This window comes from Stegostoma tigrinum, chromosome 33 (genome assembly GCF_030684315.1).
Source record: "Stegostoma tigrinum isolate sSteTig4 chromosome 33, sSteTig4.hap1, whole genome shotgun sequence".
NCBI lineage: Eukaryota > Metazoa > Chordata > Chondrichthyes > Orectolobiformes > Stegostomatidae > Stegostoma > Stegostoma tigrinum.
The window spans coordinates 34,574,347-34,701,519 of NC_081386.1; the positions used below are offsets into that span (position 1 = coordinate 34,574,347).

At 43.3% G+C, this 127,173-nt stretch overlaps 3 protein-coding genes across 7 annotated transcripts; 2 read left to right on the top strand and 1 right to left on the bottom strand.

Moving 5' to 3' along the window:
• The first annotated feature begins 47,584 nt into the window (after positions 1 to 47,584).
• On the top strand, positions 47,585 to 58,584 carry ankrd34c (ankyrin repeat domain 34C). The gene is made up of 2 exons (XM_048562818.1): positions 47,585 to 47,896; positions 56,400 to 58,584. The coding sequence occupies exon 2, from the start codon at positions 56,453 to 56,455 to the stop codon at positions 58,067 to 58,069; it is 1,617 nt and encodes a 538-aa protein (XP_048418775.1). The 5' UTR covers positions 47,585 to 47,896; positions 56,400 to 56,452; the 3' UTR covers positions 58,070 to 58,584.
• Positions 58,585 to 59,526: 942 nt separating this feature from the next.
• si:ch211-107o10.3 (uncharacterized protein LOC407663 homolog) lies at positions 59,527 to 97,922 on the bottom strand. Its single transcript, XM_048562819.2, has 7 exons — positions 97,805 to 97,922; positions 87,105 to 87,245; positions 86,441 to 86,632; positions 82,133 to 82,294; positions 65,937 to 66,053; positions 64,918 to 65,125; positions 59,527 to 63,499 (listed from the first exon to the last, which is right to left on the bottom strand). The coding sequence occupies exons 1-7, from the start codon at positions 97,872 to 97,874 to the stop codon at positions 63,370 to 63,372; spliced, it is 1,020 nt and encodes a 339-aa protein (XP_048418776.1). The 5' UTR covers positions 97,875 to 97,922; the 3' UTR covers positions 59,527 to 63,369.
• A 5,641-nt stretch (positions 97,923 to 103,563) lies between these two features.
• Positions 103,564 to 111,823, top strand: snapc5 (small nuclear RNA activating complex, polypeptide 5). 5 transcript variants are annotated; one of them, XM_048563158.2, is made up of 4 exons: positions 103,564 to 103,681; positions 107,921 to 108,125; positions 110,401 to 110,490; positions 111,265 to 111,823. In XM_048563158.2, the coding sequence occupies exons 2-4, from the start codon at positions 108,036 to 108,038 to the stop codon at positions 111,394 to 111,396; spliced, it is 312 nt and encodes a 103-aa protein (XP_048419115.1). In that variant the 5' UTR covers positions 103,564 to 103,681; positions 107,921 to 108,035; the 3' UTR covers positions 111,397 to 111,823. The 5 variants fall into 5 exon arrangements, with proteins under 5 accessions (XP_048419115.1, XP_048419118.1, XP_048419116.1 ...); XM_048563161.2 differs by having other exon boundaries at positions 103,586 to 103,681; positions 108,007 to 108,125; XM_048563159.1 differs by lacking the exon at positions 103,564 to 103,681 and adding an exon at positions 103,688 to 103,781.
• Positions 111,824 to 127,173: the final 15,350 nt, after the last annotated feature.

The following is a 127,173-nucleotide window of genomic DNA, read 5'->3' on the forward strand; positions in this document are numbered from 1 at the left end:
CAACACTGAGTCACTAGCTCTCCCAACGCCGAGTCACTAACTCTCCCAACGCCGAGTCACTATCTCTCCCAACACTGATTCACTAACTCTCCCAATGCTGAGTCACTAACTCACCCAATGCTGAGTCACTAACTCTCCAAACGCAGAATCACTAGCTCTCCCAACACTGAGTCACCAACTCTCCCAATGCTGAGTCACTAACTCTCCCAACGCAGAATCACTAGCTCTCCCAACACTGAGTCACTAACTCTCCCAACGCTGAGTCACTAACTCTCCAGAAGGTCCTTAGTTCAAAGCCCATTCCCAAGCTCAAACACCAAAAGCAGATCTAATGTTGAAGTGCAGTACTGAGGGTGTGCTACACTGTCAAATGTGCTCTCCTGTGAAGCTGCTGTCTCTGAGTGATGTAAAAGATCCTGGGGCATTTTTCCATGGGATGTAGGTGTCACTAGCAAGACCGGCATTTGTTGCCCATGCCTAATTGTCCTTGAACTGAGTGGTTTGCACAGTCAGTTTTGGTCTCGTTTGTCCTAGTACTATAATTTTGTCCCAGTCAAATTGAATAATTCTGTTCCAGTCAAATCGAAGGCGGCTTATAAAAACATATGATTTTTAGGAGAGCTGTAGTGTTGATGTGGAAAGGTTGTTTCCCCTTGTGCCACAGTCTAGGCATCATCTCAGAATAAGGGGTTACACATTTGACACAGAGATCAGCAGGAATTTTTTCTCTCAGAGTTGAGTGAATCTGTGGAGTTCTCTACCGCAGAGGGCTGGGGAGGTTGGGTCATTAAGAATATTCGAGGGTGTGACAGGCAGGGCTATGGGTAAAAGGCAGCAAAATAGATGTGAGGATTATCTTATTGGACAGTTGAACAGATTTGATGGGCTGAATGGCCTGCTGGGCTGTGAATATCTTATGGCCTAGGGTTTTATTTCCTTCCCAAAGGGACCTTAGTGAATAAGGTGGTTTTTTTAAAGTCAGGTAACTATAGTTGTCATGGTCACCATTAGGGAGATTCACTTTATAGTGCCAGATTTATCAATAACAAGGTTCTCCCCAGTGTTTTGGATAAAATCCCTGATCTACTTCACAAATTCAAAGTATTTGGCTGTGGGAGCTTGCTGTGCTACATTTCCTACATGTACCAAACCCACCACGCTGTGGAAGCTGCTCATTAGTGATATGCTGCTTTTGGGATAATTTCAGGGTGACACCACATAGATGGATACTTGCTCCTTTCTTTCAAAAAGCACGTGGATGTTTGAGATTAGTATGAAGGGTTGGAGTTTGGACTTGTTGGTGTGGAGAAGGTGGGGGCGGGATTGAGTTAGGGATGGTAGGGGCCAGAGACTGGGGCAGGGCAGGGCGTTTTGGTAAGGATGTGGCTCAGAGAATCCCCGAGCCAGGGCTTTCTACCCCTGGGGCTGGACACAGCTGTCTGATCCGTGGAGGGATGATGTCCCATAGGGTTTTGCAAAGTGACAAATCAGGAAACCTCAATTCAAGCATTAAACACACTCAAAGATTGCTCTGAACAGCAGGACTGATCCACCCTGGTTGGCACAGGGATTATTGAAATTCACAGGGTCAAGGTGTTTGGGTCATTGTGCTGGGAACCTCTCCTACAGCAGGTGACACTCAAAAGCTCAGCTCAATCACATGGACCCCAACGTGGGTCTGAGCTGTCCAACACTCTGAGGATGTTGGTGGAGGGATACTTACAGTTCTCCCTCCCTCTTGCTATCTGCATGTTTGCAGGATACACTCATTTGAGATTTCAGCAAGTGTCAGAGAGTAGCAAATTGCAGCAAAAATGCGAGGCAGATAAATCCTGATGATGTAATATAGGTTCAGAAGCAGCTGCGGATGGAACAACTGAGGATGACTGCACAAGCCATCTCCTACTTCAACAATCTGACTGTCTCCAGATCAGCAACTCCCCAAAAATTGTCAAGGAACTATTTTTAAACAGACAGTTGCCACAGCAACGCTGGGGTCTGCTGCCTCCCCTGACACTGCTGTTGCAGGTCTTTATTAAGTCTGAATGTGGGAGTCTGCATTAATTCACAATCTGCAGCATGGGCAGAACAAACAAACCTCACACTGGAAAGGAATAGCCAAAACTGTGAGTAGAAAATAATATCCATTCTCCCTTTCCAGGAGAGAAAGAATAAAGAGCAAACTCTGATGGAATTCAATGAGTTCCTTCTGTAATAAACTGGAAATTGTCACTCACTACGTCCTGTGATGTAGAAAAGATTTTTGAGACCCGAGGAGGAGGGGAATGGCTGAAAATGAATTTTCACATCACAGTCTGAGATTATTTAAAGCCACAGTCTCTGTCTCGACAGCCCCAACATGTTAGCAGCTTCCGGTGCTCCGAATCTGTAACACAACGTCAGGGAGAGGCTGTGCTCACTTCATCTTGTGTTCCATAGACATCTTCAGGCACAAGACAAGGTCTTCAGGAGAGGGGGGACAGGGCAGGGCAATTGTGGAGTTAAGAGAGAGGGTTTCACCTCTACATAGCAGGGGTAAACCTGTTAGATGGCAGGATGACCCCCTGTAGATGACAGTTACACCCATAAATAGCAGTTAGACCTGTAGACAACAGTTACACTTGTAGTCAGCAGAATTTCACCTGTAGGCAGAAGTTACACCTGTCTTTCAGAGAAGTTCTCACTGTTGATAACAGTGTTACGCCTGTACACAGCACAGCTATGCCTGTAGGGAACAGAATTACAACCGTAATCAGCACAGTTCCACCTGTTGTCAGTATCGTTTTACCTGTTGGCAGCAGTTCCACCTGTAGACGGGAGAGTTTGTTTTCTCAGATTCTTTAATTCAATTTGGAAATGATTGTTTTATCTTTCAGGCCACGGTCTCCTCTCATGGTATTCAAATGATGCAAAATAATTCCAGCAGCTGTTTAAATACAGAAGGTTGTGAGTTTCCGCTAGTTAGCCTGACCTTTCACTTCAGGGCAGGCAAAGTGGAACCAGGGCTGTAGCTGGTCCTGAAGCTGCCCTGGGGACAGTCACTGGCCTGAGTTTTCGAGCCGCACAAGCATACTCCAAAACTTCCAAATGCTGAAAATGGTGAACAATGAGAATATAGTCAGAGTTCTTTAAAATTCAACTTCCATTTTAACTCTTAGGGTCATAAATATTAATTAATAACCCTTTTTCTCTAGAGAGTGAGACAGGATGAAGGAGTTGAGTATTCAGAGCCTACCAGGTTCTCTGCCCAATTAGAGGCTGCGACCGAGCTCCTAAAACTGGGCAACGACTCAGGGGAAGCGCAGTCTCAAAGCACCAGGTGGCAGCAGGACAAGGGGCAGGATCCAATGAAAAGGAGCTCCCAGCCACTTCCTAACAACTGCTGGTCACCATAGGGTCAAGGGTCAAGGGGAATCGGGTGAAGGGATCGGGGAGGGATGTCATGGAGCACCATGGGTTTGGCTGTGCCCCACCCTGAGAGTCTGCCTGTGGCAATAAGAACACCGCACCCCCCACCCCCCCACCCCGCCCCCACCAGCACAAACCTGAACAGCCTGTTCCTGATTACTCCCCTTTAGGCAGTTGGTCATTCTCTCAATCACATCAGTAAACTGGGAGCTGACTGGGAAAGTCCCTACATCACTGTAACCCCTGGTTAACTGAAATATTCGTCAGACTAATTACCTCCCCCCATCTTTTGGAAGTTGACTATGTTGACTAAAACAGCAGCATCTAGAACAGAGACAGCAAACAGCACCCTCAACAACTTCTCTTTCAATTCCTCCCACTTCCTACAGACAAAGGGGGTGGCCATGGGCACCCGCATGGGCCCCAGCTTTGCCTGCCTCTTTGTAGGTTGCGTGGAACAGTCCCTCTTCCGCACCTACACAGGCCCCAAACCCCACCTCTTCCTCCGGTACATTGATGACTGTATCGGCGCCGCCTCTTGCTCCCCAGAGGAGCTCGAACAGTTCATCCACTTCACCAACACATTCCACCCCAACCTTCAGTTCACCTGGGCCATCTCCAACACATCCCTCACCTTCCTGGACCTCTCTGTCTCCATCTCAGGCAACCAGCTTGTAACTGATGTCCACTTCAAGCCCACCAACTCCCACAGCTACCTAGAATATACCTCCTCCCACCCACCACCCCTGCAAAAATTCGATCTCCTATTCCCAATTCCTCCGCCTCCGCCGCATCTGCTCCCAGGATGAGGCATTCCACTCCCGCACATCCCAGATGGCCGCATTCTTCAAGGACCACAATGTCCCCCCGCCCCTGGCAGTGGTCGAGAATGTCCTTGACCACATCTCCCACATTTCCCGCAACACATCCCTCACATCCCGCCCCCACCATAACCGCCCTAAGAGAATCCCCCTCGTCAACACATACCACCCCACCAACGTCCAGATCTAACGCATCATCCTCCAACACTTCTGCCATCTACAATCCAAACCCACCACTCAAGACAGTTTTCCATTCCCACCCCTGTCTGCTTTCCGGAGAGAACACTCCCTCTGGGACTCCCTTGTCCACTCCACACTGCCCTCCAACCCCACCACACCCGACACCTTCCCCTGCAACCGCAGAAAATGCTACACTTGCCCCCACACCTCCTCCCTCACCCCTATCCCAGGCCCCAAGATGACTTTCCATATTAAGCAGACGTTCATCTGCACATCTGCCAATGTGGTATACTGTATCCATTGTACCCGGTGTGGCTTCCTCTACATTGGGGAAACCAAGTGGAGGCTTGGGGACCGCTTTGCAGAACACCTCCGCTCGGTTCGCAATAAACAACTGCACCTCCCAGTCGCAAACCATTTACACTCCCCCTCCCATTCTTTAGATGACATGTCCATCCTGGGCCTCCTGCAGTGCCACAATGATGCCACCCGAAGGTTGCAGGAACAGCAACTCATATTCCGCTTGGGAACCCTGCAGCCGAATGGTATCAATGTGGACATCACAAGCTTCCAAATCTTCCCCTCCCCCACTGCATCCCAAAACCAGCCCAGCTTGTCCCTACCCCCCCACTGCATCACAAAACCAACCCAGCTCATCCCTGCCTCCCTAACGTGTTCTTCCTCTCACGATCCCCTCCTCCCACCTCAAGCCTCACCTCCATTTCTCACCTATCAACCTCATCCCACCTCCTTGACCTGCCCATCTTCCCTGGACTGACCTATTCCCTCCATACCTCCCCACCTATACTCTCCTCTCCGCCTATCTTCTCCTCTATCCATCTTCAGTCCGCCACCCCCTCTCTCCCTATTTATTTCAGAACCCTCTCCCCATCCCCCTCTCTGATGATGGGTCTAGGCCTGAAATGTCAGCTTTTGTGCTCCTGAGATGCTGCTTGGCCTTGGATGTGTTGGAGATGGCCCAGGTGAACTGAAGGTTGGGGTGGAATGTGTTGGTGAAGTGGATGAACTGTTCGAGCTCCTCTGGGGAGCAAGAGGCGGCGCCGATACAGTCATCAATGTAGCGGAGGAAGAGGTGGGGTTTGGGGCCTGTGTCGGTGCGGAAGAGGGACTGTTCCACGCAACCTACAAAGAGGCAGGCATAGCTGGGGCCCATGCGGGTGCCCATGGCCACCCCCTTTGTCTGTAGGAAGTGGCTTCACACTTTGTTACCTTATACAGTAAACAGCTCACACTGGTTCCTCTAACATCCATAAGATGTTCAGAGAGAAGTAGGCTATTCAGCACATCAAGCCTTTTTTGCCATCCAATGAGATCATGGCTGATCTGATAATCTCCGTCTCCACTTTCCTGCCTTTTCCCCACAATCCTTGTTTCCCTAACTAGTTAAAAATCTGAGTATCTCAGCCTTGAATATACTTAACAACCCACCCTCGACAGATCTCTGAGGTAAAGAATTCCACAGATTCACTATGCTCTGACAGAAGACATTCCTTCTCATCTCTGTCTTAAACATATAGCCCCTTATTCTGTGATTATGCCCTCTGGTCCCACACTGACCACAAGGGGAAGCGACCCTTCAGCATCCTGCCAAGGCACTAAGAATCTTGTAAGTTTCAATAAAGTTGCCTCTCATTCTTCTAAACCCCAGTTAGCACAGGCCCAATCTGCTTAACGTATCGTCACAAGTAATGAGTCCTCCATACCTATTATCAGCCAAGTGAACCTTCCCTGACCTGCATTCAATGCCAGTCTATATTTGCTTAGATAAGGGACACAAAACTGTTCACAGTATTTCAGCTATGGTCTGACTAGGGCCTTGTAGAAATTTCTTTGTGATTTATACTCTATTCCCTTCACTGATTCCCGCTCATCTTTCTTCATAATTTCTCTTGTTGAAAAGGGGGCAAAAAAAGGAAAATCATCTTCTGATATTCTGAAAAGGCAGAATTCTCCCCCAGAGCATGAAAGACACCGTCAGTGTACAAACAGCCTTGGCTTGTCGGCAACAGGCAAAAAGGAATTGGGAGAAACTGAGAAAAAAAAACAACTCACTGAATCCAGTGGGTATTTTTTAATTCATTCACAGGATGTGGCTGGGCCAGTATTTATTGCCATTCCCTAATTGGCCAGAGGGCAGTTATGAGTCAGTGACATTGCTGTGGGTCTGGAGTCACATATCGGCCACACCAGGTAAGGATGACAGATTTCCTTCTCCAAAGGACATTAGTGAACCAAATACATTTTTCACCACAATTAGCAACACTTTCATAGTCACCATTAGACTCTTAATTCCAATTTTTTGAAAACTAAATTCAAATTCTACCATCTTCCATGATGGGATTGAAAGCCAGTTTTCCAGAACATTATCTGGGCCTCTAGGTGAACAGCTTAGTAGTAAAACCACTGGGCCATCACCTACCTGATTGGAGTGAGCTAAAGCTGCTGGGATTCACCAGTGGTTTAGTTTCTGAGCCAGATGCATCAACTAGATTTCGAGTAGGTTACAGAGAATTATGCAGTTAGAAAAAACAGATTCCTATCCACTATAAGATAATAAAGTGTGAAGCTGGATGAACACAACAGGCCAAGCAGCATCTCAGGAGCACAAAAGCTGACGTTTCGGGCCTAGACCCTTCATCAGAGAGTGGGATGGGGAGAGGGTTCTGGAATAAATAGGGAGAGAGGGGGAGGCGGACCGAAGATGGAGAGAAAAGAAGATAGGTGGAGAGAGTTTAGGTGGGGAGGTAGGGAGGGGATAGGTCAGTCCAGGGAAGACGGACAGGTCAAGGAGGTGGGATGAGGTTAGTAGGTAGGAGATGGAGGTGCGGCTTGAGGTGGGAGGAAGGGATGGGTGAGAGGAACAACAGGTTAGGTAGGCAGAGACAGGCTGGGCTGGTTTTGGGATGCAGTGGCGGGAGGGGAAGAGCTGGGCTGGTTGTGCAATGCAGTGGGCGGAGGGGACGAACTGGGCTGGTTTTGGGATGCAGTGGGGGGAGGAGAAGAGCTGGGCTGGTTGTGTGGTGCAGTGGGGGGAGGGGACGAACTGGGCTGGTTTTGGGATGCGGTGGGGGAAGGGGAGATTTTGAAGCTGGTGAAGTCCACATTGATACCATTGGGCTGCAGGGTTCCCAAGCGGAATATGAGTTGCTGTTCCTGCAACCTTCGGGTGGCATCATTGTGGCACTGCAGGAGGCCCATGATGGACACGTCATCTAAAGAATGGGAGGGGGAGTTAAAATGGTTTGCGACTGGGAGGTGCAGTTGTTTATCGCAAACCGAGCGGAGGTGTTCTGCAAAGCGGTCCCCAAGCATTCGCTTGGTTTCCCCAATGTAGAGGAAGCCACACCGGGTACAGTGGATACAGTATACCACATTGGCAGATGTGCAGGTGAACCTCCGCTTAATATGGAAAGTCATCTTGGGGCCTGGGATAGGGGTGAGGGAGGAGGTGTGGGGGCAAGTGTAGCACTTCCTGCGGTTGCAGGGGAAGGTGCCGGGTGTGGTGGGGTTGGAGGGCAGTGTGGAGCGAACAAGGGAGTCATGGAGTCCTATCCACTTCCTTGTTTAGCAGATTGTATCTTTGGCTTCATTACTTTCTAAGATTGTAGCGAGAGAGAGAGAGAGATTGCTGTTGATTAGTATTCAGGTTCTTGAGTGGTAGAATGCAAGCTTAAGTTAAAAACCAACATTATATTTAAATTTACAAACAAAAACAGAGATTGCTGGAAAAACTCAGCACATCTGGCAGCATCTATGAAGAGAAAGCAGAGTTAACTTTTTGGGTCGAGTGACCATTCTTCAATATTGATTGATCCGTTCTCAGGAACGGTCACTGGGCCTGAAATGTTAATTCTGCTTTTTCTCTACAGATACTAACAGACCTTTGAGTTTCTCCCGCAATATCTGTTTTTGTTTCAGATTTCCAGCATCCACAGGTCTTTGTTTTTTTAAAATATTTACATTATTCATCCTTTTCATCATTTCAATGTCTGGAAGTGTGCTTGCCTGCGATCATTCTCTAATGATAATGAGTTCAATTATGCAAACCCATGCTAACCCTCTGTTCTAGGTCCCAACATCATCTCTCTTCAGAAATGTCATTAATACATCAACAACGTATGAGATGTAACACATAGATTCACAGGCTATATTCAAACCATGATCTTATAGTAAAATGATCAAGGGTTGAGACAGTTCAGTTCAGTTTATAATAAAATGTTTCCAAGGCACTGCCCAGGTTTGAACCTGAGATAATGGGAACTGCAGATGCTGGAGAATCCAAGACGACAAGGTGTGAAGCTGGATGAACACAACAGGCCAAGCAGCATCATAGGAGCACAAGATGCTGTGTTCATCCAGTTCCGCACTTTGTCTGGTTCAGAGTAAAAATTATATTAAAACATCGTCTACTATACTTTGAGAGTTTACAGGACTCTGAGCTTCTATACAGGCTTATTCTTTGTGTAACAGGTGAGGAATGGAATCACAGTTGTTCCTGAAAGCGATACTGTATACTCAGGCCATCAATATCAATCAGCAGAGAAATAAATTTCTATGCATCTTTTGGAATTTCTAACATTGTTTTCATGAGGTCAGGACCAAAGTAAAGCACTTTCCGGTCAAGTAAATAGACTTAAAAGTGTAATCATGGTTTTTAATTTTAGTGAGGCAGCCAACCTGCACACAGAAAACTTCCAGAGATGGTCATGAGATTCTGACAAAAGAGTCTGTTTATTTAGTGATGTTGATGAGGAATACATATAGGAAAGATTCCTCCGCACTTATATGAACCTGTGCCAAAGAAACTTTCACATCCAACTGTGAGGGCAGATGGAACCCAGGCTGAACATTGTGAAAGATGAGTCCCTTACAGAACAGCACTCCCTGAGGACTGCAACAAGTGTGTAACAGCGTGAGATTCATGCTCAAGCTCCAGCAGTGGATCCTGAATCCATGAAGTTCTGATTAGCAACATCCATAATCCTGAACCAAGGCCGACATTACGTGGAATCACAATATTTTAGAGTCTTACAACATAGAAAGAGGCCATCCGCCCCATCATAACCCTGCCGTACCTTTAAAAACACTGTCCAATTATCCCAACTGCCCAGATCCTTTCCGATAACTTTGGAACTTCTCTCCCTTTCAACTTTACCCAGCTGTCTTTGGAAATTGTTATCATTGTGATAGTTCCCTCCAAATTAAAACAAGTTGCTGCACATTTTCTTTCCTCAGTTACTGTTTACTTTGCAACTGCCTTAAATTTGCATCTCTTTGGTTACTGGCCCTCTGACCAATCAAAACAGTGATTCTCCTGATTTACTCAATCAAAACTGGTCATCATTTTGAACTCACCTCCAAACGTCCCATTCTGTGCCTGAGGAAAACAATCTCCTCTTCTTCAATCTCCTTAGGAATTACTGTTACGCAATCCAGGTATGATAGTGCAGTAAATCTCCACTATACCTGACACCCCTCCTAAGGTGTCAGACCCAAGCTCAGCCCAGGCTTACAAGGCAATAAAAATAGGAACAGGAGTAGGCCATTTGGCCCCTCAAGCCTGATCCACCATTCAATAGGAGCAAAGCTGATCAAACATTCTTCAAACCCCCTTTCTTCCCTTTTCCCATAACTATCAATTCCCTGACTGATAAAGAACCTATCTATCTTAGCCTCACACCAACACTTCATAATATTTCAGCATTTAAAAGCCACAAACTCACCCTGGATTTTTGGACAGTCTCCCTGAATTGATTTGCCACATTTTGTGCATCTCCATCCTAAACTCTTTCTGTTCCCTTTAAACTTCACCATTGACATTGCTGCTGCTTATTCTTACCACCAATAATGTCACACCGTTCTGCAGTAAATTTCATCTGCCATGCATCTGCTCATTGGTCCACTCTGCCATGTCGTCCTAAAGACTGTCAGCATCTTCCTCACTCTCTACTACATATCTGAGTTTAGTGTCATCTGCCCATGTTGATATGAAACTCTGTCTACCCACACCCAATTCATTAGCATCAACCATAGAATAGAATAGGGCAGCTCAGTAGCTCAGTGGTCAGCACTGCTAATTAACAGTGCCAGGGACTTGGGTTCGATTCCATTCTAGGGAGTGTGTGGAGTTTGCAACTTCTCCCCGTGTCTGAGTGGATTTCATCCGGGTGGTCAAGATTCCTCCCACAGTCCAAAGTTGTGCATGTTAGGTGGGTGGGGAATGCAGGGTTAGGGTGGGGGTTGGGTCTGGGTGGGAGGGTCGATCTGGACTTGATGGGCCAAATGGACTGTTTCCAAACTGCAGGAATTCTATAATTAGAACGACAGTGGCTCTAATCCCACTCCAACCACCCGTTCTGTAGGCATCAGCACTGAAACCTCCTTCCAAGTTGAGAACAAGAGCTTTCACCACTTTGCTACACTTCCCATCAACATCACAGCCCCATTCCTGCCCCGCTGTGGCCTTTGGTCTTGATCATGGCTGTTGATATCTCTCAGGGTTTAGTAACTCTCCCATACACTGGGTGGGGAAGAGGTGGCGGGGAGTCCTGAAGAAGAGAGATGTGTCTCCAGGAACATGACTGGGAGATGGTGCATATATATCACACGTGGTATCACATGTCAGTCTCTATGAACTGAAGCACAGTGCCCCTGCCACCCAGCACCAAGGAATCAGGCTGGTCCCTCAAGATTTCTTAGGCTTGGTTTCAGTATCAGTGCATAAAATAACCCCATACTACACTCCACTGTCCCCTCCTTCTCCCTCAGCTTCCCCCGGCAGTAAACGAGGAAATAATGAGCACTCAATAAAATGATGTTGACTACTCCATTTGCAATTTATTCCTCATGTTGATATCTATCTAAGGCAGGGTTCAATAAAATCATCAAGCAGTATGAGGCCACTGGACCCATCACTGCAGTCCTTTGAGAAGGAATGCAGTTAGTCACATTACGTGTAAATTCATAGATTCCCTACAGGGTGGGAACAGGCTATTCAGCCCAACAAGCCCACACCAACTCTCCAAAGAACAAAAGACCATAAGACTTAGGAGCAAAAATTAGGCTATTCAGCCCATCGAGTATGCTCCACCATTCAATCATGGCTGATAAGTTCCTCAACTGCATTCTCTGCTTTCTCCCCTTGATCATCAAGAACCTATCTATCCCACCCAGATTCACCCCCCTACTCTATCCCTGCAGTTCCCATGGCCAATCCACCCTAACCTGCACGCCTTTGGACTGTGGGAGGAAACCTACACTGACACAAGGAGAATGTGCAAATTCCACACAGTCACCACAGGCTGGAATCGAACCTCAGTCCCTGGCACTGGGAGGCACCACTGAGCCATCATACCACCCAGATCACCTCCAGTTCATGTATTTGTCCAATTCCTCTTTGGAATGTTATTACGCCCTCTCATGCAGCACATTGTGGATCACAGCAACTCACTGTGTCAATAAAAAGTCTCTGAATTTTCTCCCTGGATCTTTTGTTAATGATTTTAAATTGGTGTCTGCTGGCTACTGACCCTCTTGTTTCTCTCAATTTACTCTTACAAAACATCAATCCTGAATTAGTCTTTTATTAGTTTGAATATAAAATGACCATGTTTGATCACCACAATTTAATTTAAAGTAATTGGGATTGATGGCTTCCACTCTCTGTGCTATGTTGCACATGTCTGTAAGATCTTCTCACCGCCATTTGCGTTCTAGTCTTTTCTTAGACAAAATTCCTAACTTTGCGATCAGAGTTGCAGACCACAACAGCTGCAACCTGGCAGTTATATAGCAAGATAATAAAATGTGAAGCTGGATGAACACAGCAGGCCAAGCAGCATCTCAGGAGCACAAAAGCTGACGTTTCGGGCCTAGACCCTTCATTGTGCTCCTGAGAAGCTGCTTGGCCTGCTGTGTTCATCCAGCCTCACATTTTATTATCTTGGAATTCTCCGGCATCTGCAGCTCCCATTATCTCTGAGTTATATAGCACCTTTAATGTTAGAAAGTGCCCTGAGATTTCACACTGGAGAACTTTTCAGAGCCTGACACCGAGACACATAAGCAGATACTAGGGCAGCAGACAAAAAGCTTGGACGAAATATTAAGCTTTAAGTGCATTCTGAAAGAGGAAAGAGAGAGAGGCAGGGAGGTTTCTGGAGGGATTTCAGACATGACACTCCTGGGAATCTAGGTTACAGATGCCAATGTGGGGAGCAGAAGTCAGGGAGGGGCAAGAGGGCAGAATTGGAAGAAGGCAGAAATTTCAAAGGGCTTTCATATTGGAAGGGGCTGCAGAGATAGGGTGGGGTGAAACTGTGACTGGGTCTGAAATTTGAGACTGGAGTCCCAGGTGAGTCAGCAAGCATGCAGGGTGCTGCATGCAAAGAGCCTGGCTGTCAGTTGAGACACAATCAGGGGTTCTTCAGACGAACAAGTTTTTGGAGGGCGACCAGCCAAGAGAAGATTGCAATTACTGACTGACAGATACAGAATGAATGCTCCAAATGGTTTTCCCATTTCCCATGCAAAGGAAAGGTAGTTTGTCAAACATTTCTTTCCCCTGAAAACATTAGCGCTGTTTGATCCCATTTGATCCCATTGTTGGTGTCACTTGTTCAAGGTTTGAATTACAGTAATTCCATGCATTAGTGTAAGTGGAAATGAAGTCACCACAAGAAAGATCCAGTAATCACTGAACTGGTTGAAGTGTCACTCTGTCACAAGCATCTTCGAAGGTGTAATTATCCCATCAATAAAAACCAGAGTAAGGATGGCACCTGTAACCAACCAGACACTGTTTCTCCATTTGGAACCTTTCACACGACTTTACTATCAAATTGCAGCAATAAATTTTTTTTTACCTTTTCTCACACAATTGTTATTCAATTTTTTTTGTTCCAAATAGATCTGCTGGAATGTGTCAACCACAGTGAGGATTTGTATTAAACTCTGTAACAGGAAGTTGCCTTCATTCTCACCAGACAGATTGACAAATTCTAATTTTAAAAGGAGAGCAAGCTTTTGATCAATGTGTGTGTGTGTGTGTGTGTGTGTGTGTGTGTGTGTGTTGTGTGTGTGTCAGTATGTGTGTGTGTGTCAGTATGTGCGTGTGTGTGTGAGTGTGTGTGTGTGTGTCAGTATGTGCATGTGTGTCAGTATGTGTGTGTGTGTGTGTGTGTGAGTGTGTGTGGGTGGGGGTGTGTGTGGCTCTGTGAGTCTGTATGTGAGTACGTCTGACTGAGTGTGGGCATATTGTCTGTGTGTGTGGGTGTATGTGGGTGGGGGTGTGTGTGGCTGTGTGTGTGAGTGTGTGTGGGTGGGGGTGTGTGTGTCTGTGTGTGTGAGTGTGTGTGGGTGGGGGTGTGTGTGGCTGTGTGAGTCTGTATGTGAGTATGTCTGACTGAGTGTGGGCATATTGTCTGTGTGTGTGAGTGTGTGTGGGTGTATGTGGATGGGGGTGTGTGTGGCTGTGTGTGTGAGTGTGTGTGGGTGGGGGTGTGTGTGTCTGTGTGTGTGAGTGTGTGTGGGTGGGGGTGTGTGTGGCTGTGTGAATCTGTATGTGAGTATGTCTGACTGAGTGTGGGCATATTGTCTGTGTGTGTGAGTGTGTGTGGGTGGGGGTGTGTGTGGCTGTGTGTGTGAGTGTGTGTGGGTGGGGGTGTGTGTGGGTGTATGTGGGTGGGTGTGTGTGTGGCTGTGTGTATGAGTGTGTGTGGGTGGGGGTGTGTGTGTCTGTGTGTGTGAGTGTGTGTGGGTGGGGGTGTGTGTGGCTGTGTGAATCTGTATGTGAGTATGTCTGACTGAGTGTGGGCATATTGTCTGTGTGTGTGAGTGTGTGTGGGTGGGGGTGTGTGTGGCTGCGTGTGTGGGTGTATGTGGGTGGGGTTGTGTGTGGCTGTGTGTGTGAGTGTGTGTGGGTGGGGGTGTGTGTGGCTGTGTGAATCTGTATGTGAGTATGTCTGACTGAGTGTGGGCATATTGTCTGTGTGTGTGAGTGTGTGTGGGTGGGGGTGTGTGTGGCTGCGTGTGTGGGTGTATGTGGGTGGGGTTGTGTGTGGCTGTGTGTGTGAGTGTGTGTGGGTGGGGGTGTGTGTGGCTGTGTGTGTGGGTGTATGTGGGTGGGGGTGTGTGTGGCTGTGTGTGTGAGTGTGTGTGGGTGGGGGTGTGTGTGGCTGTGTGTGTGGGTGTATGTGGGTGGGGGTGTGTGTGGCTGTGTGTGTGAGTATGTGTGGGTGAGGGTGTGTGTGTCTGTGTGTGTGTATGTGTGTGTGGGTGCGCGTGTGTATATGTGTGTGTGTGTGTGTGTGTGTGTGTGTGTGTCTGTATTTGGGTGTGAGTGTGCACGCATGTATGAAATGCTGGCTGGTAACCCTTGTTGCAGAGTTAAAAGAAAGACTAAACAAGTCACAAGCTCAACTCATTTGGTGAGAGGTGAAATCTTATCGTCAGAATGTTCTGGAATTGTTACAAATCTTGTTGTCATTGGATTATGCCGAAGCCTGTGACAGTCCGACCAAAGAGCTCCTCAGCTGTTGTTGGAGCAGTGAATATTTTGTGTTACCAACACAGGCACCAGCTCCCTGCAGCTGGTTAGTTTAACTAACATCGATCCTGTCAGTGTTTCCCAAATGATGACATCTTCAAACCAGGATTCTGTTACATAGGCCACCAGCTGGTGGCTGAGTGAAATAGGTTGTTGTGATGAATGATTTTGTTGTAATATCTTGGCGGGATCCACCTACCAATGATTTGCCATCCACATCTCCAACAGCATTAGCTGAAAGATTCCACAGCATAAAGCTCATGCCGTGTCTCATGACAGACACACAAATCATTCATTAATCCTACTTTCTCCATTGGTTTGTGTGGGAGGAGGTTCTGAAGCTGCTCGAGACACTATTCTGAAAGAGATCACATTTACAGCAGAGAGTTTCGATCTTCTCCCACCATTTGTGTGTAGATGTGTTTCCTAAATTCACTCCAGAAAGGTCTGCATCAAATTTCCACACTGTGGCCTCTAGTCAGAGATTCCTGAAAGGCGGAAATAGCTTCTTTTCATTTGAGCTAACTGTAACCCTCAGTCTCTGGAAGACTTTGATCAAATTTGTCCTAAACTTTCAAAATTCCACGGATACAGCCCTAGTTTATGTGACCTTCCCACATGACTGAGCCCTTTGACTCCAGCTATTATTCTGCCAAATCAGCAAATCTCTCCCACCAAATCTGGTATCTCCTTCCTAAGGTGTTGTATCCAATCCTGCCTTAAGTAAGGTCTAACCAGGCCTTGTACAGCTGAACCTCCTGGTAGACTATTCCTCAGATATAAATCACTACATTTGATGAGCCTTATGTTCTGTGCCCGTTCAGATGATGTTAATGATCAAAGTACCTGAACCCCCAGGTCTCTTTGGGACTCCATGGTTTTTGAGCCATTTTCAGAAGTATCCTGTTTGATTTCTTTTTCAATTCAATTCACTTGTCATGCGGCTATGTAGAAATCCATTGATAGCAACTTTGCTCATTCACTTAACCTACTAATAGCACCATAACAAAATGAATTGGATCAGTATTTAACCAGGAAAAATATAAAAACAGACAGAGAAACAGTGATGGAATGGGAGCAGAATGGACAGCTCCATTGAGGGCTAGCACTGGAATGCTGCACAAGTGCTATATGTCCTCATTTTGCACAATAATTTTGATGATTTCTACAAATCAGAAAATCACTGTACTAGGGTAAAGTGCTAGTAGGAGATCAGAATATTGAAAGTACATTGCACAGACAGGCCATTCAGCCCACTGGGGCCAGGTTGGTGTCTATCCACCACAGGTTCCTCCTTTCACGCCTCTTCATCTCACACCATTAACCCATTCTTCTATTCCTTTAGGCTGTTGTGTGGATCTCGCTTCCCCTTAAAGGCAACCCATCTCTTTATTTCAACTTCTCCATGTTGTCATGAGTTCTACACTCTGATCATTCGATAACAGTCACTCTGTTATTCGCCTCTGTGGATTGCACTGTTGGTCTCGATGGAAATTCTGTTTTCCATTTTCACTCCTTCCTTGCCCCACTTGCCTACTGGTTGTTGGAAACCGTGAACCCTTGGTCTACCTTCCCCTGGGCAGGAGGTCAGTTCATGTTGTCAAACTACTCCTGCAGTTTTTACTTTCAAACTGAAAGTACTACATCCTCTAGGATTGCAAATACAATGCTTTCAGGAGACAAGTGCATTTTGGAGGACATACTGGATTAAGGAAGATTAAGAACAAACTCCAATGAGTCAGCTCCACTATATATTAACATCAAGACTTTCTTTCACTGATTTTTTTTTGGCAACCAGTGTTTCCACAGCAACTCCAATGACAGCAAAGCCATTTCGCAATCACCATGGATATTGCTGTAGCCAATCACAAAATGTGCAGGTAGCACACATGATTAACTAAGCCTGTATGAATTACTGTCAATGCTGACACTAAGAATTAGAATGGGATGGGGGTGGGGGTTACATAGAGTATAGTGTTGCCACCAGCCACAAGGACACTGAGTAACACAAAAACATCTCTCTGACTCTGTTAAGATGGCTGCAACAACCTGAGAAATGTCAGAGTGAGGACAGTAAGGGATTCTGGAACGCCCCAGCATTTTTGATAATGGAAGCAAGCTGTGCCAATGCACTCACCTACATACCCCTGCTCACACACATATACAGAAAGCTGCCAATTCCAATATGCCACAGTAGGCACTCAATTAGAAAAGACATTAGCACATAATCTAGAGAGATGTTCAATGCTGAGCTGTCCCTTTGGGACTGTAATCTTTTGGATCAGACGTGCCTACTGGAATCAGGATTCAGAAGGCATCCAGGAGTTATCCCAATGACCCCATGAATATTTATCCCGTAATAAATGCCAACAAAACAAATTAGCTATCCATGATAATAAAATGTGAGGCTGGATGAACACAGCAGGCCCAGCAGCATCTCAGGAGCACAAAAGCTGACGTTTCGGGCCTAGACCCTTCATCAGAGAGGGGGATGGGGTGAGGGTTCTGGAATAAATAGGGAGAGAGGGGGAAGCGGACCGAAGATGGAGAGAAAAGAAGATAGGTGGAGAGGAGAGTATAGGTGGGGAGGTAGGGAGGGGATAGGTCAGTCCAGGGTAGACGGACAGGTCAAGGAGGTGGAACGAGGTTAGTAGGTAGGAGATGGAGGTATCCATTTGTCAACCGTTGTTTCGGGATCTTGCTGTGCACATGTTGGCTGTTATGATACGGACATGATATTGTAACAGGAATTTTTCAGCACCTTCAGGACTCCTGAGAATGTGGCAAATGCTACATGAATGCAAATTGATCTCTTTGTTCCACACTTATATGAAGGCACACATTTAGATTGATCAGTTCCTAGAGCAAACAAGAAGTTACAAGATCCACTTTATCAAAAACGGGTCTCAGTGTTCCTTACTTGATCACGTTGATGATTTTGCCCAACATTTGAAGCACAGGGGATTTAGATAATTTGATAATATTACAGTTTCATTTTTTCATTCAGTCATGGGATGTGGGTGTTTGTGGCTGGGCCAGCAGTTATTACCCAGTGACATTTAAGAGTCGTTCTCATTGAAGTGGGTCTTAAGTCACATGCAGGCCAGACCGGTCAAAGATTGAAGTTTCATCTTGAGCTAGTCTGCTATTCAATACCTGATCCTTCTCACACCCACTTTCCCTAAAGGGAATTAGTGAAATAAGTGAGTCTTCCTCTGTTAATAGTTTCATGGAATCAGATTTTTCAGTTGTGTTTAAATTTGCCCACAGCAGGATTTGAACCTGGGGGTCCTGGGATATTAGCTGGTCAATGGGCTAGCAATAACACCACTAGATTGTCAACTTCCCCTCAATAAACTCATATTGAGTAAAAATCCCAGTGCGGTATCTGACCTCTGCAAAGAATGCTGGCAAAATTAAACCTTTTCCTAGATAACAAATGGATGGCCTTTTCCTTCCATTTGTAAATACATGCTCCATGTTTTGAAAATCCTCGTGGAAAAATTGCTTCTACCTGAAGACAGTTGCATTTTCAAATGTGTCACTATCTTCATGAAGTGCAGATGCGCAAAATATGACCTGCTCCACTTGCCCCACCCCCGATAAAAAATGGTGGGTGCCAGATAAAGGGGTGAGGCTTGTGGATCCAGGGCTCCTGCACAAATTGGCCGAAGGCATAGAGCCTCCTCCACCTTTGGAAAAGCTCAGGCCCAAATCTAAGGGTACACACCAGGGCCATCATAGAATACAAACACAATCAATGAATGTTAAAGGGACCACAACATTATCCAAAACATGCCTGCTGGGTTCCTGGTCAGTATTAGTCATTGAACATACAAACATATGAGCCAGGAGTAGTGGGTTGCCATGTAGCCCCACGATATAGACATGGCTGATTTGCCTTCATTCCAAATTCCAATTTCCATCCACCTCCAATAACTTTTTCACCTCCTGCCTAACAAAAACCTATCTACCTCTGTCTTAAAACTATTCATTGACCCTGCTTGATCTCACCGCTGAGGCAGAGTTCCAAAGTTGCACGATTCTCTGACATCCCTCACTATTGTCCTGAAAGGGTGAGACATCATTTTAAAACAGTGCTCCCTAGTTCTGGAGTGAACCACAAGAGGAAATATATTTTCATTCTCGCTTTGTTAAGCGCGTTCAGGATTCTATACTTTTCAATCAGGTCATTCTTCTCTTCCCAACTCTAGTAGAAACAAATCCAGTCTTTCCACATTAGATAACTCACACATTTCAGGTATCAATCCAATAAACCTCCTCTGAAACATCTCCAATACATTTACACCCTTCCTTCAATAAGGAGACTAAAATTGCACACCCCATTTGAGATGTGTTGTCACCAGTGCCCTGTAGAACAGATGCATATCATCCTTATTTTATGTTCAAGTTCTGTTGTAACGAAGGATTTGCCAGTTGCTTTTTTAATCACTTGCTGAACCTCTACACTAACATCTTGTGACTCATGCACTGGAAACCCTAAATCCCTCTGCACCTCAGAATTCTGCAGTTGTCCTCTATTTAAGTGATAATTTGGTTTTCTATTCTTCCCGCTAAAGTAAACTCCTTCACATTTTCCCACATGATATTCTGTATGCCAGATTTTTGCTCACTTGCTGATCTTGCATCTCAGATTTTGTGAGATCACACCCATGTTACAATGGGCTACTACATTTAACTACATTGAGGTGTTCCTCTTCAAAGTAATTTGTTGTTTACAAAGGGACATAGATTTTTCTGCAGATGTGATAAGTTTCATTTGAATGATATCTTGTTCTTTTCATTATAAGAGGATTATCTTTTCACAGCTCAGTGTCTGTCTATGTCTTCACAGTGTGGAACAGGAACAGTTTCCTCAAACAGGTATCAAGGGGTAGTGGCTCAATTCTATAATAATATTCAAAAGATGTGTCGAACAATCTTGGCTTTATTTATTAATCTTTACCTTGCATTAATGAAAAATATTATCACTGGCCCTCCTAAAGACCAGTACTCACTCACAGCAGCATTCTCAACTCCAACTGTAAATCCTTCACTGTCCCATGTGTCTACCAAGCACACCAAATACAAATTTCGTTGCAGCTCCATTTTGATACTGGGTCACTAACTTAGTATAAGAGACAGAGAAGGTCTCGCAAAAGAACAAGCCATTTGGCCCAACTGCCATTGCTGCTATTTATGCTCCACAGAGCCTCCTCCACCCAAAGATATCTCATCCATTCAGCCCATCCTTCCAACCCTTTCTCTTTTATCCAGTTTCCCCTTAAATCCAATCCAGTCTGTTGATCTCAACAACTCTCTACGATAACCAACCCCACATTCTGACCGTCCTATGGGTAAAGAAGATTTTCCTAAATTTCTATTGGATTGATTAGTGGCTGTCTTATACTTCTGGCTTATCATTCTGGTCTCTGTCACAACTTCAAAGATTTTTCTCACGTCTGCCCTATCAAATCCTTTCAGAATCATAAAGATCTCGACAAAGTCTTGCTCAGTTTCTTTTCTACAGACAGATCAAGAATTCCACGATGGAGGGGTTTTCTTGACAAACATCTAACCCACTGATTTTTGTATCCTCTCTGTATTGCCCAAGCCTCGACTCACCTGAAAGTCACCTAATTTTCTCCTGGGCCCATTTGCAGCATCCAATTCAACCCCCCTTCCCCTTAACTCTCATTGGATAAAAGCATCATAATCATCTTTCTCAGAATATCTTTCATTTTAACCTGTGATACCTGAATTTCTCAATTTTCCTCTTCACTGATCAATTATTGATCAATTTCATTGCATCAATCGTTTCATTATCTCCAGAAAATATCAATGACATTTCATTTCTTTCCTTGTCCCATTTTTCATTACTTAGCCATACAAAATAATTGCAAACCTTCAAAAGAAAATGTCCCTAGAGATAGCTGTTGATCCCTTTAGAAAGATGAAAAGAGCTATTTCAATATTGCTGTTGACAGTGGAAATTACTTTGCAACAGATGGGATTGCAACATCTATCCCGCTGTTTAAAACCAAGAGTCATTATCCTCCCAGCTGCCAACTGCAAACACCTCCCCATCCCATTACCCAGGACTCACCTCAAAAGGAATGTGTTATTTTTCACCTGGGAGGCTCCTCATGTTCATTTGATAATAAACTTTGAACAATGTGCTGTCCATTGCATCAGTGGAGAGACTGGGCAAGTTTCAACTTAACCATTCCTGAAGTGTAACATGCCTAGCATCAATGCTCACCTGCAGTTACTCTCAATCTCAATCCATTTATGGATAAGAGACAATTCCCTATTGGACTGCTGGAAGATAGTTTATCTGGGCGAGAGAGTGAAGTGGTGGTAATATTACGGGGCTGGTGATTGAGGCTAATGCTCTGGGATCATGCTTTCAATCCCACCACAGGTCAGTGAAACTTAAAGAGTTCATAAAAAGGAATTGCTAGTATTTTCCATCCAATAAATCTGTGAGCACTAGATTAGGAAAATATTCCTTTGGTCTAAAGCATAGATGAAAGATCAAAATTATACAATATACCACCTATATAGGCCGTTCAGCCCAACTGGTCCTTAGTCCACACAACCCACCGTCCACCATATCTCAACCCATCCTGATGACATATCCTCCTCCTCCTTTCTCCCTTGAGTTTATCCAGCTTCACTTTAACGTACTGTGTACATTTGTCTTAACCAGTCGCTGTGGTGATGTTGTCTCACAACTCCCTGTTGGACTTAGGATTTATTAGTAACTATCTTTATGTCTAATGCATTATTTAGAACCCTCCACAAGTATTAGAAATATCTCCACGTCTATTTGATCAAAGCCCTTTGTGATCTTTGAAGATCCTGTTAGGTCATCCAACAGCCTAACTACAGTGTTATGTTGAACAATATTCAGCAGTGCTGCACTCTGACTGTGGGTCATAGTTGGTGTTAACACTGAGTCTCCAATCCAATGAGTGCTGCTTCATAACAGTGTGTAATTGAAGTAAGTAACAAAGTAGTTCAACATAAGAGCATCAGAGGGACAGGAGAAGGCCATTGAGACCGTCAAGCCTGTTCAACGCTCTGTTAGATTGTGGCTGATTAGTATGTCACCTTCATTTACCTGCCTTTGCTCCATATCTATTGTTACCCTTCCCCAACGAAAGGTGGTTCTGTCAGCCTGGGGAATTATCATTGGCAAGTCACGTATATATTTCCGAATGAAATAGATGAATCTCTAGCGGCTAACAGTGTTGAGCAATATGTGGAAAGGAAGTATGCCATTGAGATACTGAATCAACCAGGATTAATTCCAATAGTGAATTGGGCTCAATGGATTGAATGGGCTATCCCCAGTTTCTATGTTTCTAGAAATGGCAGCTTGCATTTATATTGCACCTTTCATGATCTTAAAATGCCCCAAAATGCTTTAAAACCAATTGAGTACTTTTGAAGAGTAGTCACTGCCGTAAGTATGAAAACACAGTAGTGATTCTGTGCACGGCAAGCTCCCACATATCACTAAACAAATACAAAGTCTTCTTTCTTATTTTCATCATTTCACTCTCTATATTGTATCGCAATTAGTAACAAGGACTACAAATGCATTCACATTGCAAATGTTTGCTTCAATTATTGAGCCACTCCATCACTCTACAAAAAACCTGTACTTTATTACAACATATCAATACTAAAGAATTGAATTAAAAGAGGCCACTCACTGAGCCTGCTCTGCTAGTCGGTTGGATTATGAAGCGCAGAATTATCACAGTGTAGGAGGAGGACATTCAGCCCATTTTTTCTGCACCATCTCACCAACAAGCATGAGAACTTAGTGCCACTTGCCTGCTTTGTGTTTTTTTTAGATTCCCTACAGTGTGGAAACAGGCCCTTCAGCCCAACAAGTCCATACCGCCCCTTGAAGCATCCCACCCAGACCCATCCCCCTATATCCCACACATCCCTGAACACTACAGGCAATTCAACATGGCCAATCCACCCAGCTGCACATCTTTGGACTGTGGGAGGAAACCGGAGCACCCGGAGGAAACCCACGCAGACACGGGGAGAATGTGCAAACTCCACACAGACAGTCGCCCGAGGCTGGAATTGAGCCCAGGTCCCTGGCGCTGTGAGGCTGCAGTGCTAACCACTGAGCCATCGTGCTGCCGTGTTGATGTGCACCTAAATTTAATTTACTGATTTTGCTCCATATATATCTGTAACCAAACATAAATCTGGCCATCTCAGTGGGCTAAACATTTTCAATGTATTCAGCCTTCCCATTGTTAGGGGAGTGGGTTCTACAATTTCATTAGCCCATGGTGACCAAGTATTGCAGATTTATTGAATAAGATCCCACTGTGGAGTTATGGGGTATAGCACAAACATGTTACAGCACCAACCTTCGAAATAATCCAATAACCCGTCGTGGCAACTTCTGGGCCATGAGACACCAATCTTTGAGCATTAGCAGAACATTGTGAATTATTTTAAACAATTGACATTTCCACTTAAACAGCATGCAGAGGAATTTCCATCACAGGTCTTAAACATCTGTATGCTAATATTCATAGATCATAATTTCAGGGCATTGATATGCACCCAGAGACCAAACTCATTTAAACTGTGGCTCAGCACCATCTGGCTCCTGGTATATCTCTGGTCAGGACTACACACACTCACACACTCTCAATAGGGCACTCAAGCATGGTGATATTGTAAATTAATCAAAATTAAACTGAAAATCAGGTGATCGTTCGGCAGTATTTATGTTTCAATATCTTGAATGTTGGAATCCTTGGAAATGTAATTGGTTTCTACTTATGTCACTCCAGTGATTTCACACAAAATCCCAAATTGCTCATACAATGTCTGACCTTTCCGAAATTAAAACTAACAAGGACTGAGACTTAAGAATAGATTTGGAACTTCCATACCTCACTCATCTTACAGAGACCACAATAAGACACACATTCCTACAGGATCATGGCAACCCTGTGAGAGAATAACAGAGCATAGGTATTAGAGAATGATAATGTATTCTGTACATAACATTTTCACCCAACAGCCCATTGTGAATGTTGTCAGGGTGTAATCCCAAAATAAAGATAGTTATTCCCAAAATTCCAATATTTATAGACATAGAATTTGGAGATTCAGAACTATAGCTTTATCAGGATGTTATGTTGTTTGTTGTTAGGCTCTTGATGTCTGTGACCAATCATTACAATAAAAGGGCTTGTTCATTTGCTTATGTTGCTTTCATTTGCAGGATCTGAGTGTCCATTGCCCATCCCTAATTGCCCTGGAGGAGGTGGTGATGAGCTGCTTTCTGGAACTGACGCAGTCCATGGGAGGTAGGTGTAATGCTGTTAGGGAGGCAGTTCCAGGATTTTGACCCAGTGACAGTAAAAGAGTTGTGATATAGATTATATAACCCCTGCCTGGAGTTATATTGACAACTGCACCCCCCCCCCACCCCACCCGAGTCCTCCACGCCCACTACCCTCTCCCCAGTCCCCTGTCCCACACCACTCCCAAAGTGTCTCCCCTCACAGGACACATTAGCTCCCAGCAACTCCTACCTGGACTTGAGCTGATAATTGGTGGGATTTTGATGGAGATTTCTCTGACGCTCGTGTTTAGGAGTGGGGGTTAGTATTGATTGGTGAAGGGTGCTCTGAGGAGGAAGGGGAAAGTTTGGGGTCTAGAGGAGGTAAAATGTCACATTGTGTGGGGGAAGTCCAGTGGACAAAATCCTGCTCCCTCTGTCTCCTACGAAAACCAAGAAATAGTAGTATTCTGTGCCTCAGGCCTGAGGTTAAATTTGCAGTAGGGGCTTCATGATATAATTGGGATCTGATCATATTTAAACCAAGATCCAATTGCTGAGAGTCCTGTCTGCCTGTTTAAGGAACGATCTGCAAGTTATAATCACATCCAGTGAATGGAGTAGCAGCATACACTAGCCCCAACCTACTTGCCAGGTCTCCTCTAGTCAATTACTCAGAAAATGAAAGAAAAGCCAGCACTTACATAATGCTGTTCACAGCCACCACATTCATCAAAGGTGCCTTTACACCAAAACAAAGTTTTCCAAAGTGCAGTCACTATTGTACCATAGAAACAGTGGCTCAGTGGTTAGCACTGCAGCCTCACAGCACCAGGGACCTGGGTTCAATTCCACTGCCAGGTCACTGTGTGTGGAATGTGCACATTCTCCCCGTGTCTGCGTGGGTTTCCTTTGGGTTCTCCGGTTTCATCCCACAGTCCAAAAATGTGCAGCCTTGGTGGATCGGCCATGCTAAATTATCCGTGCTATTCAGGAATGTGGAGCTTAGGTGGGTTTTAGGGGGATGGGTCAGCGTGGACTTGTTGGACCAAAGGGCTTGTTTCCACACTGTAGGGATTCTATGATCTGAAACTGTAGCAGTCAATTTGGTACACAGCCACCTCACACAAACAACAGTTATATTTAGCGGGTAAACTGGTTTTGTGATGTAGGTTAAGGGATAAATATTGAATGGAAGGGAGTGCTCCCCTACTATACTTCAAAATAATGCTATCTATTCTCTTACGCATCCACCTGAAGTGATGGAGAGGAGTTTGGTATAACATCTCATCCAAAGGACAGCTCCTTCCACAATGTAGCATCTCCTCGGTACCATTACAGTTGAAATCAGGTCAGTAACAAACCATATTGACATTATATAATAATCTGACCCTGTTAAAGGACACAGGATTCTGTTTATTCATCATATTACCTCCACATATCTTGTGATTGCAGTCATTCACGACAATATAGTGGACAGCAATCTGTAAAAACTAAAGCATTTACTTGCTTCATATAAATTACAGAATGATCACCCCTAACCTAATCCATCCATCACTTTACAGACAGATTTCTAAAGTCACAATGACAGGAACAGATGCTGAAGCATAAATGATTTGGTGGCAGTCATTTTATGGCCTATAAATGGTGAAATTGAGAAGATTAAAAGGAAATTATTTCAGTAGAGTAAAAGGTAAAGGATTATAATTGTGCAGTGAAACATTAAAGATCTATCGCATGAAAGGTGCTCAGGATCTAACCGTTACACACCATAGGCCATTAAAACAGCAGGCTTCATAAGTAGCTGGCTCTTTAATCCACTCCACAGAGGTTAAAGTCAAGCATTTTGTTTAGATTTTAGTTTCACAGAAACTTACAGCACTGAAGGAAGCTATTAGGATCATATCACCTCAGACTCTTTTACCAAACATCATAAGTCTGCTCCCTCTCTTTTTGTCAACGCTCCTGCTGCTGGAAACAGTTTCTCCTAATCAGTTTGATCAAAAACATTCAGGAATTGAAACACCTCGCTCAAATCTCCTCTTAACTGCCTCTGCTACAAAGAGAAAGTCCCCAGCATCAGTCTCACACACCAAGGGCAACTTTAATTCGTATAGGATTTATTCGTTGTGTACACAGCCTCACCTTAACACCTCATCCAAAAGACGACGCCTCCAACAGTGCATCGTCCTCTCATACTGCACCTGACTGTCAGACTAGCTCAGGAGGCAAATCCTGAACCAACAACCTTAAAACATAGAACATTACAGCACATAGAACATTACAGCACAACCTTAAAACATAGAACATTACAGCACATAGAACATTACAGCACAACATTGAGGCCCTTCGGCCCTCAATGTTGTGCCGACCTGACATACCAATCTGAAGCCCATCTAACCTACACTATTCCATGTACGCCAATATGCTTGTTCAATGACGACTTAAATGTACTTAAAGTTGGACCTTCTGTCACAATGCCCTGTCATCACGACTGACACCTCAATGTGAATATTTCATAGAAGCATCTAAAAAGGAACAGGACTCGGCCATTCAGCCCTTCATGCCTGCTCTGCCACTCTTCATGATCCTGGTTGATCATCCAACTCAAAAGAGTTCCTGCTCTTCCCACATTTTTTGTTCTCTTTACCCAACTCCTTCTTGAAATCACATATTGTTGACGTCCTGACTACTTTCTGTGGGAGGGTGAAGAAATTTCTGAGTAAAGCAATTCCACAGGGTCTCTGAGTGCATTCTCTGAGTGAATAGGTTTCTCCTCATCTCAGTCCTGAATAGTTTATTCCATATCCTTAGACTGTCACTCCTAGTTCTGGGGTTCCTGCCATTAGGAACATCCTTTTTCTACCTCCTTGTCACACTCCTTGATCATATTCCAACAAAGTGTTAATCTCTCTAAATTGGGCCTCCCTGTACAGGAAGTTCAATGTCATCCCATTTGATGTGTTAATTTTGTGTCAAAGAATTCCATCATATCGAATTAACTTACATGTTCAGTGCTGTTTGCACTGGGAATCCAATCCATAAATTGAACCAATAAAGTCCAACTTCACTTCCAACTTGCATTTCCTGTCAGTGTTGCTTTCTTCTCTATTGTTCCCACTTTCTCACTGTTTGTCTCTCTCTTTGTCTCTCTTTATCTATCTCTGTCTCTCTCTATCTCTATGTTTCTATCTGTCTCTCTGTGTCGCCCTATTTCTCTCTATTTCTGTCTCTCTCTGACTCTGTCTGCCTCTGTCTCATTGTCTCTCTCCAGCTCTCTCTGTCTGTCTCTCTCTTATCTCTCTCTCTCTGTCTCGATCTCTCTATCTCTCTCTATGACCTCCACTCTAACACTTGCTCCATGCTTCTTCAAAATAGTTTGATGGCATTTTGTATGTTTAACTGAGAGGGTTGAATGTCTCATGTGAAAGACATCAATTCCCAAAAATGCAGCCCTCCCTCAGAGTGAGCCAGAATTAACATCAGGCCAGTAACAAACCAAGTTGATTCTACACAACTTCCCGTCTCTTTAGGGGACAGAGAATGCCGTGTATTTATCATTTGCCTTCCATGTTACACGTGATTACAGTCCATGTATTTAATAAGAAAACAATCTGAAATAATTATAGCATTACTTTCCTTGTAAATATTACAAGACAAGTCGTCCACCTGTTTTATACCAGAATTATACCTGAGCTGATAAACAGAAATGGTGACATTTGAAAAGAGTTTTGCATATTATTCTTCAGTTCTACTCCCCCTCACACAGTGCTTCTCAATGACGGAATGCCTACAGTCAAGAGCATGTGGGAGGATCTTCCTTAACATTTTACATCGTCCTTCGATCCCATAATCCTCTGATTTACCAATCACTTACTTACCCTGGATATAAAGGTCCTGGATTCATCCTCCACAAAAACAATTGTTGATCAGAGCAGAATGACACAACAGCCCCTAAAGTTTGGTCATCAGAGGGTAATTATGGCTCTCATCAGGATAACAAAGCAAGTTATAGCAGAGAGGTTCATAAAACAATGCAATTATGCTGTTCTTAAACTAAACAAGACAAAAGAAAAAGTTAGAGATAATGTGAACTGCAGATGCTGGAGAATTCAAGATAACAAAGTGTGAAGCTGGATGAACACAGCAGGCCAAGCAGCATCTCAGGAGCACAAAAGCTGACGTTTCAGGCCTAGACCCTTCATCAGGATGAAGGGTCTAGGCCCGAAGCGTCAGTTTTTATGCTCCTGAGATGCTGCTTGGCCTGCTGTGTTCATCCAGCTTCACACTTTGTTATAAAAGAAAAAGTTACAAACTTTATGAAAAAAGAGAATTGTTATTATTCCCACGAAGATTCAGTGATGTGGACTTTGAAGTATTTATGAACTACAAATATCTAGGTTTCAGTGTGGATGCTATGTTGAACCGGTGGGAGCAATATCAAGATGTGGTGACTATATACAACTATATTACCTCAGAGAATTAAAATCACATTAAGGAGACACCCCGATCATGAAATTTGTCTACAAAGCAATCTTTGAGAGTGCTACCCCTGTTCATTGTCTCTCCATGTACATTAATCTTTGTAAAGATAGGGTTTAATGGATCTATAGAACAGCCTTGAAGTAAACTTTGGTGTAATGATTAGATTAGATTCCCTACAGTGTGGAAACAGGCCCTTCGGCCTAACAAGCCCACACCACCCCTTGGAGCATCCCACCCAGACCCATCCCCCTATAACTCTATAACCCACACATCCCTGAACACTACGGCAGTTTAGCATGGCCGATCCCCCGAGACTGCACATTTTTGGACTGTGGGAGGAAACCAGAGCATCCAGGAAAACCCACGCAGACACGGGGAGAATTTGCAAACTCCGCACAGACAGGGACCCGGGCTGGAATCAAGCCCGGGGCCCTGGCACTGTGAGGCTGCAGTGCTAACCACTGAGTCACCGTGCCACCCCAAATGTAGCCAATGAAGTTACATTGACATCCTGCTCAAAGATTGGATCCATTCCAGCTTGGAGCATGCTTCTCTGTAACATTTCCATCATGTGCAGAGTATTAATAAATATTGCTTAACTCTAATCTATAAGTATTTATATGAAGTAATATGAAGAACTGAAGAATCCACATTTAAAAATGATGGAACAGTCTTGATTGATTGGTTGATTGATTGATTTCTTGTCACGTGTACTGAAATACAGTGAAAAACATTGTTAATGAGCAGTGCAGGCAGATCATAGGAAGCAAGGATGTACAGATCAAAAAGACTTAGACAGAGGCACACAGGTTACATTGCACAGGGCGTGCACTCGGCAAGATCAACGTTATTTAAGGCTAGAGAGTCTACCATCAGTGAGATAATGGCTGGGAAGAAGCTGTTACTGATCTTGTTGGTGCAAGTGTTCAAGCTTCTGTATCTTCTGCCTGACAGACAAGGTTGTAGGAGATCATTACTAGGGTGCGATGAGTCATTGATGATGTTGGTAGCCCTTCTGTGGCAGTGAACCTTGTAACTAGAGTCCCCATGGATGGAAGATTGGCTTCCATGATGGTCAGGGCTGTGCAGGCCACCTTCTGTAGTTCCTTACAGTCCTGGGCACAGCAGTTGCCATATCAGGCCGTTATGCATCCAGAAAGTATGCTTTCAATGGTACATCTGTAGAAGTGGGTGAGGGACCTTATGGGCATTCCAAACGACCTGAGCTGCCTGAGGAAGAAGAGATATTGTTGTGCCTTCTTGACTGTCACATCAATGTGGGATGTTCAGGACAGTTTCTCAGTTATGGTCACACCGAGGAACTTGACAGTCTCTGCCCTTTCAACCTCAGATCCGTCAATGTAGATGTGGGCATGTTTTCCTCCTTTCTTTCTGAAGTCCATGATCAGTTCTTTAGTTTTGCTGACTTTGCAGCCTTAGGAAAACATTCTTTAAGGTGACAGAGGTTACTAGACCAGGACGAAAAGTATTTCATAAACCAATCTTTCTTGATGAAATCTGTTCTCAAAGAATTTTGGCACAAGTAAAGAGTGCCATAAGCAATGAAAATTGCTTCTTGTTTCAGTGTTACACCCAAAAAGTTTCAGGGAAAAGGCTTCGTTCCCTCAGATGCAAGACAGCCTGGTCCCTAAAAAAGTTAATGCCCTTCACTATAAGAACTTTGGACAGGAGTTGAAGGAATGGGTGAGGAGATGCATTCAGACTGAGACATGCTAACAGATTCTTTTACTTCATTGGAATAATTTCTGATATATTTTAATTTAAACTGGCCTCGGAGATAGGGTAATTGTCTTTCTTTTAGTTGCTACTGTTCATCTATGTGTAACTTTTTTAGTGAACATATAATGTGGTCAAATGAATTTCTGTATGAGTAATAAAGTCTAATTGAATCAAATTTAAAATTGATGTACAACAGATTAGGAGTTAATGTAGGCCCAGTGAGCAAAGATTTCTGTCAATTACCTGGGTCTATATTGGTCAGTTTCAAACTGGAGGCAAATTCATCCAGCAGGCCATTAGAAAGATTTGACTGATTTTAGTTTCTCTTGTTCCTCCTGCAAACACAGTGTGCTCAGTGAATGAGATTCAAGATGTTAGCAGTAAGTAGACAAGCCTGTGACATGTTACACACTGTGCACAATACGTCTCAGTTTGTGTTATCATTGGTATTGTTTCTCAAGGAATGTGCATTTGACATTTAAGATTCATTTCACTGTTCAATGTTCTGAATTCAAGAAAAATCTGAGCTGGTCATTCAAGGGTAACACACGAGGTTAAATTTTGAAAACTGTTTAACCTGTTGTGATGACTGTTCCATATGCAAAGGAGCATTGCTCAACATGTTACAGCACTGCTTCATATGAGGTGGTATCTGGTCAAAGAGCATTTGAATGGAAATGTGAAAGGCAGAAGCATGTCTGCCTGTACGTGGATGTTTGTATGTACCTGATTTCTGTCTCCTCATGTGTGTTTTCTGTTTATGTGTGATTTCATACGTGTGTGTCTACATGTGTGATTTCTTTGTACGTGTCTACGATTTCTGTCAGTGTGTGCAGTAATGCGGTTTCTCCACACATTGCATGTGTGATTTCTTGTGTGTGTGTGTGTGTATATATGTGTGTGTATGAGTGTGTGTGTGTGTCTGTATGTGTGTATTAGTGTGTGTGTATATATGTATGTGTGTATTTGTGTGTGTGTGTGTCTGTATGTGTGTATTAGCGTGTGTGTATATATGTGTGTGTGTGCGCGCGTGCGCATATGTCTGTATGTGTATATTTGTGTGTGTGTCTGTATGTGTGTATTAGCGTGTGTGTACATATGTGTGTGTGTGTGTGTGTGTGTGTGTGTGTGTGTGTGTGTGTGTGTGTGTGGGGTTCCCATTTAAAATTAGGATTTTAACTGTGCTGAAGTTCTCGCTGAGAACATTGTGATTTCAACCTCCATCTTAGTCATCTTACTCCTTCTCCTCTGAGTTCATTGACTTCCCACTTTTTCCTGACATCTCTCTCCAAATCAAGTCTCAACCCATATTCACAGCTCCCAGCCCTGCACCCTCCTTGATCCGGTCATCTTATGTGGCCTCACTAATTCCATGTTCTCCACCCATATCCCCCTTCCTTGTTCCTGCTGTACATCCTCCTGGATCTTTAGCAGACAAAACCCCTCTCGATTCACTTACAACTGCATTCTCAAGTTCCTAACTTTTAGATTTCTGTGTTCCATCCACCATAAACTTGCTTCAATTATTGATCTGCCCAACTGTATTCTCAATCCTCAGGTGTTCTATTTCTCTATGCTCTCCCTCAGTGATAAATTCTGAAAAAAACATTGATTCTTACACGTGTGCTGTGACACCTCACTATCACCTGTCTCGTCCCCTCCATCGTCTTGGAGCTGTCAGATCCAGGACTGAATGAGCAGATGTTTCTTCCCATTAAACTTTGGCAGGAACAAAGTCATTGTGTTTGATCCCTGCAACAATCTCATTTCCCTCGTGTCTGAGTCTATCTCTCTGTTCAGCAGCTCTCTGAAGCTGAGCCTGATTGTACATAACCTTGGAGAGTTTCCTTCGTGCAGCAGTTGCAAAGGTAAATATGGCAAGATTTATGCCATGCACAACCAGATCTCTGTTCTTGGTGGCACTGTATTCAATTACTTGAGGGATGGTGACACAGGAACAAACAGAACTCCTGCTCTTCTTTCCCTAGAGCCAGGGCTCCTTCAGGAATCAGTGGGGCCAGTGGAATAGAACAAGGAGAACGGATAAAGTTCAAAACTTCAGTCAAAGCTTAAAAGCTCACTCAGTGTTACTCCAACCCATGCTCCAGATCAAGTTAAGCCGAATGATTGTTGACTGACTCAATACAATGCTTATTTTACACCGTGGGCTTGTGAAAAGTATTCTTCAGGTTTGTGAATATGCTAATGAATGCAGAAATAATGATCAAAATGCATGTTGCTCTTTGTCATCTCTTTAACCAGTGCTTCATTTCCACAACCATCAATCACATCCCGATCTTGTCAGCTTAATTAATCACAAGCACTGCTCTGTACTTGCATCTGACTTACAGAAATAGAAATGAATGTAGCAATAACCATGGAGATCTCGGTAACATCTCGTTCAGAATCGGAACAACTCCAAGTCAAGCAAAATGTAGCATGTCCCAGATTTCCAATTTCTCAAGTGATTTAGTAAAGGAAAATAAAATGAGGCTGTGGCTAGAAACAGTTTCCTGTTGATTGCTCATCACTATATTCATGGATTGTCGTTCATATCCATGGCAACATCAGAAACTTGAGCACTTCCGGCACAACCAAGAATTCAATGAGAACATTAACAAGAGTAAACTCTTTCGCTTTCCTTCACCCTCAGCCTCATGTAAATACTCACCAAAACCCCCATCTCTCACCCTCACCAAAACCCTCACCGTCTCGCCCACACCAAAACCCTCTTCTCTCACCCTCACTAAAACCCTCACTCTCTCACCCTCACCAAAACCCTCACTCTCTCACCCTCACTAAAACTCTCACCCTCTCACACTCACCAAAACCCTCACCCTCTCACCCTCACCAAAACCCACACCCTCTCACCCTCACCAAAACCCTCACCTCTCACCCTCACCAAAACCCTCACCCTCTCACCCTCTCTAAAACCCTCACTCTCTCACCCTCACCAAAACCCTCACCTCTCACCCTCACTAAAACCCTCACCCTCTCATCCTCACCAAACCCCTCACCCTCTCACCCTCACTAAATCCCTCACCCTCTCACCCTCACCAAGTCCCTCACCCTCTCACCCTCACCAAACCCCTCACCCTCTCACCCTCACTAAATCCCTCACCCTCTCACCCACACCAAAACCCTCACCGTCTCACCCTCACTAAAACCCTCACCATCCCCCTCAGACCTTGCCCCAGCCTTGGAGTCACTCATCTATTACTTGTGGTGCATCCAATGCATTGGTGTACAAAGGGCAACAATAACTTGCATTTATGTAGGACCTTTAACTAGACAGAACATCCAAAGTCACAGCACACAGAGTTATCAAGACAAAACTTTGATACAGGGCCATTTGAACAGGTGAATCAAATGCTTAAAATTTCATTTATGAGGCCCGGGAAGGCCCACTTGTGGCATAGAGGTAGTGTCCCTCTCTCTGTACTGGGAGGCCCAGGTTCAAGTCCCATCTGTTCCTGAGGGGTGTGATTAGAAAACTATCCTGAAGAAAGAGGTGACCATTAGTAATTTACTGGTGGTGTTTAATAGATGAAAACAATCTTTACTACAGGTGAGTTGGTGAGAGGGGAAAAGGAACACTCAGTTGTGTGCAAGAGCCCTGCTGGATATCAAAAACAGGAAGTATAAAAGGCTCTAGTGGTGCAGTGGTAGTGTCCCTCCCTCAGAGCCAGGAAGCCCAGGTTCAAGTCCCACCTGCTCCAGAGGGCTGTGATAACAACTCCAAAATATCTAAGAAAAAGAGGGAGCAGGTTGGAGAGGTTTCAGTCGGGAATTCCAGAGCTGTGGGCTCAGGTACAGAAGCAATCAGGTCACCAGTGTTGTACCTCAGGCAGTTAGATAAAGGGAAGGCTTGGTGAGATGCCAGAGTGAGTTAGTACATTCCACTGTTATTACCACATCCTGGACCTGAGTCAGTCCTTGCTGGATGGGGTAAACATCTTTATCAATAGCTACTTGGACCTGATGCGAACTGGGTTCTTCAATCCCAAAGGAATGCTTACTGGCTATAAACCACACCCAAATCCTGACTCAAGGCATTGTTATTCTCCCTCTGTGTGAGCAGGAACCTGGAGCTCCTGCTGGGATGGGATGGTGCTAATGTAAGTTTGTCTCTTCCCCCAGGGACCAGCAGAGGAGGCCCCAACACTGCACCATGCTTACCCTGGCCTGAAGTTACCCCCCAAGCCGGGGTCAGTGTGGCCTCAGTGCCTGAAGGAATGCCCAATGCTGTAGGAAGAAGGTCAATGTCCTTCCCTATCCCACCAGAGTTGCTGGCACCATCTTCTCTCTGATACCTCACCTTCACTCTCTCTCTGCTCCTGCACCCACCTCACACTGAGACTCATGGTCTAAAATTCTCACTATTGCCCGCAACATCCTCCCTCCCTCACCGTCACCTGCCCCGAACCCCGGAGACCACTAACTCTGCATACCGTCTGTGCTACCTGCTCATTCACTCGGGACACATCTCCACCTGCACCGACTGGGATGCTGTGCCACCCATTTCCATCTCTGCCAATACACAGCAAGGCAGGGAAATATAAGATGGGTGGTGTGTTGCTGTTGCTTAGCTCCTCAACCCAGAACTGGAAAAGTTCCTGACTCTGACCAACATCAGCAGAACCTGGACTAATATCAGATATCCTGAAGAAGGGTTATACCTGAAACATTGGCTGTCCTTCTCCTCCAGATGCTGCCTGGCTTGCTGTGTTCTTCCAGCCTCCTGTTTGTCTACCTTGGATTCCAACATCTACAGTTTTCTTGTCCAGGCTGCCCTGGACTTACTGTGCTGAGATCCCATTCCTGAAGGCTGTTCCCTCTTGAGTTGACTGAGACCTGCTGTTAACAATGAGAAGCTTCCTGGCTTTGAGTCTGAGCTAAACAGTGTGGCAGCTCTGTCAGCCTGGTCTCTCTGGCTGAGGAGACAGAGCACAAACAGCCAAGATCCTGTAAGGCAGGGATGCTGTGAGCAACGGGGTCAGCTCAGAGTGAGTGAGGGGCTCTGACAGTGAGTGAAGGGCCTGGAGATACAGCCCTGTGCAGCCTCTGAGCCGGGGGTGTGTCCCTCAGCACACAGTGTTGCTGCAGTGTTACAATGAGAACCACCAGGGCAATCCGAGGGGCAGCATTGAAGGGCAGAGTGGCCTGCCACAACCAGAATATTAATCATGTGAGTCAGACTATCCTCACAACCTTAACTAGAGTGAACCATTGTCCATCGGTAACTCACCACTGACCAGGGAGAAACTCACCACACTGCCTGAGAAAAGCAGAAACTAAATTTTCCTCACAACTTTGCCCCTCAGCTCACCATTGTCCACATTGTGCAGAGCCCCACTAACTTCCACCTGAATCTTAATGACCTTCCTCACTGGACCAGAAAGTCATTTTCCTGCATCACACTCGACCAGTCAGATCCTGGAGATTCCTGCATTAAAGAGGACGGTGGAAATAGGTAGGTAGGTCATTGAGTGCAGTGAGCTGGTCCAGGCCAGGGATCCAATAATGCTATGAACTGGCAACAGGAATGAAGACCGGAGTTATGATGGTTCAGGGAAAGCCGTGTGATCTCGGGGTAGGAAGATGATAGAGTCTGGAGGAAGATTCTTCACTACAACCTCTCTTGCAATGTGATCTTAATAAAACCTTGGCTTGCTGTGAGGACATCAATAGTTGGCATTAACAATTTGATATCTATTTATACCTTGAGTGTCCTACACTTTCTGTCACTGATCTTTCAAATGGGGGCTCTTTGCACTTAGTTTTCTAAATCATTACCATTCAAAATCTCAAAACCTTGTTGTTCTCACCATTGTTTGTCACTGGTAGTTTAGAAACCAACATTCACTCTAATTATCTACTGGCTTCCAAAGTAACTGGGTGATATGCCTAATCACAATAGAATCCATTAGAAGCCACCATTTTGTTTATTTCAATTAACTGTGCTGCATCTTAATTAGCATTTTAAGGGAACATAATGATAAAATGACAAGTCCTAGATGCACACTTATCTGCAATCTGATCACTTGACGAGCATAGGTTTTGTTAATCATTCCTATTTTTTCTCTATTGCACTGCAGTACCTGAACTGAATTATAATAGTCCATCTCACTGCTTTTTTATTTTCACACATTATTGCAACTGGCACTTTCATCATCCAAATTAACAGCAGTCACTGTGCAAACAGCAAAAAGACTATTTCAAAATCAATTAATACAGTGATGGAGTGAGGATAAAATAAAGTAGAGCACAGCCATGTTATTGTGGGTAACAGACTGTATTCAGCCAGTGCTTCATATCTCTCAATATCAAGAGCTTCTTGTCTGTTTCTAGGAGCCAATTAGAATTTGATGCAAGAATTTTAAACATTGGTTTGAATGGAAGAGAAACAAATTTTCAGGAACGTGACAGCACCTCCAACATCAAGCCCTTTTCTCAGAGATATTATTCCCATCTCCCCTAAAGGTGCAGATTCTTTCAAACACGCTTCCAAATCTTGGAAACTTTCATTCCAACAGTATAATCTTCACCAAAGAAGATTCCATTTCTGATTGGAAGAATGGCGAGGGTACACGTAATATAAAGGATACCTCTTCATTAATAATGGGAGCTGCAGGACAGGTTGAGAAAGTGCTTTGCAGCAGCAGCGAGACCCTGGATTTTATTACCAGATAGAAGAATGATAACCTTAATAAGATATTGGTTCAGACCTATTTGAAGTGGTGTGTCCACTCCTAGCTACCACACTTCAGGAAGGATGTAAAGACTTTCAAGGTGGTGCAAAAACATTTCATGAGAATGATTTCAGACAAGACACACCTCGGCTGTAGATAGCTGGGAGAATTGGAATAGTTCACCTCAAAGGAGAAAAGACTAAGAAGGGATCTGACAGAGTTTCCAGATCATGAGTCATCTGGATGAAAGGAACTATTTGCATTTGTGGAAGTATTGAGAACCGAAGACACCAATTTAAGGTGGTTAGCAAAAGAAGCGATGCTGTGGTGGGGAACTTATTTTTGATGCAGTGAGTGGTTAGGATCTAGGGCACTACCTGAGAACATGGTGGAGGCAAGTTCAGTCATGGTTTTCAAAAGGAAATTGGATAATGACCAGAAGAGAAAAAAATTGCTTGGTTATGGCTAAAGTTGGTAATGAGATTAGATGTGTTTCTCTTACAAACACTCAACACAAAAACAACAGTCTCACAGTTAATGCCTTCATTCTGTACTGTAAACACTATTATTCTACAATTTGATAACTTAATTCTTCAAAACCAGAATAACAAATCTGATAGTTCAGTACCAACTGTAACCATTAACACGCATTTAAGTTTATTGATAATTGATTAAATAACCAAAGAGAAAATGAGGAGAATTTATTTTGCATGTCAAGTCACAGTGATCTGATGCTCCCTGAAAGAATGATGGAAGGAGATTCATTAGTGACTTTCTGAAGAAAATTGCTTGTGTACTAGAAAAAGTAACTTTCTCAGGACTGTGCAGTAAAAGTAGTGGATTGGAATTGGTTGGACAGATCTTCCAAAGATTTGGCCTAATCTTGACAAACTGAATGGCTTCCATCCAAATCTATAATGAAAAGAAATATCGCTTCTGGGAAATGGGAAACTCAGCAACACTTAACCCACAAGGAATTATTTATAGCAAAACTTAGACAACTTCTCCAATTACAGTTCTGTGCAGATCATTATCTTTCTTTTCTGCATCTGTATATGAGGCAATTGTTTGTTAACCATTGCAGTTTCATAGCTATTCAAACAGAGCTTTTCGTCTAATTTTATGATAGTACTTAAATGGTACTTGTCTGTATCCCAAGCACATTGTACAGATTCTTTGCTGCACTGCAGACATGCCAGGGGTTCACTGTAGCGCTCAATAAAAACCAAGACAGACCTCAATACATTGGCAAGCTGTGTATCACCTCTCGAAATTTGTTGAAGAAACAATAGCAAACAGTAGAAAGGATACATTCTCTGCTTGAAGACAGAATGTTTCCGTTCCTTTGATGTTCCTGAGAAACTCCCTGATCTACAAAAGTTCTCAGTCAGGCTGAACAATAACATTGCAGAAGTCTGCCAGGACCACTTCTGACCATGGACCAGGCCTGGTTTTGGTGAGATGAGATTACAGTCCTGAGATCTATCCTCTGCTTCTCCTGATATCAAATATTAACACATCACCCACCAAATCACAAAATGCAAAAATACGTGGAAAGTATCACGTTCTATATAATATAAAAAAGACTGTCAGTCTCTAGTTTTACATTTTCAGGACTTTGGATCATAGAATCTTTTCAGAGTAGATAAAGGCCATTCAGCCCATTGAGTCTACACTGATCCTCCAAAAAGTATTCCACCTAGACCCATATCCTCCAATCCCTAAAACCCTGCATTTTCCATTGCTAATCCACACAGACTGCATAGCCCTAAATACTACAGGGCAATTTCCCATGGCCAATCCACCAAAACTGCACATCTTTGGACTGTGGGAGAAAACCAGAGCACTCAGCAGAAATCCACACAGACCCAGGGAGAACATGCAAACTCCACACATACAGCTATCCAAGGCTGGAATCAAGCCTGGGTTCCTGGCACAATGAGACAGCAGTGCAAACCACAGAGCCACCATGTCCTTCATATCACTCAAACAATTTACTGCCTGGTCCAAGACTGGACATCAGCCTATCCTAGGTTACAAAGCCATGCCTGTGTGAACATTTTGGGCTCAAATGTGATAATGAACGCAGTCATATGAATTTCCATTTGGAGCTAACCTACTTAACTTCAATGGCCCAGTGCCATCTATAAAGTAATGGAGAGAGACATTTTAACAACAACAACTTGTGATTATTCTGTTTTGGAAGGGGTTCATCATAGAATGAAGACATTTGGCCCATCAAGTTAATACTGGCCCTCCGCAAAAGTGCTTTGAATACAGGAAAATGCCTCAGTGCATTTCACAGGAGCATTATCAAACAACGATTAACTCCAAGTCAATGAAGGAGACTTTAAGAGTATTAAGAAATATCATAAAGGAAAAGAAAAATAGAGAAGAGACAAGGAAATTTTGGAAGGGATTTCTGTTCCGGGCTGAAAGGAATGTTGGTGCAGTCACCAAAGGTGAGTGAAGGGAAAGGGGTGTACAAAAGGGGCAGAGTGAAGGAGCACAGAAATATCAGAGGTATTGGTTGTGGTTATAGAGATAGGGAGAGGCAGGCCATGGAGGGATTTGAACACAAGGTTTAAAATTTTAAAATCAAATATTGTTGCGCACAGGCCAATGTAGGTCAGTGATTGTTGAACAGGACTTGGTGCAAGTTCAGGAAAAAACAGGGCAGCATGTTTTGAACAAATTTGTGATCAACATGTTTAAGTGCCTGTACCAATAACAGCCCATGATTTAATTTCCGTATATGTTTGTTTGAATTTGTTTGCTTGCAATTTTAATAAAAGCATTGATCAATTTAAAACAAATGAGTTAATGTCTTTTTATTAAAATTGGGACAATGTGATAATGCGTGAACAGGTTAAGCAGCTGTACATAAACGTCACCTATTACCTGATGTTGTAGAGAGACAGTGTTCTCCTGTGCAGCAACAACACTTCAATTAAAACAAGTCAGAGGCCAGTAGGAACTGTTTTGAGAAAAATTGATTCGTTAATCAATAAAGGTCTTTAACAAGCATCTCTCCATTTTACTTGTTCTAAATAACACTTAATGAAATATTAAATATCACAACTGTTAATTCCTTGTACTTTGTGGAGAAACTTACCAATTTCGGGGTGGTGATGAAAATTAGATATTCAGATTCCTCTGAACATATTACTGTAAGTAGGTTGCAAAAACGTTAAAACCAAGAACAATTCAAACTAAATTCTATCCACTACCTGGGCCCAGAATAACAAGTGTCCATCACACTATTAGGAGATTGTGACCAAGGTCCAAAAATCACAATTGCCAAAAGTAGTCAATACTTTGAAAAAAGCTTTGAAACATTTCCAGGAGATGTAATGAGACACAAAATAAATTAATTTTCTCTATTACTTTGTATTTATAAAACATATTGAAAGTTGTACAAGTAACAGGGACCACACTTTATGCAAATCCACCCTAAAACAAGTCTGACCTCTTAGTAATAAAAAAGTATTGAATAAATTTACAGTTGTCTGGATCCTTAACTGTCTTCCCACTCAGCTCTGTATCTCCTGCATATTGCTAAACCATAGGCAACATCTTTCTGTTCATAACTCCATATTTAGTCGCATGCTGTTTGTTTTCAAGGGTGAGATTACCAAGCTCTTTCTAATCCACCACCCAAGGAATCAGATGATTGATAAAGGGATTGATAGCTACTCGGTAGTGATTTTCAGGCTTTTACAGTACAGTGGTAATGTCGCTGTCACTAAATTGTAAAGGTCTGTGTTCAAGTACCATCTGCTCCAGAAGTGGGTAATAACTTTTCTGTACGCATTGATTAGAAAGTATCACTGAGCAGAGATTACAAGCCACAATATAGTTGAGGGGTTGAGTTGGTTTAAGCAAAGGAAAACCCTGGATGCTTGCAATATTAGGTTCCATGTTAATCTGTCTCCAACCAAGACCAAGAAATGAACTGTTTCCAAATGCTTGGAATTATGTAACTTGTTAACTGAATCAATTTTAATAAAAGTTTACAACTTTGATACCAAAACTGTAAGGTTTTAATTTGAGCAAAGACAGCATGTGCTGGGATTCTTTACTCCAGAAAGTACAACACTGAGACATGATCTGATGGAGGTATTTAAGATGATGAAAAGGAGAATGTTTCCACTTGTACAGAACCATAGCCCAAACCGATATTCACCAAAGGATCTAAGGTCAGTCCATAAGGCACAAATCAGGAGTGTGATCGAATACTCCCCACTTGCTCCAGCAACACTCAAGAAGCTTTAAACCACCCGAGACAAAGTAGCCCACTTGGCTGGCAATTATTCACTGCCTTCAATGTTCACTCCCTCCACCACTGATCCTCATTAGCCCCAGAGTGGACCATCTACAAGATGCACTGAAGTAACATACCAAGGCTTTGTAGACAGCACCTCCCAAACTGAGGATCTCTACCAGAAGGACAAGGGGAATAGATGCATAGGAACACTGCCACCTGCAAGTTCCCCCTCAAGTCACACATCATCCTGACAGTATTGTGGAACAGTTTTGTATTCCTCCACTGTCAAAAATCTGGAACTCCCACTCTGACAGCTGAATGGCTGTGCCTGACCCCCACCCCTCTCCAAATACTGCAATATTTCACCACTACTTACTCAAGGGCAATTATCTTTGGGGAATAAATTCTGGCCCAGACAGCAATGCGCACAACCCTGGATGGAAAATTCTTTTAAAAAGTTATCGTGTAGGCCTCACACAGCAATAGCTGATTCAATCTCCCATCTCCATAGAAAGGACATTTCTGAAATGTCATGGCTGGTTTCTCCAATACTGGGAACCTCATTGAACTTTCGATGCAAGTTGGAGGACTAAAATTTGGTTACATAGAATTACCAGACCCACAAAGCTGAGAAATAGGCCATTCAGTCCTGTGATTCATGCTGGTGCTTATGTCCTCGCATCCTCTCACCCACTTTATCTCTACATATCTCTCTATTCTTTTCTGTCTCACCAAGTTTCTGCTAAACTCCCTGATAGATTTGTTAAAGGCTATCTTATGTTTTGCATATTTAACGGACGACATTGGTCAAGGTCCCAGAAGATTCAAAGCCGAAAAATTAATCCCTGAATTTGAAATTGTAAAGACTAAAGATGCCAGCTAAAAAAACAATGCATCATCCTCCAACACTTCCGCCATCTACAATCCGACCCCACCACGCAAGACATTTTTCCATCCCCACCCTTGTCTGCTTTCCGGAGAGACCACTCTCTCCCTTGTTCGCTCCACACTGCCCTCCAACCCCACCACACCCGGCACCTTCCCCTGCAACCGCAGGAAATGCTACACTTGCCCCCACACCTCCTCCCTCACCCCTATCCCAGGCCACAAGATGACTTTCCACATTAAGCAGAGGTTCACCTGCACATCTGCCAATGTGGTATACTGCATCCATTGTACCCGGTGTGGCTTCCTCTACATTGGGGAAACCAGGCAGAGGCTTGGGACCGCTTTGCAGAACACCTCCGCTCGGTTTGCAATAAACAACTGCACCTCCCAGTCGCAAACCATTTCCACTCCCCCTCCCATTGTTTAGATGACATGTCCATCATGGGCCTCCTGCAGTGCCACAATGATGCCACCCGAAGGTTGCAGGAACAGCAACTCATATTCCACTTGGGAACCCTGCAGCCCAATGGTATCAATGTGGACTTCACCAGCTTCAAAATCTCCCCTTCCCCCACCGCATCCCTAAACCAGCCCAGTTCGTCCCCTCCCCCCACTGCACCACACAACCAGCCCAGCTCTTCCCCTCCACCCACTGAATCCCAAAACCAGTCCAACTTGTCTCTGCCTCCCTAACCTGTTCTTCCTCTCACCCATCCCTTCCTCCCACCCCAAGCCGCACCTCCATCTCCTACCTACTAACTTCATCCCACCTCCTTGACCTGTCCGTCTTCCCTGAACTGACCTATCCCCTCCCTACCTCCCCACCTATACTCTCCTCTCCACCTTTCTTTTTATCTCTCCATCTTCGGTCCGCCTCCCCCTCTCTCCCTATTTATTCCAGTTCCCTCTCCCCATCCCCGTCTCTGATGAAGGGTCTAGGCCCGAAACGTCAGCTTTTGTGCTCCTGAGATGCTGCTTGGCCTGCTGTGTTCATCCAGCCTCACATTTCATCAGCTAAAAATTGATACTGGTTGCAGGAGGAATGGGCATCTGTTCTGACTTCATTGGTTCTGGGAATACTGGCACAATGGAAATATTGTTGGGATTAGGACTGATCCTGCCACTGTAACAACAACAACAGCAAATTCCTGAACAGGTTCACAATGTAGGAGGTGCTAGAGGGCGCTGGCCACCCGGAACACAATGTCCTACCTCAGCTAGAAACTGCTAAAGCACTATTAAACTAAACCCTGCCTGCAGCTGTTTCCCCATAGCCCTGCATTTTCAGTCCTTCAGCTATTTATCCAATTCCTTTTCAAAGGTTACTTTTAAATCTGCTTCCACTGCCCTTTCAGGCAGCACATTACAGAATATAACAACTCAATGGATTTTTTAAAAATCCTTACTATCCTCCCGGTTCTTTTACTGATGACATTAAAACTGTGTCTTACTGATGCTTCTGCCACTGGAAACAGTTTCTCCTTATAGACTCCACTAAAACTCCTCATGATTCAAACTTCCCTATGAAATCTTCCTTAACCTTCCTTATTCTCAGTTAAACTCACCCAGCCCCTCAGTCTTTACACATAACTGAAATTTCACGTAATATTGGCCACAGGACTAGTCCTTTACAAGTATTTCCATCTTAAATCATCCTCCTCTTTAGAGTGTCAATGTGTCACAGAATTTAGATGAAACCCTAAGAATAATTACGAATATTTAATATTTTCTAGGGATTGCTAAGGTATTATCTGGAGAGCAAGATCAACACATGTTCCCATTTCTGAATATATCATTTATCTAGAGACAGTTGAATGGCAAAAAAATTCAAAGAGTGCTATAAATATATTTATATTTACGGTGAGTCACAGTGAGAGATTTACATTAGTGCTGCAACAAATTGTTAAAAAAAGTCTACTTTTGGAACAAACTGGCAGCGAGTGGGTAAGAAAAAAGGCTCAGACATTGGCCAAAAAAGATTATGGAAAGGTGTTTAATAGCTAAAACATATTATGTGGGTGATATCCCATATAAATAGCTATATATAAGATATTATAGTCAACTGATACATCTTTGATACATTTGTTAGATATAGGATTCACAGAGGGCCATTAATATTTAACCTTATTCTATTTAAGGCCCAGAGCTTTCTCATTTTCCATTTTTACTCCTTTTCTTCTCTCCTCTCCTGAATGTACGGTTTGCTTTTTTTCTGCTCTGTTCAACTGGCCACTTTTGAAATATCAACCAAGATATTTACTCTTTCCAGCTGTAATATTCAAGATGGATCTAACACCATGCGACTCCTCCCCACAGCAGATCTAACACTAACATTTCTTATAACTATTCTACACTTTTAAATTTGTTGGCTAATGTTGATCTTACCGAGTGCACGCCCTGTGCAATGTAACCTGTATGCCTCTGTCTAAGATTTTCACAACCTTTGATCTGTACATGCTTGCTTAGTGTAATCTGTCTGCACTGCTCATAAATAAAACTTTTCACTGTACTCTGATACATGTGACAATAAGTCAATCAATCTATCAAACGGCAACAGAGTAGATCCAGCCGTCATTCACTGTCGATATGAACTTCCTTTGTAACCTAAGATTGTTCCTGATGGACTTTGCAGCTCATACCTGTCACTGTGTAGAGGAACAGACAATTGAAGTTGCATTTAATGAGGGAGGTGTTGTTATTTAGGGAAAAAAATAGGTCAAACTTAGATTTCAGTTAAAGGTGAAGCTGCACATTTCTGAAGAAGAGCAAGAGAGTTTCCTTGACACCCCAAACATTTACTCTCTGGTGAACAAAGTTAAAACAAATTGATTAGTCATTTATTTCTTTGGCTGTTACATTTGTCAACATAGCAACAGTAACTATGCTTCAAAATTATTTTTAAAATGTTCATTCATGGGATGTAGGCGTCATTGGCTGGGCAGCATTTATTGTTCATCCCTAGTTGCCCTGGAGAAGGTGGTGGTGAGCTGCCTTCTCGAGCCACTGCAGTCCATGTGCTGTAAGTAAACTCACACAATTCCCTTAGGGAGGGGACACCAGGATTTTCACCGAGTGACACTGAAGGATCAGCAGTATATTTTCAAGTCAAGACGGTGAATAGCTTAGTGGAAAACTTGCAGGAGGTGGCGTTCCCATGTATCTACTGCCCTTGTCCTTTGAGTTGGTAGAGATTATGGGTTTAAAAGGTTCTTCGTAGGAACCAGTTTGCAACAAGCCATAGGATATCCTGAAGACATGGGAGGTGCTAAAAATTTTAAATTCTTCCTTTCTTAATAAACTCAGAAAGTAGAGTTCTCTGAATTGCACTTAGAATGGATTTGTAACAAATGGGAATCAATGAACCTGTTGAATCCTTCAGTGTCAGATCCTCAGTTATTCCCAGATTCAAATCAATGATCCTTTGGCAAGGCTTTCAAATTGTGTTGTTCATCTGTGACTGAGCTTGTAACAAAATATGACATTCATCTTTTTACGGATGCTGCCTGGCCTCATGATTGTTTCCAGCATTTCCAACTTGCACAGTATTTACTTTCAATTTTAAAAAAAGTTTCCAGAGTGGAGCTGACCCTGAACCGCCTGGCAATGGGAGACTGGAGCAGTTGTGACCATCGTTGAATGTATGACAATAATCTATAACACTGTTCAGGTTTGGCCACTCAATATGGCACACTGACGGAAACTGAGTTCTGGGATTCATCCAGCTCCATACAACCTTTAAGAATACTTCACCAGTTAATAGGCTGGCCACAACTTACCTAATGGCAGAGAAGTTTACTACAGTGTCAGTTAGTTGGTGCGTTTTAGCTGGTTGTTGGCTTTAGCCAAGGCAGTACAATTTTAAGGCTGTTTTAGGGGAGTCATTTCCCAAGCTGCACCTCAGTTCTCTGGACTAGATGATGGGAGAGTCGTTCACAAACAAAGATGTCCAATACATATCAACCAAACTGTAAAGTGGTTTGGAAACTCTCACAACTGGATCTCCCTGCAGATGTCAGTCTGACCAAAGAGCATGGAGGGAGGTCATTGTCAACCAGGAAACTGAGAAAAAAGTTCCCAGAACTTGATTAAATAGTGACTGTTGTGTCTCTGAGGGGGCAGACAAGTCCTTGATTTAAGACTTCACCTCGGAGAAAGCTCCTCTGATGGTGCAGCACTCCCTCAGCATTGTCAAAGCATCAGCTTGGATTGGGACATGATTCCACTGCTTATAGATTGAAGGGGATCTGTGCTAGCAACTGAACATTAGGACATCTCAGTTAACACTGTGACAATGATAATGGTATTGCTGTTAATCACAGTGATTCATCTCCATTCCTGAACCCCCACACAGTCAGAACATGATCAAAGACACCTCCAGTGCGTGAGAATTTGGGGAAAGTTAGCTCTAAAAACATTGGTTTCTCTCATGATCAGCCCAGGCCACGTCTCTTACTCACCACCTTGTGCCAATAGCTCTGGGGATGCTTCAGGTCCCTGAGAAATGGAACAGAAAATACTTGAACATTTCCCAACACTATTGATTTTGAAAATGAAATAGCAATGCGTAGAACTGAATGAACACAGCAGGCCAAGCAGCATCAGAGGAGCAGGAAGGCTGACGTTTCGGGCCTAGACCCTACTTATTTCAGAATCCTTTTCCCCTTCTCCATTCCCATCCCCCATTTCTCCCTTCTCATCCCCCATTTCTGAAGAAGGGTCTAAGCCCGAAACGTCAGCCTTCTTGCTCCTGTGATGCTCCTTGGCCTGCTGTATTCATCCAGCTCTACACCTTGTTATCTCAGATTCTCCAGCATCTACAGTTCTTGCTATCTCTGATTTTGGAAATGGATGGTTTCCAGTCAGACTTCCTTAATTTCCCAAACTTTAATTGATGTCTTTCGTTTAACTAGAGCTCTCAGATGTTGACCAGAAGTCACTCCCTCCTCAACACCAGCAGACCAGAGCCGCTTACACAATGTAGCAGGAAGGAAGGCACGAGTGCTGGGGAGTGAGTGCAGGAAATGCTGAGGGGGGGTGAAATTCTCACCATTATGGTTACGTGGTTATTTTGGGGATGACGCTAGTGACGTGCACGCAATCGTATTGCTTTCTGACAAATGAAAAAAAAAGGTTATTTATAAACTCCATCTCTCCATCTGAGCCGAACCCCGCCCCCCCCAAACCCCCACACCACAAAAAAAAGACAGTGAGACCGAGTTGAGTACTGCAGGGCGCCGGCATTCACAGTCCCCTCGGCTAAACTCCACACAAACCCTCCTGGCTTTATTCAAATCTGTTTTTGCAAAATAGAATGACATCTGAGTTAGAGTTAGAATTGTGAATCTGCAGAAGCTTTGCTGTGCCCCGCGGTTGGGAAATAAACCCTCTCCAATGTTGCTTTAGTTTCGGATTGAGACAGGGAGCAGGTTGGATGGAGATGAAGGGATTCGAAGCGGCTGCACGATGTCCTGCTGTCAGAGCCCGCACCCGGCTCCGGCTGCTTCGGAATCGGTAAGGTTTCCTGCTTTTTCCTTCTACATTGGCATCTGATTACAACTCGGAAACAGGTTAAAATGTACACATCGCTCTGCCAATGAAGATTTTAAAATACATTCATCTGTTACACTGTCTAAATGCTGCATTCCGGTTTCTTAAACGATGCACGAACCCGCTGTGGTGGGCTGTTTTTGGCTGGATGTAGAGAGACTGGAATTCCTCCCCTCCCCCCCCCCTCCCCCCACCAGCAACACACTCCAATGGGGGCGTTCATTTACTGAGTTCGGGAAATCGCTGCATTTTGATCCACGCGGGGTTTTATTAACTCTTTTTTTATTTTGTTGAATTCGAGAGGATTCTTCACGGTTGAAATGTTGCACTTGCTTCAAATATCTTCACTTGAACTGGATATTCGGCCATGGGCAGCCTCACGTTCACCAACTGAAAGCCCCCAGATTTGGAGTCCCGCAGAAACATTTCAACCCTGAACTTCCCCGGGTGCCTGTCGGAATGGAGCATTTCCAGCCAGGGACTCTGAAGCGTAAAGGTGTGGAAGGAGGGTGTTTTGGAATTCCGCGCCTCCCTCTTCCCCGGGGATCATTTCTCTTTCGCTTCCCCTCCATTTAAGGATCTCAGACAGCCCTACCCACACCCCACCCCTCACCCCCGGCTCCGCAGGCAGCTGCCCTCTCTGTAAAAAGAAATAAATACACCGAGACCCCTCTCTCCTGCCACCCCAAGGCATCAAGCCCCAAGCGCTTGAACCCCGGCCTGGGGTGCCCGGAGCCCGACTCAGGGCTCTACCGGACTTGTTGCGTGTCCCGTTTGTAGAGGAAATACTGGTTTGTTCATCACGCAGGAACCGGTGAGTGAAGTCCACATAGAACATCGTGGCACCGCTCAGTGCAATTCACTCAGAGATTCCTGACAGTATCCATGGAGGAGAGAGGGACAGAGAGAGAGAGAGAGAGAGAGAGAGAGAGAGACAACACAGTGATTGGAGAGACAGGGCATTACACAAAAGTACTGAAACCGCTCTGCGAGAGAGACTGATCCGACCATAATATGCTGTATCTGAGAGACAGGAGTTTATAAGGCATTTAGAGGCCAGACAGAGGAGCAAACGCAAAGCGAGGAGAGAATGTGAGGGATGAGGCATGAGCGAGATTGTGAGAACGTGGAACAGCGAGTGGGGAACAGGGGAAGGAAAGCGATAGCGAAAATCATAAAACTGCGGATGCTGGAAAACTGACATAAAAACAGAATATGCTGGAAATATTCGGCTTGCCAGGCAGTATCTGTATGGAGAGAAACAGGGTTAATGTTTCAGGTCGACGACTTTTCATGAAAATGTCAACATGATTATACCAGAGTCCCACAGCGTTAAAGCGGAGGTCGAATCAGCACCATGGACAGCGCTACAATTCTCATGCGGTCTCTCGGCTTCACACTGTCTCCGCTGTTGTGCATTTCTGGGACTGTCTGTCAGGCAGTATGTTTATCTGTCTGTGTTGCTATGTCCCTTAAGCCAATACAGCTCTTCCTGTATTCGCACCGAGGGGCTGACTGACCACTTCATCCTCTCAACATTTTTTTTGCCACATTGGATCGAATATAGCGCTTTCATTTCTTCTTTATTTGCATTTACATAATCGATAACAGAGCAGTTTTCGTAATATTAAAGCTGTAGCCCAGTGTTGTAGATTTATTCAATGTACTATAGGACAAAAATACAATGGCAGAGTTTTTCCTCTCAGAATTAAATCCTGCTTTCTCCTTCGTGGGAATGTTGTAAAATTTTGTTATTAAAGTTAAAATTATTTAATTCCTCTAAAACTAAATATTTAAACGTACAAAATATTAAACACATACAGTAAATAATGGATATCAAAGATGATTTTGTTCTTTACGTGAGCATTTTTGTTACAAAAGCAATCTGTGCACATATATAACTACACCCCAAAGTGTTCCACAAAGAATGGAGGGGTGACAATAGAGCAAAACAGGACCCAGGTGAAGAAACGGTGAAGAACGGGAAGAAATGGTGCAAAGTGAAGTAGCAATGTGGAGGGTTTAGAAAGAAATTTAAGCAATGAGACACAGAGATCTCTGAAATCTGTGTCACTGGTGACAGAGTGGCCAGGAAATTCTGGAGCAAGTTATAGAAGTACTGGGGAGGGAGGCCAGGGAGCGTGTTGTAAATGAAGATAACGTGTTGGAAAACAGTGTAATGTGAGTTACTGACATTTGCCCCATAACAGTATAATCCACTCCTGGTTATAGTAATGAACCTCTTCAACTTAATTCAAGTTATCAATCATTAGTATCCGACTAACGAAGTGTTATAAGTTGATGCACTCATATTACAGATATAGCAATGTGTCAACTGCCAAATCACTTCCAAATATATTTAGAGTGTGATGTACAGAAGTGTCTCACACAACATATTGTCAAATAAAATCTTCATTATCTTCTTTAAGAGCATCTGGCAGCTAACCTGCAACCACTTGTTTATTCTGAGTTTAGATTTTGGAGGAATATGTTTAGGTCACATACACTATTGTGCCATCTACTGCCCACAATCAGTAAGCACCTCAATCTTAAATTGCCACTGAATTTTGACTACAACTCTTTGAAGATTTAGGACATTACATATAAAAAGTGAAAACTTGAATTTAAATGGTGTTTTACAAAACCACCAGATATCTCAAAGCACTTTATTTTTGATTATGTGCTTTTGAAGTATAGTTACTATTACGACGTAGAAATCACAGCAATTAATTTGTGCACCGCACAATTTTGAAAATAACATTTTCGTAATTATCGGATAACTTGATTTGTAGTGATGTTGACTGAGACCTAAATATTGACAAGGGCATTGGAGGTAACTCCTCTGTTCTTCAGGATAGTGCCATGGAATGTTTTACATGCACCCAAGGAAGCAGAGGGGCCTTGGTTTAGTGTCTTATCTGAAAGATGACTCCTCCACACCAGTCCCTCAGAACTGCACTGGAATATCATGAGTGTGATTATGTTTTGAAAATAATCATGATTTGGTAACGTGACAAGAAGCAACTTCTTGTGAAGGAAATATGCTTCCACCTTCAGCATTCTTGTATGCAGCTTGTTCTTAATGAACAAAGCACAAACCAAATTCTGGGTCAAACTCCCCAGTCTATCCTTACCAGATTGTATCAATAAAGAGACAAGATGGCATCACACAACTTTCTAGCAAAATTGTGCGAACACATTTTCTGATTAATCTTATCATCACCATGCTCTCATCTGCCCAGGGATAAGGAAGCATTCTGTCCGGATCATTCAGCTGTCAATTTCTGCCATTCTATAAAACAGTGTTCATTGTCAATAAATGGCTGGAAAAGTCAATTAATTTCCTGAGATAGTAGGAACTGCCAATGCTGCTTCGCCTGCTGTGTTCATCCAGCTTCACACTGTGTTATCTCAATTAATTTCCTTTTATTTCTGTAAATAATGACTTATTTTTAAACTTTGGTTGTTAAAGCCACACCCATTGTGGCTTTAACAACCAAAGTAATTATCATTTTGGGAACACTCATCAAGCTGCCTATTGTAGAAGAAACTTAGCAGCACCACAAATAAATGGAAAATTAAGCTCATTATCATGTACTGTGTATCAAACCTCAATGAAATCTTTACTCTAAAGTAGGGACATGAACTGTAGCTCTGAATTTATTTCAGGTCTGTGACCAGCTTCACCAGAGCCTTCCCAAATATTTAAAATGCTGCTCAATGTGTGCCTGAAAAATCCAGCATATGTTTATCAACCTTATGGTGACTGCCAATGTTCACAGTGAGTTCAGATAATTCCTTGAGTATCTGGATGAATTTAGCTCCTTTGACAAGATTTCTTTTCATCCCAAGAGTTCTCAGTCCCATCCTTAGTGGAATCACCTCTCTGTAGATAATTTGTAATCAACCTATTCAGAAATGTTCTTACACACCTCTAGAGTAGGTGGGACTTAAGCCTGGGCCTCCTGGCTTCAAGGCAAGGACACCTGCCACTGCATCATAACAGCCCCACCATCTCCCTATGTGTTGCATCAGCGAATTATTGACAGAACTTTTAACAGAGGGAGGTTTCATTGGATTGCTGTTTTGAAGCTGACACAGACACAGTGGGCTGAATGGCCTCCTTCTGTGCTGTATCATCCTAAAAAAAAGTCCCAGTGTTCTTTACAAGGATGGATTGGGGGATGGAAAAAGACATAAAGCAGGAACTAGGAGAACAATTACAGAAGGCAAGCAAAGGTGATGTTAAATTGATGGATTTTATGGGGTTATACGTTTGGAAATAGGACAGAAAAAAAAACAAGAAAAGGAGTTTAATGAAGGAACTACATACAACACAAACACTAATGATGGGGACCAGGAGACTGGAGCCCAATTGAGAGCAGGGCAGCTGTAGGAATAGAAAAGGATGCGGAAGGAGCCTACAGCAGTTATGAGGGAATTTGCAGTTGAACGGTAATAAGCGATGAAAGCTCAACTTTCAGGGCAGTATTTATCGTGTGTGGACTTCATATAATTGCACAGGTTGAACAATTTGACAGAATCCTGTTTACATTCTTGTTGTAAGTGAAACTAATAATTTAGTGCTAAATTATTTAGTGGCAATTTTTGTTTCAGTTTTTATAAAGATCCTAAGTATGCCAGTTAACCCAGAGTCATAAACTACCAGCGATTTCTGACGAGTGCATGCGTAGTGAGATATTCAAAGTTTTGGCAAAGACCTGTAGCTTAGGCTGTGGGTGAGGTTGTTGGTTTGCTCGCCAAGCTGGCTTGTTCTCATTCAGACGTTTCATCACCATGCTGGGTGACAGCATCAGTGGAGCCTCCAATGAAGCGATGTTATTCTACTCTGCTTGCAACTTATTCTGCTCAGTCCATTATCGTGAGTACTGTCATTTCTGGTTTTGATCTGTATGGGTTTGTACATGGAGTCCAATTCCATATGTTTGTTTATTGAAGTATGGGTGGAGAGCCATGCCTCTAGGAATTCCTGTGTGTGTCTATGTTTGCCTTGGACTACTATAGTTACTTTGTCCCAGTTAAATTGATGGCCTTCATTGTCTGAATGTACAGATATTAAGGAGAGTTCATCGTGCCGTTTTGCTGCTAGCTGATGTTCATGTATTCGGATGGCTAGTTTCCTTCTTGTCAGTCTGATGTAATGTTTGTGGCAGTCATTGCATGGTATTTTGTAAACCGTGTGGGTTCTGCATGCTGTGGGAATGGGATCTTTAATCCTTGTAAGTGTGTCGTAAAGTGGCTGCGCGCTTATGGGCCACCATGATTCCTAGTGATGTTAGGAGCCTTGTTGTCAGTTCCAATATGTTCTTGATATAAGGCAGTATGGTCAGTGTGTTAATGTTGTACTGTGTCCTCTTGTTGTCCGTTTTGTAGATATCTGTGGATGAAGTTGCAGGGATATCAGTTTAAAGTGAGAGTCTTGTACAAATGTTCTTCCTCTTCCTGGTGTAGTTCTGGAGTGTTGCAGTGTGTCCTGGCCCTCTAAAAGGGTGTCCTAATGCAGCTTTGTTTGTTTGTGGACGTCAGGGTTGTTGCCATGGAAATCAAGGATTTGATCTGTCTGAGTTGCTTTTCTGTATACTAAGGTTTGGAACTCCCTGTTTGTCAATCGTTCTGCTTTAACATCCAGAAATGGAAGTTAATTGTTGTTTTCTTCTTCCCTTGTAAATTTAATCCCTGTGAATACACTGTTGATGAGGTGGTGGTTTCTCTTTTAATTTGTTGCTTTTAAAAATGACAAATGTGTTGTCTATGTACTGGTACGACAATGAAGGCCATCAATTTAACTGGGACAAAGTAGCCACAGTGGCCCAAGGCAAACATAGACACACATGGGAATTCCTAGAGGCATGGCTCTCCACCCATACTTCAGTTAACAAACATTTCAAATTGGACCCCATATACAAACCTATACAGATCAAAAACAGAAATGACAGTACTCAGCATAATGGACCAGACAGTATAAATTGCAAGGGGAGTAGAATAACATTGCTTCATCGGAGGCTCCACTGATGATGTCACCTAGTATGGTGACGAAATGTCTGAACAAAAACAAGCTAGCTGGGTGATCATGTCAACAACCCCAGTGAGATATTCAGCTAACACACCTGAGTTCACTCAAAACTCAGCTGCCTGTATCTTAACTCACACCAAGTCCAAGCCATCTATCTTCCCCTTACATTGGCTGTCTGTCTGGCAATACTTTAATTGTAGAAGTCTGATCCTTGTGTTCAAATCCCTCCATGGCCACCTTACCCCATTCTGTTCTCTGTAACCTCACTCAACCCCAAAAGCCTCTGGGATTCCTGCATCACTGGGCTCTTGTCCATGTTCCAATTCCTTCCTCTACCACAGGCTGCTGTACCTTTGGTCATCAAAGGTCCAAATTCTGGAGTTACCATGACTAAGAGTGTGGCAAAGAAGGTTAATCCCATCCTGAAAACATAGTATTTTTGTGATCCCTTCTCATTCTCTGGTTAGATACCATTGCTTTGTATTGGATATTTTGGACTCTTTTCCAATTTTGAAGGGGCAACCTGTTGTTATTGTTGGGACGATGCCAGCTCACCCTTGAGCTAAAATTTAATTGCAAGCAGCTCCATGTCTGTCTGTACAGATGTAAAAGAATTCAGTTGTTGGCTAAGATTAGGATGGAATGGGAGAAGAGGGTAATCATCTTTCTTGAAAGATAAAAATGGAAAATGAATTTCTACAGTTCCCAAAGGAGTCTAATTACTAAAAGACAATTTTATATTAGACTGGAGTTATACCCAATGCAAACTCAATTCCATGTCTTCCAAAGCAAAGCACTGTTCATTGGTCATTAAAGGCATTGAAAGATGTATTTATATAGCACCTTTCAGAACTTCAGACTATCCAAAAACATTAAGTACTTCTGTTTTGAAATGTTATTACAGTTATAATGCAGGAAAACAGGCAACTAATTCAAGTGCAGCAATGGCTAGGTAGCATTCTGTGTTGAATATTGGTAGCGGGTTAAACATTGGAAACAGAAATTGCCTTTAAATAGTGTCCTGTGATGTTTAATGTCTGTTTGAGAGGAGAATAAGACCATAAGATCATAGGAAATAGGAACAGGAGTAGGCTATTCAACTCCACAAGCCTGCTCCACCATTCAATAGTATCATGGATAATCCAAATTTCCTCATGTTTAATTTTGTACCCTTTCCCAATATTTCTTGATTCTGTGGCTGATCAAAAAATTATACCAGCGTTAAATATACACAAGGACTCTGTGCCCATGTCTCCCAGTGGCATGGTATGCTGAAAATTATCAAACTTCAGAAAAGAGATTACTCTTAATGGTGCCCCTTTGATATGATACCCCCTGCTCTTAGATAATAGGTAGTTGATGGCCTAGTGGTATTATTGCTAGACTATTAATTCAGACACTGAGGTAATGTTCTAGGGACCTGGGTTCAAATCCTGCTGTGGCAGATCATGGAATATGAGTTACAATAATAATCCAGAAGTAAGAATCTAATGATGACCATGAAATCATTACTATTATCAGGAAAAACCCCTCTGGTTCACTAAAGCCCTTTAGGGAAGGAGATCTACCATCCTTACCTGGTCTGGCCTACATGTGACTCCAGACCCACAGCAATGTGATTGACTCTTAACTGCCCCCTGGGCAATTAGGAATGGGCAATAAATACTGGTCCAGCCGGCAATGTCAAGTGTCATGAATGAATAAACAAAAATTTACATAACTCTCCCAAAGGGAAAACATCCTCTCAGCATTGACCCTGTCAAGCCCCTTAAGAATCCTATAAATTTCAATGAGATCACTTCTCATTCTTCAAAACTCCAGTAAGTAGAGACCCAACCTGTTTAACCTTTGCTTATATGACAAACTGTCTACTTAAGCGATTGTCCTTATGAACCTTCTCTGAACTACCTCTAAGTGATATATTTCCTTAAATAAGGGGAATAAAAGTGCTCCAGATGTGGTCTCCGCGGCACCATGTACAGTTGCAGTCAGAATTCCTTACTCTTATTTTCCAGCCCTTTTGAAATAAGGGCCAACATTTCATTAGCCTTCCTGATTACCTGTTGCTCCAGATTCTAACTTTCTGTGTTTCATGCACAAGTCCTCCTACATCCCTTTGTGTTGCAGCTTTCTGCAGATTTGCTCCATTTAAATAATACTGTTCTTTTGTTCTCCTTTCCAAAATGAAGAAGTTCACATTTTCCCGATTGGGAATTGTTGCAACATATATTCTAAAGATAGCACCATCCTTCAGTGATGGCCCTACAGTGTACAATCAGCAATTAAACTGTATCCTCAGAAATAAGTGTATAAACTTATCAACGTGCAACTCTGGGCAGCCAAAGTGATGAGAAACACCAGGACACAGTTAGTGCGCATTAAGTCAACGGTAGAAACGTTAATGATTTTCTTTCTGTTGCCCTCTTACCGCAGATTCTCACATCCTTCCGGTTTCTAAAGGGGCTACAGTAGGTGTCACACTGAGGATGGATGATGCTCCCGAGCTGCGGACTGATGGGAATTCCCTCCTGAAGGCGGTTTGGTTGGGAAGGTTGAGATTGACCAGGCTGTTGTTGGAAGGTGGGGCGTACATTAATGAGAGCAATGAGAGAGGCGAGACCCCCCTGATGGTAGCGTGTATGACCAGGCACGTCGACCAACAGAGTGTGAGCAAAGCCAAGATGGTGAAGTATCTGCTGGAAAAGCAGGCGGACCCAAACATTCAGGACAAGGCGGGTAAAACGGCACTAATGCACGCCTGCATCGAGAGGGCCGGGGAGGAGGCGGTCTCCGTGCTACTCAGTAACGGCGCGGACCCCAGCCTGGAGGACCACTCCGGGGCATCTGCCTTGGTTTACGCCATCAACACCGATGATAAAGAGGTTTTAAAATGTTTACTAAATGCCTGCAAAGCCAAAGGTAAGGAGGTTATCATCATCACTACTGACAAATCTCCGTGCGGGACCAAGACAACGAAGCAGTATCTAAATGTGCCGCCTTCCCCGGAACTGGAGGAGAGGCACAGCCCTGCCCTCTGCATGTCTCCGTCTGACATTGAACTCAAGACATCGCTGAGTCCGGCTCCCACTGATGACCAGGAAAGTGAGAACAGCTTTAGTTTCCAAGTGATGTCACATCAGAGCGGCGGTTACACTAGCAAACCCCACAATGAGCCCAGCTCCCCAACCAGGAAGGTCAACCCGAAGAGGATGGGGACCCGCCTGCCTCAGCTGAAGAGGCTGCAGTCGGAGCCCTGGGGGCTGATCGCTCCCTCTGTCCTGGCTGCTGCCGCCGCCTACCAGGAGGAGTGTAAACGGGCCAGTCCTGAAGAGGAGCTCATTCAGGGCATCAATGGCTTGGCGCTACCCAAACGCACCACTTTGTCCAGAACCGACAGCATCGAGAGTAAAGACCCGTCCACCTTCCCGTTTGTGGGAGATCCGACCTCTCGCACTCCGTCCACATCCGCTCCAGTTTCCCGGAAACAATCCTATGAGAAAAGCCAGTGCCAACACCAGCCCCTAGCCCGGAGGAGCACGTTACCCTCTGAGCAGGACACGGTTAGTAGCTTCGCTGCTACTGGCCCTGTCAGCCTGAGGGACACCGTCCACCGCAGGAGGCTGGGCAATGACCATTATGATTCAGACTCGCAGCTTTATTCCGACTCCATCTCCAACCCATTCGAGTCGATCAAAGTCACGTTTGAAAGAAAGAAGCACAACACCTCTCCGCTGACGTTGCTGACCAGCTCCCGGGAGTCCCTGGATAGTATCGCCAGCACATCTCCGGGTTCAGTCCGCCGCAGGCCCCCTGGTCTCCTGGAGAGGAGAGGCTCTGGGACCCTCCTACTCGATCACATCTCCCACACGAGGCCAGGCCACCTCCCCCCACTGAATGTCAACCCCAACCCGCCCATCCCCGACATCGGCTGCAACAGCAAGCCGTCATCGCCGCTAACCATGGGCCTGAAATCTCTGGTCCCTGTGGCACCATCTTCACCAAAACGGAACGAGATGAAAACCAAAAAGAAGCTGGTGAGGAGGCACTCCATGCAGGTGGAGCAGATGAAGCAACTCTCGGATTTTGAGGAGCTGAACACTTAGTGCATCTGACACCACGATCTTACCTTCAGATATCCAAGAGAATGTAAATTAATTCACAATTATAGTTTAACAAACCAATAAACCAGATTAGTCTTTTCCTTTCCAGCGCCCAGGGGATCTCGCTGGCAACATTAGGGAGCCACGTTTTATTGGGATACAATTGAACCGAAATGCTGCTCTCTCACATTCCTCAGTCAGCCTGGGATGAAGAGATTGGGGCCGGGTTTGTGTTTGATCTGGTTACAACGAAATGGCCGCAATGGATGAAGCCTTTCCAATGGCGATGGCCAAGATCCAGGTTTTCATGGCAGGAAAACTATCAATTCCACTTCAAAGGGCATTTCCTCACCACCCCATCTCCCACTAACAGCCAAAATATGTGGTCACTCCCGACATAACCAAAGTGCTGGTATTGTTTCGGTTTCAGTGAAGTCTCAAAATCCGCAAGCCACACACAGACACGCTGATGCTAGATTTTGTTGCTTTTACACTTACAGGATTAAGCAAGCAGTTTCAATCATCCTAAGTACTTCATTAATTGTGATGGATTTCATGTTCAAACTACCTAAATTCCTACTTGCGGAACTAACTAGCGGATATTCCTGCGTAGTCCTCGGACGGTTTTTAAATTATTCTTAAAGAGATCAACGTAAGATCCTGCTTCAATTGACAAGAGTTATGATGGAATCAGAAGGATAGAGATGACAAAAGACAGGTTTTCTACCTGGAAATCTTATGCATGGTCAGCGAATTGACTGGTTATACAGCAGCCGCAGCCAGACGGTGTACCCTTGTACATAAACCAATTTTGCCCGAAGGCAAGAAAGGCAACCTTGATTATTGTTTAAGCAGCAGAATCCAACTATTTCAATAAGACCACTTACTACTGTCCATTTTTGTATGCTCTCTAACTGTATCTCCAGCTTAGGCGGTGTTCCTTGATCCAACTTGATGGTATTGGATATTATCAGTAATCCTTCTGGCTAGATGAAACCACTTGAAGACGTCTACTGGGAACAGTTAGCATTTATTTTGACTTGGGCAGTTAGTGGTCTGAGTGTTCATGTCAGGTTGATCATTAATATTGCACCTTCCACCACCTCAGGACATCGCCAAGCGCTTTACAGGTAGCTAAATACTTTGGAAGTATAATTCCTGCTGCCTTGCAGGAAATATGCAGCCAATTTGCTTAAAACCAGACCCCCACACAAAGCAATAATCAGGCAACGTGTTTTAGTGATGTTAGAACTCTCTGCTCTGAAACAGTTCCATGGGATTCCATGTGCCCCAAGCAAACAAATCAAATAGGACCTCGATTTCTCCCATGAGGAAAATGCATATAGGCTGTGGAGCAGTGACAACTATTGTCATTTGGATTTATATATTAAAAAGAATAAACATTAGAAACTAAAGTTGGTAAAACAAATCAGACCAATGTGAAAAATGATTGTTTTTCTAAATACATTTCAGTACCAATCACCTCATTACAAATGTCTCATCTCCATTTCTCCTCACCTCTAATCCCTCCATCACATGGATTCTGAATCACAACAGTCAATTTTTGTGTATTTGCATTTAATACTCAAATATTAACCTACGTAATCCAAGAATGTCAGTTCATCAAACAAAAAGGGCAGAAAACTTATAAGTCACCAATCTGACTCATTCTACCAAGGTTACAAATCCACTAAGATTGAACCATCGCAAACTTTAAAATTACAAAATAGAGTACAAGTAACTATCTTATGCTTTACATGAATAGACTAAAATAATACAATTACATAAACAAGTATTAGCATTGGTTTTGCAGAGTATTGTGTGAGTAAATATAAATTTAAATTCTGAGAAAATATATTGTTCAAGTAAATATTTATGTATTTCTGTGGAAATAAATTTAGAATGTGAACCATTATAATTAGCAGTTTGCCAACTGGAAGTGCATTAAGATGTGTTTGTTTCTCTGTTTAAAGCACCTTAAAAGTTCTGTCAGAGGTGAGCCTCCCTCAAATCCAAAGCTTCCATTCTGAATGATGGTTGGACAAAGTTTGTTAAACCAAATGAAGCAGGAAGTGTTGAACTGATTAAAATTACAATTTGCGGAAGCCATTTTGCTTTTTGGTCTAACTCTGTCCTTTGTTCTGCTTAGTGTTTTGTCAATGTGTAAATAACATGATATGTATTTTCTTAATATTTTAAATTTAATGTCTTGTAAATAAGCAACTTTCCCAGGATGGAACTTGCAAATGTTAACCCACATTGTCTAAATGATGGACATCATTTGGAGCTTCACTGAAGGTTCAGAGACTGTTCTAGGATTTAAATTATCGCTTGAAAGAGCAAGCATTTCTTTACAGAATGTAAGCAGATTGTTACAGCATCTTGTGTACAAGAGTATTTTCATAAAATAAACGAGTGGTATATTACCTGCAGCATGTAACATTCCATTGTACTGGACAAAAATCTTACAAAAATGTTGAACAGCAAAGCCTCTGTATTGCATTTTAGAGAACAATTTCCCTCTATTCAACAATACTATGGTAACCAAATGTGACACCCAGTTTCACTTCAGATATGGGCCAGGAGCAGGCAATTTGGGCTAGTTTACTTTGGGATTACAGTTAGTATGGACTGGTTGGATCGAAGGGTCTGTTCCCATGTTGTATGGCTCAATATGAAAATGATCAATTTTATGGTTCTATGCCCAGACTCAGTTAACCTGGTGGGAGGAATTCAAAGGGTCTGGCAAGAATAATTCAAAACAAGTAATGATTCAAATTGATTATCAGTAGAGTAGTACTACAGTTTACATCCGTGGTCAGAGTTCCTACAAGAAAGGTAACTAACATTCTTCATTCAAGAGATGAACAGTTCTCCTGAAGAGAATTATACAATATACACAAAACCTTTAATTCTTTAATGAACACTACATAAGAGAAATAGGCCTCTCGATCTAGCAAACAGTGTTAATAAGGATTTGGGACAAATCACAGATTAAATGCACTGAACGAATGCGGGGGGGGGGGGCTCGTAAGTACAGAGATACAAGTCTGATACAAGGGAGAGATAAAAACAGTTACAGTGGATAGTGACAGAGGGAGAATGATGCAGAATGTGGCTCCCACCCCCCAGTGAATACTTAGTATGCTTTACAAACTTTATAAGCAGATTCTTCAGTCTCAACACTCACTGAACAATTTTTAAGAAGTCAAATTCAATGCAATGCATACTATATTTTAAAGGCTTTGTGTACAAAATTCATATGTTAATGCAGGGCTATGAGTATACATTAATTATACATTTTAAATTCTACAAACTTTCCATCAATCAACAGGTACAGAGTGTCACTCACAACGATCAAAGACATATTTTATTCTTGTTTAGAGATTTATGGTGACCCATTAATTACATTAATGAGACTAAGATTAGAGGCAGAAATTCCAGTTCTAATCAGACTTACTTTAAGCAATCAGAAAAATGAATCAACTTTATTTTTGAAAATGCAAGATCTGAAAAATGCTTCAGCAAGTTTTGAACCACAGGTTAAATGCCTCCTTCACACTGTAGTGAAGCAAATTCCTTTCAATTTGAAAATGGTGTGTCAATTGGCAATTCAACAGAGACAAGCCTAAGAATGTGTGAACCCAATTTCCCTTATGTAATTTTGTTAAACAGCCCACATTAACAGATTTAGGTTTAGCAGATAATTATTCATTGCTGCAGAATGAGGCTGACATTTGTAAACTCAGATACTCAGACCATTGTTTGCTCTAGTACGAGAGGTCTAGCAAGAGGAATGTTTCCTATTTTTCAGATGAAAATGTTGAGTTCTTTTCTCACCTCCAAATACTAGTTTAATCTTCTGCAGAATGGTATTAAAAATAGCTAGTGCAGTTTCTGAGTAAAGCAAGAAAAAACATTTGCATTTGTATATCATTTTTCACTAACACACTATCCCAAAACACATTCTCTATATTATTTTTGAAGTACAGTTATTGTTAGAATGCAGAAAAATACAGCATCCAATTTACTTACACCTTGGCTCCACAAATAGCAAACGAGTAATTTTTTTTATTCCTTCAAAGGGCGTGGGTATCACTGGCTAGGCCAACATTCACTGCCCATCCCTAATTGCCCAGGGGGCATCAACCATTTTGCTGTGGGTCTAGAGTCACAAGTAGGCCAGCCCAGGTGAGAATGGCAGCTTTCCTTTCCCTGAAGGACATTAGTGAGTCACATGGATTTTTCCAACAATCAGCAATGAACTAGATAATCAGTTTCCAAGAAATTTGATTGAGGAATAGACATCAATTGGAGCTTGAGGTATAATCATAACTAACAAAACAACATTGGAATGAATGACCTGTATACCTACTGGATGATCATCTGTGGTGTTTGAGGCATTTATGTGGGCCAGAATTCTATGTAGCACTTGCACAGCACTGGAGTATCAGCCTGCATTAAATGAAGTATCTTCTGAAGTGGTGCTGAAACCAATGACCTCCTGACCAAAGAGTGAGTGCATTACCTACCTAACCTGGGATGCAGTTGTGAGGTGGGGCTAGAGGATGTGCAATATTTTGGATGAGGAAGTACGGATGTATTACAGTTCTCATTTCACAGAAGCCTATGCTATTATTATTCCGTTTGCATTCTCATATTCAGATTTATAAATATTTTAACTAGCATCCTAGGATCATATGCTCCTGCCAAATGAGAAGGTGTACCTGCAGTGTGTCAAGATTCCATTATAAATTCTTGCATCCATAATTATAATTAGAATTAGAATGTTACAAGGTTGGAATAACAGCAAAATATTTCACTGGACACATTATATAATTTTCATAAACCACAGTCATGTCTTGTTTCCCAATATCCAGGCCATTGTATTCATCAAATAAGTCATTCCATTTTACTCATGAGTTTTTATCTAACTTTTGAAATTGTATTTTGGAATGACATTGATCTTTCCATCTGAAATAAAAGCCAGTGACCGTGCCTGTGATAGACTGACCTTTGCATTTCCTCTTCCTACAAACTGCAAGTTTGAAATCATTAACAGTTATGCAACATCTTGAAACTTACTGAATTTTATTGTCTTGAAAGATACTATGATTTAATTGACCCTGTCTAAACTTCAAAATCTATACAAACCACAGGCCAGAACATCCTAAATTGGTGACAATAATTTTCTCTCAGAACTGATAATATTGCATATTAAGATACTTCGAAACACCACCACACACCCTGTATATAAGAAGTTTCAATCAGGAATGTAGAATAAAGACAAATGGAATAACATCTCAGGATTCAGGAACATGAAGTCGTTGTCCTTCAGATTCTAGACCCACCATCTTTTCACTGAGTTCCCAAAGTCTCTTTGCAGCCTCATCATCTCTGCCTTGAGGGGCAGCTGCTTTAACAGCACAATCACTGTCAAAATGAACAAGTTGTAATTAGTCTAGCATGCAGTATTAACTGTAGATGATCCACTCAATGCAGGACGTGTTGGCTTTGTGCAATGGCATAAAGGGCCATTTGCAAAACTGACTCCTAACATGCCACAGTCAAAAACTGACCCCAATATACATAATTTCTTTTTAATCTTTTGGCTTTTGGCTTTCCCATTCCTGATGATATGAATGTGTGAACAGAACAGAACAGATCTTTTATCCACAGCCATCAACCTTTTAGTCTTTCATGAAGTCAGAACACTTCTTGTTTCATTGCATTTCCTTCCATAACATTGCACATGCCAAAGCTCCCTACCCCCACAACCCACCCAGGAAGCACAGATTCAGTATTTTCTGCAGAACTCTACATTAGTAAAGTTGCAAATTATTCAGTTTCAACACCACTGTTGGTACAAACTGATGGGAAAGATTCCCAAAATGTACACAGCCAGATGACTGGCTCGAAAAATCCTTGGCTTCTTGGGATTACACAGGTTACAGGGTGAAGATTCTCACACTGTTCCTAAGTGCCTATAAGCATCAATAGTAAGAGTTTCAGATGAAAACAATGAATATCTGTGTATAGCAGTCACATGACTATGTGGTGGTGTTCATGTACAATAGTCACAGTACTGTAACATCAGTGTACAGCTGCATGATTCTTATTGATTTCACTTTTTTGGAGGAGGGCTGTATACACATTCTTGTTCCTTAACACAACATTTCAAAGCAATGTGATACAGTTAAGTTGCAATACAGCAGCAAGTGTAAAAAAGATACATTTGCATTTATATAGCAGTTTCACATCCTTAAAATGTCTGTGCAATATAGACAATAAGAAAAGATAGTCACTGTCATGTTTGATTGTACTCAGAATGTACACAGCAAGATCCCATAATCAGCGAGTTAATAATGGTCCTATCATCTTTTTCAGTGATGTTGATTGATGAGTAAATATTTGGCAAAGATATTACTGAGGATTATTGCTCTTCTCAAAATAGTGCACTAAGATCTCTACGTCCATCTGAGAGAGCAAATAGGCTCTTGCTTTAACACTATCAAAAGAAACATTCCCTCAGGAGCACACTTAATTCTTAGCTTAGATTTTAGATTTACGTCTCAAGAAGAGGACTTGAGCCCATGACCTACTGTCTTGGAGGTAAGAATACTATCCGCTACCCCGAAGCTGATGCCGCTGGATAAATGGTCCAAGATAATGAAAAGCCAGAGCGCAACAGGTCGCTAACTGTTTATTTATTTCCTGTTTTACCTGAAGTCGTTATGTTGACCATCACAGGAATCTTGGCAGGAACATCGAGGGAACTAAAACTTTAAATCAGGCACTTTCAACTGTTTCAAGAAGTAGGCCACACAATACAAAAGAGAATGCAACCTCACCTGAAGTACAGGCCACTAACATCATTCAGTTCCTCAGAAACTGCACAATAGATGCTTGTCTGAGCTCCCTGCCATGCTCTCTTAAACGTGAGAATGGATACAGGTACCAGGAGAATCTTCCACCATATTGACAGAGTAGGGTACAGGTGACGTAACAATTCAGTCTTTATTACTCCCGGATGGAGACAATTGGCAGTAACTCCAGTGCCTAAAATAAAGTCAGACAATCATGAAGGCAAAAATGTGAAATCTAGGATATATGTTCGAAGCCAATTTGCTAAGGATTGGTCCCCTGAGAATTAGGATTCTGATCAGAACAGACAGATCCTGTAAAACTTGCCAATAACTTGGCATCCATTGATGTCAATGCACGAAGTGGAAAGGCTCAAATCACTTCTCAGAGTTTGGGCTTAAACAATGCAAGTCAATATCAGCTTTTTTTAATGCATCAAAACAAAAGATATGGTTGACTTGCAAGCACAGAATTTTAATACATTTCACACATGAGCAGACATCCTTCAACTTCAAAAAGGCAAGGATAAGGAAGAAACCCACAAATACTTAGTTAGGATCCTAAAAGGCCGATAACTTAGGTTAACTAAATAACTGGAAGTTTTGTCCCAACAATTACCAGCACTAGCCCTGGCTTCAGGGATCATAAATACTTTAATTATCTTTCTGAACAAAATACATAGTACTGTTATTAAAATACTTAACACACACACAGGTCATTTGATTTAGCTGATCCATTTATACTCTACATGAACCTCTATGCACTTTTTTTCAGCTAGCTCCTTCCATATGTTTACTAGCTTGGCTCTTATAAAATCTATGCGATTCACATCAGTGGTTCCATGATAACAAATGTGTAGTCGAAGCATTCTCTAGGTCATATAGTCATACAATACAATTACAAACACATTTATCAGATCACCCCTCACTAGTCTCAGTCATTGAAAAAGGAACCCCAGCCAGTTCAATTTTCCCTGACAATGCTGGTATCTTTCTACAACACTCACCTTTTAACTTCTTTGCAAGTTCCCTGGTGAACAGGACATTGGCCAGCTTGCTCTGTTCATAACTAACAGCAGGATCATAACAATTTTCCAAATTAATGTCATCAAAGTTAATTTTCCCTGTATTTGAGAAAAAGAAATCGGTAACCCATATATTAACTTCAGATTATTGAACAAATCACATTTTGTAGATGAATAAGAAGCAATTGTTATCTTTGAGTATAAGTGATTCGGGTAAAATTCTTTCTGATCCTTTTCCAGATTATTTGGAAACAAATCATGTTCCTTTGGTTCTTTTAATGCAGCACATGAAAGGCAATGAACAGACTTCGCTTTCAAAACTGAAGCATTTTTATTAATTCACATAAATGGCCTTCACTGGCTGTGCTAGCATTTATTGCCCATCCCTAGCTGTACTGGAGAATGTGGCCGTGAGCTGCTTCCTGGAACTGCTGCAGTCTATTTGGTGTAGATAAAGCCACAATATCATTTGAGAAAAAGATACAAGATTTCGGCCAATCCGACTGAAGGAATGGCAATACTTTTTTATGTCGGGATGTCAAATGGCATGAAGGCAAACTTGCAGGTAGTGGAGTTCCCATATATCTGTTTCCCCTGTCTTTCTAGACTGTAATTGTTATGGGTTAGGAAGGTGGTGTCATAAGAAACTTTGGTGAATTTTTACAGTATATCTTACAGATATTAAACACTGCTGCTACAGAGTGTCAGTGGTGGAAGGAGTGAATGTTCGTGGATACAGCATCAATTAATCGGGCTTTGTCCTGGCTGGTGTCAAATTTTTGAATGCTTTTAATTATGCTCAAGTCAATGGAGTGGGTTGAATGTTATTGGAAGTGCACTTATCCAGGAAAGTGGGCGTTTTCATCACACTCCTGACTTATGTCTCGTAGATGGTGGACAGGTTTTAGGTAGTCAGAAGGTGAGTTACTCATTGCAGGACTCCTAGCTACTGAACGGCTCTTGTAGCCATTAATATGGTTAATCCAGTTCAGTTTCTGGTCAATGGTAACCATCAGAATACTGACAGTAAAAGATTTAGTGATGGCAATACCACTGAATGTCAAGGAAATTGTTAGATTCTCTCCTAGCAGGGATTGTAATTGCATAACATTTGTGTGATGCAAACAATATTTGCCATTTGTTAGCTCAAAACTGGGTACCAGGTCTTTCTGCATTTGGACATGGGCTCCCTCCAGTATCCAAGTAAACAAAAACGGTGCTTAATGTGCAATCATCAACAAACTTCTCCACTTCTCACTTTATGATGCAGGGAAGGTCATTGATGAAGCAGCTGAAGATGGTTAGGTCCACAATAGTTTGCATTTGCTAAAATGAAAGCTTGCAAACTAGAGACCACAAAGAAGCAAAACTCACTGAGTGAAAAATATGGATTGCTCTTTCTCAAAATGTAGTTATTACTAGATTTTTTAAAAATTATTCATGGGACGTGGGCATTGCTGGCTGGGCCAGCATTAATTGCCCGCCCCCTAGTTGCCCTTCAGAAGGTGGTGGTGAGTTGCCTTCTTGAAACCCTGCAGTCCACCAGGATTTTGACCCGGCCACACCAAAGGAATGACAATCTCTTTCCAAGTCAGCCTGTGAGTGGTTTGGAGAGGAACTTGCAGGTGGTTGTGTTCCCACATTTCTACTACCTCTGTCCTTCTACATGGAAGTGGTCATGGGTTTCAAATGTGCTGTCTGAGGATCTTTGATGAACTTCTGCACTGCTGTTACTGAGTATCACTGGTGGAGGGAATAGATGTTTGTGGACATGTTGCCAATCAAGTGCTTTGTCCTAGATGGTGTTAAGTGTGAGTGCTGTTGGAGTTGCACCCATCCAAGCAAGTGGGGAGTATTCCATCACATTCCTGACATAAGCCTTGTAGATGTGGATATGATCTGGGGAGTCAGGACAGTAATTACTCACTGCAGTATTCCTAGCCTCTGACCTGCTTTTATAGCCACTGTGTTTATGTGACGAGACTAGTTGTAAGCCCCAGGATGTTGATAGTGGGTGATACAGTGACAGTAGCACCATCAAATGTCAAGGCAATGATGGTCAGAGGCGGGCATTTGTGTGGTGTGACCATTACTTGCCAATCGTCAGCCCAAGCCTGGATATCGTCCAGATTTTGTATTTTGAACATTGACTGCTTCAGCATAAGGAGTTGCAAATGGTGCTTGACAGTGCACAATCATCAGCAAACATCCCCACTTCTGACCTTATGATGGAGGGAAGATCATTGATGAAGCAGCTGAAGATTATTGGGCCCAGGACACCATTGTGAGAAACTCCTGCAGAGATTACTAATCTCCAATAACCACAAATATCTTCCTAGGTGAAAGGTATGACTCCAATCACAGGAGAGTCTACCCCGATACCCATTCATTCCAGTTTTGTTAAGGCTCCTTGATGCCATGCGTTTTTTCCCCCAATTGCAGCTGCAATGTCAAGGGCTGTCACTCTCACCTCCCCTCTGGAATTAAGCTCTTGTCTATGTTTGAACTAAGACTGTAATGAAGTCAAGAACTGAGGAGTCCTGGCAGTACTCAAATTGAGCATCTCTAGGCAGGTTATTGCTGAGTACCTGCCGCCTGATAGCACTAATGATGACACCTTCCATCACTTTGCTGATGATCGAGAATAGACTCATGGGGTATTAACTGACTGGGTTGAAGTTGTCCTTTCTTATGCATAGGATATGCCTGGGCGATCTTCCACATTATCAGATAAATGTCAGTGTTGTAAATGCACCAGAAGAGCTTGGCTAGGGAAGCCACAAGCTCTGCAGCATTTCTTCACTAGTACTGCTTGAATGTTTTCAGGGCCCATAGTCTTTGCAGTATCCAGTGTCTCCAACTGTTTTTTGAAATCATGGGGAGTGAATCAAAATGGCCGCAAACTGTTATTCTGTAATTCAGGGATACTGGAGGAGGCAGAGATGGATCATCCACCAGCACTTCTGGTTGAAGATTGCTCCAAATGCTTCAGTCTTATCTTCTGCACAGATGTGCTGGGCTCTTTCATCATTGAGGATGGGGATATTTGTAGATGTGGCAGGATTACAGAACTTGGGTCTGATCTATTGGTTATGACCTTGTTTAGCTCTATCACTTGCTGCTATTGCAGTTTGGCATGCAAGTAGTCCGGTTTGGAAGCTTCAACAGGTTGATATCTCATTTTTAGGTACGCCTGGTGCTGCTCCAGGCATGTCTTCTTGCACTCTCCATTGAACCAGGGTTGATGCCTCGGCTTGATTGCAGCTGGAGTACAATTCTGCTGCTTTTGATGGCTCACAGCACCTCTTGGATCTATCTGATTTCTGTCCCATTTAGCATAGTGATGGGGGTGATTCTCAATATGAAGGCATAACTTCACCTCCACAAGGACCGTGCAGTGGTCGCTCTTACCAATACTGTTATGGATAAATAAATCTGTAGAGGTCAAGTATGCTTTTCCCCTCTTGTTGGTTCTGTCACCAGCTGCTGCCCAGTCCAACAGCTATGTCCTTTTGCCCTGACAAGCTCAATCTGTAGTGCTACTGCTGAGCCACTCTTGGTGATGAACATTTAAAGGCCCCGCAGACAGTACATTTTGTGTGCTTACCACCCTCCACGCTTTCTCCAAATACTGTCCAATATGCAGGAGTACAGATTAATCAGCTGAGGGAGGACAGTATTTGGTAACCAGGCAGAGATTTCCTTACCCACATTTAACCTGAACCCACGACAGGTCATGGAATCCGGAGTCAATGCTGATGACTTCCAAGGCAATTCCCTCCCCACTCTATACCCCACACTACCATCTCTGCTGGGTCGGTCCTGCTGGTAGAATAGTAGCGGTAGTGTCTAGGACATAGTCATAAATATAGAATAATTGTCTATAATCTATGTCAGGCTATAGCTTGACTAGTCTAAGAGACAGCTCTCTCAGTTTTGGCACCAGCCCCCAGATGTTAGTTAGGAGGACCTCGCAGTCAACAGGACTGTTTCTGTTGTTGTTAACTTTTCCAGTGCCTAGACAGGTCGATGCTAGATAGGCTGTCTGGTTTCATTTCCTTGAGATTTAATAATAATTAATCCAACTGAGTGGCTTGCTAGGCCATTTCAGTGGACCGTTGAGAGTCATCCACACTGCTGTGGGTCTGGAGTCACATGTAGGCCAGACAAGATGAGGATGGTAGATTTCCTTCCTTGAAGGGCATTAGTCAACCAGATGGGTGTTTCCAACAATCAAAACGTTTCATGGTCATCAGTAGATTCTTAACTCCACTTTCTTTTAACTGAACTCAAATTCCACCATTTGCCATAGCTGGATTTGAACCCAAGTCCTTAGCCAAATTCCGGATTAGTACCCTTATAATATCAGCTCTAGACCGTAATGGCCAAGACAGTAGGTTAAATAGTAAGCCTTGATTGAAGTATACTTAACAGGACAAGTATCACCTCAAAAAGATAGACAGAAAGAAAAAAAACAAATGAGTTCACCTGATCAGAGTTAAAATCTATTTTAGGGACAGGCCCTAGGAAACAATGAATGAGTTAGGTTATAGAGCCAGTGATATACAGCACAGAAACAGACCCTATGGTCCAGCTTGTCCATGTCAACCAGATATCCGACATAAATCTAGTCACATTTGCCAGCATTTGGCACATATCCCTCTAAGCCTTTCCTATTCATGTAGGCATCCAGATGCCTAATAAATGTTGTAAATCATACCAGCCTCCATCACTTCCTCTGGCAGCTTATTCCATGCATGCATCACCCACTCTGTGGAAAAAGTTGCTCCTTAGGTCCCTTTTCTATCTTAAACCTATGCCTTCTACTTTTCGACTCCCCCACCCTAGGGAAAAGACCTTGCCTATTTAACCTATTCATACCCCTCATGATTTTATAAATCTCTATAAAGGTCACCTCTCAGTCTCTGACACTCCAGGGAAAATTGCCAGACCCCATTCAGTTTCTCTCTATAGCTCAAACCCTACAACTTAGGCAACATCTTTGTAAATCTTTTTGGAGCCCTTTCTAGTTTCACAACATTCTTCCTGTAGGAGACAAGAATTGAACACAATACTCCAAAAGTGGTTGAACCGACGTCCAAGTACACCTGCAACACTACCTCCCAACTCCTATTCTCAATGTGCAGACGAATAAAGACAAACATACCGATGCCCTCTTCACTATCCTATCTACCTGTGATTCCACTTTCAAGGAACTATGAACGTGCACTCCAAGGTCTCTGTTCAACAACACTCCCCAGGACTTTACCATTAAGTGTATATGTCCTGCCCTGATTGACCATTCCAAAATGCAGCACCTCAGATTTATCCAAATTAAACTCCATCTGCCACTCAGTGACCTAGTGACCCATTTGATCAAGACCCTGTTGTCTGCAGAAGCAACCTTCCTCGCTGTCCACTAGACCTCTAATTGTTCAGCTTACAGGAAACTCCAAGCTATTTGCAGAAATCTCACTTACAAAGAGTCCACTGTGCATTAGTATGGTAACAATTCTGCTTGATTCAAAGACCCACTCCACTGGCTTCAGCATAATCAAGGTGATACTCTTATGTACTTTAGGGGTGCTGCACTTTTAAATAAGCAGACTTTGGAATGAGTTGTTAAAGCAAAGTTCTGAATGCCCTCTTGTGGATGTAAAGGATCACAACACTATGTCAATTGCTTCAGTCTGAACAAAACATCAAGTGAGGGGGCGCGTATAAATACAGTGAGCAGAGAGGACAGTGGCTTCATTCTGAACACAGCAGAGAGGCTGAATGTGAAAAACATTCAACAGTAAGATTACAAGAAATTACTAAGCTTAATTAGTTGGTTAGTTGTTGCCGAGTAGATCGAAATAGCTTGAAACTGAAAACTAATTCATAAAAAAGGAGTTTCTTGGATATTAGGAAGGAACATTAGCAAAAGGGAGGCATATTTAAGTCAAAGTAAAATCAAATAATAAAGTAAAGCCAAAGTAAAATAAAGTCAATATGAGCAAAATAAAATGTAAAATAACTTCCAAAGATATAGTATGGCAAGTCAGCAGACATGGAGTGTACATCCTATGTGAAGTCACTAAGGTATGATGTGCCTCTGACAAACGTCTGCAGGAAATGTCACCAGTTACACAAGCTTGAGCTCTGGTTTTAGAACTGGAGCAGCAGCTGGGTCATGTTGTGCATCCACAAGGCTGAGGACTACATGGACTGTGCTTACAGGGAGGCAATCACACTGCAGATTAGAAGCAAACAAGCAGAGAGAGAATTAGCCAGGCAGTCAAAACAGTCAGGCAGGTTGTGCAGGAATCTCGAGTCTATCCTACTTATCAATCAGCATTCCATTTTGGAAGCCAATGATGGCAATATTTCCACAGGGAAGTGTGGTCACACACAAGTCCATGACATAAAGGTCTGAGGGGTCTTTGCACATGCGCACAATGACGTACTCAAGAAGGAAAGAAGAATGGAAGGGTGCCTGTTTGTGGCTGTTTTCACTGATGATGATCCCAGAATTAAAGACACAAGTGACTAGGGAGAATCAGGAACTGAAGGAAATTAGTTTTCATAAAATGGAGAAATTAATGGAGCTGAAGGCTGATAAGTCATCAGGACCTGACGGTTTCCATCCCAAAGTGTTGAAAGGAGATGGCTATAGATATAGCCGATGTACTAGTCACCATCTTCTAAAATTTCATAGCCACGGGATCAGATAGGCATAAAATGTGACTCCAGGCTAGTACAGTACCTCCCTGGTGCCAGAGTTACCTATGTCATTCTGAGGGACAGGAAGTCACCAAGAAGTCATAGTCCCCATTGGTACCAATGGCATAAGGAGGAAGTGTTGTGAGGCCTTGAAGCAGAACTCAAGGATTCAGGAAGAAGAATTAAAAAGCTAGACTTCAAGACCAGTAATCCCATGTGCTAATAAAGATAAACTCAGGAGGATCAATAGATTGAACTTGTGCTGGACAATGGTGTTGGAGGGAGGGCATTAGATTTCCAAGGCATTGGAACCACTTATGCGCAAAGTAAAACTTGCTGGACAGGTTGCATCTCAATAGGACAGGGACCAACATCCTTGCAGGGAGATTTGCTTGTGCTTTAAACAACTATTACATAGTTTATAGCAACTAAACATTCCTTCAAGGAGCAAAAACTGCCAAAGGGTCAGTAAGCTGTGGCTGATAAATGAAGTTAAGCACTGTGTAAGATTAAAAGACTTATAAAGTAAATATAATACAGTGACAGCAAAAGCTTTCAAATACGTAAATAGAAAACACAAGGACATTACAATGGGACCATTAAAATCAAAGTCAGAAGAATGTGTAATGAAGAATGGAGCAATGACAGAGAAACTAAATGTTTTTGCTGATGAAGACAGGAGAAAACAAAGTAATTTCCCAGAATTAGAGACCCAAGCGACTCGGGAGAAAAAGACACTGAAAGAAATTAGTAAAAATGGAAAAAGCAGAGCTGAAAGTTGATTAGCCTTCATGACCTGATAGTCTCCACTCCTATGTGTTGAAAGGAGATGGCTATAGAGATAGCCATGCATTAGTAACCATCTTCCAAAATTCCATACATTCTGGAATGATTCTTGCACATTAGCAGCTTGCAAATACTACTTTATTTAAAAGAGGAGTAAGGGGGAAAACATATGGAACTCCAGATCCATCAAGCCTTACATAGAGAAAATAATAGAATCTATCATAAAGAACATGATAAGTCAACACTGGATTGAAATCTAATTGGGCAATGTCTTCGACAAATGGAGTTTTTTTTTAAAATGAGAATTGCTACCAACAAAATAGAGGAGAAAGGAGGACCAATGCGTATTTGGATATTCAGAAGGCTTTTCAAAAGGAAGTTGGTTAGCGAATCTGAGAACATGGGATATATTGGCATGGATGAAGGATTGGCTAACAAACAAACAGAATGGGAATAAGTCAGCAGTCTGACTAGTGGGCTATCGAAAGGATCAGTACTTGACGCCCCAAGTTGTTGACAAAATATATCAATAATTTGGATATGGGGACCAAATGTAATATTTCCAAAATTGCAGATGATACAAAGCTAAGATTGTGTACCGTGAGGAAGGCGTAAAACGTTTTCAGGAAAATTTGGGCAGGCTTAGTGACTGGGCAAAAACATGGCAGATTGAATAATGATGTGAGGTTATCCTTCTTGGTAGGAAAACCGGACGTGCAGACTATTTCTGAAATAACAACACTGGAAAATGTAGTTGTAAAAAAGGGACTTCAGCACCCTTATCAATAAGTTGCTGAAGGTCAATATTTAGTTGCAGCAAGCTATTAGGAAGGGTGCTGGAACGTTGGCCTTTATTGCTAAAGGATCTGAGTGCAAGAACAGTGAAGTCTTTGCATAGGAGCTTGTTGAGATCATATCTGGAGTACTGTCCACAGTTTCAGTCTCCTTATCTCAGGAAACACATTATTTCCAGAGAGGAAGTGCAATGAAGGTTCACCAGACTTATTCCTGGAGATGGCAGGACTGTCCTATAGAGAGAGATTTGGAAAGCTGGGCCAGTATTCTCTACAGATTCAAAGAACGAGGGGTGGTCTCATTGAAATCTACAAAATACTTAAAAGGGGTAAACAGAATAGATGTTTGTAAAATGTTTCCCTAGATAGGGAGTCTACAACTGGGGGGAACCATTTGAAATTAAGAGGAGTTGCCATTGAGGACAGACATTAGAATTTTTTTTAAGTCAGAAGATAGAAAATCTTTGGAATTCTCTACCTGAGGGTTGTAGAAGCTCAATTTTTGAGTATATCTAAAGTAGAGATTGATAAATGTTTGATCATCAGTGGTGGAAAATATAATGGAGAACAGTGTAGGTAAAAGGTATTTGAAGTGTTTGATCAACTATGATCATTTTAAATGGCAGGGCAGATTGATGGGCTGAACAGCCTATTCCTGTCCCTACATTCTTTAAAAATAAAAGCATAAAAGATTTCTACCCACATTACAAAACAGCGTTCAGGGTACACTACAGAGCAAATACAGAGGCTTGTGACTTTAGTGATCTAAACTCAGGGATTTAGGAGAGGCCCTCCAAACAGCCCCAGGAATTTCCAGATTCATTTTTTCCTCGATCTGTGCTCCCATAGATTTCTCATTACTTTTTAAGAAAACACAATCGACTTTATCAGCACAGGCTTGGAGGCCTGTAATTAAAGCAAAGTCAGGAGAATGTATGATGGAGAATAGAGCAATGACAGCGAAACTAGATGTTTTCTTCTATCTTCATCAGCAAAAACAAAGTAACCTCCCAGAATTAGAGCACCAACCAACTCGGGAGAAAAAGACACTGAAAGGAATTAGTAAAAATGGAGAAAGCAGAGCTGAAAGTTGATTAGCCTTCATGACCTGATAGTCTGCACTCCTAAGTGCTGTAATTTTCTTTGTTTTTATAGCAATAAGATGATTATTTGAAATGGTTCTTTGCACTCGTCATTGTAATGTAGGAATTCCCTTAAACTTCACTACATTTGTGGTAGAAAGGAGATTCTTAAATCCCTCATTCCCTGATATGGAGACCACAATTCTACTCCATTCAGCACAAAAAACTGGAATATTCTAATCTATATGCTCATATTTTGGAGCATGCTCCAGTTACATCTCTCTCTCCCTTGTCACTTCAGGAGTTGAAAGCTTTAATTAAAACACTAAAGCAGGCTTTGGAGTTAATTTCCTGATTTTAGTTAAAGTTGTAGTTTAATCGCAAGGACACAAGAGAGCACAAATTTTTCATTACTGGAAGCTGAGATAATTGAGAACAAGGAGTATAATGGGAATAATACAGCTATTTGCATGGGATCTAACAAACGTTTATTTTATAACTACATCAAGAGAAGTCTCAAAACAAGAGGTAGTCAAATTAACACAAGAAACAGGAGTAGGTGTAGAAACAAAACAGAAATTGCTGGAAAAGCTCAGCAGGTCTGGCAGCATGGGTGGAGAAAAAAAAAATCAGTTAACGTTTTGGGTCCAGTGACCCTTCCTCGGAAGGTGCATAAGTAGTTTGCGTAAGCTGTTGAACTTGCACCATTCAATATAATTAAGGCTGATCTTGGACCTCAAATCCACTTTCCCACCCTGATACTTGCTTTTATTAGCTTCCAAACATTGTCACATCAGAATACTGCCTGACAAAGAGGGCTTCAAAATTACACCCCAAGAAGTCTTTCCTCCTCACAATCCAAACCTCTAGTCCTAGATTCATAAGGCAGGGTAGATAAACTCTCAGCACCTGTCCTGTGAACACCACTCAAAGTTGAATATTGGAATGAGACCACTACTTCATCTAAGCTCGAGAATATGGCCCTTTCTCCTCTCATTAATTCTTGGAATGAGGGAACAATATCAAAAATTGCTGGAAAAACTCAGCAGGTCTGGCAGCATCTGTGAAGAGAAAGCAGAGTTAATATTTTGGGTCCAATGACCCTTCTTCAGAATGAGAGAACTGGTCAATAAAGTAAACTTTAATGTACATACCAACAGCTTCATCCAGCCTCACATTTTATTATCATAAATACGTCATACTCGGTACTAATATAATGAAAATATCTGAGAACAAAGCACTGGTCCTTGAAGTACAAATACTAATTGCAGCCTACCAACCCAAAAACTACCTAATTACTCTTGTTTTATTTTCAACCCATTAACTAGTCCAAATACACACTGATGTATTGCCTCTTAAATGCTTCCTTACTTGTGTAAAATCTTTTGTTTTGCCACCTCTGAAACTCCACAAATAGTCTATGCACTGGTGCCTCTATTTATACTACTAGCCACACCTTAAAAAAAAGACACTAATACATTTGTGAAACATGATTTTGCTTTCATAAGATTATGCTGACTCAAAATCTTAATATGATTTGGCAGAGTGCAGAAGATCTCGGTGTCCATGTACACAGATCCCTGAAAGTTGCCACCCAGGTTGATAGGGTTGTTAAAAAGACATAGTGTGTTAGGTTTTATTGGTAGAAGATTGCGTTTCGGAGCCATGAGGTCATGTTGCAGCTGTACAAAACTCTGGTGTGACCGCACTTGGAGTATTGCATACAGTTCTGGTTGCCGCATTATAGGAAGGATGTGGAAGCATTGGAAAGGGTGCAGAGGAGATTTACTAGGGTGTTGCCTGGTATGGAGGGAAGGTCTTATGAGGAAAGGCTGAGGGACTTGAGACTGTTTTTGTTAGAGAGAAGAAGGTTTAAGAGGTGACTTAATAGAGACATACAAGATGATCAAAGGATTAGATAGGGTGGACAGTGAGAGCCATTTTCCTGGAATGGTGAAGGCTAGCACAAGGGGACATAACTTTAAACTGAGAGGTGATAGATATAGGACAGAAGTCAGAGGTAGGTTCTTTACTCAGAGAGTAGTAAGGGTGTGGAATGCCATTGCCGCAACAGTAGTAGACTCACCAACTTTAAGCGCATTTAAATGGTCATTGGATAAACATATGGATGATAATGGAATAGTGTAGGTTAGATGGGCTTCAGATTGGTTTCACAGGCCAGCACAACATCGAGGGCCGAAGCGCCAGTACTGTGCTATAATGTTCTATGTTCTATTTTCTAAAAATGATAAGATTCTAGTGCTTCCTTACGATTGATATCAAATAAATTAGGCCAAGGTTCATGCTTTCTCTGTTTCACTTATCTTGGAGAGCGGGGTTGCACTTACTACATGTAAACCACTGGGACAACTGAAGAATCTGGAATATTAAACAGAAGTTTACCAGTTCTGCAACGGGAAGCTTTAAAACTCAGCGTAAGACCTGTTAGTTTCTGTAGTAAAAACTGCTTTCCCTGTTTAAAAACTGTGTGCTGATTAAGGAAATTAGTAGAAGTTGATAACTTAGGAAATTAAAGCTCCAAATATGTAAGCATTTAGGAAGGACAGACAAAAAGGAACATCAATGGTATTACGTTGTTCATTAAAGAGGAAATTAAACCAGAAATGTGAGGAAGGATATTAACTCTGACGACAAGGAATCTGTACAAGGAGCTGAGAAACACAGAGGGGCAAGAAACATTAGTAGGGTTGTAAATAGACCCCCAAACTCTAGGGGTGATTTTGGGAATGGTATTAAAACAAGAAATTAGAGCTCCGAATAATAAAGGAACATCTGCAATTATGACTTTAACTTGCATATTCATTGGGCAAATCAAATTACTAATACCACCACAGAAAGGGAATTCCTTAAGTATATACAGGATGGCTTTCTGTATCAATATGTTGAGGAGCCAATTAGAGAACAGGCTATCTTACTCTGGGTATTGTCAATTATTCCTTTCTCATTGCACAATCTAGTTGCACAAGGGGATACACAACCACAATAGAATTCCTCATCAAAATGGAGTAACGTAGTTGATTTGGCAACTAGGGTCCTGAATCTAAATGTAGGGGAAACTATGATGGTGTGAGCCACGAGTTGGTTATGATAGATTGCGAGCATTACTTTAAAGGGATGAAGAGCATTATGGGACAACAGCAACACTTCTGTCTGGTGAAACAGTAGAATGGGTAAGGTGCCCAAACCATGACTTACAAGAAGAATTAGAGATAGTATTAGTTCCAAGGTCAAGAGATATAAATTGGCCAGGAAAAAAAAACAGACCTGTGGAGCGGGAGCAGTTTAGAATTCAGCAAAGGAAGACACAAGGATTAATTAAATGGAAAATAGAGTCGCAGAATAAGCTTACAGGGAACATAAAAACAGAGTAAAAGCTTTCCACGTATGTAAAGAGAAAGGGATTGAAGACAAACGTAGGTCCATTACAGTCAGAAGCAAGGGCATTTAAAAGGGAGGGAGGGGAAACAAAGAAATAGATGACCAATTAATTACATGATTTGATTCTATGGTCACAAAAGGGGAACATAAATAACATATGAGAAATGTTGGGAACACAAGGTTTACTGACAAGGAAGTACTGAAAGAAATCAATTCTCATCAAGGAAGTGCTAAGACACCAGCTATTCACAATATATTTTAACAGTCTGGATGAGGGAATTACATGTAATATTGAAAAATTTGCAAATGGCACAAGCCCCCTCCCCCCTCCCCCCCACCTCTCCACCCCCAACCTCTCCACCCCCCACCCTCTCCACCCCCTCCCCCTCCCCGCGCCCCCCACCCTCTCCACCCCCTCCCCGCCCCCCCACCCTCTCCACCCCCTCCCCCCCCCGCGCCCCCCACCCTCTCCACCCCCTCTCCTCCCCCCCCCCGCGCCCCCCACCCTCTCCACCCCCTCTCCTCCCCCCCCCCGCGCCCCCCACCCTCTCCACCCCCTCTCCTCCCCCCCCCGCGCGCCCCCCACCCTCTCCACCCCCTCTCCTCCCCCCCCCGCGCCCCCCACCCTCTCCACCCCCTCTCCTCCCCCCCACCCTCTCCACCCCCTCTCCTCCCCCCCCACCCTCTCCACCCCCTCTCCTCCCCCCCCACCCTCTCCACCCCCTCTCCTCCCCCCCCACCCTCTCCACCCCCTCTCCTCCCCCCCCACCCTCTCCACCCCCTCTCCTCCCCCCCCCACCCTCTCCACCCCCTCTCCTCCCCCCCCACCCTCTCCACCCCCTCCACCCCCTCTCCTCCCCCCCCCACCCTCTCCACCCCCTCTCCTCCCCCCCCCACCCTCTCCACCCCCTCTCCTCCCCCCCCCACCCTCTCCACCCCCTCTCCTCCCCCCCCACCTCTCCACCCCCTCTCCTCCCCCCCCACCTCTCCACCCCCTCTCCTCCCCCCCCACCTCTCCACCCCCTCTCCCCCCCCCACCTCTCCACCCCCTCTCCTCCCCCCCCACCTCTCCACCCCCTCTCCTCCCCCCCCACCTCTCCACCCCCTCTCCTCCCCCCCCACCTCTCCACCCCCTCTCCTCCCCCCCCCACCTCTCCACCCCCTCTCCTCCCCCCCCCACCTCTCCACCCCCTCTCCTCCCCCCCCCACCTCTCCACCCCCTCTCCTCCCCCCCCCACCTCTCCACCCCCTCTCCTCCCCCCCCCACCTCTCCACCCCCTCTCCTCCCCCCCCCACCTCTCCACCCCCTCTCCTCCCCCCCCACCTCTCCACCCCCTCTCCTCCCCCCCCACCTCTCCACCCCCTCTCCTCCCCCCCCACCTCTCCACCCCCTCTCCTCCCCCCCCCACCTCTCCACCCCCTCTCCTCCCCCCCCCACCTCTCCATCCCCTCTCCTCCCCCCCCACCTCTCCACCCCCTCTCCTCCCCCCCCACCTCTCCACCCCCCCCCCACCCCTCCCCCCACCCCCCACCTCGGTCGGGTGGTGTTACCTGCTTCAGTGTAGTTTGAACAAGCTGGATGAGTGGGCAAATACATGGCAGATGCAGTATGACTAGTCTAAATGTGAGGTATTCCACTCCGGTAACAAAAATAGTAGTAGTGCAGGTTATTATCTGAATGCCTATAAATTGAGAGAGAGGAGAAGGTGCAATGAGACCTGAATACCCTCATACGTCAGTCACTGAAGGTAACCATATATGTGCAGCAGGGAGTGCAAGCTGCAAATGGTATGTTGGGCTTCATTGCAAAAGGATTAGAGTACAGGAGTAGGAATGACTTGCTCCAATAAATACAGCCCTGGTGAGACCACATCTGAAATATCGTGTGCAGTTTTGGTTGCTTTTGTAGCCAAGGATGTGAAGCAAAGGTTTACCAGACTAACTACTGGGATGGCAGGACTGATGTATCAGCAGAGGATAAATTGGCTCAGATTACATGCACTGGAGGAGTTTAAAACAATGAAGGTGAACGTGATGGAGACCTCTAAAATTCTAATAGGACTAGACACGGCAGACATAGGATGTTCTTGATGTTGGGGGCCTCAGACACAGAATAAACAATTTAAGACTGAGATGAGGAGAAATTTCTTCATCCAAAGAGTGGTAAGCCTGTGGAATTCACTTTCACAGAAAGCAGGCAAGGCCAAAGCATCAGAGATAATGGGAACTGCAGATGCTGGAGAATCCAAGATAACAAAGTGTGAAGCTGGATGAACACAGCAGGCCAAGCAGCATCTCAGGAGCACAAAAGCTGAAGTTTCGGGCCTAGACCCTTCATTGTATGATTTCAGGAAGGAGTTGGATTTAGAAATTGGAGCTGAAGAGATCAAAGGTTACAGGAAAAAAGCAGGAACAGGTGACTGAACTGGATGATCATAGTGAAATGGCAGACCATTCTCAAAGAGTTGCATGGGCTACTCCTACTCTTACTCCTATATCTACATTTCTAACAAAACAGCACCAGCTTTTGGCCTTGCAGGGGGTGAAGGAGTTTATGTTGAGCAATGTTCAGGGCTTCCAGTGGTGCAGTGGTTAATTTTTAAATTTTTAGTGCAATACACAAGAATAAGGAATTTGCAATGTTGACTTAGACGTGAATAAGATGACAGGTTCCTTCATTTATTGCATTCGGAAACCTGTGCATTTAGTGAGAATGCATCAATAGCTTGTAGATTATTTCAATTTCTCAGCTATTCCATTTTACGAAGTGTTAATTTAGCTAGCTCACTGCACTCCATGCATTTTTTTTGGGAGGGGGGGGCAGGAAGCTGATGGTGGAGGGGGAGGATACGAGAGTAGTAATTAGAGACAGAAGCTCTGGAGGAAAGACGTCTTTGGGTCTGGGCCCAAATGCCTGGGTCAGGACCTGCACTAGGTCTCAGTGATTTCTATCTCTGGCCTTGATTTGGAGATGTATATTTTGAGAGATCTGTCCTTGCTGTTTGCCTTCATGCATTTTCATCTTTCTGTCCTTCTTGGCTTTGTTAGATTAAGACCCCACAGTTATAACTTTTATGTATCCAAAGTCACAATGAATTACTGCAGAATTTAACAGTAACTGTTAACACACAAGTTGTTCAAACCAAGGTACCATTGTCGCCGATCTAAATCCAGCCTGCCACTTTAACCAGGCTTGTTGGTTAACTGATACAGAGCCTAGCTAATTACTCACCCCCCACCTCTTGCTTTCCCCATCTTACTGAAACTCCAGCTTCAAAGGTCTGACTTCAATCCCCAAAATCAGCTACTCAGTATGATTTTTGGAGGGGGGGCACAGGGAGATGACTGGAATGTTCCTAGCCTATAGGGTTTCATGAAGCACCACACCATTGCAAGTTAGCAGTAAGTGTACCACGGATGTGGGCTAAACTGGATACAGTAACAATCCGACTCGGTGCAGACTTCTTGAGCAGGTCCAGCAGGAGGTTCGTTAGGAGAAAATGACCCAGATGATTAACTCCAAACTGCATCTCAAACCCATCCTCAGTCTTCCACTTTGGGCACCTCATGATACCTGGAGACACAAATAAAAACAGCATGAGAGAACAAGACATTCTGTGCACCAGATAGCAGACTCGGAAAATGAAAAAAACCAGCAGCAGTAAAGCAAAATGTACTTCAGTTTTAGCCTGTATTTTCCCATGTGTAGAGGATTATTTCAAATGAAAAGTTAAAAAAAAGGCTGTCAGTACTGTACTTAAAGAAAGTATGAGCTGTAGGTTCTTGATAAAAGGATTTGAATGACCATAAAATCCTAACAGAACACGTGCTGTACTGACCAGATACAATGCAAAACTAAGGCTTTGTTTATCCTCTCAGGGAGATGTAAAGATCTCTTGCCGCTATTGGAAGAATATTGCAGTCGTGGTGTATTGTCTAATAAGCAAAATTCCACAGACATCTTTAAAACTGATTAGCTGGCCACTTTTGGCCAGTTCTTGTGGGACCTGGCTGTATGTAGCTTTATGTTGGCCTGGAGTAATGACAGCAAAACTATCAGTAAATGAGCTAAAATTGGGTTTTTAAATGGCAGAATATATTCATAACTTCTTTTGATAAACCCGCTGGGTCTGCAAAGCTAATATAGCTTTAATAATCAAGTTGTACATTATATAATTCTTTACAAACATTTTTAAAAATAATACTTAGTACATAATATTTCAGCCTGCTTCAAAGCCACGTGAATGTCCCATTCATCTTGGGATCTATGAAATTTAAATTTAAAGCAAAATAAAAGCACATTTCACTGTCTCAGAAAATATTTGTGATTGGTTTGCTGACATAACTGGCTAGACGGCTGGAGATCATCTGACATGACGTCAGGTTTAAACCAGCATCAGGAAAAGTGAAAATAAGCAAAATACTCTGGACGCTGGAGATATGAAAAATAAACAGAAAATTCTGGAAAAAGTTAGGAGGTCTGGCAGCGAAAGAACTGACAATTCAAATCCAAGATGATTCTATGAGAAGGATGGAAAAGTTATGGGGTGTTATGCTATTAGAAAGGTGGGAAGGATCAGGTGGAACAGGACCAGTGGTCAGGGAAAAGTTAGAGAGCAAGAGAGATTAGAAAAGGAGAAATACACATTACAGATCTCCGTAGACAGTTTTCATACAATTCAGCAGCAGACATCATCACGTTTTATCACCAATTATGAAACCCTGGCAACTGTAAAAGCAATAGTACAGTAACATTACCACTATGACATCACCTCAGCCACCAGGAGAGGGGAATCCTATTACCCAGGAGGAAAAGAAAAATCAGAAGCACTTCAGCAGGGACCCTGACATAATTCCATATACTGCCAACCCTTCATCATTCCATAGCAACTCCCACATTAACTCCACTGTCAGTGTTCTTCATTACAGACCATTTCTAACCATTGGTTACAAAGTGGTCAGAAACATGTGGAGCAGGAAGATGTACAGCACACATGGAATGAATGCATTAGGGATTAGAGAACCCACATGTCTGCCTTCCGAACAGTGCATAGGTCTGGGTGTAATATTCTTACCTTCTAAAGGGCCTCATACAAGTGGGTTTTGCAACTCTGTCCCTCAGGAGGAGAAGACACTTGCTACACCTACTCCAGGCAGAGTCACAACCATTTCTACCCCCCACCCCCACAGTGCACAGTTTTGATTTGCAGTACAATGGAAGGCTGGAATGAATGCTCTTCAGGAAGTGATTTCCAGCCTCTGCCAGTGAGGCCCTAAACACCCAGAGCCTAGTCTTGATGGCTCTTCTTACGAACCCCACAGGCTTCACACCTCCACAGGTTCCCAACCACAATGAAGGGACAATGTCAAATGTCGTCGTCACACTGCCGCTCCCCCCCAATATTACATCACTCATCAATGCTTTACCACATTTATCCTCTCCCCACATCTATCTCCCAGCCTGCAACCCCCAGTTCTTGCAATTAGGTTCTCAAAGCCCTTTCACATAGCAGTAGTCCCCCTAGGCCAGGCAGGCTGATTGTGGCCCAGCTCATTAGCTAACTAACCAAAACAACTGATGAGAAACACTGAGCCCCAGAATGCTGCCTTGCATATTCCCAGCTGTGTTGGCCCTAGCCCCCAGCCTGATCACAATGGAACCACACAACTGTGTGTCATCCACTCCCCAAAGGCAGAGGACAGACCCCTGACCAAGTACACTCCAACCACATGCCTGACCATAGTAAAACCCCTGGACTGGTATCATTGACCGATCTCGACATTGTGGTGGGATCCCCTGACTGCTGAGTGCGTCATGGACCTTGGTGAAAATTAGTCCCCTAAAACTGAGGCATAACTGTTTCCTTGCCAGACATGCAGCGTTTTTGCTGTGTAAGCTGTTAGTGCATGGTGCAGATGCAAAATTGAAATAGTTCTCACGCAGCAAGACAATTTGCCTGGTTGTGTTAACTGTGCTAATAAGTGCAGCAAGGCAAGTCAAAAACAAAAGGCATAGGGATGCTGCGAACATGAAGGCTGGTACTAAGTCAGCAAGCACTGTGACAGCAAACAACCTGCCTTATCTAGAGAGATATGTGCCTGTCCCTGCATACAGTGCGTCCTTGCAGCAGCCTTTCAATTCTAGCTGCTGGTGTGCAGTGTAATGCAACTCTGGGATTTCTATGCATCCTACTCCTGAGATCAGATAGGTCACACAACGATCCTGAGGGGTTGGCAAATATCAGATGCCAATGTCCATGGACGAAAGCTACATGAGGCTGATGCCCTGCATTGCTGCTACTTAGGCAATACACAGGCTTTTCACAGTCAGCACCAAACCAAAGTCACCAGGTATGCACTCTGGCTAGCAACGTTAGAATTTTCAGCATCTAGTTTGCTCGCTAACCCTAGAAGCTACATATTAATGAGGCAAGGTGTGAAGTTTATAGAGTTCTTAACAAGCAATAAATCCCCATAATAAACAAATCACCACTTCCGAGTGAGAATCACATTTCAATGCCTGGGGCTTAAAAGATGCAGCAAGTTGCTCCTAAAGTTGAGATAGGCCTCACTGACTTCTTGCCATAGTGCACACTGTTCACGTCTCTATTAGATTCTGCCCATTGCTTCTTATGTATTTGTTGCCTCCATTTGCTTTGAATGCTGAAACAGCTCCATTAAACATAACTTTTAAAATTGTTGCCATTCTCATTGCATAATGTCCTTGATAGAGCAGTACTTTCCACAATCCAGAAATAAAGAAAATATAAAGATATGGTTGTTACACTAGAGAGTAGTGGCCTATTAATTTTGAAGACAAAGTGAACACTCCAGATGTTACTGGTGCTAACACTGCACTGTTTCATGTTTAAGGCAATGCATACACACTAACAAATCAAATGAAATTAACTATTACTACATTATTAACAAATTAGATTTCAACAATCTGTTAGTTAGTGTGGGTTAATCCCAAAGTGAGTATTAAAAATAAAGTTCAGGAACCACAATGTTGAATACTTCTTTTATCATGTAGGGAAAGTCAGAGCATATTCGTACTTCAGGGCTGGAAATATAGATGAATCTAAGAAAGCCTAATTTCCAGGGCAATGGCCCCTGTCAGCATGAAAACTGAAGGAGTCTTGCCTCAACGAAGTAAAGATTTGCTGTCTACAAACTGGGTTCTGGATATCTGGCTTCAAGAGGAAAATGAATCTGTCCGCTGTTTATGACAACTGTAATGTTTTGTATTTTTTGAAATTACTTAAATAGTCCTAAGTTGTTCGGGGAGTGCAAATGTTTTGTTTCACTACACTCCAAAACGGTATTGAGAGTCGATAGGAACACTGATTTGAGGCCACAATCTGATCAGCCATTATTTTAGTAAATGGCGGAGCAGGCAAGAGCGGCTGAAGAGCCTAATTCTGCTCTTAATTCAAATGTTCATGAAAAGTTTGCTAATATTCATAAATGCAGTGCCTTGACTTGCATGATGGGTGCATCTGTGTCAAATTTGAATCTGAACTAAATGGCTCGAGGTTATTTCAAGAATTTTAGTTAGGACAATATTTAAAAATTATATAACTTATATTAATTCAAACATACACATGCCAACTTCAAAAGTAACTAATTGGCTGAAAAGCATTTTGAAACATCTGAAAATTAAAAGATTTGCTTTGAATAAAATTATCTTTCTTTATCTAGTGCCTTAAACCGCTCTTACCTGCATTATTGATGAGGATATCCAGGCATGTTTCAGTTTCTATAATTTTGTTTGCAAAGGAATGCACAGATTGAAGTGACGACAAATCCAGTTTCTGCACCAGGACATTTCTATTCCCACTTTCTTTTCGGATCTCATCAGCTGCCTTACTGGCTTTTACCAAATCACGGCAAGCTAATATTACACGTGCGCCTGCAACCAGAAAGAGAGGCTGTTAGAATTCTCATCATTAAGTAAGACAACTTACAGCAAAACAGATAAATGAAGTGAACATTTAGCTCTCAAATTGGTTATTTGATGGAACTATTGAGATAATTTTCTACTCTCACTCTGCAAATTCTGCAAACTTTTATCTTCAAATGAGTAATAAGACAGTGTCCCAGAAATCCAAAGTTCAGTACATTCCAACATGTACACCTGACATTGCAACAGTGCTGACAATGAATCCATTGGTTGCAAAGCACTTTGGAACTGCTCAAGATCAAAACAGGTTGTGGTTTTCCTGTACCATTGTCAAGACAGAACAACAGTGCATGCAGGCTTCACGGCAATCCAGAAATGCACTTAGTCTCAGATAATCAAATATTAATTGTCACACAGATTGACATAAAAGCAACAAGTAGCCACACAAAAAATAAAACATGATAGCAAAGAGCAGGGTTACCTCTCTGAGCAAGATCTTTGGCAGTCTCCTTTCCAATCCCAACATTAGCACCAGTAACGATCACTGTTTTTCCATCCAGTTTTGCTTTACTCTTACAAACCCCACCAGAACACCATCGTCTTACAAAAATTAGCCCAATTCCTGTAGAATCATTAAAACAACAGGACAGTCACAAAGAACCTTTCTCATGTATGAAATTGGCTAAGGAAGAGATAAAAATATTTATCCATTCAACTACACAAGGAGTCTATGCATATATAACAAATAAGTGTGGATTCTGGAGATATAAAAATTGTTGGCAGGTCTGACTGTATCTGTGGAGACAAAACAGAATTAATGTTTTGAGTCTTGTGACCTTTCTTCAGATTTATACACACCAACCTCCATGGTATTCCCCATTTAAAAAGTAGGCTTTAGAGACTGTAAAGTCATTTGCTGCACTGCAGATCTTCCAGAAATGGTGTGTGACAGAAGGTTCTCACGCAGGTAAAACAAGACAGCAGGAGGGCAGAGCAACAGTACAAGGGTGCAGGGTGCCACAACAGCACAAACAGGAGAACAAACAGAATGCTGTTTTGCAAAAAGCTGAGAGATCAATAAAGAGTCATCCACATTGCTTTGAACTTGAAGTCCATAGACGTCAGTTCAGATAAACATGGCAGACTTTCTTTTCTCAAGGACATCAATGAACCAGGTGGATTTTTACAACAATCGTATGAACATAGAACATAGAACAATACAGCGCAGAACAGGCCCTTCGGCCCTCAATGTTGCGCCGACCTGTGAACTAATTAAGCCCCTCCCCCTACACTATTCCATCACTGCCCATATGCTTATCGAAGGAGGTGGTATGGTTACACGGTCACTAATATTGAAACTGCCTGCTAATTTAAACTGGTTTAATTAACAATTTAAATTTCCCAGCCACAATGGTGAAATTGGAATGTGCATCTCCAGATGATTAGTCCAGTCCTCTAGATTTAATCCCTTGGTATTTGCCTGGATATTTCTTCTGCTTACGGAGATTGGAGAAGGCTAGCCTTAGGAATAGGAGTTGGCAATTTATTTAATGTGACTGACACAGCAAAGAAAACAAAAATTACATAACAAAGGAACAGAGGACAGAGGTAGAAACATGAGTTTGGGAAGGGAATGGGAGGTGAAGAGGAGGAGGAGGAGGAGGAGAAGGAGAAGGGGGTGCATTTTATTCCCATTCTTCACCTCGCCCAGCAAACTGGTAAGTGCAGAACCAGATTGGTGACAGAATGAGGGACTAGTATGCAGATTTTAAAGGCTTACCCTGAACGACACACAGATTTTTCATCTTTTTTCCCCAATAACAACACCATAATACCTCAGAGATACACGCAACACGTCCCTCACACCCCACCCCCGCCACAACCGCCCAAAGAGGATCCCCCTCGTTCTCACACACCACCCCACTAACCTCCGGATACAACGCATCATCCTCCGACACTTCCGCCATCTACAATCCGACCCCACCACCCAAGACATTTTTCCATCCCCACCCCTGTCGGCCTTCCAGAGAGACCACTCTCTCCGTGACTCCCTTGTTCGCTCCACACTGCCCTCCAACCCCACCACACCCGGCACCTTCCCTTGCAACCGCAGGAAATGCTACACTTGCCCCCACACCTCCTCCCTCACCCCTATCCCAGGCCCCAAGATGACATTCCACATTAAGCAGAGGTTCACCTGCACATCTGCCAATGTGGTATACTGCATCCACTGTACCCGGTGTGGCTTCCTCTACATTGGGGAAACCAAGCGGAGGCTTGGAGACCGCTTTGCAGAACACCTCCGCTCAGTTCGCAACAAACTACTGCACCTCCCAGTCGCAAACCATTTCCACTCCCCCTCCCATTCTTTAGATGACATGTCCATCATGGGCCTCCTGCAGTGCCACAATGATGCCACCCGAAGGTTGCAGGAACAGCAACTCATATTCCGCTTGGGAACCCTGCAGCCATATGGTATCAATGTGGACTTCACCAGCTTCAAAATCTCCCCTTCCCCAACTGCATCCCTAAACCAGCCCAGTTCGTCCCCTCCCCCCACTGCACCACACAACCAGCCCAGCTCTTCCCCTCCACCCACTGCATCCCAAAACCAGTCCAAACTGTCTCCGCCTCCCTAAACTGTTCTTCCTCTCACCCATCCCTTCCTCCCACCCCAAGCCGCACCTCCATCTACCTACTAACCTCATCCCACCTCCTTGACCTGTCCGTCTTCCCTGGACTGACCTATCCCCTCCCTACCTCCCCACCTATACTCTCTCCACCTATCTTCTTTTCTCTCCATCTTCGGTCCGCCTCCCCCTCTCTCCCTATTTATTCCAGAACCCTCACCCCATCCCCCTCTCTGATGAAGGGTCTAGGCCCGAAACGTCAGCTTTTGTGCTCCTGAGATGCTGCTTGGCCTGCTGTGTTATCCAGCCTCACATTTTGTTGTGTCGACCATAATACCTCAACTAGTTTTAGAATCTAACTGATGCAGTCAGAAAAGAACTGAGGTATCACAAGAGGTCAATAAGTAATAAACTCATAATTACCTACAAGCGTCACAAAATATTTACAGCAGAAAACAGGGGTCAATTGATGCAAAAGAATGTCATCCCCAAAATTAGGGCATGAATCAGTAGATAGTGGCAGTTGACAAATAAAATCCTAGGAATATTTAAATCTTAATTAAAGTCAAAAAAGAGAGTAATTTGAACGGTTATGTGAATGTAAAGATACACAATAACACCTTAAAGGACGGAAAGAAAAACTTGCAAACCATTCAAACTGGGATTGATAAACAAGAATGGATCATCACCAGCAATTTTAACACTCAAGGTATATGGCTAAAGCTTGTTGTCACATTTAAAAGCAAGTCCCTAGGAGAAAAAAAGATACATTTCAGGCATTCATATTAACCTGCCATTGTGCATAAGCAGACAGGGATTACATGCAGACAGAGTCTAGCAATTAGTACAATATGCCAGCGGCCACATGGAATGACCGTTATTTCTTCAAGATGTAGGTAAGGGGGATTCATTAACTCTGTTGGCTGGACAGCTTTGTGACGCGGAGTGAGACCAACAGCTTGACTTCAATTCCCACGCTAGCTAAAGTTATGAATGTGGTGGCCCTCAGGTTAAGACACCATCACTCACCTCATTCTAATGCCACAGCAAACCTATGGTCTGGTAAGACTATGGCATCTTTGCCTTTACAAAGAAACAGGCCACTTTCAGTGGTTGAAGGGCGCAGAATATAGCATGAGGTGAGACACATCCTGGAAAGCTGGGGGATCCTTTATATATGCAGATTTAGTCAATACAGTGCGGATGGAGAGGAAACAACAGGTCAGGCAGCAGAGAAGCAGCAGATAATAAAATGTGAGGCTGGATGAACACAGCAGGCCAAGCAGCATCTCAGGAGCAGATGATGCTGCTTGGCCTGCTGTGTTCATCCAGCCTCACATTTTATTATCTTGGAATCTCCAGCATCTGCAGTTCCCATTATCAGAGAAGCAGCAGAGTTGGCCCTGACGGGTTCCAACCCGAAATGTTGACTCTCCTGCTCCCCTGATGCTGCCTCACCGCGCCTCTCACTATTGCAAAAATGCTGCCCCTTTCACGCTTCACCTCAGCTCTAAGTCATCTAACTCGAAACATTAGCTTGCTGGCCCACTGTGATCTCCAGCACTTTTTTTTAATTAACAGCAAATTTAAGTGTCCAAATCTCAGGTTGCTTTTGCTTTCTTAGAAACTGGGAGGAATAATCCCTTTCAAGTTAGGGTATGCCTCAAGTAATACCCAAACACTAAAAATATAGATTCCCTCATACTATATTCATTACCATTAGCACTGCTTTGGTTAAAGAAGTTCTCAGAAAGATAACATTTTAGATACCAGTCTGCCTTTGGGCTCTACTGAAAAACCTTTGTCATGATCTATTGTGTTAGCCTTTCATTCTTGCGAGGCATTCACAAGGCAGACGAGTTAAGTTGCCCAAAGTTAGGACTTTGGAATCTCAACAATTCCTCTGAAGAATTACACTGTGACTGTGATGAAACAATATTCCCATCCATCTTTATGAAGAGGCACAGCCAAAGATTTACCAATGGAAAGACTGCGTCGTGACAAAGACTTACACATTGTTTCTTTTTCTCAATGGTTGCTAACCAGTAGCATGGGGTGAAAAGGAGAAGCAAATTAACACAAAAACTGCAAGATTGCACTAACACGCTAGACATTACATTATGTTAATCTATACATACATCCATAAATTGGAACACTGAACAGATCAGGCTATCTCCATGGAAAGAATTATTTCAGGGTGATGAGTCCTAATGAAAACTCCAAGCTGCAATTTTAAGCTAACTTGCTGGCTCCAGTGATGCTTTCAGTCCTGCTAGGGGTTTCCAGCATTATGTGTTCGCAATTTCTGTAGCATTCAGTTTTTAATTCAGTATTAAAAGTGTTTAAAATATTGTTGATTAAATCCTATCACACTGGTCTGTTAACAAAGGCAAACATGGTCAATAAACCCATGGGTACAATGACTTTGAAATACTTGCTTTTATTGTCCCTACCTTAATAAGAAAGTTCACTTAGCTGGAACATCTTTAAAAGTTGTAATAATCTTGTTACAGGTCAAAAGTAGAACTTACAAAAATAATGACAGGCTGCTATATGTCTTTTAACCATATGAATTAAAATTAAAGCTTATAGCTCGAAGTAGCAAGGAACTGCAATTGCCGAGTTAAACCCCGGCTGACTGTACAGCATTGTAGAGCAGGACACTTCCTCTCGCAACTTTTGTTGACTCTGACTAGACCCTGATTGGGAACTGAGGCTACATTGACAATACAACCAGCATCAACACAAAACCAGCCTGTTGCACACCAGCCCCACAGCCACAGAGAATTTCATGAAACCACATTTTTTTTCAGTGGCATCAGCAAATGAATGCCAGTGCAAAATCAACTAAATGAAACAAACATGATCCATGAAAATTAGTGATTGGGGAATTACTCCTCTTCTTTATAAAGATACCTTTATGAGCAAATCTTGAAACATTTAATGCCTCATCACATTATCAAAATACTTCAAATCAATTATTATGGACAGGAGAATTTCGTAAAGGGAAAATTCAGGTTTTTTTGTACTGTTGCAGGAAGAACTTGGGCTAAGACATCAGAAAACCTCTTTGCTCTTCCTCCAAAAAGTGCCTTGCTTTTTTTAATGTCCTTCAACCCTATATATAAGGTTTTTGTGACACAGTTCTTCATGCCCAAGCTGCAGCCAGGATTAAATCCACGTCAAAAATTGATGACTGGAAGATGCATTCATAATGTGGGCAAATAGGTTGAACATCAACTTGTAAATGCTTCCAACCATACAAAATGGAAGATAGCAAGAGCAAGCAAGGTTCTGGTCAGCCATGTGATGAAAAGAAGCTTTTCCCATCACTATCCATAGCTTCGGGGGTGAAACATACAGCAAGTCCTTACTTAAAGTTGTTTCACTTAAACCTGCAATTTTCAGGTCAGGGTCATGGAGATGTACAGCATGGAAAAAGACCCATTAGTCCAACATATCCATGCCAACCAGATATCCTAGATAAATCCAGTCCCATTTGCCAGCATTTGGCCCATATCCCTCTAAAACCTTCCTATTCATATACACATCCAGATGACTTTTAAATATTGTAATTACACCAGCTTCCACCACTTCCTCTGGCAGCTCATTCCTATTACACCCTCTGCATGAAAAAGCCACCCCTTAGGTACTTTTTAAATTGTTCCCCTCTCACTATAAACCTATGCCCTCTAGTTTTTGATCCCCTATCCCAGAGAAAAGACCTCGTCTATTTACCCTATCCATGCCCCTCAATTTTATAGACCTCTATAAAGTCACCCCTCAGCCTCTGACACTCCAGGGAAAATAGCTCCGGCCTATTTAGGCTCTCCCTGTAGCTTAAACCCTCCAAAACTGGCAACATCCTTGTAAATCCTTTCTGAACCCTTTCAAGTTTCACAACATTCTTCCTATAGCAGGGTGACCAGGATTGCACACTCTACTCCAAAGTGCTAAGGTCTTATAGGAATCAATGTTAAACCTAGAGTTAGGTTTCCTAGAGTCTTTCTCAACAAAATGAAAATGGTACCTTGTAAGATGAAATATACTACTTTAAGTTGCTACATTTATATACTGGAAAAAAATCCAACTTTCTACTTGCAGCACCCCTTGCTTGTTGTAGTTCCTTCCCCACCCTGATCCTCAGAAGGGAACCTGAGGCACCACTACCTGAGATCTATTAGTGAGAGCCCTTACTTTGACTCATTAGCACCCAATCTTAGCATTTTTTTGCTAATACTAACACACAGTACAAGAGATTGTGGACTTCTACCACAGTGCATGAGCGTTAGACCAGTAGTGTTGGAGAGCAATATGGGCAAGGGTGCGTGAGAGAGTGAGTGTTTTTGTTTAGTTGCATGCCATATAGTAAAAGTTGTGCAAAAATATCTTGTTAAATTCAGGTATGAGGTTTTTAAGATAGCACAGATTTTTGATATGTGACTTTGCAAATATTTGCTCTCCCCACAATCCATGTTTAACTAGTCTGACTTAGCTCCAAAATATACATTCAGTAAAATACAACAGCCTAAACAGGTAAACCAATAGGTTCAAGAACAGTTTCTTCCCCACTATTATTAGACTTCTGAATGGACCTCTCAAATTTCATATTTAACACTGATCCTGCTTTTTGTGCACCTTTGCAGCCATAACTTTGTACTCTTGTTCTGTTCAATCACCCTATGATCTTTGTATGTTATGATTTGCCTATACTGTACGCAAAACTAAACTTTTCACAGTACCTAGGTACACATGACAATAGAAATCAAATCAAAGGAAAGAGCTTGACCAGTTTGTTATCAAATGATGTATGCATTGGAAAGTCCAGCAAGGACTCATAGCTAGTGGCATGCCTCAGGGATCAGTGTTAGGAGTGTAATTGTGTTGGGGACCAAGTGCAGTGTGTCAAAGTTTGCAGAAGACACTAAAATAAGTGGTAGAGCAAAATGTGCAGAGGACAAAGTCTGCAGAGGGATATAGATAGGTTAACTGAATGGGCAAGGGCCTAGCAGATGGAGTACCAGGAAAAACTGCAGCATGTTGCTGTGCAAAGGGACCTGTGTGTCCTTGTACATGAATCACAAAAAGGTGGTGTGCAGGTACAACAGGTAAGAAGGCAAATGGAATATTGTCCTTCATTGCTAGAGGGATGGAGTTTAAAAATAAGGAGGCTATGCTGCAGCTGTTTAGGGTTTTGATGAGGCCACACCTGGAGAACCGTGCAGAGTTTTTGTCTCTTTACTTGAGGAAGGGTGTACTGGCACTGAATGGGGTGCAGAGAAGGTCTACTATGTTGTTTCCGGAATGGAGGGGGTTGGCTTGAACAGAGATTGAGTAGATGGGGACTATTCTCACTGGAATGAGAGGAGATCTTAAAGAAACATATAAAATTATGAAGGGCACAGATAAGATAGAAGCAGGGAAGTTGTTTCCATTGGTGGGTGAAACAAGAACTAAGGGGCACAGCCTCAAAATAAGGGGAACAGATTTAGGGCCGAGTTGAAGAGAAATTTCTTCACTCAAAGGGTTGTGAATCTGTGGAACTTCCTGTCCAGTGAGGCAGCTCAAGCTACCTCATTGAATGCTTTCAAGGCATAGACAGATAGATCTTTGAAGAGTAAAGGAAGAAGGGTAACAGTGAGTAGGCGGATAAGAGAGCAGAGTCCACGAAAAGATCAGCCAAGGTCTTACTGAACGGTGGAGCAGGCTCGGTGAGCCAGATGGCCTACTCCTGCTTGTACTACTTATGTTCTCAGTGGCAAGGCTGTCAGTGAAGGCGAGATGGTACCAAAGAGTGGTGACTTCCATTCCAGCAGTGGCAGCACAGTGAAAGAGACTCATGCCTGACCACCGGGCCCATGACAGAGTGCTTAACAAGATGGATTGTAAAGTTATACACTTCTTTTCTTTTTTTTTAATTTATTTTTCTGTGTTTTAAGATGGTGACATTATACAACTACATTATGTAAGAAGATACAGGTGACAATAAATAAATAAAATCAAATTTGAAAAATGTACAACAGATCCGCAAACTGCAGGGGTAACAGAGTGTTGTAGGGTACATTCCAGATCCACTACACATTTTTGAAATGACAACTAACCAGTTAAATTCATTCCAAAACACATATTTAGACAATAAGAAGTCAGCCTAGTTAAATATGCTTAGCAGGTAAACTGTTTACTGTTTAAAATAAGTTGAACCATGAAACGAATTGCCCAATTTTTGCTAAACCCACAAATCAGGAGTACATACAAACAATAAAGCAGCTTATGGCAAGGTTCTCAATTAAACTACTGTATGCAACAAAGAAAAGTTGCTTTAATTGGTCAAATCTTGATCCTAATGTTCTTGATTACTATGAAATGGAACTGGGAAACATATCAGCCATGATCAAATGGCAGGGCAGAATCAATAAGCCAAATGGCATTATTCTGATCGCCATATCATGGTCTTATGGTCCAACTATGTTACGTGAATCCAATTTCAAATTCATCTCATTTTCAACATCATGTTATAGAGGTACAGGACAACTGTTTAGACCATAAGACCATAGGACCATAAGACTTAGGAGTGGAAGTAAGGCCATTCAGCCCATCGAGTCCACTCTGCCATTTAAATCATGACTGATGGGCATTTCAACTCTATTTCCCTGCACTCTCCCCGTAGCTTTTGATTCCTTGGTGAGATCAAGAATTTATCAGTCTCTGCCTTGAAGGCATTTAACGTCCTGACCTCCACTGCACTCCGTGGTAATGAATTCCACAGGCCCACCACTCTCTGGCTGAAGAAATGTCTCCTCATTTCTGTTTTAAATTTACCCCCTCTAATTCTAAGGCTGTGCCCACCGGTCCTAGTCTCCCTGCCTAACGGAAACAACTTCCCAGCGTCCACCCTTTCTAAGCCATACATTATCTTGTAAGTTTCTATTAGATCTCCCCTCAACCTTTTAAACTCTAATGAATACAATCCCAGGATCCTCAGCTGTTCATCATATGTTAAAACCTACCATTCCAGGGATCATCTGTGTGAATCTCCACTGGACACACTCCAGTGCCAGTATGTCCTTCCTGAGGTGTGGGGCCCAAAATTGGACACAGTATTCTAAATGGGGCCTAACTAGAGCTTTATAAAGTCTCAGAAGCACATCGCTGCTTTTATATTCCAACCCTCTCGAGATAAACGACAACATTACATTCGCTTTCTTAATCACGGACTCTACCTGCAAATTAACCTTTAGAGAATCCTGGACTAACACTCCCAGATCCCTTTGTACATCTGCTTTACAAATTTTCTCACCGTTTAGAAAATAGTCCATGCCTGTATTCCTTGTTCAAAAGTGCAAAACCTTGCATTTGCTCACGTTGAATTTCAATCAGCCATTTCCTGGTCAACTCTCCTAAACTGTCTAAAATCTTTCTGCAGCTTTCCCACCTACTCAGTATTACCTGCCTGTCCACCTATCTTCATATCATCGGCAAACTTTGCCAGAATGCCCCCAGTTCCTTCATCCAGATCATTAATATATAAGGTGAACAGTTGCGGCCCCAACACTGAACCCTGCGGGACACCACTTGTCACCGGTTGCTATTCCAAAGAAGAGCATTTTAGCCCACCTCTCTGCCTTCTGTCAGACAGCCAATCCTCAATCCAAGCCAGTAGCTCACCTCGAACACCATGGGCCCTCACTTTACTCAGCAGCCTCCTGTGAGGCCCCTTATCGAAGGGCTTTTGGAAGTCTAGATTTGTTTCTTTTGTTTCCTCCTGTCAGTGACAACCTGTTTTGTGGCTTTAATACTCGAAGAATAGAGCCATGGGACATAACCTCAAAGTTAAGGGAGAGCAGATTTAGGACTGAGTTGAGGAGGAACTTCTTCACCGAAAGGGTTGCAAATCCATGGAAATCCTGCGAGTGAGCCAGTTGAGGCTACCTCATTGAATGTTTTTAAAGCAAAGACAGATTTTTGAACAGTAAACAAATTAAGGGTTATGATGAGCGGCAGGTTAAGTGGAGCTGAGTCCATGAAAAGACCAGCCATGATCTCATTGAATGGTGGAGCAAAGCTCGATAGGTCAGAAGGCCCACTCCAGCTCCTATTTCTTATGATTTTATGGAATAAAGTAACTTAGTTCTGATCATCTTCCACTCACTCTCTACTCAGGTACTGGCAAATATGGGGTGCAACTGCTGATCATCTTCTATTATCACACTCCACTCCAACCCACATATCCGTGCCCCCCTCCCCAAATCCACATACCTCCCCATGACATCCACGTCCCCCACCACTCTGTCCCCTCCCCACACCCACATCCCTAATACCCCACTCCTCCCCTACCCCGTTAAAGTACATATAATTTAATGTCGAGACCTTACCGCCAGCTCCACACCGCTGGCCTCTGCCACAAACATTTCGCGTTCAAATGGCAATGTTTGCCCACCGTTTCCAGAAAGTTCGTTGAACAGCGACTGCCTCCGAGCCAAGGAGCTTTCGATCGAGCCACCGCAGCTCCACCGGCCCCGACATGATATGGAATAAAACCTCAACATCTCACCTGTCACCACCAGAGAACTGGCCAACACCCAGTGTCGCTGCAAAATCTGCACCATTGACCACCGCTCCATAACGAACAACTGACCGAATCCCTGCGGCTGGGAGCAGACGCCAACCGGTGGTTGGGGGGGGGGGGGGGGTGCCTAGAGCTCAGGGGGCGGGGCGGAGCGGGCTGGTGGGCGGGGAGAGGGCGCCGGTGACAGGGGGCGGGGCCTATAGCCCAAAAGGCGGGGCCTGGGATAACAGTGTAGAGCTGCTTGAACACGGTAGGTCAGGCTGCACCTTAGGAGCACAAAAGCTGACGTTTCGGGTTTCTAGGATCTAGGGAACGTCAGCTTTCCTGCTCCTGTGATGCTGCTTGGCCTGCTGTGTTCATCCAGCTCCACACCTTGTTATCTCAGATTCTCCAGCATCTACAGTTCCTACTGTCTCTGAGGAAAGTTGATCCTTCGGGTCAGGACTGTCCTTCAGAAATGGGAGGGGTAAGGGAGCTCAAATAAATAGAGGAGGGGTGGGGCGGGTGAGAGGTGAGAAATAGGGAGTGGTGGGTAAGGGAGATAGGCGGAAGATAGGATGTACAGTTTGTGTCAGCTCGAGGAGGCAGGGATGAGGAGATTTTGAAGCTGGTAAAATCCACATTGACATCGTTGGGCTGCACATAGGAGAAATATGAGGTGCTGCTCCTCCAGTTTCTGGATGTTGTCATTGTGACACTGGAGGAGGCTCAGGATGGATATGTCGCCCAGGGAGTAGGAGGGAAAGTTGAGATGGTTCACAACCTGAAAGTGTTGTCATTTGTTGCAAACAGAGCGCAGGTGCTCTGTAAAACGGTCTCCAAGCCTCCGCTTGGTCTCATTGATGTAGAGGAGCCCACAGTGGCAAAGTGGTTCAGTGGTTATTACCTCACAGCACTAGGGACCCAGGTTTGATTCCACCCTTGGACGACTTGGAGTCTGCACATTCTCCCCGTGTCTGTGTGAGTTTCTTCCAGATACTTTTGGTTTCCTCCCACAGTCCTAAGATGTGCAGGCTAGGTGGATTTGCCTGTAATGTTTGGGGATGGGGATAGGGATGGGGATGTTGTTCTGAGAGTCCATGTGGACTTGTTAGGCCAAAGGGCCTGCTTCCACACTGTAGGGACTCTATGAAATTCTTTGAAAATATCAGGAACAGTGAATGAAGTGGACCTCATTGACAGATGTGCAGGTGAACTTCTGTCTGAGGTGAGAGGGGTGGCGTAGGGGTAGGTTGCAGTACTTCCTCTTGTTGCAGGAAAAGGTGCTGGCGTTGGTGGGGTGAGTGGGGAGTGTAGAACAGAGAAGGCAGTTGTGGAGAGAGCATCGCCCCACTCATTGCAGATGTCACCCCACCCACTGCAAATGTTGCTGACATCATCACTAACTCCAACCCCACACACGGCTCCAACCCAGCCACCAGCTCTAAGCCCTGCTGGGTCTTCACCATCCCCCCAGACCTGCCCTTCAATGAGGATGAACAGTCAGTTCTTAGTGAAGGACCCATCTTCATTCCTCTCTGCCCACACTTCAATGAATTCTAATCATGCTTGGACATCGATGACTTTTTCCACTGCCTCTGCCTCTGCACCTATTTCTTTAACTGCGAGTCTAACTCACTCTCTACAGACCCCTACTCCCGCCTCCAACACACCCCATCCTTCAGGACACCACCCAAAGGCCTCCCACCCTCCCTCAACCTCAATCTCCAACTGCAGTCACGCCATCGATCACCTCAACCTCTCCACCCTTCTCACTCACTCCAACCTCTCCTCCACGGAACATGCAGCCCTCCACTCCAACCTTAACCTCACTATCAAACCTGCAGATAAACGGGTTGTAGTAGAGTTATGGCGCACTACTTTTACATCGCTGAGACCAGGCACCAACTCTCCGACACCTCCTCCTACTACCCCCTTGATCATGACCATACCCCTGACCACCAAAACATCATCTCTCAAACCATTCACAATTTCATCACCTCAGGTGAACTCCCGCCTCCAACCTCATCATTTCCCAAACCCGCAACGCCCATTTCTATCTCCTTCCCAAAATCTACAAAACTGACTGCCCTGGCTGACCCATTGTCTCTGCCTGCACCTGCCCACTGAACTTATCTCTGCTTACTTTGATACAGAGATAAGAGGAACTGCCGATGCTGCAGAATCTGAGATAGCACGTTGTGAAGCTGGATGTACACAGCAGGTCAGGCAGCATCAGAAGAGCAGGAAAGTTTGACTTTTTGTGTCGAGACCCATCTTCAGAAATGGGGGAGGAGAAGGGAAGGGAAGGGGATTCTGAAATAAAAAAACAGAGACGGGGGAGGCGGGTAGAAGATGGATAAAGGAGAAGATAGGGTGAGAGGAGACAGACAGGTCAAAAAGGCGGGGTTAGAGCCAGTGAAGGTAAATGTAGTGGGGAGTTAGGGAGGGGATAGGTCAGTCCAGGGAGGATAGACAGGTCAATGAAGTGGTATGAGGTTAGTGGGTAGGAGATGGGGGTGGGGCGAGATGTGGGAGGAATGGTTAGGGAGGGGGAGACTAGCTGGGCTGGTTTTGGGATGTGGTCCGGGGAGGGGAGAATTTGAAGCTTGTGAAGTCCACATTGATAGCCTTGGGCTGCAGGGTTCCCAAGCGAAACATGAGATGCTGTTCCTGCATCTTTCTGCATCATTGTGGCAATGCAGGAGGCCCAGGATGGACATGTCGTCCAAGGAGGGGGGGTGGGTAGTTGAAATGGTTCCTGACTGGGAGGTGTAGTTGTTTGTTGCAAACTGAGTGTAGGTGTTCCACAAAGGCCTTCCTGCTCCTGTGATGCTGTTTCACCCACTGTGTTCATCCAGCTTCACACCGTGTTATCTCTGCTAACTTTGACTCTGTTTTGTCCCCACCTATGTCCGGGACACCACCCACGCCTTCCACCTCCTCCAAGACTTCCACTTCACTTGTTAGGTTCATTTTTGGAGACCCTCACGGACTTGATGCAATAACAAGACACGGACCTGTTTAGAAAAACACAAATCTTTTTATTACAAAGCAAGTACAAGCTGTGGAGAATCACGGTACTTAACCCGGCACAGAGTGCAGAGTCCTATAAGTAATTCTCCCCGAGCAGCGGACAGTCCCCGCTTTTTATACTTTACTAATTGTTTTATAATACATAAAACAATTTTACATCTCACAATGACATGATACATGAAACGATTATTACAACAGACAAAGACAGGATACAAAACAATTATTACATCAAGAACATAAAAGACCAGGATATAGTATCAATTGTTCGTGAAGTGACAGCTAATGGCAGGAGGCGATTTCAAGTTGTTAACGTGACAGAATGTAATTTCAAGTTGCCAATGTGTCTGGCTTGAACAAAGTCAGTGCCCTGGCCCCTTTGTCAGAGACAGGCATTACATACTTCAGAAGTCTCACACCTTTACAAATGCTCCTCACTTAACCTTATTTGAGACAGTTTCCACGTACCCCCGCGCAGGAAGATAAAGATTTGCACAGTTTAACTCTAATTCTATTCAGACAGGAAGCTTAAGGCAGTGTCTGCATACCGATGTGTAGGAAGATAAGGAGTTACAAAATTTTACACACAATTTCCAGTTGGGCAGTAAGTTTTAAGGCAGTGTCTGCATACCTATGTGTAGGCAGATGAAGGACATTAATTTATAGAAGTACAGAAATCAATGGGATGTTATCCCAATCACATCTCACCCTGGGCCCCAAAACCTCATCTTCACTATGGTCATTCAATCCCATTCACTTGCATTCCCCACACAGATGGCGTAAAAGCCCTTAGCTTCTTTCTTTCCCACAGGGCCTACCAGTCCCCCTCCACCGAAATCCTCATCCGCTGAACCGAACTCGTCCTTACTCTTAACAACTTCTTCTTCAACTCCTCCCACTTTCTACAGATTAAAGCGCTGGCCATGGGATTCCGCATGGGCCCAAGCTATGCCTGCCTCTTCATAGGATATATGGAACAGTCCCTCTTCCGCAGCTACACTGGCCCTATCCCCCACCTCTTCCTCCACTACATTGACAACTGTATCGTTGCTGCCTCATGCTCACATGAGGAGCCTGGACAGTTCATCAACTATACTAACACCTTTCACCCCAACCTCAAGTTCACGTGACCATCTCTGATACCTCTCTCTTCTTCCTGGGCCTCTCTGTCTCCATCTCTGGTGGCCGCCTCGAAACCAACATCTATTTCAAGCCCACCAACTCCCACTGCTACCTAGACTACATCTCCTCCCATCCACCTTCCTGCCAGAATGCAATCCCTTACTCCCAATATCTCCGCCTCCACTGTGTCTGCTCCCAAGATGGTGCATTCCACTCCCAAGTATACCAGATATCTTCTTATTCCAAGGACTGCAACTTCCCCCCTTTGGTGGTCAAAATTACTCTCAACCGCATCGCTTGCGTTTTCCACAACTATCCCCTCCCCCCAACAAAAAAAATAGAGTCGACCTTGTCCTCACATATCACCCCACTAATGTCCATATCCAACATATCATTCTTCACCACATCCGTCACCTGCAATACATTCCCACAACCAAAGATATATTTCCACTTCCACCCCTTTCTGCCTTTCATAAGGACCACGCTCTCCACAACTCCCTCATCCACTCCACACTCCCCACTAGCCCTACCACCCCCAGCACCTTACCCTGCATCTGCAGGAACTGTTACACCTGTCCCTACACCTCCATTCAAGGCTCCAAACAAACCTTTCACATCAGACAGAGGTTCACCTGCACATCTGTCAAGGTGGCCTTTTGCATCCGCTGCTCCCGATGCAGCCTCCTCTACATCGGTGAGACCAAGAGGAGGCTTGGAGATCCAGCGACCGCTTTGTAGAGGATCTGTGCTTTGTACAACAAACGACAACACCTTCTGGCCACCAACTGTTTCAACTCCCTCTCCCTCGGTGACGTGTCCATCTTGAGCCTCCTCCAGTGTCACAATGACACCACCCACAAACTCGAGGAGCAGCACCTCATATTCTGCCTCGGGAACCGAATGGTCTAAACACGGATTTCAACAGTTTTAAAATCTCCCCACTCCCAGCCTCATCCCATAACCAACCCTCCCTCTCATCCCCGCATCCTTCACCTGACACAACCAGCCCATCTTCTCTCCCGCCTCACTGACCCATCCCTGCCACTCCCTACCTGCACTCAACTGTCACCATCCCACCTACGTTCCCCAGACCTACCCCTCCTCTATTTATTTTAGAGCTCCCTTCCCCCTCCCTCATTTCTGAAGAAGAGGCCCGACTCGAAACGTCAACTTTCCAGCTCCTCGAAAGCTGCCTGGCCTGCTGTGTTCCTCCAGCTCCACGCTGTGTTCTCTCTGACTCCAGCATCTGCGCTGTTCAGGGAGCGAGGTCTGAAGCTCACGGGGAGAGGCCTGGTGTGTCGGGGGCGGGGTCTGGTGCCCACTGGGTGCGGCCTGCGGTGTCGGGGGCGTGGTCTGGTCCGTCAGGGGGCGGGGTCTGGTGCCCACTGGGTGCGGCCTGCGGCGTCGGGGTCTGTTCCGTCAGGGGGCGGGGTCTAGTGCCCGCTGGGTGCGGCCTGCGGTGTCGGGGTCTGTTCCGTCAGGGGGCGGGGTCTGGTGCCCACTGGGTGCGGCCTGCGGCGTCGGGGGCGGGGTCTGTTCCGTCAGGGGGCGGGGTCTAGTGCCCACTGAGTGAGGCCTGCCGTGTCGGGGGAGGGGTCTGGTGCCCACTGGGTGCGGCCTGCCGTGTCGGGGGCGGGGTCTACCCTGAACATATCGCCGTAGAGAAGTCGTTACTGCGCGCGTGTGGTTGGAAGTGACGTTACTTCCTGGAAGTTGGCGGAGATTGAGGTAAGGAGAGGATAAGGCGGCGGAAATTATAAATTGTTGCACCAGGGAGCTGTGTGGGCAATACTGGCAGCTCATCCTTGGAGTTCGATGAGGTCAGAAGGTGGGACTGGTTCAGGGACTGTGGCTGGGGATTGGTTTGGTTGAGAGAGGTTCGGAGCCCCTTGGGGTTGGTTTATTTGAAGGATGGGGGAGTGGGTGTTGGGCTCATGGTTAACTGAGGGCTGAGTTTGACTGGTTAGTGTTCAAGATTGGTTTGGTCACTTTGCTGAAGTGAGAGGCATGGATAGAGTTGATAGCCAGAGACTATTTCCCAGGGCAGAAATGGCTAGCACGAGGGGTCATATTTTAAGCTGGTTGGAGGAAAGTATAGAGGGGATGTCAGAGGTGGGTTCTTTATACAGAGAGTTGTGAGAGCATGGAATGCGTTGCCAGCAGCAGTTGTGGAAGCAAGGTCATTGGGGGTCACTTAAGAGACTGCTGGACATGCATATGGTCACAGAAATTTGAGGGTGCATACATGAGGATCAATGGTTGGCACAACATTGTGGGCTGAAGGGCCTGTTCTGTGCTCTACTGTTCTATGTTCTATGAAGCTGAAGATGTATATCAGAGCTCTAGGTTATTAATGCAGCCCCCACTTTGAGCTGGAGCACTGTTGTTAACACATTTTAGTACCAAGGTTTAAGAGTTCAAATCCGAGCCCAAGAATTGACTGCAATCTGAGGGGGTCCTTCATTGTCTGTGTCAACGCCCCAGTTGCATTTTTGATTAAGGGGAGTATCACAGCATTAGCCAGAGATGAAATAACTGAGGGATCATCCAGTGAGGCTTTGTGGGCAGAGTTAAGAAATAAGAAGGGGCTGATGATGACATTAGAGTGGTACTGTAGGCTCCCAGTCAACAGGAATTAAAGGAACAAATGTGCAGGGAGACCAGGGAGACTTGCAGGAGCAGTAGGGTTGTCATGGTGGGGGATTTTAATTTTCTGAACAGAGACTGGGGCTGTCATTGTGTTAAGGGCTTCAATGGGGTATGATTTGTTAAATGTGTTCAGGAAAGTTTCTTCAAGCAATATGTCGAGGATCCTACTTGGGAAGGGGCAAAACCCAACCTACTCTTGGGAAATAGGTCAAGACAGGTGACTGAGGTGACGGTGAGGGTGCACTTTGGGACCAGTGACCATAGATCTATTAATTTTAAAATCTTTATGGAGAAGGACAAAACTGCTCCACAGGTTCAAGTTCCAAATTGGGTCAAGGTGAATTTTGATGGAATTAGATGGGAGTTTGCAGTTGTTGATTGGAGTAGTTTGAAAGTGGACAAAAGAACCTCTGGCAAGTGGGAGGCCTTTAAAAGTGTGATAGCTAGAGTTAAAGGTCTATATGTTCCTGTGAGGGGCAAGGTTGTCAGGAGTAGGGAATCCTGGATGACAAGAGATATTGTGGCTTTGACCAGAAAAAAAGGAGGTATGGCTGAGGAACAGGCAGCTGGGATCAAGGGAATCCCTGGAGGTATGTAGGGGTACAGGAGTTTACTGAAGGAGGAAATCAGGAGGGTGAAGAGGAGGCATGAGATGGTATTGGCTGAGAAGATTAGGGTGAATTCAAAGAGTCTCTTTAAGAATATTAAAGGAAAAAGAATAACTAGAGAAAAAGTAGGACCCCTCAAGGTCCAAAGTAGACACATATGTCTGAAACTGCGAGAGATGGGGAGGTCTTAAATGAATATTTCTCCTGTGTTTACCGTGGAGAAAAACATGAAGCCTTGAGAACTTGGGGATGTTAGTGGCAATATCTTGGGCACAGTCCACATCACAGGAGAGGTGGTGTTGTACGTATTAGAATGTATGAAGGAGAAGACAAATTTCCTGGTCCTGATCAAATATATCCAAGAACCCCACAAGATGCTAGGGAAGAAATTACAGGGGCCCTGGCTGATATATGTGCATCATTGATAGCCACAAATGAGGCCCCGGAAAACTAGAGGGTAGCAAATGTTGTGCCCTTATTCAAGATAGGTGGCAAAGAAAATCCTGGGAATTATAGATCAGTAAGCTACTTGAGAAGATTCTGAGAGACAAGATGTACATGCATTTAGAAAGACAGGGTTTGTTTAGGAGTAGTCAGCATGACTTTGTGCATGGGAGATCATGCCTCTCAGATTTCTTAAGATTTCTTTGAAGTGACCAGGAAGGTTGAGGGCAGGGCAGTAGACATAGTCTACATAGATTTCAGTAAGGCCTTTGCTAAGGCTCCACGTGGTAGGCTGCTCTGGAAGGCTAGATTGCATGGAATCCTGGGAGAGCTGGCAAATTGGATACACAATTGGCTTGATGGTAGGAAGCAGAGGGTAATAGTGGAAGGATACTTGTTGGACTGGAGGTCTGTGACTAGTGTGAAAAAGGCTGTTTCTTGATCTCACTCCAGAATTACCTAGCTTTAATTTTAATGTTGCATCCCCATTTTTCTGGTTATAGTAAATATCTTCCCTCCATTGACCCTAACACATCATTTTATACCTGTCAATAGACTACCCATGATTCTTCTAAACCTGGGGTTGGTAACATGGTGGGGAATCCTAGACATTAACTACGTGTTTAAGAGGCGTTTGTTTAGACAGGATAGGGTGTAGGTGGGGTGTAAATGCCTTCGCTCTTTAAATTGGTGTAATTGATCAGTGTGCTAGAGTGATATCATAAAAAAAATAGTTAGCGTTGTGTACGCAAGTCCATCAAAACTGCTAATGTATCTTTATGTTCTAGATGTTGACTGGCCTGGCAGTGAGAATCTAAGATAATAAAATGTGTGGTTAGATGAACACAGCAGGCCAAGCAGCATCTCAGGAGCACAAAAGCTGACGTTTCGGGCCTAGGCCCTTCATCAGACAGGGGGATGGGGTGAGGGTTCTGGAATAAATAGGGAGAGGGGGAGGCGGACCAAAGATGGAGAGAAAAGAAGATAGGTGGAGAGAGCATAGGTAGGGAGGGGATAGGTCAGTCCAGGGAAGACGGACAGGTCAAGGAGGTGGGATGAGGTTGGTAGATGGAGGTGCGGCTTGGGGTGGGAGGAAGGGATGGGTGAGAGGAAGAACAGGTTAGGAAGGCAGAGACAGGTTAGACTGGTTTTGGGATGCAGTGGGTGGAGGGGAAGAGCTGGGCTGGTTGTGTGGTGCAGTGGGGGGGAGGGACGAACTGGGCTGGTTTAGGGATGCAGTTGGGGAAGGGGAGATTTTGAAACTGGTGAAGTCCACATTGATACCATTAGGCTGCAGGGTTCCCAGGCGGAATATGAGTTGCTGTTCCTGCAACCTACGGGTGGCATCATTGTGGCACTGCAGGAGGCCCATGATGGACATGTCATCTAAAGAATGGGAGGGGGAGTGGAAATGGTTTGCGACTGGGAGGTGCAGTTGTTTTTTGCGAACTGAGCGGAGGTGTTCTGCAAAGTGGTCTCCAAGCCTCCGCTTGGTTTCCCCAATGTAGAGGAAGCCACACCGGGTACAGTGGATGTAGTATACCACATTAGATGACATGTCCATCATGGGCCTCCTGCAGTGCCACAATGATGCCACCCGTAGGTTGCAGGAACAGCAACTCGTATTCCGCCTGGGAACCCTGCAGCCTAATGGTATCAATGTGGACTTCACCAGCTTCAAAATCTCCCCTTCCCCAACTGCATCCCTAAACCAGCCCAGTTCGTCCCCTCCCCCCACTGCACCACACAACCAGCCCAGCTCTTCCCCTCCACCCACTGCATCTGAAAACCAGTCCAACCTGTCTCCGCCTCCCTAACCTGTTCCTCTCACCCATCCCTTCCTCCCACCCCAAGCCGCACCCCCATCTACCTACTAACCTCATCCCCCCACCTTGACCTGTCCGTCTTCCCTGGACTGACCTATCCCCTACCTAGCTCCCCACCTATACTCTCCTCTCTACCGATCTTCTTTTCTCTCCATCTTCGGTCCGCCTCCCCCTCTCTCCCTATTTATTCCAGAACCCTCACCCCATCCCCCTCTCTGATGCAGGGTCTAGGCCCGAAACGTCAGCTTTTGTGCTCCTAAGATGCTGCTTGGCCTGCTGTGTTCATCCAGCCTCACATTTTATTATCTTGGATTCTCCAGCATCTGCAGTTCCCATTATCTCTGGCAGTGAGAATCTGTTTCATTTGATGCCCCTTTGATTTTCATGAGCAGTGTGCAGTGCTCAAAGCCGTTATTTCTCCTGTATCCTGGTCTTCACAGGCTGCTGATGTTACAGAGAGTGCAATGTACAATCCACAGAATCTTGCTGCACCATTCTCCATAAGGTGCAGTTATTTCTCCTGCAGGTGAACGTTAAAACTCCGAAGGACTCAGAATGCTCAGCCGACTGCAGGAGTTGAAGAAAGAAGAAGAAGCTCTACTGAAAGCCAAAACCACTCTACAAGATCAGTTGAACCGACTCAAGGTACACCTACGTACAACAAATATCCCATATTATTTATTTAAATAATTACATTTTGCTGTTCCCTGTAGGTGGCTGAAGTGCCTTTACAAGCAGGGCCATAACACGTGTTCCCCGGTGAGGAATAGCGCAGGCAGGCAGTAAAGTTCATGCACCTCCTCCTCCTCCCCAAATCCACTGCCTCATTTCTGACATTGTTTGCTCCTGCTGTGCGAGACAGTTTAGGGTGGGAGGTGCTTCTGATCATTTAATCTGAACTGTCAACATCTTTCCTCCATCAGCACTCTCCACTCTCTGCATCCACGTGCCCCTCCCCCACCAAAAAAAAACTAGCGCAAATGCTGTCCCACCCAACAATCATGTCAGCTCCGAAGAAGAGTCATCTAGACTTGAAATGTTAGCTTGCTGTCTCTCCATGGATGTTGTCTGACCCGCTGTGATCTCCAGCATTTGTTGTTTTCAAACACACGTCTTAGTTTTGCTCTCTCCTGTGATTAAAATAGCAATACCCTGAACTTCTTAATTTGATTGCATTTGCTATGTTGTAGCGTCTTTCATTAACTCTATTATCAGCAGATCCGGCAGTGTTGCATAGGGCTGATATATACGTTCGCCTCTGGGATAAGAATAAACAAGCTATAGATCGGATTAAATAGAACATTGAATTATTTACTTTATTCTGAAAGGTGTTTTCTTCACTTCTCCGTGTTTGTGCCATTCATTCACTGGGAGCTTGCAGTTTATAATTCTTCTGAGGTCTCGGTGTTTCCACACCTTTCCCATATGTGACTAACTGTTGCTATTTCAGGCAAACACAGAATCTGGAGTTGAGGGACTTGTCTTATGAGGAGCGATTGAGTAGACTGGGACTATGTTCATTGGAATTTAGAAGAATGAGGGATATCTTACAGAAACAAATAGAATTATGAAGAGAATAGATTGTTTCCATTCGCAGGTGAAACTAGAACTAGGTGTTACAGCTTCAAACTAAGGGGGAGCAGATTTAGGACTGAGTTGACTAGGAACTTCTTCACCCAAAGGGTTGTGAATCTGTGGAATTCCCTGCCTAATGAGGCAGTTCAGGCTACCTCATTGAATCTTTTTTAAGGAAAAGATAGATTGTTGAACAGTAAAAGAATTAATGGTTATGGTGAGTTGGCAGGTAATTGGAGCTGAGTCATGAAAAAATCATGTCATGATCTTACTGAACGGTGGAACAGGCTCAGTGGGGTAGTTGGCCCACTGCAGCTGCTTTTTTCTTGTGGTCTTATACCAAGCAAGCTTCTGGTTGAGGAAGAAATGCTGGGCAGCACTCACTGGCAGTGCCATGTCAAACTTATGTGGTAGTGGGAGTCTTATCATAAAGTCAGGACATCCTAAAGGTGCAGTACCTTCTTACTCTGGTGCAGGTGCCCCTTAGAATCCTGTTCGGCTGTACCCCATCCTAAGGTGTAGACAGACTGTTAAGTCATTCCTGTCGCACAGCAACCAGGAATTTAGCTCAGCTAATCTCTCCTAATCTAAATACAGGAAAACAATTGCATCTAAGGGGATATTTAGGAAAAAGGATTTTAATCTTACAATTAAAATTAGAGATTTAAGAACAATTGCAGTAAACACTTACTCATAAAGAGGGTAGTGGAAAAGCCACCACAACACCCAGCCCCAAACAAAACTGTAGGTATGTAGAGTCACTGCAAGTTTGAAATGATTTTGTTTCAAGTAAAGGTAACAAGTTGTGTGAGACTTTATGGTTAGCGTTGCTTCAGGGTCAATCAGTGGAAAGCTGGACACGTTACAGAGGAGTCGAACTCTGATTCTAAATTCTGGTTTGATGTCAAGCATAATGTTCCCGTAGAATCATACAGCTCCAAAACAGACCCTTCAGTCCAACTGGCCCCCACTAAACTTGTCCCACCTGCCTGCTCCTGGCCCATATCTCTCCAAACCTTTTGCTATTCATTTCAAAGCTTTGGGTGCCCCAGCCCACCTGCCTGTAATGGATTATGGGATTCTAATGCCATGGCCCTGAAAGGGCTAGCCAAACAATGTAGACACATACGTGTAATTAAGGTACAGACCTGCAGTGATCTAATTAAATTAGAGGTTGCATGATTTCTTGTTTTAGTCCCTTCCCATTAGCTCAGTGCAGCTTTATTCCTGTCGAGGTGTCATGGTATCTTAAAGATGCGACATGAATGTAGATTGTCAATATTGAATGCTAGTATTCCTTTGGAAAATACCCACTTACCACAAGGATATGTGTCTACCTTTTTAGGTAGAAGAGTTGGCCCTTCGCTCGATGATCATGACTAGGGAAGATGGCGATGACAATGACAATGGTGGTCAAGCAGCTGAACCTGTAGAGGTGAGCTATCAATGTTAGTTTTTTTTTTAAATTTTTGGTAACCAGCACTCTGCAAATGCATGTTGCGTAACTTTTTCTTATTAATTCTACATCCCCATCTGATATTGGCTTGTGCTGTCCTTGCTTCATTCCACCCATCATTTGGTCACTCAGTCTTTTATTTCTTCTATGTGAAGATAGTAGGGTTCCAGGGAAAAAAATTGTGAAATATGACTTGTAGGATTCTTCTTTGAAAAAGCTTAGCTGTTTTTTTTTTAATTATTTCCCTTCTGGTTCTTTTACCTATCATTTAAGTATGGAGAGACAACAACCTAGTGGTAATATCGCTGAAGTATTAATCCAGAGACCCAGGTTCAAACCCTGAAATAGATGGTAGAAATGGAATTTAATAAAATCTGTAATTACGAGTCTAATAACCATTAATGTTCACTTATGTCCACAATGTGAACTAATAGTGTGGAAGCAGGCCATTTGGCCCATTAAGTTTACACTAACCCTCGAAAGGGGCATCCCACCCAGACCCACCTCCCTGCTGTAACCCTGCATTTCTCATGGCTAATCCAGCTAACCTGTGCATCTTTGAACAGGAGGAGGGGAGGGCGTTTACTTTGATGCTGGAGTATAATCTTTTTTACATCAGAATGATAGTCAAGAAGTAGTATTCTCAGTACATGAGATAGTAGAGATGTTAAAGTTTTATCCTGGTCTGACATTGTCATTGAATCACTATTGTGATACATTTCAGTTGATGACTGTGTTTTTCTCTTTCTGCAGTCCTCAATGCAGGTAGATGATGCAAGTGTTATCAATCAAACCCAGCTTCAGCTGAGCACATTACAGTCTGTTAGAAGTGCATTGCAGGAAAATGAGGAAGAGGAGGAGGATGAAGAAGAATGCATCTCCTAAATGGGTCAATTTTCAGAAAAGAATGCGAAGAATTTGTACAAACAAAATTTCATTTTAAGGTGGAGTGTTGAACTGCACTTGTATTCAGAGACTTCATTCATGTCAGAGCTCAGTTTTCAATATGTGCACTGGAAAGATGGTCACCTCAGGGGACAGATTCTGCCATTTCTGAGCCTGCAGCTTGCTAACTACTATGATATTGAGTGCATTTGAAATAGTTATCCTCCTTGCTGTGGCTCTTACTTGAGAGAAGCAAAAAGAAACACTGAAGGTGAAAAGAAAATGAGAACTTGTTACCTTTATACAGCAAGTTAAGTGTCATGAACATTTTTGATACAGCAAAACATTGAACAATTTTTGGATTAAGAAAATTTTAAACTGAAATGCTGCAATGTGGCTGAGCAATAAAAGTAGACCGGAGATTCCACAGTGCTGTGCTTTTATTGAAGCATTGTTGTAAGAACATCAGAACAACAGGCAAATTTAAGTCAGTTAGGTCTGTGGAGTATGTATGTATCTGTTCTCAGCTAATTCAAGACTTCACTGTTTGTGAGCCTCACTGTGGTTCGCTAATGTTGGGTAACTGATACCACAGCAGTATTTTGTGACAAACATTCTTACATAAAAGAACTACAAAAGAATTGAAGATTGTTGGCCTTGAGCTATATGCCTTTGAAATAGTAGTGTCAAGTATGTTCAATAATAGGGTTGTATTTAATAATGAGGGTGAGTTGGATGTGGTTCAGTGTTTTGCCTCTGCATGGATACTTTTTTGTTGAGTTTTGGAAGAGATTTTAATGTTCTCCAAGATATTGACAACTTTTGTTATTTTGTTTATAAAGCCATGAAGAGCAGTTACTGCAGCCTCCTAATATAAAATTGTAATCATCAACTTCAGTCAGATAGTCTGTTCACTGTGATTCACAGTTGCTGTATTTGCGATTATCCACAATCACTCTGTTATTGACTTGCACAAATGCAGCTAATTTGCAGCATTCAGGTGGAATACACCTGTAGGTTAACTTTGTGAATTCATGGAACCTGACTCCAAGACAATGTCAGTGTCAGTTACTGGTACTTGCCTCCAAACAAGCAGAGCAGGAGTGTAGAATTATACAACAGAGTTTAGTTCAGTTATCACTTGTGTTTTTAAAATGCAGTTATCTTCTGATTTCCCAGCATTGTGGCCTATTCCACTGAGATCACTAGTCAGGCCGAAAAATGTTTGTATGGGATGCCTTTATGCTGTAACCACGCCTTTTTCAAAAGAACCACCATTTGATTGACTTTTTGTGCCTTTTGAAATAGAGGTGGCACTCTGCCAGGTCAAGTGGGTCTTCAGTGGTTCGTGAAGCCATTCATGAGAAGTACTATCTAATGTTGAATGAAATCTACTCTGACACTCTGCGCATTCAAACCACACCGAATGTTGACTCTATAGCATTAGGTATGAAGCAGCACACTTGAGCATTCTAGTTCCAAAATTAAATATTTTGATTAATGATCCCTTAAGGTACTGCAAGCAAAATGATCCTTCTCTTGTGTCTGAAACCATCCAAAAGGTTTTCATTTAGTTTTTCTAAGAGTAAAATGATATATTTGCATGATATTTCTTTGTGGGTAGCTCTCAACTGATTTATTTTGAAAGAGTGTGTTTCCTATGGTAACACCTTTTTAAGAGATTTATCTTTAAGTGAAAGCAGGTTTAGAAGATGGAATATAATTTGACAGGAGTAGAGATAATTTGATGCCTACTTTGAAGTTACAAATTCTGTTTTTATTTTATATATCCGCTATAAATTCCAATTCAAATACAATGCACTGTCTTTAAAGTGTCCTGGCTGTGGTAATGCAATTGCAGGATATGTATAATGTCAATGTGACACATTTTATGATTAAAACTTTAAGTTATCGATACAGACACAAGAATTTACAATGGAAAATAAGTTGACATCAAGTGTATGCAGATTCTTAATATATGGGAGATGGATTAATGACTGCTTTATAAACATCTGTATTTTGTTGCTATTGTAGCATTATCAGTAAATCCATGAATGTGCTTTTAGGTTGTTATGGTCAAAATTTTGAGATACTGCCTCGCAGCTTCAAATGAATTCTTAAGCTTTTGACTGCTGTTGAAACTGTGAATGTAATAGTTACTTTTAAAACACTGTAAAACTGTGTAAGACATACAGAAGAAAAATGTGTGCCCTGTAACATTTTAATGGCCAGTGAACAGCTTTTCTTTGTCAGTGGAAATAACATGTATGTTGTGTTTGTTTTTCATTTAGAGTTCATTTTAAGTTGAGCTCATCAGTTAAAGTAAGTGGCCAATAGTTAACACCAAACTGCAAGGTCCTGGCTGATGAAATGAGAGCTAGTGATGAGCAGCAGTATTCACTATAAAGGCATGTGCCAATAGAAATGAGCTTGAAAGGTGGTGATGCCAGGACTTGTTTTAGAGCCAGCTACACATGGATTGCATTTTTGTGATTTTTTTTTTTTCGCTCCTGAAGAGATGGTGGGTAAAACTGAAAAGAAAGTTAACAAAAGCTCTTCTCCCTTCTGGCAGGCGCACTCAGAATTAACAAAGGCTGTTGGAGGGTTTGTAAAGCTGGCCATTCGAGACTTTGTTGAGGAGTTGGGGGTACGTGAAGAAGCTTTGAGATGAGAATAATAGTGCTAGTATTTATCACCGGACTGGTCACGTTGTTTCAGGACACACACACTAGTATTTTTCTGACTGAAAGCCTATTGACATTTTGTGTTATTGCAAGGTAAATGTGTAGACCTTTAAGTGAAAAATTGTGAAAGGTTTTTGCAGCTAATTAGTTGCACTCTTACAAAGTTAATGAATAATAAAATTGATTTTTGTTTCTTGTGATGATGATCATAGTAACTCACTTATGAATACAAGGGAAATGTACATGAGAAATGAAGACCACCATGGCAGCAGTGCTCCCCACTCTGTATAATTACTAAAGTTTCTCTTTTTCAGAATATTGACTTGGCCTTGGTAATTTACATCCCAATGGTCTACCCACCTATGATGAAATGGAAAAGAATATCAGATACACACTGACCCTGTAATTCACTTTAAAGGCATGCTTCCTGCTCGAGCTGCACAATGTGTGCTAACACACTCATTTCTCAGCAAGTTAGTACTGGTTGCGGAGAGGTGGGAAAGTAGATAATATTCTGTTAAGATGGGACTTTCTGCCTTGGGCCGAGTGCTTTGTCCAGACTGACCACTATGGCTCATGTTTTGACTCCCCTTTTGTACGAAGGTGGCTGATTTTAATTCGGGGTTTCAGGAAGTGGTTACAAATCTTCGATCTTACAAGGGAGGGAGAAGTCAGCGAAGGTTTCTACTCCTGATCATTATCTAGTGATTTCCCCTATTGAGGATGGGATCAGGTTTAATTGTGAGGTCACCTAGCCCAGTGATAGTTAGTATCAAAAGCACCAGTTGAGTCCCACCACTAGTCACAGTTTACTGAAGGACGGAAACAGTTGGGCATCTTCAATCTAGATACTTTGATTAAAAGCGGTGCATGTGTTATGATATACGTCTGAAGCATCTGGGATCTGAACGCAGACCTGTCCCAGAGAGGTACCGCTGCACCATGGGAGCCTTTAACACATAGCAGTTGCAATCAAAGCTGGAAGCTCAGTACAGTGAGGTGTTTGGCATAGCCTCAACTTCCTCAGTTTGTTTTTTTTAAAAATCAACCTGTGCAGAGATGTTATACACCTCTGGAACGGATGGAACTTGAACTCTGGCCTCCTGCTTCAGCGGTATAGACATTACTGCTGTGCCGTAAGTCTAAGAATCTTAAGTATGTGCACAGGTAATATAACTAATATTTTGACTGAAATAATTAAGAACCGGAATTATATAAAAGCTTCACACTTTGACATTGAACAATAAATTATCTCTCAAGCATAGTGCCTGTTATGTAACCTCCCTACCAGAAAAGCGGGTTTTTTTTTCCATCTAAGCAGAATTTTAGATGGTGAATGTTCCTTATTGATTTCAAGGTGCATCGATTGATACAGTTTGATAATGTCAATGGTTGTAGTTTGTTTTAAATTCATTCTCATTTTTCTGCATAAAATATTTTGTTACCTGCTTCCCTGCTGAACAAGAGATGGTCGATTTTAATCCAACACTACAGCCTCTGGGTTAGTCACTGACAAAATGCTGGGTGAACACAGCAGTTCAGACAGCATCAGAGAAGTAGGAAAGTCAATGCTTCAGGCTTAGACCCTTCCAGTTCCACACTGTCTTGATTCTGACGCCAGCATCTGCAGTTTTTGGGAGCAATAGTGATTGTCCCGAGCAAAAGATACTGGCCGAGCTCCACCAGGATCATCCAGGGGTTTCCACGGTAAAGATGATGGTAGCAAGAAACTAAATCTGGTGGTTGGGGTTGGATGCTGACACAGCTGTGTTGGTGGGGCAGTGCCTAGAGTGCCCACAAGGACAAAAATGGCCACCAGCAGCAGTCCCACATTTGTGGGACTGGCCAGGAAAACCCTGGACTTAGTTGTATGTTGAATATGTTGGTCCCTTCGTGGCCTCAATGTTTCTGGACGTCATGAATGCATTCAAAGTGGTTGGACGTTCATAAAGTTCATTTGGCAACTCAAGGTTGATGGTTAAGAAACTGCAATCATAGTTCATAACACACTGTCTCCCAGAGGTATTGGTTACGGACAATGGGACGTCATTTACCAGCGGGGATTTTGAATATTTCCTGAAGTCAAATAGCATTCGGCACAAAAGGACAATTCCATACTAGCCATTGTCCAACAGTCAAGTGGAAAGAGAGGTCCAAATGCTGAAGGTAGGCTTAAAGAAGCAGCCTACAGCATCACTTGATACCAATCTGTCCCAATTGCTATTCAATACCCCATACTCAACAACTGGGATAGCTCCAGCAGGTTAATATTGGGGAGAAGACTCTGCTCTAGATTAAACATGACCTGGGGTGGGAAGAAGTGGTAAGGGTGAAATGGCAGCAGGATCACCTGAAAGCTGTTACCTTGCAAACAGGGCAGGAGCAAAACTTACTTGGTCCCCCAGAACAGCCAGAAGGCCTGTCAGAAATTGCAGGTTCTCTTTCTTTCCCCCCCCTCCCCCCCCCCCACCCCCCGTATAGTATGAAGCAAACCTCAGAGTCCAAAATGAATGCAGCCTTGAAACCATTACCATTGGAAGAAGAGGAGGAAATTCTCCCAAGATGCTCCGGATGCAAGAGAGGCTACAGTCTGGTACACACCATTGACTATGGGGTCAATGGCCCACATTAACAACCCCAATCAATCAGGAAAACCCTGGCTAACTAATATAACCTGGAGGTGGGAATCTCCTCAGTCCAGGCAACTGACTCCAAGCTGGCACAAGTAAATGGTGATTTGCTGATGAGATACTGGCCTCTCTGGGACAGCATGGTGGCTCAGTGGTTAGCACTGCTGCCTCACAGCACCAGGGATCCGGGTTCAATTCCACCCTCGGACAACTGTGGGTGTAGTGTTTTCACATTCTTCCCATGTCTGCGTGGGTTTCCTCCCACTGTCCAAAGATGTGTAGATTAGGTGGATTGGCCATGCTAAATTGCCCAGTGTTCAGATATGTATAGATTAGTTGAGTTATTGGGCGCTGGGTCTGGAAGAGATGTTCTGATCGTTGCTGTGGTCTTGTTGGACCGAAGGGCCTGTTTCCAGACCGTAGGGATTCTATGATGATTCTTGCTATCTCTGACTGACAAAATGCTGCCATTTTCCTGCAACAAACCTTGTTTTGTGAGAATTGAACAACTTTCTGTCCGTTCTATTTCAAGCCAAATGTCACTTTAGGTTGTAAGGGTCATATCTACAAAGTAATTGACTTCCAATTGGTACCTTTGCCAAAGCAAAGCAAATTAAAGCTCAAGGATGCCCGGTGTGAGATATTATTCCACTATCAACCTCCATCTCTTAGTACTGATAAAGAAAGTGATTTATGTTTTTGGTTATCATGAAGTTCTTTCTATTATGAAAATTTTTGATCTCTCAATGGCTGCCTTGTGTAAAGGAATTTTACTGAATAATGGTTTTATTGATAGCTGGTAATTTAGTGGATCATGCAACATTATCAGATCATTTCTGAACCCACCTGTTTCAGGGCTGTCACAGAGGAGATGCCTGATGTGCCAAACAGCTGTAAGTTGCTGTATTCTTGTTTGTCATGCATGTCCCAGAGGTACTGGCAACCACTGTAATTTTTCATCCTCATCTCTGACCCAACTGTCGACAACAGGAAGCCAAAGAATTTACTGCTTGCACTGTAGCAGGTGTTGGTCAGAAGAAATAAATTCTCATCACTATTTAAAAGCAGGAGTCACACTTCTAGGAGTGTCCCCATCAATGGTTTCACCCACAAGTGGGATAAATCTTTGTGTTAATCTTGTGCTGCCCATTCAAGAACTTCTAAAGTACAGTTAAGTCCCCCTCACTCTTCAAAACTCTGGTGAAAACAAGCCCAGTCACTCTAACCTTTACTTATTAAACAACCTGCCTGCTACAGGTATCAATCAAATAAACATCCTCTGAAACACTTCCAATGGGCACACGTCCTTCCTTAAAATAAGGAGGACAAGTGACTCACTTTGTGAGACGTGGTCTCACCAATGTCTGATATAACTGAGGCAGAACATCCTTGCTCATATCCTATTTTCCTAATCAACCTGTCATTACACACCTGTGGAGCAGATGGGACTTGAGCCAAGTCTCTCAGTTTAGTGGTAGGGACACTACCTCTGCACCACAAGAGGGCTCCCATCCTTGCTTACAGGCTCAACTCTTCTTGTAATAAAGAATAGCATCCCATTAGCTTTCCATGTGAAGAAATCATCACAGCCTGAGCCTAAACCTGTATTGAAGAAAGCCACTAAAGAATTTGTTCCCAGGGTGTAGGTGCAGTTGGCAAGGCAGCTTCATGGTGACCAATGAAAGCTTTTCACTATTTTCTTGTATTCTTACTGTAAAGTACGTGCAACAATAAAATCAATAAATTATCCCAATTTCTTCCTTTTTTGTTGCATTTTAACAATAGTGTGTGAATAAAATGTGTTTTGCTTCAAGGCTGGTCGTTTGACCGATCAAACTGCATCTGGAATGCATTGCCTGGCACTTGCCTTTAAAATAAGAAAAAAAAATTAGGGTCTAGGCTATCTTCTTGATATGTTTTGAGAGGGTTTGGTCTGACCCATTACATCACTTACACCCTGGTCTCCACCTGCACAGAATTGCATCTCTCAGGGAAGTTCCATTCTGACAGCTTTGGGCAGATGCCAGTTGCTGCGAAATAAAAACTGGAAAAAAAAATCTGCAGATGCTGGAAATCAGAAATCCAACCAAGTGACCCTATTTGCAGTAAGGTATAGAAATAGAAATTGCTGGAAAAGTTCAGCAGATCTGGCAGCATCTGTGGAGAGAAATCAGAGTTAATGTTTCTGGTCTAGTGACCCTTCCTCAGAATTAGACTGGAAACATTAACTCTGATTTCTCACCACAGATGCTGCTAGATCTGCTGATTTTTTTCAGCAATTTCTGTTTATATACCTTAGTGCATGTAGGGTCACGTGGTTGGATTGTAATAATTGAGACATTAGTGATTGCACAAATAACACAGCAGGTCATTAAAATATCTATCTCAACATTAAGACAATGTATAGAAGCATACAGACTGCAGGGTATATTTATTTAGAACAAAACAAGCTAATTACTTAATGTAGAGCACATATTCACTCAAAGTTAAATCTGACACACACTTTACAATATGCATGACTTCCAGACTGGCCCCATTTGCATCAATGGAGCTGAGGGTGAGAGGGTGAGAGGGTGAAGAGAATCAAGTTTCTCGGAGATAACAGATGACCTGCCCTGGATTTCTCATGTAAATGCGACAGTCAAGAACGTACAACTACGCCTCCTCTTCCTCAGTCGACTCAGTCATTTGACATGTTCATAAGGTCCCTCACCACTTCTACAGATGTACCATTGAAAGCAAATGGTCCAGGTGCATAATGGCCTGGTATGGCAACTGCTCTGCCCAGGACCATAATGAACTACAGGAGGTGGTGTGCCCAGTCCGGACCATCACAGAAGCCAACCTCTCATCCACGGACTCAACTTACATGGCTCGCTGCCATGGAAACGCAGCCAAAATCATCAAAAACCCATCGTATCCTGGTAATGACCTCCCACAATCTCTTCCGTCAGGCAGAAGATACAGAAGCCTGGACACAAACACAACCAGGCTCAGGAACGGCTTCTTTCTGGCTGTTATCTAACTGTTGAATGAACTCTAACATCAAATATAACCTGCAATGTGATCTGCATGCATCTAAGTCTTTTTGATCTGTACGTCCTTTGCTTGCTGTGATCTGCCTGTATGGCTCGTAAACAAAGCTTTTCACTGTATTTTGGTACATGTGAAAATAAATCAATCAATCAATCTACAGGATGTCAATGCTAGTAAGCATTTTCTGGTTTTTACTTAAGCAGCCACCAGATCAGTAGAAAGAGTGTTAGAGTACAGAACCCAGTTTGTGATGTAAAAACAACACAGCAAGTCATTAAACTATCTATCTCAACAATAAAACAATAAGTAGTCACATACAGTCTGCAGGAAACATTGATTCAGAACAAAACAAGCTAATTACTTAGATAACAAAGTGTGGAGCTAGATGAACACAGCAGGCCAAGCAGCATCTCAGGAGCACAAAAGCTGACATTTCGGGCCTAGACCCTTCATCAGAGAGGGGGAGAAGGGTAACTTCTTCAGGTTAGGCATCCCTGGAAGAGGCTTCTCAGTGAGGTTAAAATTGTATCAGTGATAATGGGAACTGCAGATGCTGGAGAATCCAAGATAATAAAGTGCGTAGCTAGATGAACACAGCAAGCCAAGCAACATCTCAGGAGCACAAAAGCTCTGATGAAGGGTCCAGGCCCGAAACGTCGGCTTTTGTGCTCCTGAGATGCTGCTTGGCCTGCTGTGTTCATCCAGCTCCACACTTTGTTATCTTGGATTCTCCAGCATCTGCAGTTCCCATTATCGCTGAAGCTAATTACTTAGTTTTGAGCACGTGTTCGCCTGAAGTTAAATCTGATTAGCACTTACAATATGCAAGACTTTCTGGCTAAATAATTTAATTCTGAGGATTTTGATGGAAGTGAGAGTTAAATTTGCAGAGGCATTGACAACTGGTACCACACACCTGTCATTATAAAACTATTTGTCTTCAGCCTACTGTAAGAAGAGCCACAAGAAGATGACAAGTTGATGATACATGTACAAGTGAGAATGAAAATTCTAAACCACAAATCTCAAGATAAACATTTTGTATAAAAAATGGCAGTCAGCAACGATTGCCAATAACACAAAGATGAACCAAATAATTGGTTACTATTCTCCACTGAGAACTTAATTTTGAAAATAACATTTATAACACAAAAGCATAAAAATGCAAGATAATTACCCTAAAATTCAGTTTTGGAATTTAGAAAATCCAAGTGTGAAAAATTCAAGGGCATGACCACTCACTTTAGGAGAGGCTGGTACTTTCTGTTCCAATGGGAATGTGAGCATCTCCAAGGAGAACCATTTCTACCCAGGCATAATCCGACATGAACAAGGCATTCAACAGGGTTCTGAATGGTAAACTAGTTAGCAAGGTTAGATTATGCGGATTCCAGGAAGAGCTCACCATTTGGCTTGGTGCTGGTGGAGGAGAGCTGTTTTTCAGACTGGAGGCCTGTGATCAGTGGTGTGCTGCTGGGATCATTTATATAAATGATTTGTACATAAACAGAGGAGTTATGGTTAGTAAGTTTGCAGATTACAGCAAAATTCATGGTGTAGTGGATAGTGAAGAATGTTGTCTCAGAATACCACGAGAAATTGATCAGATGGGCAGATCTTGGAATGCGGGTTCATAATTCCTTTAAAGTGGAGTTGCAGGTAGACAGGGCGGTGAAGAAGGCATTTGGTATGCCTGCCTTTATTGGACAGTGCATAGAATATAAGAGTTGGGAGGCCATATTGCAGCTATACAGGACATTAGCTAGACCACGTTTGGAATACTGCATACAAATCTGTTCTCCCTACAACAGGAAAGATGTTGTTAAACTTGAAGACAGTGCAGCAAAGATTTACAAGGATGTTACCGGGGTTGAAAAGTTTGAGCTGCCAGGACAGGCTGAATCGGCTGGCACTATTTTCCCTGGAGTGTGAGAGGCTGTGAGATTTATAAAATCATGAGGGGCATGGCTAGAGTGAATAGCCAAAGTCTTTTTCCCAGTGTCCGGGAGTCCAAAACTATAGGGGCATAGGTTTAAGGCGAGAGGGGAAAGACAATAAAGGCCCTAAGAGGCACTTTTTCATACAGTGGGTGGTGCATGTATGGAATGAGCTGCCAGAGGAGGTGGTAGAGGCTGGTACAATTACAACATGTAAAAGGCATCTGGCTGGGTACATGAATAGGAAGGGTTTAGAGGGATGTGGGCCAAATGCTGGCAAATAGACCTAGATTAATTTAGGACATGTGGTCAGCATGGATGAGTTGGACCGAAGGGTCTGTTTCAGTGCTGTCCGCCACTGTGACTCTACCTGGTTCATTCTGTCATTCAGGGGCTTTGAGTGAAGATGGCGACTGTGGCCCTGTGACTAAGGTTGAATACACAGCTGCTTGAATGGGCGGCTGTGGATTGTTCTTGCATCTTTCCTGAACTTTAGGGTTAGAACACCAGCAAAAGCTAAAGATAATTACAACAACGATTCCCTCTATCCAATTGGTGAGGCAGCAACAATTCATTCTGATTTACAACAGGAAGTCCATGTCTGCTGTAAATTTTTCCAAAAAGTGGAAGAACACTTTTCAGAAGAATGAAAAATTACAATAATTACATTCCCAAATGGTACATCAATCCCATTCAGGCTCAGGCCACGTGCAATAAAAAGATGACTTGGTCAGTGATTACAGTGTACTGTCTTTTAGTGAATGTCTGCAATATATTGCACTGCCCTGTCTCACTAAGGGATTCGCTTTCACTCAGAACTATTTCAATCAAATGCTGGAGAGCTTGTCCCTTCTCTTTGTAAAGCAATGTTATCAAACAATAAAACAGATGAGTTGTTGGTTTAGATACAACAAAATGTTTGCTTACCTCAGGAAACTCACTGTGTACAAAGGGAAGTGTGTGGATCAGCTAATTTCAATGACACATCATTGAATTCCAAAAGAAGTTTGCTCTCAATGCATAATGTGCGGGATTGTTCTTCAAAGTGTTGCTAGATTTGGAGCTGTGTGGGGCTGCGAGGTATTTTGGATCTGTTTGAGTTGATTCTCTGAACACTGTAAGTTGCTTGTAGATCATGTTCTCTCCCCACTCTACACGCATAAAGAAGGGATAACAGGTAAGATAAAATCTGGAGCCTCAACCAGCATTCAGGAGATGAACTGTTAGTCCTTTAATATTAATTTACCAAACCTGATCAATTTGGATGTGCATCTGATTCTAAATTGGAGGAAGGCCAATTTTGACAGTATTAGGCAAGAACTTTCAAAAGTTGACTCAGGGTGGATGTTCACATGTAAAGGGACGGCTGGAAAATGGGAAGCCTTCAAAAATGAGGTAATGAGACTTCAGAGATGGTATGTTCCTTTTAGGGTGAAGGGCAAGGCTGGTAGGTGTAGGGAATGCTGGATGACTAGAGAAATTGAGGTTTTGGTCGAGAAAAAAGAAGGAAGCATAGTCAGGTATAGACAGCAGGGATCAAGTGAATCCCTAGAAGGATATAAAAGCTGTAGGAGTTTACTTAAGAGAGAGATTAGGAGGACAAAAAAGGACATGAAATTGCTTTAGCAAATAGGGTTAAGGAGAATCGAAAGGGATTCTACAAACACATTAAGGACAAAAGGGTAACTAGGGAGAGAATATGCCCCCTTAAAGATCAGCAAGGCCACCCATGTGTGGAACCGCAGGATAAAGGGAAGATACTAAATGAGTATTTTGCATCAGTCTTTACTGTGGAGAAGGATATGGAAGCTAGAGGACATGGGGAAATAAATAGTGACATTTTGAAGAATGTCCATATTACAGAGGAGGAGGTGGCAACATCTTAAAATGCATAAAAGTGGATAATTTCCCCAGGACCTGGTCAGCTGTACCCTAGAACCCTGGGAAGCTAGGGAAGTGATTGCTGGGCCCCTTGCTGAGATATCTTTATCATCAAAAGACACAGGTGAGGTGCTGGAAAACTGGTGTTTGGCTAGCGTGATGTCACTGTTTAAGAAAGGTGGTAAAGAAAAGTCGGGGAACCACAGACCGGTGAGCCTGGCATCCGTGGTGGGCCAGTTGTTGGATGGAATCCTGAGGGATAGATTTACATGTATTTTGAAAGGCAAGGACTGATTAGGGATAGTCAATAGGCCTTTGTGCATTGGAAATAACGTCCCACTAATCTGATTGAGTTTTTTTTGAAGAAGTAATAAAGAGGTTTGACGAGGGCAAAGTGTAAAATATATGGACTTCAGTAAGGTGTTCAAAAAGGTTCCTAATGGTAGACTTGTTAGATCACATGGAATACAGGGAGAACTATTTGGATACAGAATTGGCTCAAAGGTAGGAGACAGAGGGTGGTGGAGGTTTGCTTTCAGACTGAAGGCCTGTGACCAGCGGTGTGCCACAAGGATTGGTTCTGGGACCACTGCTTTTTGTCATTTAATGAATCATTTGGATGTGAACACAGGAGATATGCTTAGTAAATTTGCAGATGGCACTAAAGTTGGAGATGTAGTGGACAGCGAAGAAGGTTACCTCAGAGTAGAATGGAATCTTGATCAGATGGGCCAATGGACCAAGGAGTGTGAGATGGGGTTTAATTTAGATAAATGTGAGGTGCTGCATTTCAGAAGGGCAAATCAGGGCAGGGCTTATACACTTAGTGGTAAAGTCCTGGAGAGTGTTGCTGAACAATGAGATCTTGAAGTGCAGGTTCATGGTTCCTTGGAAGTGGAGTCACAGGTAGATAGGATAGTGAAGAAGGCCTTTATTAGTCAGTGTATTGAATAAAGGAGTTGAGAGGTCATGTTGTGGCTGTACAGGACATTGGTTCAGCCACTTTTGGAATGCTACATGCAATTCTGTTCTCTCTGCTACAGGAAGGATGTTATTAAATGAGAAAGGATTCAGAAAAGATTTACAAGGATGTTGCCAGGGTTGGAGCGTTTGAACTCTCAGAAGAGGCTGAATAGACTGGGGCTATTTTCCCTGGAGCATCGGAGGCTGATGGGTGAACTTACAGAGGTTTATAAAATCATGAGGGTGATAAACAGTGTAAACAGACAAGGTATTTTCCCTGCGTTGGGGTGGTCAAAAACTAGAGGGCATAGGTTTAAAGTGAGGTGGATGAGATGCAAAAGGGATCCACGGGGCAACTTTTTCCACAGAGAGTGCGATGCGCGTATGGAATGAGCTGCCAGAGGAAGTGGTGGAAGCTGGTTGAATTTCAACAATTAAAAGGCATCTGGATGCCTACATGAACAGAAAGGATTTAGAGGGATATGGGCCAAATGCTGGCAAATGGGACTAGATTTATATAAGCTATCTGCTCAGCATTTGGACCGAAGGGTCTGTTTCCGTGCTGTATATCTCGTTGACTCTATGTGGATTTTCATGGAAATTCTGTAGTTTATTGTTCTTTACAGCAAATATTATTTTAAAAACAAATGTAAAATATGTTCATTTCCTGTTATGACAGATTGGCAGTAATGTAGCAGAGTTGTAATCTGATATATTGAAATGCAAATAAATTCAAAGTTGCTCAAAGTTACTTCTACATTTAACATCAGGATGGATGAATATTTCACCATTTAATTTCTATGTTTTCTGTTAAATTGAAATTGTTGTTTGAACTTTACCTGTTTCTTCATGTGGAGAAATGTCAAAAAATGCGAATTTCTACCATATTACAATCTGGATGTCATGCAGACGTGTGATTCAAGTGACTTGTTTGATACCTGTGCAAACATTCCCCAACAGTGACTTGTTTGATACCTGTGCAAACATTCCCCAACAGTGACTTGTTTGATACCTGTGCAAACATTCCCCAACAGTGACTTGTTTGATACCTGTGCAAACATTCCCCAACAGTGACTTGTTTGATACCTGTGCAAACATTCCCCAACAGTGACTTGTTTGATACCTGTGCAAACGTTCCCCAACAGCCCCCTGAAAATTCTACTCTGAAGGTAAATGCAGCCTGGGGTATGGATCAGTAGAGAGACTGTTAGATGTTGAAATGAGGAACTATCCTGGCTTTCTGGATGGGAAGTGAGGCCAAATGTTTGAAATGTGCCTATTTGACATGTCCTCTGCCTCCTAATATAACACAACACAAAGTAACTATTTATTTACAGAGACATGCAGATATATACAGTTTTGGTATTTGTTACATTTGTTGAACATGTGATAGTTAATACTTCGTGCTGGCTACTATTTACAACAAATTTATATTATACAACGGGAACAGACCACCCCATCAACTTGATCTTTGGTGGTGTTAGTGTTCCACCAAAGTCTCCCCTCAAACCCGCACTGCATTTCCATTCCTCATCTAATCTCATCAACATATCCTTCTGTTTCTTTCTTTCACACATATTTACCTAATTTCAGGCGGTTGGTTAATTTGAACGGCTGGTCTGTGATGTAGTGATGCCAACAGTGTGGGTTCAATTCCTGTACAAGCTGAGGTTACCCTGAAGGGCTGTACTTCTCAACCTCTCCCCTTAGGTTAAACCATGACTGGATGTCTCTCAAACAAGGGTGAGGGACCATGGTACCTTTATTCACTTTCCCCTTTGATGCACCCAAGTTATTTGTCTCAGCCATCTTTATGGTAGCAAGATGCATATTCACCATGTATAGTGTCATCGTGGAATCCCCACAGCATGGATGCAGGCCATTCAGCCCATTAAGTCCACACTGACCTTCCAAAGAGCATCCCATCCAGGTCCACCCCGCTATCCTACCTCTGTAACCTTGCATTTCCTATGGCTAATCCTTCTAAACTGCACATTTTTGTACTGTGGGAGGAAACCAGAGCACCCAGAGGAAACCCAGGCAGCTATGTACAGAACATGTAAACTCCACACAGGCAGTCGCCTGAGGCTGCTGTGAAGCAGCAGTGTTTATAACTGAGCTACCATGCCACCACCACACCACTCACCCCTCCTCCACCCCTACCCTCAACACTCTGGTAAATAAGTATCTTCTGAATTCCCAGTTGAATTTATTAGTCAAACCCATTCATAATTCCAAAGACGTCTATCAGTTTACCCCTCAGTCTGCTATTTTCTAAAGTGAAGTCCTCCAGTTTGTTCAATGGAGGAATGTGGGAAAATGTGAAATGATCTACTTTGGCAGGAAGAATAGAAAAGCAGAGAATTACTTAAATTAAGAGCAACTACAAAAATCCAAGATTCAGAAGGATTTAGGTGTCCAGTGCATGAGTCCCAAAAAGTTAGTTTGTAAGTACAGCAAGTAATCAAAAAACTAATGAGATGTTTTTCTTTATTACAAGAGGAATTAAAATTTAAAAGTAAAGAAGTTCTGATACAGGACTGCATGCAGTTTTGGTCTTCTTATTGAACGATGGATGTAAATACATTAGAGACAGATCGGTGGAGATTTACCAGACTGATATGGGCTTGTTTCTGTTGGAGGTTT

Bases quoted from the DNA above. Each gene is read 5' to 3' on its own strand.
- snapc5 (XM_048563158.2), top strand. From the start codon at position 108,036: ATGCTCAGCCGACTGCAGGAGTTGAAGAAAGAAGAAGAAGCTCTACTG. The intron at 108,126-110,400 runs GTACACCTACGT...CTACCTTTTTAG, and splicing joins ATCAGTTGAACCGACTCAAG to GTAGAAGAGTTGGCCCTTCG. The intron at 110,491-111,264 runs GTGAGCTATCAA...CTCTTTCTGCAG, and splicing joins AAGCAGCTGAACCTGTAGAG to TCCTCAATGCAGGTAGATGA.
- ankrd34c (XM_048562818.1), top strand. From the start codon at position 56,453: ATGGATGATGCTCCCGAGCTGCGGACTGATGGGAATTCCCTCCTGAAG.
- si:ch211-107o10.3 (XM_048562819.2), bottom strand. From the start codon at position 97,874: ATGGAGCGGTGGTCAATGGTGCAGATTTTGCAGCGACACTGGGTGTTG. The intron at 82,295-86,440 runs GTAAGAGCGGTT...TTGTGTCTCCAG, and splicing joins TATCCTCATCAATAATGCAG to GTATCATGAGGTGCCCAAAG. The intron at 66,054-82,132 runs GTACACTTACTG...TCTCAAATACAG, and splicing joins CAGTTTAGCCCACATCCGTG to GGAAAATTAACTTTGATGAC.